Below are 123,156 nucleotides of genomic sequence, written 5' to 3'. Positions count from 1 at the left end.
AATTACAGTTGGTCCCTACATGGCCGCCCGTCACGGATGCCGTGCCGATCGTGGCCATCCACCGCGCCTCACCTCACCTCACTTGGCTCACCTGCGTCGTCCACCCGGGCTGGACTTGCATGTCTGTCACACGGCACATGTGCATGCATGCCTCTTCTTGGCAGATTCGACAGCCTCTCCCGAGGCCACCAATCGTCGGGGGCCCCTACGCTATCAGTCCCTCCACCACAGAGGAGAGAGTGTGTGTGTGTGTGTGTGTGTGTGTCAAGTCAGCCGTCAGCACCCGACCGACACTCCGCCCCAGCTGCCGCGGCCAGGCTGCCTCGTGCGTCCCGCCTCTCGACATGGCCTTGGCTGTTGGGTTTGCGGCTTACCCTCGTCACGAACATGTCACCCTCGCACTCGGTAACACGGCCAACTTGATCAAGGCGGTCGAGCAATCATCGATACGCATGTACACGTCAACCATCACCAGCACACACAGCCAACTCGCACCTCGAGACAATTGATAATGTCGAAACAGCCTTCTACAGTACATGGCTTCGACGTGCAGGACCCTCCCAAAAAAAAAGGCCCTGCGTGGCAACACAGACAGACCCTCCCTCCGTCCCTCCTCCTCCCCGCCTTCGGCATCCCGCCCGCCCGCCTGCCCGCTCACCCGCCGCACGGTCCCCGTCTGCCGAGACGTGCAAGGGAACAAGTTGTTCTTCTCTTCTTTCCTGTCTTGTCCTATTTTTTTTTTTTGCCGAGATCGACGACGACGACCGGGGGGCCGCCCGAGGTCCCGTCACGCACATACGGAGTACACACACACACACACACATACACACACGCACACAAGGCGTAGGCACTGACAGAGACAAGAGACAGTAGAGACAGTTCCGGACTTCCTAATCAAGCCATGGCCAGAGAAGCGCCGGCCCCCAAGCCATCACGCGTCCGTCTCGGGGCCTTCAGCTTCCCAGTCTGGCAGCTCGTCTCTTACCACGCACGCACTCACTCACTCCCTTCCTCTCTGGCCACGACCGTGGCTCGGCCGTAAAGGAAGACGCCGTCGGTCAAGACAAAGCCGGATGCTCGAGTGAACCACGTCTCAAGGCGATACCACCTAATTATACTCTAAATCATACTCCCTACTGTCACGACCCTGGGCGCCAGCGTAGAGCCGCCAGCGCAGAACCTCACCAGTGTCACGTGCCCAAGCAGCATCACGTGCCCACGCGCGACCTCGTGTCTATATAAGGGCCCGCTCGGGGCGCCAGCGTAGAGCCGCCAGCGCAGAACCTCACCAGTGTCACGTGCCCAAGCAGCATCACGTGCCCACGCGCGACCTCGTGTCTATATAAGGGCCCGCTCGGTCGTGTAGTCTAGTCTTCCTTTCTTGCTCCTTAGCTTTGAGTCTTTGTTCATAGTGCCAATACATCTTTATAGCCGTCAAGGCTCGTATGTGCCTGGCCGTAACACCTACTCCCTACGCACTTCGTAACCGTGGGACGTGATATTGATCAAAGTGTCAAGTCCCGTCTCGCATGCCACCATCCATGCTCCGAGCAAGACACGCATGTGCCGAACGGCGCCCATGCCCATGGATCCGAGCACCAGCGTCCGCCGCCCCCTTTGCACACGTACCCCCCGCTTTCTTTTCCCATTGTGGATGCATGTCCCGGCGATCCCTTCGCCTGACAGTGGCAGCCTCCCCCCCCATTCTCTGCAGACCGGCCGGCCGGATTCCGGGTTTCCCGTCCCAGTCGCCGGTGAATTTTCCTCATATGCACGCAAAAGCCGGTCAAGCTGCAAAGAAGCACTCGCTCGCTAATTAGCCTTGGTCCTCCATCGTTGTCTGAAGTCTTCGTCTTCCTCTTCTTTTGCTGCTTCCTCTGCTTCTTCTTCTTCCATTTCCCCTCACGACGCTAATTATCTATCCGCGGGCACCGCCGTCGTCGTTCCGCGCCTCCGTCGGCCGACCGGCCCTATCCGCCCCGGCGGTCTAGTCAGCCGACGGTCGGCGCTGCAAGACCGAGCTACAGGAGAGAGGGAAAAGAAGCATCACGAGCCTTTTTCCGTCTCCCCCCCCGCCTTTTGCGGGAGTGTCAGCAGCCCCCCCTGCTTGTCCGCCCCGACGCCGCCTTTCTCTCTCCTCTTCGCTTCCGAGCCCCTCCTCTTGCCCATTCTTTCTCCCCCATCGGGTCGATATGGATTACCTGTGAGACAAGAAAGTTCCCCATCCACGGCTATTGTTGCCTCTTACGGCACAGCATGGCAAGGTAACAAATGGACTACTGTACAGTACAGTACTGTACATGGGTCGATGCATGTAAAAGTGCCTCATCGTACGCATCTTGGCACAGAATCGGGGGGGGAATCGGCCACCATGTCCGTCGTCGTCTGGCATCAAACGTCTCCATGCATGAGCATACACTCGTACAGTACATATCTTGGCCCGCATCGTCGACAAAGTCCATGACGCACAGAGGGAGGGACGCGCAGACAGTCTTCCGACGACGCCCCTCGCCACCACAGACTGGCTGCCTTGGCTTACCCTGCCTTGGCTTACCCTGCCTGGGCTTACCCTGCTGTGGCCAGTGGCGACGACGCCGCACACAAGGTCGAAATGACGACGCCGTTTGTCTACTGTAGCAAGGGGTCAGCAATGACAAGGTCAGCCGAGGTACGAATAGCAGCCGCAGATGCATGCCAAATCCAAGCATGGCCTTTGGTCGCTCCCCATCCCATCCGCCTCCTCCTCCTCGGCATGTGGCCATGATGTCATGGACTCTCTCGATGCAGCAACTCAGTAATTAATTCAACCGAAAATGACAACCCTGTTTGCTGGTTAACAGAGAAGGAAAATGAATGGCGGGGGCATCCGATATCTTCCCATGAAGCTTGTGGAGGAGGAAGCCGTCAGGACGTGGTGAGCCATGCTCCAAGCCCGACAAACGCCCCTGATCCATCCGCTCTCGAGCACAACGGCTCCATTGGTGAATTCGGTTGCTTGATTTGACTACATCCTCGTCTGATGACTAACATCATGAATACATTCATCCAAACAACGCTTTGATCCCCCATGAACCAAAGCCCTCCATCCCGTGACATCTGCTCAAGTGTCGTCCATGCCGACTCCAGTGCCTTCACCACCGCGGCGTCGCCCGTCCAAAGGCCAGTCTGAATTCAGCCGCGTCAAAAGGCAGGCCGTCCTCATCTGCCTACTCGAGGACATCCAGTCATGCATGGCCCGTCCAAAGCCAACCCAACGTCGGCAGCATCAAAAAGCAGCCCTCTCGTCTGCCTGCCGGAGGACATCCTGCAGACATTGCTGAAAATTCGTCAACCTCGGTATCCCAACGCCGTACATTTTCTGACATCTCCAATCCGGCTTTTCTCAAACTTCAGAATTCAGTGGTATCTCTCAAATCCACCAGACGCCCTGCGCAAAGTGCTCGCAAATGTCGTTTCGGCCGTCGCGCTCTGATCAGAATCATGTCCGTTCAACTCCGCGCAGTCTTGAAAAGAAAGAAAAAACACCATGTGGCAAAGCGTCCGTCGCCTTCTTACTGCTGCGCCCGTGCCGCAGCTCGGGTGATTCGCCCGGGCCTGGCAGGGGCTCCATTCACTGGCAGGCCCAGGTCCATCGCCGGCAGGCCCAGGTTCGTCGCCACTTGGGCAGTGCGCTTCTTCCTCGCCGCTGCATCCTGTCTCTGCAGCTTCTCAACCCCCGTCTGGCCTTGGGTTGCCTTTGGCTTGATCTTGGCACGCCTGCCTCTCTTGGGCGGCTCGTCCTGGTGGGACACGAGAGGCTCTCTCCACCCGACACTCTTAGTGTCTCTCGACGACTTCGTCGCCTTGCTGAAGTGGTTGGCCTGTGTGTCCACCTCCATCTCGTGTATGCTAAGCCTGGCCAGCATCTGCGAAGGATACTCTGCATTTCCCTTATTCTTGCGAGTATTGATACGCGTCTGCTGGCTCAGCTCATGCTGGACTGATCTCGACTTGGGCTTGGGTGGGTGTCCACGACCGCTTCCCGCCCGGCTGCTGACTTTGATCGGAGTCGGGATGGATGATTTCGGTGCAGTCTTCGGCTTCCTCAGAGTGCGCAGGCGTGACGACCGCCGCATGGCCGGTGCATCCGTCATTTCCTCGTCTGATTGGAATGCCGCCACGTTTTCTCCGCCTCTCATCAACCTTTTGGGCTCAGTGTCTTGCATCTCATGGTCCTGCTCGCCATGCGATGCCATGCTTGCCTCAAACCACTGGTGCTTCAGCACGGGCGCAGCTCCTCTCTTAAACGGAGACCGTGCCTCCTGCCTCTCGACCTGAGCCTTGCGTTTGCCCAGCAGCGGGCTCTCCGTATTGGGGTCCTTAGCCCCAAGGGGGGGTCGCCTCGTTGGAAGGACAATGGGAGACCCAGTCTCCGTTGCCGAGAGCCTTTTGGGCCTGGCACGATTGATGAACCCTCTCATGTACTCACGGCCTGGGCTGTGATTGTCGTGATCCCGCACGACGTGATTCTGCCCCAGACGCCGCACATCGTCCCATCCATAGTCGTCGTCGCTCGTCTGCATGGTAGGAATTCCCATGTACCAAGGGCTCAATTTGTAACTCGGGCTAATCCGTTGGTCTCCGATGATCATGCCTGTGGGGTTGGCAGTCGTGTATTCCTCTTTGGCGGGAGCCAGATCACTCATCTCGACGTCGGATTGTGCCGACATTCTCTCATGAGCCGCGTAGTCCATGTCGTGGTCCTCCCCAGCAGGCGTCATTTCCACGTCCAGGGACATTAGCTCGGTCAAAGAACTATCGGATTCCTCCATCGGGTCGTGGTGGGCAGGGTGAGGTGCGTTGGCTCCGGCCACCAGCGAGTCCAGATGCAGGTCCGAGGATTGACGCCAAGGAATAGTGGTGGAGTGCTCGTCGACATGATAATTGGCGGTCGCATCGATGGAGAGTGAAAAGGAGTCTTGTCCATGTGCAAACGCAGGGCCTGTACGAAAGCCCGAGGGCGAAGGCGCAAAGCCGTCGCACACCATGGTGTTATCGTGATGGGCAGGGGCAATTGCGGGCGTTCGCAGGGGCGAAGGTTGAGGCGACGAGAAGGCGCCCTCAACCGACAGGTAGCGCATGGGCGAGGGATGAGGCGACGAGACGGCGCCCTCAACCGACAGGTAGCGCATGGGCGAGGGATGAGGCGACGAGACGGCGCCCTCGACCGACGGGTAGGGGCCCGGGACCCTGATCCGGGGCGAGGATGAGATGGAGGGCGTGGTAGTAAATCGCGACTCGTCGAAGCCTTGGGCAGGTGGAAACATGAAAGCGAACTTGGTCGGCAGCTTAAACCGAACGAAGAACCTGGCATGTTCCTGCGTGACGACGACCTTGGCTTGGCCATCGCAGTTGGCTTCCGCAATCCGAGCCAGCTGGTCAATAGCAGTGGCGCGCCGCTTGAAGGGCGAGACCTCTTCTCCGCCAAAGATGTTGAGATTTCGGTGCATGTCCACACTAAGGACACTCTCCCGATCATTCACTTGGTCCATGGCCTGAGGGGTTCTCTGCCCGATGGTGTCGGAAGCAGCACGGCCGGTCATATAGGCCCATGAGATTGCAGGCGTCGCAGCGCCACCCACAGCCGCTGCGGGCGAGATGGTTATCTCAGGAGTGAGCAAATTCTGCTGCTGGCGGGCAATCGCGTTTTCGGCATTTGGCTCGTACGGAAACGAGTCGGCTCGGAGGGAGCCAGGGGTACTCTGGTCGACCAAGTCCCGAAATGTGACCTTCTTGGGCGAAGCAGACAAGTGAGCGGCCGCTCGGCCTTTGAAAAAGGTGCGAAACAGTGGCTCGCTCTTTCTGCGAAGCTTCTTTTGAGCCTCGGCAGCGAGGTGAGGGTTCGCCCACGAGGGCAAAATGGACGAGGGCGAATTGAAGGACGCCGAGGTCGTTCCAAAGTCAAACTTTGTGTCCTTGTTCGTATCCATGCCGCCTAGTTCCGACACCGGCAGGCGTGGAGTAAACGGTGGCATGGCTTCAAGGAGGCTCTTTTTCGACTGAGTGAGGCCTGGAGTAGGCGACGAAGGCATGGGGACCGACTCGTGGGGAGTAGTGCTCTCCAGCTGATATCGCCCGACCGGAGTCGAGGGAAACGGGCGGCTGAAATTGATCGGTGAAGATGGTGCAGACAATGTTTCTTTCCCGGCGTGCGCTGGGCTTGATCCAAAGGCGTCAGCAGACGCGACTTTGGAAGCCTGGGGCGAGTTGCCGGTTTTGGCACTCATGATAGAGCCGTGACCAGCTTGATCCTGAGCATACTGGAATGAGTTGGTATCAGAGCTCAACGTAGATTCGGCATCGGAGGGGACCTGAAAAACCTTGGAGGTGTCGGGCCTGGGATTCAACGCCAGCTGATCACCAGCCTGGGCATCGGCACGCTCGTTCGAGGTGTTGATCCCGGCGCTCGACGTCGAGTCGTCATACGACGAAGCCATGAAAACTCCGGTGGCGGCATGGGCCTTGGGAGTCAAAGTGGTACTGTCGTCATCGGACGGAACCTGGAAACTCCTGGGGGCCGTGTTGGGCCGGAGGGGCGACGATGGCATCTGCCCCGGAGCCACACGCACAGAGCAGCCAGTCGCGAAAGTCTCGAGCGATGGGGATGTTGCCACAATCCTTCGCGGCGAAGGGGTGTCTGCAAAGGACGCGGGGAGGGGAGACGACTTTACAGGAGACGACTCGGTGATGGGGGTAGGTGCGGGCAGGAGCTCAATCTTGGTCTCGCTCAGTCGAGCCGGTCTGGCCATGATGGGGGTGATGGGTTGAGCCGGTCGCTTCGTGGGCGACGTGGCGAGTGCCGTCCCCTCGGGAGCTCTCATGAGGGCCATGAAGCTCTCTGGCTCCGTCACGTCGGCAATATCGGACAGATCTGGGCGACCGGTGCCAGCAATCGGAACCCTCGGGTCCGGACGCGCCTCCTGAAGGTGGGCAGCAAGTTGGGCAAAGGCTGCAGCTTGGATATCGATCCTTCGCCCGGCCATCTCTGCGCCTTTGACCAAGATTGGCCAGATCATGTTGTATGACTTGAGCCGGTGGCCACCGACGATGCCAACCTGCTCCAGGCGGTAATGGCGGTCGATACCGCGTTTGGCGGGAACGACCTTTGTGTGGACAGAATTGAGAAGATCATCAACTTCGGCCACAAAGGCTTCAGCAGGGAGCTCTAAGACTCGGTTGGCAATGTCGACTGTTCTCCTTGTCAGTGCGTGCTCCGGTCGCGGTGAATGAGAATGGGAAAACATACCTTTGGCACTCATGACCTGGCAGGCCATTTCAGCCTTTGACTGAGGCAAGCCGACAGTCTGCCAATCATCTTGGCAAGGCTTGAAGGCTTGCGTTCGCTGGTGTCTGGCCCGCGGAAGCTCACACCTGTCATCTTGAGTCTCTTTCGTTTGACGCTTCTTCTTCTTGGTGAATTTCAAGGCAAGAGTGCCAATTCTGCGCATGATATGGCGGACAGTTCTGTGCGGTCGAGCCGCAGTCTTGACTCTAGTCCAAGCCGGCACTCGCAGATGAGACTCGGTCAAGCTGTTGTTGCACAAGCACGTCAGTAGATGCACCACGAATGTTTCTGGACTCAGCGTGGCACTTACGCGATCGCCGGACCCTTGAGATCAGCCTCGTCCTCAACATCCTCGTCCCTGGTCCTGGTGCGCCCGCGGGCGTTGATAGGATCCTGATCTTGATTATGTGCGTTTGGGTTCCTGTGGCAAGTTCTGTCAGCTTTCCATCTCATGAAACTTGCTTCAATTGCACGTACATTTGCTCGCTGGGGGACCCATGGGGCCGCTCCCCGGTGTTTGCCGCGTCCATGATCGACACAGACGCGACTATCGGAATGGTAAACGAAAGCTGCCAGAATGGGAAACGAAAACTGAAAATGAGATGAAGAATTCAGAAAGCTAGTGTACTGTTGGCTAAGACGCCAAAATGTAGGGTGATTGGTGTGAGAGGGCACGCCGGGGCAAAAGGGTCGAAGGACGCGGCGTGAGGAAGAAGAGTGAGTGGTGATAACACAAGTGAGCCAAGCTCTACAGGTACTTGGGGGAAGGGTGGAAGAGGGGGGGGGGGTGGTGGCAGAACGATTTGTTTACGTTGTACCTATTGGCGGGTCGGTACACCGCCCGACGCGCTAGTCCTGTTTGAGGCCCTGTTCTTCACGAATAGGACATGAATGAGTGGCAGACTTGATTCGTGTGCAGATTGCCGTTGCCGAGGAAATATGAGAAAATATTCTGTGCCTTTTGATGGTTTGTAGCCCTTGTTTGCCAGCTGTAGGCCACTGCTGGAGCTGCTGCTCGCCTCGCAAACTGTCGCCGCCGTCGACGCTCAACGGCGGTGCTATGAAACGACGTCGGTGCAGAGTAGACTCTACAAAGAGCAGCAGTAGCCCAAGAGAGCTTGAAAGGTGCCATTTTATGTCAATGCAGGCTCCATATACCCGCTTGAAAGTACGCTGCCTTTCCTGAATGGGATTCCCCCCTGCGCATGAATTCCATCCTTCATCAAGTCGTCTGTAAAGGGCATGTACCGTATCCAGGTACATATCCATCCGTACATGGACCCTGGCTCGACGCCTCTACAGCGTGTCTCGGCTGACTCAGTAGTGGGACGCGAGCCGCCGAGGGCCCCTGCCGTCACCCACAGCATACCCACAGCAGGTGCATAACCCGTGAGTGTGGCTGGAGCTGGTGCCTGCGCCGCACCTCATCGCCAACGTCATCCCTCTCCACGTAGCAACGCCCGACGTCTTTTGCGCCTCGAAGCCCATGCCCCTCGCCCTCACAGACGCCTCTGCCACGGCCGATACGCGAAACGGGAAGAGACCCAAGACATATCCATCCACCACAATGAACCGCCTCTTCGGCTCCAAGGCCGCCGCGCCCAAGCCCACCCTCACGGGCGCCATCACAAACATCGACACGCGCATCGCCTCCATCGACACAAAGCTCAAGGCCCTCAACGGCGAGCTCTCCGCCTACCAAGAGAAGCTATCCCGCATGCGCGACGGCCCCGGCAAGCAGGCCCTCAAGCAAAAGGCCCTCAAGGTCCTCCAGCGCCGCAAGGCGTACGAGGCCGAAAAGGACAAGCTCGACAGCCAGGTCTGGAACATGGAACAGGCCCAAAGCATGCAGGACAATCTCAAAAACGTCATGACCCAGGTCGACGCCATGAAGACGACGAACAAGGAGCTGCGCAAGCAGTACGGCAAGATTGACGTCGACAAGATTGAGCGACTGCAAGACGACATGGCCGACCTCCTCGACGTTGGCAACGAAATCCAGGATAGCTTGGCGAGGAGCTATGATATCCCAGACGAGGTCGACGAGACGGAGCTCGATGCCGAGTTGGAGGCTCTCGGCATGGAGCAGGAGCTCGAGCAGGAAATGAGCGGCCAGCTGCCCGGCTTCTTGCAGGACGAGGCCGTGCCCGACTTTGTCGACGAGCCGCCCCAGACCGAGGACAAGGTTAAGCAGGCGGCTGGATAAGCGTCTTCTCTTGCTGCGAACAGGCGTTACGTCGGGTACTACGGACTTCATTCCCGGCGTTTTTCCACTGCGGAATGCCAGGCTTCTTGGAAATCATAAGGCATTTCTTGATATACATGCAATAAGGCTATATACTAGTAGGCCGTCGCTGAAATGCTCGAACGCTTCGCTCGTGTCTGCGGCCCTGCCTTTGTAGACTCCCTGAATACTGTCGATTGACCAAAGCTGTCGTTCCTCGGCCGTCTCGACTCGGCATATGTATCGTGACATGCCATGACAACCTGTGCTATAGTTTCCATCAGACACCGACTGAGGCTCTAGTCTACCGTGGCGAAGAATCGAGACGCCTCCTCCAGCTCAGCCTCTCCGTTACAAAAGTCCCAACCCACAATGACTGGCGCTTGACTACAGCACACGATCTTTCGGGCGTCAAATTGCAACTTGAACACGCGCGCCGGCGCATTCTCAGCCGCAGCAATGTGCGGGTGGTGGTGCACCAATTGGCCATTGTTCTGGTCTTGAGCCGTCGCCGCCGCCGCTGCCGCCGGTTGCCGCTGCTGCTGCGCCAGCGGCACATAGGCCGGTTGGGGAGGAGCGGGCAGCGGCGCGGGAGGCGCCGCTGGAGTTGCGACCAGAGCGTGTGTTTGTGCGCTCTGGGCCGGCACGTCGGCAGGTGAAGGCACGGGTTGCGACGGCTCCGGCACCGCAGCATGAGCGTCGTGCTGATGGGCGCTTGCTCCGCCGCCGCCACTGGCTGATCCTCGCGAGTCCGGCAAGCCTGCGGTGGCGGCCCCGGAGCTGGCCGGGCCGCCAGGAGACTCAGCGGCACTTGGGTGACGGGTGACGGCCACGGTGCCGAGTCGTTGCCTTGCCGACTGCCCATCTTGTATGGCAGACAATGCCGTTCCCACCACCTGCCGAAGCTGGGACCGAACGAACGCCGAGGGTTCGCGTTCGATGGCTGTCTGCAGGTACGTCTGATAAGCTAGTATAACCGGATAGTTTCTCAAGGCTTGCTCTAGAGCGGCCGCTCCGAGGGGCACGACTTGGTCAATCAGCGCCATGTACAGGCGGGCGGATCCGTGTGAGTCGCCATGGGGATCACGGATCGGCGGCAGTGGGCCTCCTCCCCCTTGGCTGACGCTCCCCGGCATCGTTTCCCTAGGACGCGGCGACGTGCCACCCGGGGTTTGGACTATGGGAAGTGGCGAAACATCAGCTTGAGGCGGACTGCGGGCGCCGGGCGGCTGGACGGCCGCGGTCATGTTCCGCTGTGCCGCGGCAGCCGCCTCTTCCTGTCGGAGGTGGTGGGCAGGCTTCCAGACGCCCTCCTTGTCCCGCCTCCATATGATGATACTCTGATCATACGAGCCGGACACGATTCGCCCATATTTCCTGCCCCCGCCGCCCCCCGGCGGGATCTTGGCGCCATACGCCTGAATCTCCGCCGGCCTCGAGCTGCCGGCATTGACTCTCCTAGTCCGACGGCTCCGGCGATCGTTGTCGTGGTTAATCTCTCCCGCCTCGACTGCTCTAAAGTACTCGGCGTCGACGGCCTTGGCCTGGGCCTCGTCCTCCTCCTTGCTGTAAGGAAGATCGCCAAAGCCTGCCTGCACGGTCCGGACAAGATGGGAATGGCCCCGGAGCTGGGCCACCTTGAGCCCAGTCGGGGCGTCAAAGATGCAAACCTCATTGTCGCTGCTGCCGCTCACGATGCGTCGTTCGTCAAACTCAACGCACGCGATTCCCTTATCGTGTGCGGGGATGGTTTGAGTGCAGACCCAATCAGGCCAGTTCCATACCTTGATGTGCCGGTCTCCAGAGACGGAGACAATGGTCCGGTCACGAACCTGGATGGCATTGACGGCGGCCCCGTGGCCTTCTAGGCAGCCAATCAAGGTAAACGGTTCCTTGACCGGCAGCTCTTGGGCAAGGTCGGGCTCAAACCCGTAACGCTTCACGCTTGTGCCGACCCGGTCGACGGCCACGTCGGGGGTTCCGTAGCCCAAGTCCCCGTACCGCAGCGGTCGGCGGTTGAAGATCTTGATGGTCTTATCCTTGGACGAGGTGACGAGGATCCGCTTGTCGAACCTTACGTTAAGGACCGACTCCCGGTGGGCATCAGTGATGCGTTGGACGAGCTCACCGGTGGAAAACTTCCAGATGAAGACGTTGGAGTCGCTGCTACCGGACACCAGAATGTCCTCGACGGGACTCGCGTCAAACTGCAGACACAGCACCGAGCCATGGTGGCCAACGAGGGGAGGGCGAACTAAGCGGCGCGTGTGCATGTTCCATATGCGCATCGTCTGATCGCGGCTACCACTTACAAGATAGTCGGCGTCAAACTGCAGCGTGTAGACGCATTCTTGGTGGCCCTCTTCCGGGTAAACGGGGTGTGGCAGTTGAAAAGTGGTGCATTTCCCCAGCTCCCAGTTGGACTCGAGGCGCCGCCTCATGTTGTAGAGATATTTCCAGTTGATGCGAAAGCGCAAGTTGCTCCCGTCCCAAGCCCACAAGGTCGACCGCAACGGCGAGCCCGAGTTGTCGCCGGGCGGCAGCATCAGGGGCGGAGAGGGCTCCGGCGAGCCACCGGGCTCCTTGCGCTTGGCACGCACCACGTGATCCAGCGATGCAAAGCCTCGATCCACGCCCTTTCCCTTTCTCGAGGCCCCGCTGTTAGACATTTCGACATCTGCCGCCGCGGCGAGGGCGTAGCGGTTGGGCGAGAAGCCAGAGTTGGGAGACCCAAAGATGCTGGAACCCACACCGGAGCCCTCGTTGGCGGACGGGAGAATACGGTCGTTGTCGGTCATTTCCAGGTCCTCGTCGGCGTTGGCGACAGCCCGGACCTTGCTTGCGTGGCCCTCGGCGCCATGCACACGATGCATGTGACCTACTGAGCCATTCAGCCCGACATTGACCTTTGCTTCCCAGATATCGATCTCGGACGGTACAGCTTTCCACCCCTCCAGGTAGAAGAGTCTTTCCCAGAGTTTCCTATCCAGAGCCAGGCTGTGCCACGCACGGCACGTCTTCATGACGCTGACGAGAGAGCTGGGGTCGACGTAACCGAGGATCTTTAGGCATATTTCGGCCGGGAGGTATTGGATAAAGTCGATGTAGAGCCTCGGGTTCAGGCGCTGCACGATCTCGGCGATGGCAGAGGTTGGGAGCTGGTCAAGCAAGCCCATGGTCAACTCTGAGGAGCGGCCAAGTCAGTACTTGCGCGAGTTGGGGATTGAGAAGTTGAGCGGAAAGCCACTGACCGGTCCTGACGGGCAGCGGAAGAGCCGAGACATGGCTGGCTAGCCATGATGGCAGATCTGCGAGAGACCTTGGAGCCGGCAAGTTTTGGGGCAGAGTCGGGTTCAGAGGGTCTTCCGAGTAGCCCTCGTCGGTCTGGTGAACGGGGGAGAAGGGATCCATTGTCGTCGGCGAGAGCGGGTCGTCCTTGGACATGCGCGAGCCGGAGGATTCCAGCAGTCGCGAAGACTGCGGCGCACAAGTGAGGTGGTCAGTTCGGTATTTCGGTGGGGGGGGGGCGGAAGAGACGTGGGTGGCGTATGTGCGGCTCCGGGAGATGATGAGAGGCCGACCAGGCCTGCTGGCGAGCAAGGAGCTCTGTCGACGATGAGAGAAGCGGGTCGAGCGGTTGGCGCGAGGCCTGTCCGCCGCGACGGACAGTCAGCGTCGCCTGTGGAAGCGGAGGGAAGTCGAGCAGAGGATGTTATTCACGGCGCAAGGAAGGGAGCAATCGTCTGTTGGTCGCAGCAGTTGTGGCAAGGAATAGCAAGTCGGAGTTGTGTGTGAATAATTATTAGGCGGTGCTGAGGTGGCGGTGATGCACGTGTGGAGTTGCATCGGGCTGACGGGAGGCAGAGGGGACGCGCGGGTCCCAGTGGGCACGGATACTGCCTAAAGTACATGCCACAAGGATCCCACGGAGATTTTAGGCGGCCACGCGAGGGCCCCGGCCGGTACTATCTGATTCACAGCGGTGCGAGAGCGCGGTACCAGGATTCCGCAAGTTTTGCACTTTAACGTCGACCTACCCTATATCATCGAGATTTCTCAGGCATGCAGGCTTGAGGAGAGGATTGGAGGACATGCCTCTTGGTGAGTGATCTTGTTTGCCCTGTTGCATTTTTGCTCGTGCCTATAAAAACTGCCCAAAAGAACCCTTGGACGCCAAGGCAGATGGATGGTACGCTCGAAACACAATACATTTCATGTCAGCAGCACACAGACAGACCCGCTGGCTCTCGTAGCCGGGCGTCAGCGTGGAAGTCTTGATCTTGAGGTGATGAAAAGGGGGCATTTTGATCAGCAGCCACTCTTGAAGTGAGCACGGCCGGTTCCGTGCGGCTGGCGGGCGACTATTGGCAACTTTGAAATGTCCTTGAAGTATTCGAACCTCGGTTGATGATTCTCACGGCCAATCAAACAGGTGAAATGTCGTCAGAAACTTGACACTGCCCTCTTGATATTCCGTGACCATCAGTCTCGCTTAGCGGCTATCGATTAGATGCGAGCTTTGCCATGTCGTAGAACAAGCATGCAGCGCTCCGTGCGTACGAGTCGGTCTTCCTGTCATGACATGGACAGTGCAACGTCCCATCCGGGCAATGGCTCGTCATGCTCGTCATGCTCGAAACCGTTGACGCCCTCCCTCTCTCCAACACAACACCACAGCACACACGGGCCGAACACCAACATTGTGCAAGGCTGGCGACAAACGACATACTTTTTTTGGTTTGTCTTGCGCCCTACCAGATCTGCCCTGACAGCACACGGCGCGCACGCTCGTGGCCAAAGCGGCCTTGGCCTGAGGGGCATCTGGCACCTGCTTGTCGTCTCGCCAAGAAGAGGGTGGAGCGGCAGTGAATTGCATCTCGTCGCCTCGGCTTTGTCTAAATGGATCCCCCACAAGCCGACTCGAGGTCGGCACTCGCTGACCCCGTGCGGCTGCGGATGCCGCCAGCAGTTGAATGCTACCCTACCTCCCTTGGCTCGCGTTTCCAGAACACCTTTGCCCTCATTTGCCCTCATTTGCCCTCAGCTCCCGCTTGCGTCAGCTCGTCCATGACGATGCATGCCATGAAGGCACTGTACCTACCTACTTACCTACCTACCTACCTACCTGCCCACCTACCTACCTAGGTAAAAGTACCAAGTCAGGAGGGTTCGACCTGAGGCACTACCGCAACAGGTCTATGCCGCCGCCATGGAACAAACACGGATAGATAAGTAGATCATGGTTAGTTATTCCCCCGTCTCGATAGGCTTATTGCCGCCGTTTTCCAACTTTCCTCTGTTGGGAGGGGGGCATCCGGTCCTTGGCGAGACGTGCAAACATGAGGACAAACAAGGCGTACCGCTAGCCACTAGCCAAATTGCTCTCCATGAAACGGCTCACCATCGAGGGCTAGGCGCCCGTCTGCGCTCGACAAAATCCTCTTGTTGGCCGCAGGTATGGTTGTGGTTTCTGGCTGCTTGCTGCTCGTCAACGTCACCAAGCAGCCCTGTACTGTACCTCGAACCGTTGCGCGATTCGGCGACGAGGCTCGTTTGGCTCTGCCCCTGGCCCCTCCCGTCTCGGCCCCCTAACAAAGGCACTGTACTTGTGCACACGGCGGACGAGGGAGAGGCCGCTTTCCTTGCCCCTTCTTTTCCCAACTTCCCGTTGCAGCGCCGGGGTTGGCAAGCCTCATAGCATCTTGGTGCCAAGGGCTCAAACGCTGGCCATGGCATGCAGCATCCATCTCGAGAAATCGACCGATCCGTCCGTTTCTGCGACGAGAGCTTAGACTTGTCTGTGGCATAAGGTCACCGCCCTAGCGTCTTCCATGACCCAGCATGAAACACAGGCCACAGTCGCCGAGGTAGGTACCTTGCATGTGCTGGTAAAGCGGCCTGGAACTCGGCCACCTCCACCGAGACCCAGCAGGGGGGTGGTCACTGAATCTGCCAAAGTAGCGTGGCTTAGGGGCCTGCAGGGGTGGTGACTTCGCGCTTGCCTGCATTCTCCCGCAAGGGTGAGGTCCCCGAGTTATCTCACGAGACATGCACCGAGTTGTTGACAGTAACATGGGGTACCTCGGGGTACGAATGCTTCATCCTGGTCTCCCTCGTCAGGCCGACCCTGTGTCGCCAGCGCCCAAGTCACTGCCGGGGCTAGAGCCAGGAGGTGCGCTGCAGGCGAGTTGCGCTTGGTCAGGTACCCCGGGCAGGTCCCTCGCCCGCAGAGCCAGGCGGCGGTTGGTACCTCGCCCTCGTCTGGCCGTCCATTCTCCTCCATCGTGCTAACTGGTCTTTGCTTCTTCGTCACGCCCTCTCCTCTCTTCCCCTTTCTCCGCAGGGCCTCTTCGACATCCTTTTCTCGTCTCTGTCAAGTGCTCGCATCCCGACCGGAATCCGGCAACAAAGACCCGCATCGCCTTTCCCCCCCTCTCCCCTCTCTTCGCCTCACCTCTACCCTTCTCCTCCTCGTCCTCCCCTGCCCCTCATCCCTCATCCGCCGCCGCTGCCTCCGCCTCGACAGTCGCCGTTGTTTGCCCACGGTCCGGATAGCCTGCCTTGCCCGTCGTGCACTACCAAACCGACTGCCGGCCCTCGTGTTTGACGCTCCCACCCGACCAGCCTCGCCCTGAGCTGTCCAGCAAACAGCCTGCGGCCGTATCCTGCAGCCTCGCCCGCCTCGATTGACGTCGCTCCCCCGAAGCGCGACAACGACGACAGTGGCGAAAAGCCACATCGATCCCGAACCCGCGCCGCCACTCCTCACCTTCGATTTCCTATTATTCCTGTCACAAGGCTTCTGCCAAACAGAACCCATCACGCCGGCGCGAGACCCGAGACAAGGACGCAGACCCGTCCCGAATCACGACCGCGATACCCTGCCTTGTCCACTCAATAGAGAGCGCAGCAGCCCTCTTCGCTGTCACCGTTGGACGACGCGACGGCTGCCTGTCCAAGACCTCCCTCGCCGAATAAAGGGACCTCCGACAAAAGACTCATCACGCCAACAGTCGAAAGAAAATCCATTGGCCCGAGCGCCCCCTCACCCCTCCGCATCGCACGCCGCCCCCTCGGGCCTCGTCGCCAGCCACTTCCCTTCCCTCGACGACTCTTTGTCCCCCGTCGTGTGTGCTTTCCGGGGCTCTCGTTATAACCAGCCCCCCTCCCCTGGCGCATGGAGTAACAGGACATGGCCCATGCCCCGTTACTCAGAAACAACACCGCCCCGGTCTTCCAGTCCAATCTGAGCCGCGCCGGAGGTCTACAACAGAACAGCATGAGCAATGCGCCGCGCACCAGCCAGCTGTCGGGCTCCACAGCCTACGCTGGCTCGTCGTCGTCGTCGCTAAATTCCCTGACCAGCGGCGGAACAATCGTCCCTGGTCAGAATGGCGGCCCCATCGTCGCCACCTCCAACATCATCAACCAAAAGGCGGATGCCTCACGCTCATTGTACCAAATATGCGTCTCACTCAAGCAGCGCCTCGCCCAGGTGCCCGGCTTCGAGCCCTTCCTCGACCAACTCGACCCGACCGACCCCGTCGATCCGCTTTGGAACCTCTTCCGCACAGGCTATCCCCTGTTGGCAATATACAACTCGCTGCAACCCGCCGAACCCCTCAAAGTCGATGACCCCAACGCTTCGGAAGCCAAGAAGTCCAAGATTGCTATCTTTCGCTTTGTCCAGGCGTGCATGAAGGAGCTCCGCGTCCCTCCGGCGGAGAGCTTTGTCATCACGGACCTGATGGGAAATGACACGAGCGGCTTCGTCAAGGTAAGTTCCGCCCTTGAACCATAGTACTGCCCAGCGCTCCTACTTTATCCGAAGCAAGACGACTGACGGGCCATTCGCAGGTGACACAAGTTGTCAACTACGTTCTCGACCTCGCCGAAAGACGTGGTCTCTTGATGCAGAGCCAACTATTCCCCGAAGACGAGACCGTGAGCGCCGCCGCCGGCTCCCAGATGAGCTACAGAGACCACATCGTCAAGGAACTCGTCGACACGGAGCGCAAGTATGTCCAAGACTTGGAGAACCTCCATGACTTGAAGAAGGCCCTGGAGCAAAAGGGCGCGGTACCTGGCGACATCGTCCACCAAATATTCCTCAACATTAATGCCATCCTCGACTTTCAGCGTCGATTCCTCATCCGAGTCGAGACGGCAAATTCGATGCCCAAGGCCGTTCAGCGCTGGGGGGCGCCCTTTTGCTTCTACGAGGACGCCTTCGACATTTACCAGCCCTTTATTGCGAATCAGAGAAAGGCGGCGCAAATCGCGAATCAAGTATTCGACAAAATCCAGCTCTCAGATCACCCGGTCGCCGCCGACTTCAACACCCTCGATGGATTCCTGCTCAAGCCAATGCAGCGGCTGGTCAAGTATCCGCTTCTCCTCAAGGTAGACATCGGAGAGTCCGTCAAAGTTGGGGGGGTCGAGATGGCTGACTCTACCCCAGGATCTACACAAGAAGACTGAGGACCCCGAGACCAAGGAGGATCTCATGTCGGGTTGCGAGGCCGCGGAGCGGGTCCTGCACAAAGCCAACGAAGCGGTGAACCGAGACCTGCTGGATGAAGCGTTGGAGGAATTGATCACGCGAGTAGACGACTGGAAGTCCCATAGAGTGGAGTCGTTTGGGAAGCTGCTCTTGCACGGCGTATACGGAGTCATCACAGGCAAGAGTGAACAGGAGAAAGACGTATGTTGGCCCCAGCTGCCGGACGAGAGGCATTTGCGGCATTGTGACGCTGACCAAAGATGCAGTACGAGATATACCTGTTCGAATGCATCTTGCTGTGTTGCAAGGAGGCCTCTGCGTCCAGGAGCAAGGACAAGAAGGACAAGACACGGTCCTCGGGCCCAAAACTCCGAAACAAGAACGCAAAGCTCCAGCTCAAGGGCAGGATATTCATGACTAATGTGACTGACATTGTGTCTCTTTCCAAGCCTGGTGAGTTTGGTTCGGCCCCTCGAGGAACCCCGCGCACGAGCTGCCTCTGACGGTTGTCCGAGTAGGTTCCTACAGCGTTCAGATTTGGTGGAAGGGTGACCCCGGCGTCGAGAACTTTACGATCAAGTTCCTTAACGAGGAGACCATGAAGAAATGGGCGGTTCGGCTCGAGGCGCAACGCAAGGACAATGCTCCACGGCACTCAATCAGCCAGGACGGCACCGACTTTTCCTGGACCCGAGACCATGCGAGCGGGCTCGAAAACCCCTATCTGCATCAGGACGATGACGAGGACGAGGACTTTGGCATCATGTCCGCCCCGGTGCAATACTCGACAATGTCTGCACAACCCATGCCTCGTCGACCCTCGAGCTCGAACCTGAGGCAACGGTCCGCGACGGGCGAGAGCACGCAGTCTCTGGCCGGCATTGCGAGGGCGCCGCCGCCACGCTTCCCGATTCCTGCGCCTCCCCCGGCGCTGAGCCTCCAGACGCAGGGCAACGGTGCGCTGTCGCCCAGCACCCGCGGCGGCGACAGCTACTTCTCCCCCGTGGCCGAGTCTCCAGCGTCGTCGCGGACGAGCGCCGCCAGCGGCATGTTCCCCGGCCCTCCGTACTCGTTCTCCAAGTCAGGCATGCCGCAGCAGGCATGGGACGACAGCAACCGCTACACGGCGCCAGCCATGCCGCGCGCACCGTCCCGAGACGGCTCGTCGCCCAATCCACACTCGAACGCCAGAAACCCCCGCGGCCCGTCGCTTCCCGCAATGGCCACGCAAAGCCAGAGCGCTGCCCAGCAGCAGCGAAGTCGATCCTACAGCACTCCCGACGTCAACGCGACGGGTATGCCGCGACAACGGCAGCCCAGCCAGAGCCACATACCGGCTGTGCCCGGCATTCCGCAGCACCTCCATCCGGCGCACGACCACAACATCCCGAGATCGCAGACTGGCTCTCCGCGCGGCGACATGCCGATCCGAACCAGCGCCCAGAGCCCCAGTGGCCAACACGGTCGGCTGCACAAACACTCTGGCAGTCTGGGCGGAACCATGTCGCACTTTCCTGCGCAGCCGGCCTATCCGCGACAGAACACCCCTGGACCTCCCGGAGGAAACGGACTTCGCGTGGACTCGACGGCTGCCAACTCGCGGACCGTGTCCCCGGCGCTGGGGACCGGCTCCATCACGCCGCAGCCCGGCGCAAACTCGGAGATGCCCCTGCCCACGCAACTCAAGGTTCGCGTCAACTGCGACAACGGCAACTACGTGACGCTCGTGGTCGCCTTCAACATTACCTATCAATCGCTCATTGATCGAATCGACGCCAAGCTCGCGCGGTTTATGAGCAGCAGCATCGGCAAGGGCGTGCTGAAACTGCGGTACCGAGACGAGGATGGCGATTTTGTCACGATTGAGAGCGATGATGATATCCAGATTGCCTTTATGGAGTGGCGCGACGGGGTGCGAAACATGTACTCGGGAGGCGTGGGAGAGATAGAGCTCTTCTGCGTCGGTGAAACCACATAATATCTGCTCAGCTCCGCCATCAGCCCTTGTTGGCTGCCGTCACCACGGCCGAGGCGGAGAGGGTGACCGGAGTGTCCGCCTGGCACCGAGGCGGAGAGACGAGAGGCACGCACACTCAGGATACCATGGAGCATTCGCATACCCGGCGTACGGAACCATCACATTACTAGTTTTCGGGGACGACAACACTCGAGGATACGGGCGGGGGGAAGCCTTCTTTGTTTTGCAGACCTGCCATATAGACACGACCTGCCGAAGCGAGCTGTACTCTTTGAACGACTTGCCAGAAATATTCCCCTCCCCTTGTCTACTCTGGGATTGTCCATGCCCACGCCAATTGGAGCCACTCACTTACTTGAACTTACATACTTGTTTTGTTCGGCCCCCTTTTTTTTAACCCACCGACTGACACAGCACCACTCGAGCCTCATACGCGTCGAGATTTGGCAGCAGACGAAGCTGCAGCGGAAGCGAATCATTATTGCGCCGCTGTGTCGAGCAAGTCGGTGGGATACAACGGCGCTATTGTTGGGGTAGAAGTTGGAAAAGTGGAATGAACAGACATTCGATATCTGCGCAAGGCAACGACAAACATTCTTTCTCCTGGCTCGAATTTATATCAGACGCCCGTGGAAGGGAATTGACTTGGGCTGCTGGGGGAGCCCAAGCTGCATAGATAGAAGGGGGCGGTGCAAACGTGGGCGAGGTTCAATGAGCGCGAAGCCGTTAGGGCCTAGTAAAGAGCAATGGAAAGACTCTTGACCAGCGTGCATGCCTTGGTGACGAGCTCTAATTAGTCGGGTGCGAGAATGGGAAGTGGTGGTGCGCAATACCGGATTCGACGACTTGGAGCTTTCCATTCTGCCCCCGAGGAGGTCTTGTAGGGAAATGGATTGCTTTTGCTTGAAAAGTGTGAAGGTGTATATCGTACAAGCGTTGCTCGACCTGCATCGCATAATGAGGCCTCTCCGACCCCCACCGGCTTTCCTTGCCATCGTGTTGTACGAGATATATACGCCCCTAAACTAACGCCTGGAATGCAGTCCCTCCCAACCAGCCGTACTATTTTCACTGGCTCGTTCCCGCTCTCGCTCTCGTTGGCTTGGCCTCCCCCCCCGCCCCCAAAACTCGTGGCAATGCTCTCTCTTCTGATGCGGAGAACCGATCGCCCCAGTCCCGCCTCAACGGTCAACTCGAGCATCTTCACTTGTGTTTCCGCGGGCTGGTGACGTGCTGCTTCATACGGGAGAGATGGTAGTTGATTGTATTCGTGGGCGCGGGGGGCGGCGGCGGACCGTCCATGCACCTGCGCAGCTGGTTCTCGACGGCGGCGCATCCGGTGGCGTTGAAGCCGGCAGAGGCCCAGCAGGCTAGTCACCTCGTTAATGCTTTCTGTACGCAGAGTCGATTGGAATCGTGCAGAGCGTGTGGGGGGGGAAGGGGGCAACGCACCGAGGACGCTCGACATGATGGCGATGCACGGGTTCTCGGGCTGGCGCTTGGGGTTGTGGACGCGCAGCGTCTGGAGCGGTGGGAGCCGGAGGGGCTTGTGTGACCCGACCATGGTGAGTGCGGCAGGGCGGGCAGGCGGGATTGAGCAAGGGCGAATTTCTTGCGAGCTGCCTTCGCTTTAAGCTCTTGCGATGTCGAGATGGCGAACTAAGATGCGAGGTTTCGCGACGTCACGTGCCTCGCGCTTTCTTCATGTTGAGTGGGGTCACGTGGCGTCTGGGGGAGTGGACCACCAGGCCTACACTTTGTCTCGTGAGACCGACTCCGTGATACTCCAAATCCTTTCGTCTTGGACGGAGCAGGAGGATGGGGAGATGAAGGAGTGAAAGAAAAAAGAGGATCAGATGGGGTGAGTAGGAGATGATCCTGTCTTTCTTTGGTTCTTGCTATTGCTCAAGCCAAGAACACACGACCGTCTCCGCTTCCCCTGCTTTCAGAGTGTCCAAGCCCATTCGCATACATTGCACATGCAGTAAGTGGTAAAATATGTATATCTTCTATATAGGAAGAGCGAATGTCATCTCTTTTGTACGAGTAGACCGAAAGGAAAACAACAGCTGGCGGGCCACTTGGCTCTCAAGCCGGAAACACACCCGGAATTCGTCCTCCATGCCCCAATATCCCGTCTTCATACCAGGCACCCATGAACCAGGCGTCCAACCAAGAAGAAAATCATAGGCGGCCGTTGGCAGTAGGCCGCTCGCAGCCCATCGTGTATGTCGTGTAGTTCGGTGACCCGGATTAACGCCCCCCTGTCGATTCCTGTCGATTCCTGTATCTGGTGTCGTGCAACAATAACAAGTCCCTCATCCCACAACGTCAAACTTTTCATCCATGTCCATGTCATTGGCATGTCGCGTGTTGCTGATGGCTGCCCACCCTCGCCCAGCAGCCTCTGTCTTCACCGGCGCCTGCACCTCCTCCTTTTTCACCCGCGTCTTCCCACCCTTCGCCTCCTTCTTCACTTGTGGCTGTTCCTCTTCTTCCTCTTCTTCTCCATCCACCTCTCCCTCCGCATCCGAATCCCCCTCTTCCTCGTCCTCGCCTTCGGCCTCGTCGTCGTCGTCGTCCTCGCTCGAGTCGCCGGACCCCCCGCTCTCGCCTTCGCTTCCGGGGTCGTAGTCCTCCTCATCCTCATCCTCGTCGTCTTGCAAGTGCTGCTCGACCTCAAGCTGAGCGCGCTCGAGCTCTGTCATCCCGTTCGCATCGGCATCCCCGGCACTGCCATCCTGGCCGTCCTCGGCGCCCTTAGGACCTCTGTTCTCAGCCAGCTGGAGCTTGCCTTTCCGCTGTTCTGCCATGCTTCGATCCTGCAGGCGGTTCAGTTTGATGTAGTCGTCTATCCCGCCGTAGTCTTTCTGATCCAGCATGCCGAACTCGATTTCTTCCGTGCCTTCGCCCTCGCTCAAAAACACCTCGACGACTATGTTGAAGGTGATTTGCAGAATGTTGGTGTAGCTGATGGCTGCAATACGATCGAGAGGGATGAAGATCAAGGGCTTCTTGAAACCCCAGAGGATCCCATTTCTGAGAAAGAACAAGTAACCATCCTTGGAGCCCCTGAACCCGTTGACGTGCACGGCCTTCTCGTTGGGCCGGTGAGCTTGCTTGATCACGCTGTGGAACTTACTGGAATCAGCGGAGACAATCTCGATAGCACTGCCGGCGGCCTTGAAGTGCTTGCCAAATGCCCAATGAAGCAGAGACTTGTAGGTGTCCGACACGGCAGCCGCTGAGCCTGTCTCACTGCCACCAATGGTCCCTTCTTTGGGTGCCGATGCGGGGACCGTAAAAACCAACGGCTCGGCTGCAGGCTGGCTGGTCTTTTGAGGAAGAGTTGCGCCTCGGGGGAAGAGCACATAGTTGTGCTGCACCTGTGCCTTTTCGGGGACAGGCAAGTAAAAGGCGTATTCTGACCCAAGTTAGCATACGTCGGGCCTTGCAGCGGAGCGAAAGCCGAAAGGCCACGAACCAATGTCTCTCCAAGCATAGGTTATCCCAGGTATCGGCGCCACGGTCCCAGGGGCCCTGGCATATAAGAAGTTGGAGGTGAAGCAGAGCTCAAGCTTTTTCCTCTGTGGGGCTGATACAGAGATCTCTTTGACCTCTAGCAGAACTGCTTCGTCGGCTGCGTTGCCGGGAACAGGGGAGTTTGCCACTCCATTGGAGTGTGCCACGTCGACTCTCCGTCTCTTCTGCGCCGGTTCGTCGCTGCCATCGTGAAGCTGACTGTAGACGTGGGTCGTGATCTGGTTGAAAAGGGCAATCCTCGCTGGAGAATCTGGCAAGAGAGTCAGCCTAGCGTCTCGATGGTCCATTGCCCGTCCGTGCCGACTGACCCGCTGCCTTTTTGATGCCCTCGATGATATCAGGACGAGACTGGAATACGGCGCCGAGTCTCTGCGAATCGAGTGCAGCCGCGGCCATGGTTCTTGCTGGGAAAGCCTCAAAGCCTAGGGTGCCGGATGGATAAGCTCGTAGAGTTTTCTATGGGGAGGCTTGGACAATCTGGTCCATGCTTGCTTTGCGTACGGAGTGCGGTTCGGAAGAGACGCGACAAGGCGTCTAAGCGACGTGACGATGCGCTTAGTCATCGGCGAACTTAAAGCACTGGCTGGGCTGGCGTCGTTCCAACTTGGCCTTGCTCTTACCACTGCATTTATCTCCCGTACGAGCATCGAATTCAAGCTCGCCCCAGGCTCCAGAATGGCAGCGCCTTTCCCGAATCTGTACACCCATCGCAAGGTCGCCGAAGCGTCGGCCAAGTCGTGCGACATTTGCTATAAGCTCAGCACCTCGGTGCTCATCACGCCCGACAAGAAGGTAACAGAGAGACAGACAGGACTCCAAGTAGACGTAGGCTGCTAACACTCTCTCCAGGACTTCTTCTACGTCTGCCCCATTCACTTGAAAGACGTTTACTTTTGCACTCCAAAGATCGACGAGGATGCCGCCAAAGCCAAGAGGGAAAAAGAGCTCGCAGAGGAGACGGAGAAGCTGAAGAAGGAGTACGAGGAGCGGCATCGCAAAAAGAAAGAAAAGGAGTCCAAAGATAAGGACAAGGAGTCCAAAGAAGACGGCAAGGACAAGGGGAAGGACAAGGAAGATGGAAATGATAAAAAGGAAGACGATAGCAAGAGCAAAGACGAGGAACAGGTACGCCCTGCATACCCTAACAAACCCCCACGATGAACTCACGCTGGACAATGATGAGGCCGTAGTGACTCCTCAGGGGGAAGAGCCGCGAGTCTTTGAGCTCAAGAGGTTTGAATCGACAACCCCAACCTCGGAGGGAGACACAGCTAACCTCCATCAGCGCATTCTACAAGCAACGCATACAAAGAAAACGCCAATCCGAGGTTGCAAAGAGAGATCGCGAGCGAGCGTCGCAGCCCAATTACTTTCCCTCGGTCCCCACCGACTTGCCTCGCAAATGAACATGAACCAGCAGGGATGATGGAAAATCCGGACTGTTCCTCCTTCCCCCAGAGGCAGATAGGACCTGAAACCGAAATTCGGTCACCGCGGCAGAAGGTATGCTACCTGCAAAGTTGAATCTGGTCAAGGCCAGAGGTGGGCCAAGCTGCACCCTATTTAGCTGGCCACTATTCCGGCCGCGCAGCCCCTCAAGACTCTTGTTGCTGATGAGGCATTGAGGCTGCAGACTCGCCTCCTCGGCGCTCGTCAAGTCTGCTTGAAAGCGCCCGCAGCTCGGCGCACTGCCGGTGAGCTAGCGTTTTGCTCGCTCCAGACGCGTTGCTCCTGCTGCCTGAGAACACAAAAAGGGGGCTCAAACCGGAACGCCCGGCCCAGAGACGGCGAACATCAAACTTTTACAAAACAGTGCGTTCCCCCGAGGTGTGTGGCTTACACATATACACCTTCAAAGCGGTTGAATAGAACCTCGGGGGTCGTTGACCATCGTCGTCGTCGACATGTGTGGCTTGCACATATAAGCATTCAAAGCAATTTTGACTATCATCTACTTCCAAAACACCAGAGTGAAGGGCCTCAGACTATACGCATCTTTTCCTGGCAAGACATCGTCAATATCACTTGCTCCAAGCATCTTGTTGGACACCCGTGACGGTTTCATGTTCTCAAGAAGGAAACATGGGGCGCGCCTCTCGAAGTGCCAAGTCCAGCATCGCAGGGGCAGCTGTCTACCGCGAGCTGCGCCTCTGTCTCTATCCTCACGCCCCTGGCATCAATGAGGAATAAGTTACTGAACATGAACGGTCGGTGAGCACGAGCCTTGGGGTCTTGCCGGCGTCCATCCAAAGAGCAACCAGGCATTTTTGATTCCAACGCAGCCTTGGATCCTCTCACATACTAAGGCAAGGATCCTTTATTCCGGCCAGAGCCGTGGGCGTAACCATGATAAGCAGCCCTGAGCTATGCAGCGTCGTACGAAGGCAAGCCTGCATTCAGCCTCTGCTAGGATCAACTGATACAGGTTCCAGCGCCACCACGCATGCCACGAACCATGGTTATGGTTGTTCATGTCTTCAGGCCCAACCGTCATCCTCTCGCGCTCATCCTGACCGAGTAGATGACCGCCACTCGTCAGCCGCCGTGATGACAATATTGCCAGATTCGAGTGGCCGGCCTGTTGAAAATCTAAGAACGGTCTGCCATGGCTGCCCAGCACTTTGAAGGCGTAAATCAGCTGCGAGCGGCCGCGAGTGTTGGGTCAGATGCCCTTGGCTCGACTGTTGAGTCCTGAGGAAGGGATGCCAATTCAGACGCAGCGTTCCTCAGCTCTGGCCAAAAACCCCCACGGCCGACAGGGAGACCATTGCATAAAGCCGACGGGAAAGATTTTGGCCTTAACCCTGGCTGCCCGCCAGTAAGTTGCTTCGGCCCGGGCGGAAAAGTCCCTGAGTTGTTCAACCGGACGGCAATAGCCGGCGACGCGAAAAATACACTAGTATGCCAGTGCCTTCCGTGGTATGCATAGCATGAATGCCCGCTCATTGGAAGCCAGAGCCGGCCGCTCGTGTACCCCAGTCTGCGGCGGAAGCCATGATGCCGGAGCAATCTGCAACGAGGGGGCGTGTGCTTTAACCCCAAAGGTCAGACTGCAGGTACTATCTGCGCTCTAGGCCGCTGTCTCTCGTCCTTACCCCATGGTGATTCCCCAGCGGGGACGACCGGTTCCATTCTCCGGCGAGGTCATGGCATATGACCGTCATGATCCTCACCAGCGTCCGAGATGTGCACATTTGCCGGCTGTCCCCCGCGCACGATGCTGATGTTTGGGGGCCGAGGGCGCGTGAGGAGCTGCGTTCCAGTCCGAACCTGCCACGCTTTCGTAGAGCGAGGCCCCCCCTATCATGGAAAGAAAAGGGTGTTGGGGAGATGCAACGGCACTGCATCTCTTTGCGTCGTTTGCGGAGGATGAATATGCCAGGCCATCCTGATGACGCGCGCGAGACAGGACGCCGGAGCAAATCCGCTTGAGGCAGCCGCCGGCAGAAACGGGGGCATGGTCTTCAGATCGGCCCCGTTCTGCTGAAGCAAGCGAAATACTGCTTCTTCCGAGGATTTTCGCTCTCGCCAAGACGGCGCGCCGGAAAAGCCCATTAAGGCCCCTGGGAGCAGCTGGGTACGACCTGCCCGACCACGAGGAGGAGTCTGCCGTGCTTGTCGATGACGAACATGTCTCCCAGGAGATGAGGAAGCCGGCAGAGGTGCCCTCTCTTCACCGACGAGCAGGAGGGGCTGAAGGGGAGGGGGGCCACAGAGGCCCGGACGCCCTTCCATTGCATATGCAGTGAGATTTAAGCCGTGTGAGAGGAGGGGAGGGGGGGGGCCGCGGAGACGCTTCTGCTGACGGGGGGAGATCACCTAAGTAATAAGCTGGAATGGGGAGGAGGGCTTCCGGATCATCGCCGGGGGGTGCCGGAGGGCTGTTGTCCGAGCCTGCGATGACGGGCGTGGGGGACGAGGAAGGGGTGCTCAAGGCTCACGTCAGGGGGGACGGAGATGGGAATGCAGCGCTCAAGTCTCGTGGGCTGGATACTTGCAAGGCCTCGGGCAACTGGCACATATTCTCAAGGATTCTTGGAGAGCAGATCCCTTAAGGGGGGACAAAGATAATCAGAACTGCGAGACTCCTATCATTGTCTAGGACTCAGTCCGGAGACACATCTTGTTCGTGGCTTTTCTCCTATCCAGCCCTGTTTACCTACGCGCTCCTTGATACTCGTCTGGGGCCAATGGTCAAGCAAGCACGAGGCAGGCCAACCTCCTCCCTGGTCTTTGACTACGGGGGACAAGCCGGCCGCGGACGAGAAGGTGAAGGTGCGGAAAGGCGGGTGTTGTTCGAACCGCTCTCTTTTTCTCTTGCCAGTGAGGTACTCGCGGAAGGCAAGGGTGAAGAAGAGGGGATGCTTCTGAAACGTAGGAGCAGCAACTGAAGAGGGTCATCCCTCGGAGTGTTGACCTGGAGACCTTGGCGCTGCTGTGGAAATCCTCCCGTACAAGGGCGCCGTGTGCTCCACGGCCTCTCTCCCGCTCCGGTCCCCGTCCCCAGCGTCTCCACATGTCCGTCGCTGCCCCGTCTGCGAACATCTCGCCGAGAACGGGCGTACCGCCCGCCACCTCGACGGACAAAGCGGCGAACCTGTCTCCCGATGAACTGAAAGGAAGATCCCTTTCGTGCGTTGGGCTGTGCGTCTGGCTGGGTTTCGTGTAGGCCCGGGGGAAAAAGGCGGCGAGTCTTGCCACCGCTAGCAGCCCCCCTGCAATGCGGGCCCGGACAGGAAATGCGTTCCTCATATGCCTTTCCGAGCAGGGAGGTGGGAAAGCGCACAGCCTCAGAAACCTGGGACTTTATCCGTATCTGGTGATCGTGCCGTCACTCAGGCGCATCACGCTCACAGGGAACTGCATGTGCGCGCAACGCCGGGGCCGTCGCAGAGTGCCCCCTCGCCCGTCAGCTCGCCCCCCCCCCGTCACAGATTCCCGCCCCTCCCCGGCGGCATCCGAATCCCCATCCGCATCCTGCCGTCAACTCCCGCCATCGCCGCCGGCGCCACTACCTCCTCATCCACCCTCGCCCGCTGCAGCGACAGGCCTGGCGTGACCCAGGCGCCGCACGCGCAGCGGATGCCCTTCCAGTCGTAGCGCCCGACGCCGGCGGCGCACCGCTCGTTGGGGCACGCCAGTCGTCCGCTGAGCTGGCCCTTCTCCAGCTCGCCGCGCATCCAGCTGAGCGGCTCGACAAAGTGGTGCGGGCACGGCTGCTCCGCCGCCGCCAGCTTGGCGGGCGAGTGCGTCTGGATAAAGGGCGCCGTGGCGAGCGTGCGGCGGCACTTTTTGCAGCGGAGGTTGAAGCCGAGGGAGGGGCCCGGGAGGGTCGAGTCATGGTCGTTGCCGTGACTTTGCTGTTGCTCATCCTCGAAGCGCAACCGGCTCGGGGCCTGGCCCACGGCAACGTTCTCCTCGACTTCGCGCTTGTACGCCCACCGCTGGTAGACGGGATGCGCCTCCACGTCTTCCGGACACTCCATCTCCCACCAGAGGGCCAGCTGCTCCATGAATCCGTCGTTGGGCTCGGCCATGGGCCGCGTGCGCCGGATGAGCTCCAGTGCGGCCCTGACGGCCTCGGACGCCGTTTCCCTGCGCCCTCGTTTCTCGGATGAAGACGCGGCTCTGTCGCGAGCCGAAAGGTCGCAGGAGCCGGGGGGCACGAGGTTGGGGTCGAAGCGGCCGGGGTATCTCCAGAGCAGATACGCCACGGTCACGGCGACAGAGCGAGACTTGCCGGCGGCACAATGCACGAAGACGGCTCCGCCACCGCCCCCTTTTCTCTCATTGCCGGCGTCTTGGAGCTGCAGCGTGTCCATGCGGCCCTGTAGGGCTGCCCCGCCCTCGTCCTGGCTGCTGGCTCCGTCGGCGCCCGCCTCACCTCGCAATGCCTCGTCGATGAAGCGGACCGCGCGCGGCATCTCCACCAACAAGTCGGTGTCGTCGACGTCGTCAACATCGATGACGAGGTGACGAAACGCCTTTCCGTACTCGGTCCACGGCTCATCCTTGAAGTTCTTGAGATTGGAGTGATTGAAGTCGACAAGGGACAGAACGTGGGTGATTCCCAAGTCGCTCAACGAGTCTGATCGACGAAGAGCCCATATCCTATGCGGACGAGAAACAACAAAGAGAGGGAAAATAAGTAAAAAGTCTCTCCCCCCCCCCTCCCAGCGCGCGGATGAGTGACGCACAAAGCAAAGACAGAGATGCCAAACTCACCCGCCCAAGTAAAGCCCGTCGTGCCCTTGAATCCGGCTCAGAGCCATGTCAGCAATGTTTCACCCTCGAGTCGCAACGAGCTCTCTCTCCCTCTCTGGGTGGCGAAGCCTGATGCTCCGGCGGCTCCCCCGCGGCGCAGCGGTGGCAACGGGAAGGGGGGGGTGGGAAATTGCTCGTGACGAGGGTGCGGCGGCGATGTCGTCCACAGCGTCGGGCGCGACCGACTCGACAAGGACCGGGGGGGAGGGATCCCCGTTGACGATAAGGCACAGTGTGCAGGCAAGTAACGGCAAGGAGCAGTTCTCGTTGGGCGTTTTGCCGGTGGCTTCGCGCGTCTCGCTTCTCGGCGCCCTGACGAGCCAGTCGACTGCTCGTCCTGCTGAACTTGACGCCGAGGCACGATAACGTAGACGTCGAGGTAGTGTGACGGCAAGGAGCTGTGTTGGCTGTGTCGGTTGATTTGGTCAAAGGCCTCAATTCTCGGGCGGTCGGAGTCCCGGGCCGAGCACCGCCACATCAGGGTGCTCCAGCCACAGACATATCTTTCCTTCTGCTAGGTAAACCCCCGTCACGTGGCGTTTCGTCTCAACTTGTCATTGGATATCCTAGCGTCTTCTACGGAGTAGACAGACCAAGAACCCTTGAGCGAGGGAAATAAAACCCAAGCATAACTTGGTCGGCGAGGTACGTATCAACGAGCATATCCTCCTAAAATCAAGGCCAAGCTGCCGATGAATGCCTTCGTCACAGGACGGAACTTGGCCGTCGTTACTCGAGCATGTAGATGGCCTCATACCTGCTACTGACTGGCTGCACAGCGCCTCAATCTATCCATTTATTGGGTGGACCACTCGGGGTGTCGCCCTGTGGCAATCATCGCGACCGACATATGCACCGGCACCTCTCTGATATACTGTAGAAGCATGGATGGAATTATTGGATATGTTGCTTTTCTAACTGAGCTTGATAAGTGCCCTTCTTCTTTGGCGTAAGCCGTCGTCACCCAGTCCCGTGCCTCACTGGCTCACTTGACGTGGCGAAGCCATGCTCGACTCCTATAAATGCAGTCTTGGTGTGACATGGAGCACAACGGCGACGGGCGCCGGCGTGGCCTGACCGCCTCACCATCATCCGTCTTTTGCATCTCCTTCAGGCCCCGCGGTGGCGTGCTTCGCGACCGAAGCATGGCAGAGGCCCATGCCTCGAGCAGGGGTTGGCGGCTTCAGCCCTCCAGCCGGCTCCGCCACCAGTGCATGCACTGCTTCCAAAGGGGGTTGGGTGAATAAGCTTGACCGAAAAACCAATCAATCTCGACGTCATGGCCAATTGGATCCTCGTCCATCCCATCTGCCAGATGGGCGCTGACAATCCAAGCACTTGTTGAGAGGCTGACTTTTGCGTCCCCGTGAGGCTAGACGTGCTGCCGCTCTGTCGCCTCCGCAACGGCGCCTCGCTCTTAACCCTTGGCGCGCGAGCTCGACTCTTTGAGGCTTTCCCGTCAGCTCTCGGGCTCCACTCGTCGAAAAAAAGTCTGCGCCGTGGCCTGTAGGTCCTGCCCGTCCGTTGCTCGCCTCGCGTCGGCTGATTCTACCAGAGGCAGCTCCATCCAGGCATCCGAGTGCGCGACGATGCCATCCAAAACACCCGCAGCGGGCCTTTGCTCCGTCACCTTAAGCGGCAGCTGGCGTCAAGCCACTCTGCTCCTTGTACGAATACTTCGTACCGCGACGGCTTCTGCGAGACATGAGTCTGCACAGCCCACCGCACCCTACCTGGTATGCCGAATAGGATGCCGCCGTTCCCATGCATAGGCGGCCGTCGACCGAGGCGCGCCATGCCCCAGCCATGCTCTCGCACACTGAATCATCTGTTCCACCAACCATTTTTGCTGCATCCGATGTCGTCCGCCGATGTCGTCCGCAGATTTTTGCCACGCATAGATAATGGCAGAAGGGGACGGGACCAGCGGGAAGCTCAGAAGCCAGAGGCGAACAAAAACACAAAACACCGTGACGCGACGCATGCGATTCCATGTGCGCCCGTCCATGATGCCGCAACTCCGTAAATGAATCAAAGTGTCGTTAAATCGTTCCATCGGGCCCCAACCTGCCCTGCTACAGGTCCAAAGCATCTGCGCCGTGCCGTTGCGAACCCCAACAAAAACAAATAACAATGGAAAAACAAAAAGGAACTGCCGTGGGCTGGGGTGCTGTACCACCGAAGCTTTCATGGGCCTTGCCAGTAATACAGCATGCAGAGGCGTGTCAAGGGGCAGCGAGCCCTTTGCACGCCTTGTCCCGTGACAGATTCGTCACTCCCAACGCCTCCTCGGGGGCTCACGCGGCTCTGAGTCGCGAGTCTTCATCTCGGCGAGGGAGCTTCCTCCACCATGCATGCGTTTTCCAGCATGTTAGTCCACTTGCCGCTCGTCCCGGCGTGGCTGTGCTTCAGGTGCTGGCGGAAGTGGTCTGCCCTGTAAAACTTCTTGGCCGCGTTGCACTCTCTGAACTTGTGCACGTCTTGCAGATGTCGGATCCGCTCGTCCCAGTCATGATCCGTGGCGTGCCTCGGTACGATGCTGCCGCCTAGAGCTCCGTTCCCGGGACCATGGCCGGACCTGGAAAACTCGTCGCCGCAGTAGCCGCACGTGTCGGCCTCGCCGGGGCGGTTCGCCGAGTCGTGGAAAGCGCGGTCATAGCCCGAGAGCGCCGAGCACGACCACGAGTGGCGGCGGACGTGGAGCGAGTTTTGGTGGCGCTCGGCTTCGTTCTTATTCTTGAAGCGGTTGCCGCAGAAATAACACTCGTACTGCTTCTCAGCTTCGTGGGCGCTGGATGACGGGGTCAGCACTCAATCCTTGTGTGTCGCGGCGGCGGCAAGGGGAGCGCAGGGGGCAGCCCAATCACCGGCCGGCGTACACGTGAGCCCAAGACAGGGGGCTCGCAGTGTGGCACTCACCGGAGTTCTTCCGCACTCTCAAATTTTTTGGGCTTTTTCGGGCAGCATTCGCACATGAAGAAACCTTGGAGCTTCGAGCTGCCCGGCTTCTGCGCATCCGTCAACTTCCTCGGGCTCGCGCCAGTAGCCGCCCTGCCGTGGGTCGAGGTCCTCCCTGACATAGAGGCCCTAGGGCTGTGTGTCAAAGAGGCCGGCGTCGGGTAGGGGGAGTTGCACGAGGTCGGGGAGATGCCACCTGGCGAGGCGCCGCCTGGCGAGCGGCGGCCGTACGAGTTGGCTGGCGTGATGCTGGTGGGGGCCATTGAGACGGTGGACATGTAGGAGCTGGAGCGCGACGCCGGCGCCTGCGCCACGGACGAAGCAGGCGACGCTTGAGAAACGGCGGCGAGCCGAGCGGTCGGAGAACCGCGAGTTGTCACGTCCCTTCGGCGAAGGGCATCGCTCTGGCCAGTCACGCAATGCAGCAGGTGATCTTCGGCGGGTGGGCTCGCGGCCCTTCGCTTCTGGCCCGCCGCTGCGTATGCATCGTCGATTCGAAGCCGCCGCATCGAGGATGACTCGTCAATCTCCATGTCCTCGGCCCCCGTAAACTCGTAGCTTCCTTGCGTCGAGGTTGCGTCGTCGCTGTTGTTTCGCCTGGTCCGCCCCCTGGGCGAGCGGTCCAGATCCAACACATCGGGGTGCAGGCGATGATCCGCGGGGCTGTGGTGGTGGAAGGGAGCTGCAGACAGGGGCGATGCGGCGGAATAGATGGAGGCGTCTGACATTCGGCCGGGGGATTCAAGAATCGGGCGGCTGTGTATCGGAAGCTGGACGGGCACGTTGAGGGCAGGCGGGAGGCATGGGTCGGGGTGTCTTCGGGAGACATCGCTGATGGAGGATGTGAGCAGGGAGCGCGGCGGGGACTTGTCGAAGGTGCGGATGGGGTCGAGTTTCCGCTTGATGCTGTCGGCGTGAAGGTCGGCAGGAGTCTGGAAGTAAAATTTGGTGTGGTGCAGGCCTATGTCGGCGGGCAGCGAGTCCCGAGATCTGTTGGGCTCGACGTCAGCATGGGGAGACGAATTGGTCCTCGGGGGAAAGGGCAAGGCGTACCTCTCGGTGGAAGCATAGCTGGCGTAGCCCTCGTCGCCGCCGTTTGCGGTGTCCCTCCTCTTGAAGTGGGGTCGGTCGTCTGCGTACGAGGAGCCCATGCTGCCGTAGCCGCTGGCAAGGGAAGAGGCGTGTGTACGCAGGCGGTGGTCCTTGGAGTTTGGCGGCGGCTGCGGAGCATCGCCAACGGGTAAGTTTCGTGGAGGGGGCAGGGGCGGGGGCGCGTTGACTTTAGGCTCGGGGCCAGGTATGGAAATGGCCGGACTCCTGCCGAAACGCATCGAGTCGTGGGGAGCATGATAGTGGCCGGGCCCGGGTGCTATGATGCTCGGGAGGGTTGGAGGCGGCTCCCGATATTGTGGCGGAAATGCCATGGCGTGCGTGCCTGGCCGGCGATGGCGAAGTCGGGCTGAGTGACGGGATTGGGCTCGGGAGCTCGAGGCTTCTTGATGATTACAACGCTAGTCTCGTCATCGAGCTTGGTCGACGGGAGCAAGGCGGCTGAGTCGTCGTTTGTATTGCAGAAGCAGGCGCCTGCGTCTGACTCGGGGGAGGACAAGGCTTCGAGGAGGTGGCGAGGCTTCGGGGAATCCGTATCGTCAGAACCAAGCTGCAATGCACGCTCAAGGGCCAGCACTAAAAACGAGGTAGCGAAAAGAAGGCCGGCCAAGAAGAGAAGGAAGAAAAAATCGATACGGGACAGGGATCCCAGCAAGAAAGGGGGAAGAGGCGGAAGGACAAGGACTTGGATACAGGCAGCAGAGGAAAATGTCGTGGGCTCGACGAGGGTATAAGTGCACAACAGAGTGGTCTCGGTAGGAGACATTAGAGTTTGGCAGGAGGGCTGACGGTTTTGTTGTTCGTCGGGTGGAGAGAGACCAAGCAAGACCCAAGACGGTGACGACGCAGGTGTCGGGTGGTACAGCATGTACTCGGGCACTAGGCGCACGCCCCCAATTCCGAGAAGGCGTGCGGCTAGAGGCCAGGTACGGAATACGGAGAAGAGCTGCAATCCCTATCGTAGGCCTATCGTGGGTAATGAGCATGGGGGAAGGAGGATGGATGGGTCGTTGGCGTCGCATCATGGCCGTCTGGTTTTTCTCGCCCAGCTCGAACATGTCGACGATGTCAATGTGAACATCTCCGGCCGAGTCAACCCCTGTCTCTGTCGACAGAGGGCGAAGGCGAGAGGCGAGAAGCCGAGAGGGTCCGAGGGGGACAGGCTGTAAAGGGCGGACCACGTTGTACTGTACGGATAGGGCCTCGTCGTGGCAGGGCAAGGGAAAGGGGGGGCGTGCCGTTGACTCTTCAGCTGCAATTCGTCGCTTTACGGCCGATCCCAAGCAGCTGGGTTGGAGGCGCCACTGTTTGGTCCCGAGAGTCGTGATATCCACCCGCCGCCGTCCACCCGCCGTCCACCCGCCGTCCACCCGCCCTTTGTCATGCTCCGTTTGCCCGCTGGAAACCACGGCGGCAACGGCAACAGCGCTCGAATGGGAGGGGGTGCGTGGCGAGAGGGGAGGGGGCGTTTTTGGGGAGCAGCTTTTTGATTAGAAGAGGGGAGGGGAGAGAGAAAGGGGGTCTGTCGCCTCGAGTACGTACTCCGTACAGCACTGTACTAGGTATCCGTACCTCTGCATCTCTGGTGCTGATAGCCGCAGCCAAGAGGTCGTGCGTACCGAGTACTGTACCTGAGGTAGCGCGAACCGGGGGGCGTCTCCGTAGGGGACTGCTAATAGCGCCCACCTCGGGCGCTAGGCCATCAAGCAAGTCTCTAGGTTTCGCAGCAGATCCAGTTGTGCGTACGGAGTAAACAGAAGCCGGACAGACGTCGACGCAATTTCCTTCACCCAACCCAGCTGGTTTCGCACTGGGCATCCCTGCTCCAGCCCTTGTAACAAACACTGTTCCTACAGTACGTACGGAGTACGGCGACCCAGAACCTGTTTCCAGGATGTGTGATAGGTGAGAGAGAGCACGGCCCACGTGCTGCGTCCCGAAATCCCAAGGCGACTGTTTCGAGTCTGTGCCCAGGTAGGCTCGGTCTGGAGATGCAGAACAAGCCATTGTTCGGATAATTTGCCCGGCCCCGTCTGCACCGGTGCTTAGCTCCGCATGCCATTGGAACTGGTTCCCAAGCAGAGTCAAGTGCTTCCTCTCTCTCTCTGCCTCGCGTCCAGCGCCATAACGTAGACTAGGAAGTACCGAGGCGAGGAAACGCTATGTAATTAATACGTGGGTGAATTGTCTGGTCCAGTAGGGTTGCAGATTTCCCATCATTTCGAGGTTACCTAACCAGGCAGGCATTAAAGCTGTGGCGCCGGCCCGTTGGCTCTCGCTGGAAAGCCGGGCCGGGATTGAGCAGCGCGGTACTCGCACGAGGGGGGGGGGCGTGTAGGGCCAAGCCGGTCGAGCCACACAGCTACAGTGGTGTAGGTACTCCGTACCGGGGTACCTGGTGGGGGTTAAGTCATTTCAGTGATGAAGGTTAGCAGCCAACTCTGGTAATTTGCCTTGTATTTCGACGCCTACGGTGCACACTACTAACGCTGCTCATAGTGGTACCGTACCTACCTGTAGTAAGTACTAAGGTAGTCTCTGCAAAGTTGCCCGACCTTGGGGGGACTCGGCGCCTGCGCGGGGGCGTGACATCTTTGCTCAGCCCTCGTTCCTCGTTGACACCAACCTCGGGTGCTGGAGCGGGCGGCAGAGCAACAATAAGCGACGCTCCGGGTTCCAGACGACCAAAGCTCCCTCGCCCTCGTTTCGGCACGCGCTTGCCTCGCTTGCTGGCCAAGTCACTGTGGAGACTGGCGAGAAGCTCTCGGGTTTGGCGGGAATGCCTGGCGGGGGAATAGGGGCAATCAATCAGGCACGATGCCGTCTTGTCCTTCTTCGCCGCGACGGAGCCTTTTCCAGCCGTCTTTCCCTTGGCGCTGACTTTGCGCCAACGTCTTCCGCCTACCGCCTATCGCCTACCGCCTACCGCCTACCGCCTACCGCCTACCGCCTCTGTGCTCGCTCGCCTGCTTCCGACGATACCCTTTTTCGAGACTGCCGTGCCAAAGTGGTCATCTGACCAGCATCGTCAGTGGTGTGGCGGGACCCAACTGCTGCCATGTCCAGACAGGTTCGCCTCGCCCTGGCCCCTCACAACAGGAGCAGCCAAGGACCGTGGTCAAATTGCGTCTTGCTACCGTCCCTGCCAAGCCGTCCCTGCGACCTCAGCTCTGTGGAGCCGCAATGCTCCAGGTCGGGAGCTGGCAACGGGAGAGGAGGGCCATGGCTCGAGCCCTCGTGCTCAGTCCTTTGCTTCTGCCTTGAAGCGGTTGAAGCAGGCCAATATTTGGCAACGGCTGTCATCTTGGTCGACGCTGCGTCCAGTCTGACCCGGCAGGAATGCTGCTGGCCCACCGCTTCTACGGCATCAGCGCTTACTACACATTGGCCTAGGTGCGTCGTCTGTCAGATGGTCAGACTCTCCATCGTGATTCGGCTACCAGTACGAATGGTTGCATGGCGTCGCTCAGGGATCAATGAACCGATGGCCCGGGTTTGCCTTGCCCTACTCCGTATGCTGCCGTAAAGCTCGTCAAGGGCGGCGCCTTTGTTCAAAGGGACACCAAACTTTCCAAGCCCTTGGGCCTGTCGACTGCCAAGTATGTAAGCTGACATGGGGCGCCAGATCCCAGTCAGCCGTGTCGAGATGCCTGCCGGCGACGCAAGCACCCTCTTGCTGGCCGTTCCGCCGGCAGCATCCGGCAGGGCCAACATGACGAGACAGGGTGGCGGGAGATTGGAGCCCTTCTGACGACTGTTTCCTCGTCAGGCTGGGCTTTTGCCATGGGGACGTCAAGCTCTTCCAACGGTCAAGAGGGTGGTGCGGCGCATCCATCCATGCAAGCCACCACGCCAAGGCGGTGGTTGCCAACAACAGGTGTCACTGACTGACTCGACCCTCGTCCTTTTGGCATCCTCGTGCTGCGTCTGGGCCACGAGAGCTGAGATCTGCAGCACCTGGGCTGGCTGGCTGACTGAATAGGCTAGCCCACAATACTCAGTAGCCCACGCCGAGGCGAGCTTCCCTCGTGTAGCTCGACTTGGACCCGGGCCAATCGCTCATCCCAACCAGCAGCACAGGCCATGATCCCGTCCCGCCCAGCCAAACTTTCCTCTTTTCGTTCAAGGGCCCCCCTTTTCCTCCCCCAGTGGGGCTCCCCTTCGGACCCGAAGCAAACGACTGCTGATGCCCGTGCAGAGGCCTGCGGCAGAGGCACTGGACGCGGTGCTCGCTCACTTGTTGGCAGTAGTTGATCAATGCTCGTCGCCGCCCTCCGCTCTCGTCTGTCGGGCAGAGGCAGAGGGCGCAGGGGTCCAGACCCGACACTCCGGCCTCGGACGCGCCCGAGTCCAGAGCTCGCGAGGGTTGACTTGGCGTGTGATTGGCCGGGGTCTGCAGAGAAGGGAGGGAGAGTCGCACGACCTCCGTCTATCAGAGATGACGCAGCCAAGCAACCAGCCAAGCACCGTGCCGCAACGGTCTCGTGTCGTCAGCCCTACAGGTATTGCTGTGTGACGGCTCGGCCCCCCGATCGGGCATCGGCCTCGAGGGATGTATACATAAAAGGACGGCGCTGCGAAGCACGCACGGCCCACCAAAGCCAGGCCCGTCTGGCGGCACCATCAGAATCGAACCGCCGGCAATTGAGAGAAGCCCGAGACCACTCCGGGTCAAGAGGCCGCGGCGGGCCCACGTCGGGGCTGATGGCTAGCCTGCCGGCGATCCCGTCAGGCAACCAACCGTGGCCGGACGAGCGGATGCAGGGTCGGCAGTGAGCCGGCCATGACGTGTTCTTCCCGCTTGGCTTCCACGCGGGTTCTAGAATCTTTCTCTTTTCTACCTTTCGCTCATGCGCCAATCAATCTATAACCGGTGATTTTGAGTTTTTCCGTTTTTAATTATGCCAATTCGCACGCGCCACGACCACCAGCTCCCACTAGTCTGTTGCACAGCCGTCCAAGACACGACGAAGAAAAGATAGGGAGAGACAACTTTGGCTGCCCAAAAGGAAAGATAATCATATTTTGGAACGGAGAGGACTTTGGCCGACACCCCTCCTGGAAGCCTCACCAGTCTCACCCATCGGTGGCGCCGGTGCCAGACTGCCTGCGCGCACCCCTGCAACGGTGCAACCCGGTGGAAGCGTGCGTGCTTCGGGTTGCACAGAAAAGTCGCCCTTGATGTGCTTCTCGAGATGCGCAACCGCTGACGGCACGGCACATCTCCGGTATAAACTGTGAAGGAGGGCGCAAGGTGGGCGGGAGAGCCGTCCGGGTCCATCCCTGCGCGCGCTCTCTCATTTGCTCTCCATAACCCCTAGCCAGGCATGGCAACATCGAACCATATCTGCTGGCCTTGCCGTCCGGCGTCTTCCCGTTCTCGTGCGGTCTTGACCAACCGTCTTTCTATTTTGCTCGTCGGTGGCGGTCTCGATTTCTGAATGGCCGGCTGTGACTTTTCCCAATGGCTGGACGACTGCAGTGCGGATACACCAGGAGGCGGCATGTCGCCCTTCCATCACTGCGCGTTGCGTGCTGTGCGACTACGTATTGCGGTGTCTCCACAGACCGGGAGACTGGGAGAGTCTCAAAGTCTCCACCCTCAAGGTTCATAGACATGCCTGGGCCGGTCTACGAGCATGCCATGTTCTAGCGTTGGAAACACAATAGTGGGAGAGGAAGCGGGAAAGGAAACAGGTCGGTCCCACCCTCCGATGTTTTATTGTACTGGGCAAGATGCTGCCCACTCCGCTCGGGTGGGCAGACCGGAGTGTTTGGGAGACGGTATATCGGCGATGTGATGATCGGTGCACACAGTTGGAGAATGACAAGTCAAGAGGCATGTTTTGAGGGGCAATACAGCATGCACAATGCATCTTTTCCCCCTCCTACAGCATCTATATCTTTACAGGGTCCAATATTCGTCATCTTGAATCCAAATGTAAGGGGTGGAGGAGCACGGTTGAGGCGGGCGAGGGAAGCAATGCACGAAGGAACTTGCATATTCGCATACATATACACCATTCAGGAAGCCCAGTAGGGTTCGGTACGGTGGGAGCATAACGAGCGTCTCCTATTACTCTTTACCGCCCTACCGGGCTGGAGCCTGTCCCCGTTCCGCCTTGTTTCGCAGCAGCAGGAACCTCATCCGTGTCCTCATTTCTCATATTTTTCTTATGCTTCATCGTCATTCTTTTCGCCACACCCATGTCTCGAATTATCTTGGCTGGTGAGTGCAAGGAAGGGCGTGGCGGGACGCGTGCGGTATTCCGTCCGGGCTGCAACCTCGCGGCACCGATCGCTCAAAGTTGCGGGGCGCTGCGGAGAGACCGCGGCAGGCAGGGCAAGGCTCATGCGAGATCTAGATTCTCGTCGGTACCAATGCACGGGAGTCTTTGTGCAGTGTTTTGACCGGGGGGGTGGTGGGAAGGGTGCATCCCGGCCACCAGTGACTCCCGTATGCCAAACCTATGCATTTCTGGGCAACCTATTCGTGTGTACGGAGTATAGACACTGCGCTCCATATCCCAACTTGTATGCAGGCAGGCGGCGTGCAGGACGAGAATAGTCAAAGTTGACGAGGGAACAGGTAGGACATCGGCGCACGCCGTGTTTCAACCTCAGGCTTGCATGCTCTCTTGGCTCGAAGACGAGATGAGAGAATGCTTTGCGTCGCACGCACGCATCCGTGCAAGTACACACATGTAACTCGGATACATATACAGCGTCGTCGGAATCGAGCCCAAGCGTCGCTGAGCAATGACATGCTCATGTGCGTTGAGTGTTTGGCCCGGGCCGTCGGACAAGCCTCGAGCTATGGAATGCGCAACAGCCGCCTCCACAAAGCCCAGGGACCGCCAACTTTTGGCTCGAAAGCCACGTACTGCCTCCAACAGACCCGGCAGGCAAGTCACTTGTCTTTCCCCGGGCTCCTCCGCACGTGTAATGAGGCTGCCACTCGGCTCGCCGCATGGCAGCCGCTTGAGCACGCCATACTCGACGCCGGCCAACCAGCGGCCGGGGCGAATCAAACATGGCGTTGGAAACGCATCTCGGTTTCGGTGTCGGATTCTATTAGGCGACTCACTTCGATATCGGCCAACAAGCCCGGGTCCCACTCTGCCGGGAAGAGTCGGGGTTTCCATATTGGCTCGCGCAATTGCGGATCATCCATGCATGTAATACGGCGAGCGTCGTGTATAGACAGACGGCAGAGAGAGGGGCGTCGGTCAAGTAAAAGACCGACTTCTTGCTTCCTGTTGATGGCCAAGGACAGGGCTAATGGCGTGCAGGTATGTGAAGTGGTGAAGCATCGCACTTCTGCAACGGACCGCCCTGCATCCAGGGGCTCGAGTGGCCAAGCAGAAAGAATGCTGCCTCGCCGGGCCTCGTCCTCCCTGCCCATGGGGTCCCGGCGACGCAAGGCACGCACGCACCCGCTCCGAGGGCGCGCCCAGATGTTATTTGCAGCAGGGCCCATCTCATCTAGATGCAGGGCGTCGTCTGTGCCGCCCACTCGCCGGCAAAGTATTTTCGTCACTGCCTGGCTGGGCTTTGGCGAATCGGCAGTTGAATGGCTGCCTGCCTGGCCGATGCATCTCGCACGATGCCATGTATCATGGGACAGCCAGGGCGTTGCTTTGCTCCCTCTTTGCCGCCCCAAGCGACGCCCCTTCGAAGACATGACCATCTATGCACACAAACAGGTCGACGCTCGGGGCAACATGCAGCGTGTAGTTTAATTGGTCTGAACCCGACGGCGGGCCGGGGACCACCCAATCAACGACCCCAGCCGGACTCCGGGGTTCGGGATGCCGCCGGGTGGGCTGGGGCCAAAGCCCGGAGGGCGCCGCTAGCACTGGATTGTCATTACACAGTCCACCCCCCTCCCCCTCTTTTCCCCCGCGCCCCGTCGTTGGCACATCATCCACAGCAAGTCGAGTTCGCCGAATGCTTTAGGGTAGGTGGCGAGTAACGAAGGACACTAACTATGTATGTATCTCAGCCCAGGCATGCTGAGTGTGTATGTATGCCGGCCGGGGGCGCAAGATGCGGGGACACTGTCGAGTGTCGTCTCGAGGAGGGGAGGCCACGAGGTGAACCTGCATTCAGCGCCGTCGCATCGGCCGAGAGAGCCGCCTGCTGCTGTACCGACGAGTCCGACGCTTGGCAGCCTCGGCCAAGATCTCGACCTTGGGAGGCTGTGCGGCGGCGGCGGCTCCGCGCCTTGGTCCAACTTGTCCAGCCTATTTCTGGCGGCTCCAAGATGCGTCCCGGAAAGGGGGGACGATGTCTTGGGCAGCAGGGGGGGGGGGGGCAACCTGGTCCGGACGTGTCTCGCTCGTCCTCTCACACACACACTCACACACACACACACACCTACAGTACTTTTCTCGCACGCAAATCTCCACGCCCTCCCCCCTCCAGAGTTCATGTACCCGGGGGAAGGGAGGAGGCCGGTCAATAAAGAAAGCAGCGTCAGCGTCTAGTATCAAGGCCAACCCTGTTGTTGATCGCCGCGGGGGCAATTTTCCCTCGTCTCTGCCGACCTTGACCTCGCGAGCCCCACTCCCCCTTTCAGGCAGCCAAGTGCTTTCGCCGGACGACATGGGAGAGCCCGGGCCCGGGTGACGACCGAGCCTTCCGGCCAGACGGAGAGTGTTGCTCACTCGCCTGCGCACGAGTGGCCCCCGGTGGGAGCCTGAGGAATCGGGCCGCAGCTCCCGCAGCGCCGCCGCCGCCTCGGCCGGACATATTACCACAACGAGAAGGATGACCCCGTGAGCCCCGTCGTCCACGTGCGTTGCCACCTTTTACCTTTTTTTTTCCATTTTTTTTTTCATGTATGTACAGCATGTATTCATTCCGGGCCCACGGACTAGGGGGGTAGGGGGGCGTGGGGAGTGTGGCAGAGAATGTGAGAGAGAGAGCAGCAGCTATCCTGCCTCGTGGGCAGCTTGGCAGAGAGGGCGGGCATGTAAGACGTGGATGCTGATGCTCAAACGCAGAAAGCTGTGCGAACCATGTTCATGCCGTGCCTGCCGCATATTGGTGTGAGGGCTCGATTCCGACGCGCACACATACACATGAGACGGACATAAACGGGTTTGTCCTGTACACCCTCTTATTATCCCACACTGAACGCCCGAGCCCCCGCTGGTTCCGCGTCAGCCTAATTTGCCCCGTTGTTGGCCCCAAGTCATGGCCAGAGAAGGTGATGAACGAGTGTTGAGTTGACGCGATTTACACCCAAGGACGGCCGGTGTCGCGGGCAATCAGTACGCCGTCGTGCGACGCCCCGCGAACTTGGCGGGGATTGAGCCTCCGGGAAAAGCTGACACGGACATGGTCTCACGAGGCTACTGTGTGATGGCGTTGACAGCTCAGCGACACGCCGGCCCGGCCTAGGTAGTAGGTCTGACGCCGCCCACATCCGCGGACGACTGAATGCCCCATGGATGCGTGCTGTGCACTTCCATGACAGCAAAACACGAGGCGCTTGCTTTGGGCGAAGAAGACATATGACATGTCAGCCGGGGCTATGGAGATATAGGCAGTTGAGAGGCACTTTGGAGCATAGCGGCATGCCTTGCCCAGCCCTACGGCCGGGCCCCAAAGAAAACAGGGCTGAGAGTCTGGGACGGGGAAAGGACCAGAAAAAGGAAAAGCGCCCAGGGCAGGCGGCGGACAGGGAGGGTGTGCCACCATTTCCAGGTGACGAGTGCGGAATAAGCACCTCGTTTTGTGACGGGACGCCGGAAATCTTTCCACACTGACGAAAAAAACAAAACATGAGGCGGCGCGGAAGAGGCGTGGCTTTGTGCGGCTGACTCTCGAGACTATGGATGTGCAAGCCCGCGCCGTTTCTGCGAGTCGACGACGGGAGGGAGGAAAACATGGCGGTGAGATCCTGCAGATCGCCCGGACCTCTGCATCGGCCATCCCTCACCTATCGGCGAGGGCGGGTCCTGACGCATACGAGCGCGCCCTTTTTCATTGTCCTTGCCTCCATGTACAATGCCACGTATTTACGGGTTCTCGAGCCTTTCCTTGTCCGGAGCCGATACACGAGACAAATGAAGGGGCTGGAGGAACTCCCCCCTTTATTAAGCTTGTATATCCAGCCTTGTCCATTCCTTTTGCCGGCTATAGGAGCGAAGGCTCCCCTTTCGGAGAGGGGCATATCGAGAGACAGGTCTCGGACGACCTCTCCAGGGTGAGTCGTCCTGGGGTCTGCCACAGTTGGAGCTACTTACTGACTAGTTGTCGTGTCAAGGAAATCTGCGACAGACGATTCATGGTTGAAAACAGCCCAGTCGAACCGCAGGAATAGAACGCCAAGGGTGTCGTACACGTATACAGTAAGCGCCCTCTGCCCCGTCTGTTTCTCGCACATTGTCTTGTACTAGGAGTCATGTTTTCGAAAGGCGCGAGGTTGCTTGGACGCTAAAAGTATCAATATAGGCTCCCCGTCCGTTTACTTGGTGGTGGAGGATGGAACGGAATAGATTCACGCCTTGGTCAGGGCGTAGATTCACACGTGGATGGGGCATGCTTGCATATATCTGATACCTGTCTGACAGGCGTGAGTATGCCGTGCGGCGGAACATGAGCGGTTGCAGAATTGAACACCGGTGTCTGTGTCTCTTATTCAGGACCAACTTGACCAGCCTGAGGCGGGATTTTATTTGCTACTTATGAGTAACTAGGCCGAGCCTCTCTCGCGCCCTCTCTCTTTGCTTCGTGTCTCTCCACACTTGCATTCGCACCCTCCCCCTCGTCCAGATTTCTTAGGGCAGGCCATGTGCCGTCCGCCATTGCAAGACGCGATATTACCTGGACCGGGGGGGGGTGGGGGGGTTGTTTTTGGTTCAGTGTGCCCGGTCAAAGACCCAACATTGGCAGCCTGGCAATAGCCCTACTTCCGGAACACGCTTCGTACACAAGGAGGACAAAGCCCGTATCTCCAAGCGGGAGGTTTCGTTCCTGTGTGTGTGCAGTCATAGTCGGGAGGTTGTTCCGAGCGTCTTCCCTCCCCTGCTTTACTTCACCGGCGGCGACATCGCGGGCCGATTCAAAAGCACAAGGGTGGGTTGGTGTTGGACAGGCAGCAAAGTACTTGCTCTTCCATCATGACATGGTCTTTGCATGTCTGGTTGGGTTTTTTTTTTCAAAGCGCCCCGGCATGGCTCGGCTGGAACTGCAGAAATATTCATGCGGCGGTAGGTTTTGTGCAGATCAGGCAGCCGCGGCGATGTAACCGCATGGATCTTTGTCAAAGCAAGCCGGCAAGTTCGAATCGCCACCCGCCCGATTGTGCCTGTTGTACGGGTACCAAAGCAATGATTTTGCGTGGTTGAGGGATAAGGGGGAGGGAGGTTGGTCAGGAATGGAAATTTTCCAGAAGGCGCCGAGAAGAGTTCTAGAAGCTGCTGCTGTGCCGCCTAACGCCATTGCAGGTGGCCCAATCAGGAACAGGGAGGGGAGGGGTGTGGCTGGCGGAGAGGGCTGTACCCTAGACCTCGTCCCTTGTACTCCATATAGTCACTGCCAAGAGGCACCAATATTCTCGAGTCCATATCGCCACCCCTCTACTCTCTCCTCTCTCCCACCAAAGATCGACGACAGCGGACAAGATGCCGACACTATTGAGCAAGAACACCCTCGGTCTCACCAGCCCGTCAAATCTCTCAGCCCTCTTTCTTCCACTGCACGGCTGCTGACATGGGGCCCCTCCCTTTCCAGCTTGACAGCACTGCCTTGCTTTGCAGAGGGTTGCACTCTGCTCGCCACTGCCACCGTCTGGTTGGACGGCTCATCATGGGCCCCCCGTTGGCCGCGATGCTGCACCAAGCCTTTTGCAAGGGCAGCCCAGCTTGATTCGGCACGACAAAACGAGCGCCTCGTTGGTGGTATCCTGGTGCTGCGTTGCGGCAGTTGGTTCGAGCCAAGTTTCTCCCACCCCCTTTTCCCGCTCGGCATGCCTTCCCCATGGGACCACGAGAGCGGCCGACGTGGTTGAGCATCGGGTTGGTTGCGGTCAAAGATTGGTTACTCGGCTGAATCCTTCTCGCATGCGCGCCCTTGCACACCGCACTGTACCGTACCTCATGTACGGCCCGCAGCTTGACAGTGCCATCGTTGGCTGCGACGGGGATACGGAACCGATCGAGAAGGAAAGGGCCCTCATCATCATCGCCCGGCATAGGCGAGCACGGACATTGCCCGACGGCTACCCTCTGGCGCTCCCGCTACGCCATTGCGCCGAGCAGGAAAAGAGCAGCCTTGTCACAGGGGACGCCCCGACTACAGTACACACGGCCGCTCAAGTCTCCTCGGTCCGTGGCTGTCGAGAGCACAAGGGGAGCACCGGATCTCGCGGGGCCATCTCCCTCTCCCTGTATCCGCCTCCCAACAACACCGGCCAGCTGCACGAGATCGGTGTTGGCCCCAAGCGAGACTCGGCTAACCAACCCTACGACCCATCTGCGGCCTCGGTTGCCCATGTGTGCTGCGACCCGCGGCAGTTTGCCGTATCTCGCTCCTTGGCCACGCCTTTGCAACAGGCAGCATGAGATCATGTCCTTGCGCACAAGGCGAGAAATGGCGAGAGCTCCACGTACGATACTGCACCTCCATGTGCGTTGGCAATGCAACTACTTGGCTGCGACCCCCCTTGCGTACTTGGTCCTCTCTGCTCGGATGAATTCGAGCGAATCACCGCGGATCCATGACACCTCTCTTTTCCTTGAGCATGATGCGTATCTACTGTACATTGGGGGGGAAGCATGCTTGCGCAGATACACCGTGCATGGCATGCAACAAACATGAACCCATCCTTGGGTACCTACGCGTTGGCCTGGCAGGGCTAGCGTGCATCTGTGATCCTACATGCGCCCGCCGCGGCCTCGGTCCCCCATTGGCCTTGGATATGCGCAAGGTTGCGGCGAGATGAGCACACAGCCAACAGGGCTGGCCATGCTTGACGCTGCAGGAATCAAGCCCCCCCCCTGTTCTGTTCGGCCAACGCCGAGGCGGCCCTCTTCCACTCGCAAGAGAAGCAGTGCTAAAATGAGCCAAGTTCGTGCCATGGCATGGACCGCAGTCGGCGTCGTTGCCACCTCGGAGAGACTTGGCCGTCATGTTGCCTCGATGTCTTGGTATCCTGACTCAGGTTGCAGATTTCGGAGTAAAGCCTCGCTCCAGTACTGCACTGCCCTGCGCGTTATCGAGCTCCGGACCGGACGGTACTCGACCGCTCAAGTCAGGCCAGTGTGGCGCTCCAGCGCCCACACACGTCGAGTGTCCGTGTCGTCGCCTCTACCCCCCTTCCCCTTGCCTCTCTCGTTGCTGGATGCATGGGCTGGCAGACGCCGGTGGGTGGCTCAAGATGCTTCCCTCCGTCTCGAGCCGAGCCAGCACGCACTTGAATGGCAGAGGCCAGAAGAGTACGGTGCGTATGCCGTCCTACACACTCGTGGCTCTGACGGCAACGGGGGGGTATGGTGCCACCCCCCCCGTTACCGTCGGTGGCAGCCGGCAAAGAACCGTCTTGGCCGCCTCGCCCGGGCTTCATGGACAACCTGCTCCTGATCGTGGGCCGGGGGTGTGTGACCACAGATGGGAGAAAAAGGGGGAAAGGGCGCCGCGGCGGCTCTCGTACGTACGGGACCCCCAGCCATGACACTTTGGTGCATATAGGGCTGCAGTGCAACCTGGCTGCCGACTTCGCTCCGCGTTCCATGTAACTGCAGCATGTCCGGTGCAACGCAAATCCAGCCCTGCCTTTTTCTGTCCCTTTGCCCCCCGTACCCTCCCATGCCATTGCCTTGCTTGCCTTGCCGCGCGAGTTGCAGCCAGAGACATTCTGTCTCTGATGTCTGCCCGCAGGTCATCCTTTTGTTTTGCCTGTTTGTGTGGCTGGCCTTGAGAGGTTGATGGATATGGATGGCCCTGTTGCCTGCTGCTGGAGAGCAGCTGCATACAACGTTAAGCAAGGACAGACTGTTGCGACCAGCCGCAATCCTTCCCAGCAATCTTTTCTTCACCAGACACCCCCTCCCTTGGGCTCAAAGTCCAAAGCCAGCCCTGGACCAGCGAGAGCGATGCATATGGGCCGTCTATTTACAACGCAGCACTGTATGCACGGTACTATGTTATAACGATCGTATGCATGTAACCCCCCCAAGAGGGGAGCGGGGAGGGAGGAAACGTCCCCAGCATTTCGCATCGTGGGCCTTGGCTAGACACGCCAGTCTTCAAGTTCCCCGGTTATCGCAACCCCTTCTTCTCTCACGCTCCCTTCCCTCCCCCACGAACAGGAAAGCAAAGCCGTGTGAGAAACTTGCCAGGGTCGATCGAAGTCAGACACGTCTGAGGCGTCTGCGTCTCATGAAGTATCTTGCAGTGGTCTGTACAGTGCCGGAGAGAGTGATAATGCCAAGCATGATTTCCGCCAACTTCCCATGTTGGTTCGCGGACTTCATGAGCCTCTCAGCTCTGTTGATCACGCGGAAAAGTGTTTGCATCCCCAATCGCGAGGACTCGACCCAACACGCCTTGCTTCCTCGGCTTGGGGCCCTTGCGTTCCCCCTCCCCCGCCCCCTTCCCCTGCCTCCTAGTTACAGTAGCCGCCGGCTCACTCATCAAGTTGACCGAGCTTCTGCCCGGGGGCGGATCCGCCGCTCCCCATGAAACCGAACATGATGGAAGGGGATGAGGGGGTGTGTCTTGTGACGGAGCGGCTCCGTTGACGCGCATGTCCGCGTGTGTATGTATGTGAGCCATCCTGATGGTACTGCAAGCGCGCGCGAGGGCGGCTTTCCGCAGTGGAGACGGCTACGCTCCCGTGGGTAGCGGTTCCTCTCATATCGCCAAAGACTAAAGTCCGGGTCGCGGAAGGGCACGGCGGGGAGGGCTCCGTGGCTGGCCGATAAACTGCCGATCCGTGTTGGGGGCCTTTGGGAGAGATGGGGCATACAACTCTAGGCTTGCCTCGGCTGGGAGAGGTGATGAGGTCACATCACGCTGCTTTGGACTACCGCACATACGGAATACAATAAACTACAATGGTGCGTATGAAGATGCTCCCTTCTCCTACGGACGCCAACGCCCCGCCCCGTTGTTCTGTTGCTCACGTCCCAGGCGGTGCAGCCCATCTGGACCCCCAAGCTGCACCGGCCGCCTGTCGGGCCAGGTTGTTGTACGAAAGGGAGCCGCTCCTTGATGGCCACAACCAGGCTCCAGGAGCGCTTCCAGGGATCACTGGGCCGGCTGGATGGTAAACAGCGCATCGCAAAGGCAGGAACCCACATGCCTTGCCGCCTTGGGCATATGCGCCGGGGGCTTGAACGCATACGGCCGCCACGGCCGACAAGACTCGGGCCCGGCCCCCGTTCTATGGACGAGGCCTGGGATCAATGCCAGGCACCGCGGCCACTCGAACACAGAGCAGCCTGGAGGGCCATGAGTTTGTCCAGTTGAGACGGTTGTCGTTGGTCCTCGGTCTGGGGAAACCCTGAGTGAGGTTGATGCTGTGTGCATTGTGTGCTTCTGCAAGGTTGCCCCCCCCCCCACGGATGATGCCCAGTCGCAAGTTGATTAACCAAGCCTCGCTCCGTGGGGATGAGGAAATGTCGCCAACGTCCCAACAGTGTGGAAGTTAGCGGGAGAGTTGCCACCGCCCTGCCTGGACCGGCGAGCTCGGTTGATGGACGAATGCCCGCATTCGGAGTCTCACGTTAATGACAGCTGATGGCTCATGCCATTCACTCCCTTACAGCAGGGCCTCGTCGTTTCACGACGGGACCAGGGGTCAAGAAAGCTCAAAAGGCCTTTCCTATTTCCACACACGTACCTCGTATTCGAAGAGTAGGATGTCAGGATCTCGTTGGATCAGGCTGCCACCAGGCCCCTCGGAGTTGCGCCATTGCTCGATCCATGCCTTGTTTTTTTCACCGCCACCGAGTTTCATTTCCCGTGGGACCTGTGCAAAAGCGCTCAGTTTCGTCTGACGAGGAGTCGTCGGAGGGGCCCGGCGGCTAGGTGCCGAGTTTGAATCCCCAAGAAGACTTGGGCAGCCGTCGGACGAGCCAAGACCTTGTTTATACGGTGCAACTAGAGACGGCCCAGCTACGACGGACAGGGCCGCTCGAGAACCGTCACTGTTGAGTGCTGATGACATGCTTTCTTCGTTTGGGGCCAACCTGTCCCTGGCTTGTGTGGCCTCTTTGCCGTCTGGCGCTCGCAACGTGACCGGGCACCCTTGTCATCGCACCGTAGCGGGCTCGTCCAGCCTGAACGGTCATGGGCTGCAGAAACGTCATCACAGGACGGCTGTTGAGGAACGCGCTTATCAAGAGGAACAAGATCGTCGGTGACGAAGCGTGACGCATTTCTTGAAAGTGTGTCGCGGTGCTTGTCTTGAATGGCAAACGCGGTGTTTCTCTATTCGCAATAATCAAGTTTCCCGAGGCAAAACCAGTTGCAAGTTCTCTTGACTATATGAAGCTTCCCCGTAGATTTCGTGGCTCGTGTCGGATCCGGAAAGCCGTGCGGACCTACGGCTATGGCCTATCTGTTCCGTCCTTATTGGGCTGTTCCTGCTCCGTCGTGGATGCCTTCCGACCGGCGATAGAAGGGTTCGACGAACTCAGAATCTGTCCTCCTGATGTGATATCTGCGAGCATAGCGTCTGCGGCTTCTGGTCTTTTATAGCTCAAACCGTATCGAGTGCTGATGAGCCATGGTCCTCAGGCATGTTTGAGCTCTTCCAGTCCCTCACCTTCGAACTGATTATTCTTCAGACGCGCGTGGTTTCGGAATGGACGCCGAGCGAGCCAAAAGCGACATGCTTCGTGGCCATGCCTCGCAGCTGGCCGGGTGGACCGGGACCCCACGGGTAGCAGCGTCATTGCCCTGTTGCTCGCTCAGAGTGCGGCGAGTGAGCGCAATGATCTGGGCGGTTAGAATCGTGGGCCTGCTGATATCGCCTCGCGCCCATCAAGGGTTTATAAAAGAGTAGCCCGAGTGACGTCTGCACGTGTAGCTCGAGTCGGGGGCGAGCGGCCACTGATGGAAGCCCTCGGCTGGGTCACATGGCTGACTTTCAGGACTAAAACAAGATGCTCAAGGCTTGTTGCTATGGTAAAACTCAGCGTCGATGCTCGCCTTGATCACCGCACTATGCCCCAGCTTTCTTGTCTTTCGAACGTCGGTACAGAACTTTGCGCTGGGCGCCGCCAGCTCCAGGCTGGGTTCTTGGTAAACATTGAGAATCTAGATCTGGGACCATCAGAAGCAAGTAATGGTTCCCGGTTCCGATCCCTGATTCTTGTTGCTTGCACCATCGAGAGCGAACGAACTTATTCTTCTGACACATGCTCTCTCGAAACCAAGGCGCCTTGTCGTCGAGGACTAGCCCATGTATGGGCGGAATGGGTAGGGCATACCTATAGCACGTTCACGACTGCTGCCTTGGGAGATGATAAGCCTGCTATTTGGGTCCATGTAGCGTGGATGCGTGTCCCTTCCTGGAAATGTTCGGAAGTTCGTCCGACGTGCAATGCCAATTGATGGACTCTTGCGTGAGTGATACTACAATGTCAGCAGCAATATCAAGGATCGAGATACACTTCTCTCGTATCTCGTGCTTCTTCTGAAGGCGGCGTTTCGAAGAATCTCCACTCCAACGGTTTGCAGTCAAGAACGAGTCACAGCGCGACACTGAGACATGGCTACCGTACCATACTCGCTGTGGATCACGCCCTGTACGAAACAACGACGAGAATCAACCCGCATGAACCCGAGGAGATACGGCTCGTGAGGGGCGTTTTTAGAATGACACGACCGAAACACTTGTCACGATTTGCCGACCTGATGGAAGCTGCAATGTTCAGTGTGCATGCTGCTTTCGCCCCAGCAAGAGTGTGATTGATCATCTTGAAAAGAGAAAGCTCAAGGGAAGCCATTGTCGTAATTGGGGTCCTGGTCTGGTAGCCACCTCGACCGACCACGGGATAGTATGCTCAAACAAGGAAGCTCATTCGAGGAATCCTTGCTGCGATCGCCCGTAGCGTTCCCCTTGTCGGGTGATTCACTGCGAATAACATAGACGGTAGATGCCAAAGGTGACGCCAAACTCATCGGCCGTTACCGCAATTCCCCCCTGTGAGCCTTACTCGAAAGGTAGATTGAGCGGCGAAGAGTGAATACAGTTGCCTGTCAAGACAAAACGGGTATCACGGAGTTCCGCGTGCCCGTTGGCTCTGCCGGGACGCCTGTCAAGGCTTTGTCACAACGGCATCAATCGTATGGGCAAGATCTAGAAGCAGGCCTCATAAAGGATCAAGATTTTCAACAGGCCTATCTCGCGTGCCCTGAACAGTGCCAGTGAGCGAGCAAGAAAAGCGAGCGCGAAACAGGGAGAAGAAGACGTGACAAAGCCCTGAGCTTGGGCATTGGCTCAGAACCATCTCGAAGAATTGGTGCCAACCGATTCATAGACCCGGGTTTGTCACGGTTGGGAAAAGCCCATCGTGGGTTCTCAGCATGGGAGAGTTGGTCTCGCACAGGCGCGTGCTGTCGCCGTTTCGCTCGGTCAACTGGGAGACTGGATACTCAGACGAGCCGGCGTCAGCATGACCGACAAGCAAGTAGACCAATGACTCTTGCGCTCAAAGCCGGCCTTTCGTTTGACCTTTGGCCTATCGGATCCCGCCGTCAAGGTCGCCGTTGCATTCGGAGGCGCCTGGTGCGATGATGTTGAGTTTCCGGCAAGGTTCCCAAAAGACGACACATATAACCCATGCTGGTAAGATGCATTGCGCTCATCTGGCAAGTTGACAATCAACATCGGACAGAGGTTTTTGGCCAAAGCAATTCGGCGCTTGCCGTGTTTGGGGTGGATGGACAAAGGTGAACGGGGACATGAAAGCCCCTCGACATTAATCCATCCAGTCTCTGATGCGAGATAGATGCGCGATTGCTCGTACTGTAAGAGCGGAAAAGGTAAAGTTTTTCATCCTTGTGGATTTGAACGAAAAGTCCCTGTCGACTCCATATTTGTCGCCAAGAACGATTTTGACTGGGGATGTAAGCTTTAGACAGGCCGAGAGTCAGGAGGATTCAAGACTGAAGAAGCCCGGCTTTTGCTTGAAGCAGCAGCTCGCTTCCGGATGAGTCGCTGCGGTATCCGTAGTGGTGCGGGGATTTCTTGGGGGCGAGGGTTCTTGGCGCTGACGACGACAAGAGCTTTCCGATTGCCAAGCCCGGGTCGACTGGTCGGTCCCTGTCGGCAAGTGCCAGATCAGGCCACGAGCGAAGGGAAGGTGTAAATGTCGACTCGTGGGTGGCAGCGGCTTGTTTAAGAGCACGTGTTGGCTTCGGGGTGCAGCCACGGAAACGAGGCGTCGAGGGAGTGGTTCATGGCATATTACATACAACGACAATGGAAAAGGGACTCTTGGGCGGGGAAATCGACTCACAGGAGCGCAACGTGGCGTGACTGGGCGGCGCTTGAGTGGGAATTTGTCGCACACAAGAAGAACAAGGGGCGCCTTGGATGTCTGATGTCTCATGACACTTTAAACACGAGCATGCCCCCTTGACTCCAACGGCCCGCGCTGGACCTGGCTGAGCCTCGCTGGTAGGCGCGGAGCCGGACTTGTCGTCGGCCGAGTTGCCACGGGCTGAGAGAAGGCTTCGAGCGTCGCATAAAGGTTGAGAGGCGAGAGGCGAGAGGCAAAGACGCTGGCATGGCTGGATAGGGATCGGAAGTGGGCCGTGCATAGGAGCGAACGGATGTTCGGCTCGCCGCCAGCGTGCCGATTGTCCGAGCCCTAAACTCTCTTATCACCACCCTTGGGCGCCACGGCCACGGCGCGTTAGCGTGGCACCAACCGTCTCGTTGGGCAATTCAGACGTGCTCACAGCAGGGTGACCTCCGTCCCTAAAGTGCCGGCTTGCCCGCCCGTCCTGCGACACGCACGCAGTAGCCGCCTTGTTGTAGTGTATCTAGGTAAGTCATTGGTTGCGGCCGGTGCGGGCCGGTGTCCTCCCTTGTCTTGCGGCAAAAGTCGGTGGCTTGCTCTTTTTTGACCGTTGGTCCAAGGCCTCCTTCCTGCCCGCGACTGTGGCGACTGGTGGCGACTGTGGGCGACTGTGGGCAGCGCGTGTAACCGTCCTTGGCTCTCTCGGCAGGCAGCTGGCTAGGGATCCGTGCCGGGCAGCCGAGAGGTCTCCGTCGAGGCCCAGGGCCAGCCGGGGCTCGTCGGCTGGGCAGCCAATCGAAGGCGCCGACTCTGGCTGCAGGGCCCGCGTCTGTCTGTCTCTGGCTGCCGTGTGCCGAGTTGTCGCATGGACCCCCACAAGGCCCAAAGCGTGCTCGTTGCTTTTGCTCGGCATTGGTCTGGACGGCGAAGCCAAGAGCGCCTGGGACGTTTGTCGGTTGCACGGCATGCAACTTGTCTGACGTCGCCTCGCTTTTCGAGGCAGAGTCTGAGAGGAGTTTGTGACGAGGCGGGCCCGGTATGTGCTAGCCCAAGGCTCCGAGTACCTACTGTACGCGGGTGCCAAGTCCCTCTTGCCAAGTCCCTCTTGCCAAGTACCTCTTGCCAAGTACCTCTTGCCAAGTAAGGTAAGGTAGTACCTCTTACCAAGTACGTACAGTACAGTACGGAGGAATTGATCCAGCCGCCTTACCATGTACCGAAGCCCCCGCCTCGATACGCCGAGATACATTGCCGGCTTTGCAACTCTGTCTGCTGCCTTGTCTGATTGGCCAAGCCCAGAACTCGGGGTACGAAAGCGTCGGGTACCGGCCGCAGATGCTTGCACTCGAGCTGAGCCTGTACTGTAAGGGGTCTCCTCCTCTTGGAGATGGTAGAGTCGATGCGCCCAGAAATGAATACAAAAGCCGGCGTCTATCCTCGCCGAGTTTACCTGGTTAACCCTGCAGCCCCTCTCGCACGCTCACTTCACCGCGGATGGGCTGGACAGATGCCCAGATGCACCCGCGGTGGAGGGTTACAGGGCCCCCTGGAGCTTAGGTAAGAGGCCAGCCAGCCCTGTACAGAAATAGCTCGGGTAGCGCGTCCGCCTACCCGTGCCTTGCCAATCACCAGTGCCCATGGTGTGGGACGGGACACTCGAGGGCAGACGTCAACTCCGTCCGTAGCTCGCTTGATTTCTGGGAGTTGTGTACGGATACTGCAGTGTGTCGGCCATGTACCGCAGCTGTGCCGTAGGCTGGCACGGGCAGTGGGTAGGTCCCCTAAAAATCGCCTGGTCTACGGAGTAGGTCGCCCGAGGTCCCTTGCCGGCGCCCACAGCGGTGTTACTAGCAGCCAGCGGCCCACGGCAAAAGAAGCCAAACCCTCTCATTCGCTGTACCTCGTACTCCCACTTCGCCCCACCCATCTGGCCCGCTGCCTCCCCCTTCCTGTCCTCATCCTTGTCAGGCTGCCCGTCACCCTTCACTTCCCTCTTCATCAACCTGATCCCGCCACGGCCCCCGCCCGTCGTCGCCCACCGCCTGCCTTCTGCACTGCCGGATCCTCGACTCTCGAGGCTGCCGCCTTTGCAGAATTCGACGAGCCCAGCTAGGGCGCCTACCGCCATGGCCGCCGACGACGAGAAGACCGCCGCCACGAGCCCGGGGCCCGTCGAGAGGCCTCGGCCCTCGGTCGCCTCGACCGACAAGTCCCACGAGAGCGCGGTAAGACTGACCCTGATGCCCTACTGCCCGGCATCGAGTATCCGTCTGCGTGCCGAGAGAGAGAGGGGGAGAGCTTTCGGGATATATAGGGGAGCTCGGACAAGGCAGACCTCAGCTCGGGGAGAAGCATACATCATCCATGGCAAACGGGCGCTGACGGGCCTCGCCAACCTTAGCAGGAGCCCTTTTCCTACGACGAAGACGACCGCTACCTGTACACGACTCAGCAGCAGCATCAGCGCACCGCCACCGAACACGATCTCAATGTCACCGAGGACGACCTGCTCGAGGCCAAGGAGCTCGCCTCGCAGTACACGCTCGACGAGGTCCGCGACATTATGATCCGCGTCCGCCGCGTCCACGAAAAAGACCCCAACTTCCCCCTGGCCGTCATCCAGAAGATCAAGGCCTTTCTTGACAACGAGTCCGTCTTCTCCGAGCCCGAGAAGCACCAGCACCTTATCCAGGAGATGAAGCTCGAGGCCGCCCTCATCACCAGCAACAGCCCCTACGCCGAGGTGCGCGCCGTCGTCAGCAACAAGGACGACCCCAAGACGCCCTGCTCCACCTTGCGCAGCTGGGCCATCGGCCTGCTCTTCTCCGTCCTCCTCGCCTTTGTCAACCAGCTCTTCGATATTCGCCAGCCCGCCATCCGCGTCATGGCAAACGTCGCACAGCTCCTGGCCTACCCCGTCGGCAAGGCTGCCGAGAATTGGCTGCCCGACAGGGGCTTCACCCTCTGCGGCGTCCGCCACTCGCTCAACCCCGGCCCCTTCTCCAAAAAGGAGCACATGCTCATCACAATCATGGCCAACGTCGCCTACAACACCCCCTACACCAACTACATCATCTGGGTCCAGTATCTGCCCCAGTATTTTGACCAGCCCTACGCCTCACATTTTGCCTACCAGCTGCTCATCGCCCTCGCCACAAACTTTATCGGCTACGGCATTGCCGGCGTCTGCCGCCGCTTCCTCGTCTACCCCTCGTACTGCGTCTGGCCTGCCTCGCTCGTCACCATCGCCCTCAACTCGGCCTTTCACACCGACGTGAACCCCCCCGTCGAGGGCCCCTTTCGCAAGATCTGGCGCATCTCGAGGATAAAGTTCTTCTACGTCATGTTCGCCGCCATGTTCGTCTGGTTTTGGTTCCCCGGCTACATCTGGGTCGGCCTGTCCAAGTTCAACTGGATCAGTTGGATTGCCCCGGGCCACCGCGAACTCAACGTCGTCACGGGCATCAACCACGGCTTGGGCGTCAACCCATTCCCGACCTGGGACTGGAACGTCCTCCTGTGGGACTCGGCCGACCCGCTCATGGTGCCCTTCTTCAGCACCGTCAACCGCTTCATCGGCGTCTTTGCCTCGTTTTGGGTCGTGCTTGCCTTCTGGTACAAGAACGTCTACAACACGGGCTTCCTTCCCATCAACACCAACCGCGTCTACGACCACTTTGCCCAGCTGTACAACATCACCAGGGCCACCGACGACCACGGCCTCTTCAACCAGGAAAAGTACTCGGCCTACTCGCCCCCGTTCCTCGGTGCCGGCAATATCGTCATATACATGTTCTTCTTCGGCATCTACACGTCGACGCTCACGTACGCCGCCCTCTACCACCGCCACGAGATCGTCATGGGCTTCAAGGCCCTCTTCAACAGCCTGCGCCGGAAGACGCCGCTGCGCGAGGAGCGCGTCCTGGACGTGCACAACCGCCTGATGAAGGCGTACCCTGAGGTTCCAGACTGGTGGTACCTGGCCTGCCTTGCCGTCGCCATTGCGTTTGGCGTCGCCGCAATCGCCGGCTGGAACACGCACACGTCTCCTGGCGTCGTCTTCTACGGGCTCGCCCTCTGCGTCGTCTTTGTGATTCCCGTCGGCATCATCAAGGCCATGACGGGCATCGAGGTGACCCTCAATGTGCTCGCCGAGTTTGTCGGCGGCTCCTGGGTCGACGGCAACGCCCTGGCCATGAACTACTTCAAGTCGTTTGGCTATGTCACCTGCGCCCACGCCATCTGGTTCTGCAACGACTTGAAGCTCGCCCACTACGTCAAGGTGCCGCCCCGCCACACCTTTATCGCCCAGATGGTCGCCACCTTTGTCAGCACCATGGTCTGCATCGGCGTCTTGAACTTTCAAATGATGAACATTGACGACGTCTGCACCCCCGAGGCCCCGTACAGGCTGACGTGTCCCGGCGTCAACACCTTCTTCACGGCGTCGGTCCTGTGGGGCACAGTCGGCCCCGAGAAGATCTTTGGGCACCAGGGACAGTACAGCGCCACTCTGGTCGGCTTCCCGCTCGGCGTCGTCATTGTCGTCTTCTTCTGGGCGCTGAGCAAGAAGTTCCCCCAATGGACGTGGACCCGGCAGATCCACCCGGTGGCCATCATGTACGGCGGCATAGTGTGGGCGCCGTACAACATGTCGTACGTCTGGCCATCGGTGCCCATTGCCTACTTTTCGTGGATCTACCTCAAGTCCAGATTCCTCGGCCTATGGTCAAAGGTATGTCCTCTGCTGCGGCGCAGGTCCGTGTCGAGACTAACGATGTGTCTCTGATCAGTACAACTTTGTCCTTTCGGCGGCGTGGTCGTGCGGCATTGCCATTGCGGGCATCATCATTTTCTTCAGCCTGCAGTACACCGGAACCGACCTCGACTGGTGGGGGAACCGGGCGTCGGAAATGGGCTGCGAGGGCAACGCCTGCGCCCTCAAGACGCTCGCCCCGGGAGAGTACTTCGGGCCGCGGATAGGGGAGTTTAGCTGATAAAGAAGCGCAAAAGAAATGAAGGGATTGGTCTGCTTGGACGTTTTTCAGCGGTCTTAGTTGGGAGTCACGACGCGCGGAGTTTTGGGTTTTTAGGCGAGCATGCTCCGGTCGACGATTGGTTTTTGGGAGACGTGTTGTCGGGAACAAAGTTATACCCTTTGATGGCTTTTCTTCGCCTGTTTTCTTTGCCCTCGACTCCCCTTTTCTTTCTCTTCTTTTTATTTTCCGGTTATCCCGGACAGAATGGCCGGCCGACTGGTGGCGCATCAACCGCATTTACTCTACCATCTGGAAATCGACTCGCCGCGATTTTTCTGTACAATAGGCCACGCTGGCGGGGGAGGGGGACGCAGCGAGAGAGAAGGACCGCAACGCCATATCGGCGAAGCGAGGGTTCATTGCATGTCCTGGACTAAACTGACGTTTTTCTGCGTCCCACTATGGTATCAAGTTGCCTCCAAGCCCTCTTTCGTGCCGAAAGGGTGCGGACCGAACTTGGGATTTGCCTGGTCCGAGTGAAATGTCGACGTCAATGCCCATCGCCCTCGCCCCCCCTCGCAGGTCAGTGTGGCTCTCCTGTCTCATTGTATGGTTGGAGTTGAGATGGACGATTCTGATAGAGCTGCCAATGGCTGACACAAGCTAGGTGTGTACCGACGCACGGTCTTGTATGCCGTGCTGCGACGGCGTGGATAGAAAGGGGGAGCCTGGTTTCTTTCTATGCAATCTAGATATAGTTCATCCTCTGTACAACAAGCGTCTGGGGAGACAACCTCAGGCCCCTCGGGTATTAAAAGATCTGAATGCAGAGATGCTCGCTCGCTGACCCTTTAAGCAGGGACGGTATCGAAAAGAGAGTAAGAAGAAGAAGAAGAAGACGAAGAAACACAACAGGTCGAATAAAAGGCGTACCCGCAGCTTTACAAACAGCAGCATCACCTCGGCCCGTCCTCGCCTCTTTCCGGCCCCAAGCTACTGCCGCAGCGACCACGACGGGAAGAGGCGCGTCCGCTCGCCGCCCCCTGCGCCGGGCGCACCCGGCCGACCGAGCTCGCCCTGCGCGGGCACGGAGCGGATGTGCGGCGGCTCCGCGGCCCTCTCGACGGCGCTGTCCCGGCTGAGGCTGGCGCGGTGCCTCGACCACGCGCGGGGGCGGCTCCTCTGCGAGGCGGCGTGGGCCTCGAGCGCCGGGCGCGAGGGGCCGTCGGCCGACGCGGTGTTTTGGCTGAGCACCACGACCGTCTTGCGCCTGGCGAGCTTGGGGACGGCGTCGAGCTCGTGCATCTTGCGCGCGACGTGGCCCATCTGCGCCGGCACGGTCGGGTGCGCAATCACCTCGCCGGGGGTGATGTGGACGGACTCGAGGCCGCTGATGCCGAGCCTGCCGAGCCCGACGTTGAGACAGCCGGCGAGGAGATAGGCCGGCAGCACGGTCCCCGACACGTCGTAGAAGCGCGACGCCTCGAGCTGCTCACCCTCGACGCCGGGGCCCCCGGGGCAGAGCACGTCGGCCCACGTCTTGGTGAGGAGCGTGTGCAGGGCGCTCCGGTGCTGCGGCGCCAGGCGGCTGGTCAGGGGCTCGTGCTCGGCCGCCGCCACGTCGCGCTTCTCGAGCAGCACCCGCGGCTCCTTGCTCTCGTAGTCGCCCGCCGACGGCAGCGTCGCCTGGCCGAGCGTGTCGAAACAGGCCAGCGCCTTGACGGCGCCGACGAGCAGGTCCATGACGGCCGAGGCAACGTCGCCCGGCACGCGGCCGGCCGAGAACTCGAGGGCGAGGGCGACGCGCGCAGGACCAATGGCCGTCGACGACGCCACGATGTCGGGCACAATCCTGGCTGGCGCCTCGACCGTCTTGTAGGTAAAGGCCGTCTTGTCGAGGCTGAGTGCCGCGGACCCGTCGCCGGGGAACCGGCTTCGGTGCCGGACGACGGTGCTGAACTGCGTCCAGCCCGGCCAGTCGGTGCACTCGCGGATGATGGCCTGGCCGCCGAGGGCCTCGTGGGCCAGCGAAAAGGCGCATTCGCGCTGGACGAGCTGCATCAAGTGCAATGCCGACGGGCGCCTGCTCGGGAAGCGGACCCTGACGGGCACCGTGTTCTCCAGGGGCCCGACCATGGACGACGACAAGGACGACGGGGACGACGACGACGACGACGACGGGGCGTCGGTCCTGGCCCCGAGCCTGGTGCGCCGCCGCTGGCCCTCGACCAGCTCGCCAAAGACCACGTCGGCGCTTCCCGACAGCCGGGCAAGGACCATGGCCCACGCCGTCTTGAGCACCGTGTCGAAGCAGATGCCCACGTCGCCCAGCGGCGCCACGTCGACCGTCTCGTGCAGCGCCGTCTGGTCCGCCGCCGGCCCGCACGGCCTCGGGTGCGGCACCACCTGCGTCATCCGGGCCCCCGCGAGCCGTGTCTTCCAGTGCCGCACGCTGTCCCTGCGCCGGGCGCCGGCCTGGGCGGCTTGCGCGAACTGCAGGAAGCTCGGCCGCGCGGGAACGCTGTCCGGCCTCTCGTACAGCCGCACGAGGTCCTGCACCACCTGCGCCGCCGAGCCCTCCGTCATCTGCGCCGTGCTGAAGCGCATCAGCAGCTTGCCCTGCTTGCCGCCGCCGCCCTCAAGGTAGGTGAAGCCGGTCACGGGCCTGCCCAGGCGTAGCGGGAGCCGTCGGTCCTGCTGCATCGCCATGTCTGCCTCGCCGTCGAGGCTGCGAGCCGGACAGCACCGGTATCGGAAGGGGGCCCGGAACGAGGCCACAGCGACTTGGTACGCGCGACACTCGTGGACGGCAAAGGCGGTGCGCAGGATCGGGTGCACCATTGTGAGGGCTTCGCATGCCGCCTCGAGCCTTTGCTGCCGCACGGGGCCGTCGAAGTCGAGCACCAGCCACCCAATGTCACCTCGGGGCTGGTACAGGCTCGACTCGATGCTCTGCGACTGCTGCGACGTGGCCTCGGCAGCCTCGAGCACGTCGTGCCGCGAGTCGCCGAGCTGCGGCGCCAGGACCAGCTTTATGAGCCCCTCGTACGGCCCGCGATCCCATGTCTCGCTGACACGAGGCTCATGGGATACCTTGCCGCCTCCTCGTGCGTCGTCTTCGTCGTCCGAGTCGACAGAGTATGTGGAGCGACAGATGTCTGTCAGAGTCGCGCCTCTGAGGACCTGCCGGATCGAGACATCGAATCCACCTTGGCGGCATGAGACGACCAGGCGAGCAGCCAGCAGCTTGTCGCCGCCGGCGTCTGAGAAGCTATCCGACGGTCTGATGCCGGCCGCTGCGGTCCCCAAGACGCCCGCCCAGATGAGCCGCATCGACTCCTCCGTCTTGGTCAGGGGCAGCGGCTTATCGACGAAAGGCGGCGTCTGAACACCGGTATACTGTCCATCGGCCAGTCCCATCAACTGGGTATAGGTCAGTGATGCCACCATTCTGCGCAGTCTTCGCCGGTTCACTTTGAGCGAGACGGACAGAGGAAGCCCCCGGACGGGAACAAAGACGGGCGGGATACATTGCCAGGGGAGCTCCTTTTCAGCCTTGATGGACTTGCTCAGTGAAGTCTCGACGGCTCTCCTTGCCGCGAAGAGCTTCTGTTTCACTTCCGGCCCGAGACAGTTCAGGTCGTAGGGCTTGCAGCCTGGCTTGCGTCCCAGATCGAGAAAGGCCGCCAAGAGGCTCATCGAGTCGCTGGTCGTGATGGGCTCCACGGCGACGTCGACTCCGCGCGCGAGGCACAGCCGGATCTGCCGCTCAATATCGGCGATCAACACGGGGGTTCCGCTAACGGTGATCTCGTCTTGCCGGCTGGCGACGAGTCGGACGTGGCCACGGTCGAGGTGTCGCGCCACCTGGCCGGTCCTCAGATAACGCCATTTTGGCTTGGTCTGCGGCTCACGCAGGAATTCGGGATCCATGAGAGGCTGGCCGGGAACGAATCTGTGAGGCGTGACCAGCGGGCTGTCGATGGCGAGCTCTCCCGTGGCCCCGATGGGCACCATCCTCTTGGGATCTTTGGGGTTGAGGACGAGGAATCGCCCCATCAGGGGCGGACCGATGACGTCGGCCTCGTCGGGGCCACGTACTTGGAGGACCGAGATGGCCAGCGGGCAGACGTCGGGGGCTCCGTAGGCGACAAGGACGTTTGTTCTGGGCAGCCACGGGCTGTACGTCTCCTGGTCCAGGCTCCTTGTCCTGAAGCAGATGGTCTTGAGGCTGGGCACCTTGGTAGGCTCCAACCTGCGCGCAAGGACAGGCGTCATGTAAGACCAGCTAACATTCATGTGAGTAATGACACCCTCGAGGTCGTCTATCCTGTCAGACTCCGAGGGGATGCAGACGCAGCCGCCGTGAAGGAGAGTGCAGAAGATCTCGACGAGGGCGACGTCGACGTTGAAGGCCGACAGCTGCAAGACCCGGCTCCCGTCGCAGATGCTGAGGGCGGGTCCCTGGACCGACAAGATGGAGCAAAGCGACTGGTGAGTGAAGAAGATGCCCTTGGGCTTGGTCGCTCCGGGGGACAAGAAGACGCACGCGGCCTGCTCCGGGATGGGCTCGTGCGGGACAAACGACACTTGCGGGGGCAACGCGGCGAGGGCGCTCTGGTTGACGAGCACGCAGTTGTCTACCGCGGGACTGATGTGCTTCCACGCCGGACCAGTGACGAGAACGAGGGGAGGCGTGAGCTGTCTGATGATGGACATTGCGGTGGCGACGTCTTGGCCATCAAGAGCGACGAAGCAGCCGCCCGCTTTCAAGACGGCGAGCATGACAACGGGTGACCAGAGGCACTTGTCAAGCACCAGCGGCACGAGAGCACCGGGGCCGACGCCGAGGTTGACGAGGTGCGTCGCCAGTTTGGTCACCGAGGCCTCGAGTTGCTGATACGACAGCTGGCCATCCCACGCCGAGACGGCCTTGGCCTGCGGGCGACGCCGGGCCTGCTGGATGATGAGCTGGTGGATGCAGGCGGACACTTTGGTGTCGGTCTGGCAGGGGTCCCAGTCGGGCGTCGTGATCTGCCTGTAGTCACGCTCGGTGAAGAGGTCAATATCGGACACGGGCCGGGCCGGCGCGTCGAGGACAAGATGTAGGGCGCGCTCGAAGCTGTTGACGACGTTGTGGGCTTGGTCGGCGGTGAAATGGTGGTAGGTGATGTCGCCGCGGAGCCGGTTGCCGAGGCGGGTGATGCACAGAGACAGCTCGCAGTTTGCGTTTACAGACGAGGCGACGAGCTCGGGCTGCCAGGCGGCCGACTCGAGATGGATCCGGTTGGTGATTCTCAAGGCTTGTGTCGCGTCCTGGAAAGAGACGCACGTGTTGAACAGAGGCTCCCCGGCGAGCCCGAGCGCGTGCTCAATCTCGGCCACCGTCGGGCACTCGCTCTTGGCTGCCTCTCGCGACAGCGCCTGCAGGCCCCTTAAGACGTCCATGACGACCAGGTGGGGACTGGAGAGGTCCATCAGGCACGGAACCAGGGCGGCAAGGCTGCCAATGTTCTGAAGCCGATGGGGCGGCAGCGTCTGCTCTCGGCCAGGAGACTGGTAGCCGAAGCTGATCTTGTCCGCACCCGCAAACGTGCGCAGAACAAGCGCCCAGGAAAGCTTGATCAAGAGTGACGGCTCCAAGTTGTGTTCCCTGCAGAACCCGAGCACCCGGGCTGGGCTGATGTTCAGGTCGAAGCCCCGTGTCTGCATGCGGCCCCTGTTCTGGAAGGCCAGCCGGGGGAAGAGACATGGCGCTGCGACGCCGGGGGTGATCCCCCATGCCTCGAGCCTGTAAGTGGCGTCCTGCGAGGAGATGTGTCGATGTCTCCTCGTCGAGGGGGCTTCGAGGAGGTGTATTGCCTCGCCTGCGTACATGCGGCGAAGTTGCGATATGAGGGTGTGGATGCTCGCCGGCTGTATTCATGTGAGTCATCCCAAGGCATGAGACAGGATAGAAATACGATCAGGTCGCACTTACATCACAAATGGCTTGGCTGGCATCCAGTCTCAAGTAAGTCTGCGTCGACGACGCGGATATCGACAGCCGGTGTCGTGGCTGGGAAAGGGGAAGCTTCATGGCTGGGATGGAGGCCAGCGTCTCGACGGGATTGGACGAGTCGACAAACAAAACAGACGGAGAGATGCTTTTGAGGATGACTTTATCGAAGAGCCCCCTTTCGGAGATGCTCTCGATGAAGACGGTGCGCAGCGAGGCGTGCATGGCGACGAGCGACGCCCACGCCTCGCCTAGCCTGGCTTGATCGATGGGCTGGTGCTGTTGCTGGTCATGGGAGAGGGGGACGATTTCATAGGTGCAGCTGACGTGAAAGGCCTCAGGGGCCTGGGCCTGGGCGATGAGCATCTCCTGCTGAACGGGGTCGACGGGGCCGAGGGAATCGACGTTTACGACGCTGTCGAGGCCCACGGCGGCGAGTCGAGAGGCAGCGAGGCGGGCCACGGCGTCGTAGGACGTGTCGAGGAGGGGCGCATCGGCCAGGGTCAGCTGGGGCTGCATGACGCGCAGGCGGCCGACGGCCTCGAGGAGGGAGTGCTCGAAGTTGTGCATCCAGGCGGCGATGCGGTCGCGGCGGGCGGCGTGGGCGTTGAAGAGGAACTCGACGCGGGCGCCGGCGGCGTCGATGACGACCGAGACCTCGAAGAGGGCGATGCGGCCGACGCGGGGCCCGATGTCGGAGACGAGGGACTCGAACTCGCGGTCCGGGGCGGCAATGGGCTCGAGGATGCCGCCGTCTCGGCCGAGCTGGCGCAGCGTCTCGACGCAGTTGAACATGACCTCGACGGGGATGGCCTCGGGCTGCGAGGGCGAGGGCGAGGCCGACGAGGTCGAGAACTTGGACGTCGGCAGGGAGGCGGACGAGGACGAGGCGGAGCAGCAGGACGAGGGGGAGAGGGGGGCAGAGGTGCTGGCGGGCGAGGCGGGCGAGGCTCCCCCCTGGCGGGAGGCGAGGACGGCGCAGCGCGTGTCCTTGACCAGGCGGACGAGCTGCACGAGGTCCGTCTCCACGTCGGCAGCAGCCACGGCGAGCGGACACAGGGTGGTGAACCAGCCAACCGTGGTATCGAGCGCGTCGTGGCGGTCACCACGGCCACCACGGCCACCACGGTCGCGGCCATGATGCTGCTTCCAGACGGTCGGCACGCGGCGGTCGGGAAACGTCTGGCGGAACGAGTGCAGCAGCGCAGCAACCAGGATATCGGCCGACTCGGTGCGGAAGACGGCGTTGCACTCGGCCACCAGGCACGCGGCGGCGTCGGGCGTCAGGCAGAAGGCCAGCTGCGCCGTGTCGGCGTAGCAGTTGCGGCGGCCCTGCAGCGCCCAGTACGAGGCCATGCTGCTGCCCAGCACGGGGTCGACGACGCGCTGGCTGCCCTCGAGGCTCTGCCGCTCGGCCCAGCGCGGAAAGGCCATGGACGACGACGACGACGGCGACGACGGCGACGCCAGCGTGCCGTGCCGCAGCAGCGAGTCCAGGTCGTCGAGCAGCACGCGCCACGAGACGACGTCGACGACGAGGTGGTGCGCCACCAGGTAGAGCAGCTGGTGGTTGTTGCGCGTGCGGATGTGCTGCGCCGCGAAGACGGGGCCGCGGAAGACGTTGAGCGAGCGCTGGGCCTGGTCCATGATGGCCAGCAGCGCCTTGTTCTTTCTTCGCCGCTTCTTCTCCTTCTTCTTCACCCTTTCTCCCTCGTCCTCCTCCTTGTTCTTTTTCTTGCTCCTCGTCCTCTTCTCGCCTCTGCCGCGTAAACTGTCGTCATTATCCTCCTCCTCCTCAACCTCCTCGCCATCGACGACATCGTCACCGCCACCATTGTCAGCCTCATCATCATCATAATCATCGTCGTCGTCGTCGTCGTCGGCATACTTGTGCTCGAACCGGTACGACCGCCTCGCCGCCGGCGCAATCACCTGCGCCCACCCATCCCCTGTCAGCCGGAAGCGCGCCCGCAGCATGGCATGTCGACACGCCAGCACGTCAATGGCCGCCTCGATGTCGGCCAGCTCGGCGCCGCCGCCCCCAACCCGCAGCAGGATGCTCTGGCTGAAACGGAAGCCCGCGCCGCTGACGGCCGCCGACTCAATGCTGCGCTTCATGGTGGTGCGGAAGAAGAGCTGCTGCATCAGCGACAGCGGGAAGAACTCGGACTCCTTGCCCGGCTCCTCGGCCGCCCCGGGCCCTTGCCACGCGATGCTCTCCTTGCGCGCCTCGGCGGATGGCGACTCGGGCAGCGTCGGCGTCTCCTTGGCCTCCTCGGCTTGCAAGCCCTCCCTCTCTTTCCTCTTCATCATCTCCATGGCCGTGTCTCCTCGCCGGTGCCGAATCAGCTGCTGCAGCTCCAAGATCTGCTCCTCCACCTCCTCCGTCACGTTCTGCACCCACGTCTGCAGCTGTCTCGCGTCCGGCTCGCCCCGGCCATCGAGGGCCATGGACCGGAGCACGATCCACACATCCGGCCGCGGCGCGTCGCCTCCCCACTCGAGCACCGCCGTCCGCAGTTCGTGGACCTGCCACCGGCCGGCCTCGTGCTCCTCCGGAGGGATCAGAGACGTGTCGCGGCAGTAGCGCGGGTTCGCCGCGGCCGTGACGAGGGCCACGAACCGGCCTTCAAACGGGCCTGCCCTCGGGGTGACGAAGCAGGCCCTGCCGACCTTCGAGGTGGACAGCACCAGGTTTTCGAGCTGCTGCTGCTTGCCGTCGCCCTGGTCGCGCTTCTTGTCCGCGCCGCCCGATGACGAGGACGGGCTGGAGCTGACGCTCTCGAGCAGATCGAAAAGGGCTGCGGCCTCGGCGTCAATGGCGGTGAAGATGTCGTCTCGGCTGCTGGTCGGCGTCGCGGGCTCCTCGGAGAGCTTTGCCTCTGAAGCCGAAGCCTCAATGAGTCTGGGCGGTTCTCGCGGTGGCGGCGGCGTCGTCGTCGTCGGCGTATAAGTGCGACAGTCGAGCCACGGACTGGCAGCTCTCTCAGTCGGCGACTTGTCCGCGGCCATGCTCACAGGCGCCGACGGTCTCTGTAGATAATCGTCGAGTTCTTTGTGCTGGCTCAGGTCGGCAAACAGGTCGGACGGTTGGCTTTGTCCCCTCTTGCTGCGCTGTGGCGTGTCCAAGCTCGCGTCTCCCGCGGCTCGGGCGCTCGGACTGGAAGCTCCCACGGCTGCTGCTGCATCTCCCTCGGCCAGAAGCGGCTCCTCGAGCTGTGGGCGTCCTTGCTCCATGGCTTCGGCGCTCTGAACTTGCAGGAACTGGACGATTCAGAAGCCGCTATCGCTTCCGGACGTGCCTCGCCTGAGGCGCCGGTGAGCTTCACCGTAGAGCTGTGGCGAGATGAGCGAGGTAAGCCAAGTGATCAGGAGTGAAAGTAATGGAAAATGAAGCAAAGGACAGAAGGGAGAGACGGACGCTATAGACGAGCGTTGAGCAAGACGTCGAGTGAGTGAATGATGGTCTGGTGTCGCGCACCCAAAACTCGACTTATACAGTCACCACCAACCATGCGGCGACATTCTCTTCAACCATGCAGTGCCACAAGGGGAATATCCCTAGAAAAAGGCCCCCAGCACGATGCAACGACAAGTTTCAAGTAAATGGCGGCGTCTGCTGTGGATGCGCATGTGTATGTATGTAGGCTCTTCCTTCGAGAAGGACCCCAATCAGCAGCGAGGCGGCCATGACTGCTTGTTGCAGGCCCACCTGAATACGACAACGGATAAAAGGCTTGGTGTGGTGGCAAGAGCAGCAAGATGCGCCGGTCTGGAGCGGCCATGACGTGGGCCGCCCGCTGCATCCCTGCAGCACCCCCGGCTTTCCCGTTCCTCGACCGGGCTGTCCCCTCTCGGCCTTGTCCTTTCTCGATGCTGACGGGTGGAGGGGAGGAAGGCATCCCATTGTCGTCGATGACTGTATTTCTATATACAGCGTGCTCTATATCCGAGGAAACCCACATGGCCTTTCTTTATCCTTTATGCTTCCATCGGCTGGCCCCCAAATAGCAGGAGAGTTGCTTGCGGTCCAGAGGGAAAGGAAGGCAAAGGCGGTTTTCGTGAGGATCCCGGGGTCGACTTCATGTATGCTGGGCGCTTCTCTCCTGAAACCCAGTTTCCGAGATCCAACGGGCGGCGAGGAACAGCGGGCCAACTGCACACTGACACCGGACTTGGCAACTCCAGTCATCTGCACGCTCCTCCGACCGACCTCGTCTTGGCCATACCAACTGGAAGCTTTTTGTGCAGCGCAGGTCCGTGTTGGCACAGCAGCCATATATGCCGGCGCATAGCTATCCAACATATATGTATATATATGTGTGTGTGTGCATATTGAATGCCGCCGCCAGCCTCCTTGATCTGGGTCTGCAGAAAAGACCATGTAAAGTCAAAACCGAGGCTCGCGTTCCAGTTGCCCACTCCATTCGCATTGCTCGGGCGAACAAAAAGAAAAAGAGGAAAATGACGAACTCACACCATCGCCACAACAACAACAGAGGGCCAGAGGAAGCACGATCCAGCAAGTGATCCCGGACCTGTCTTTGAAATGGCATCCCGATCTCTCCCTCCCCTTTGATTGGCCCGGTGTTGCCCGCCGGCGGAGCCATGGCCCTCCTCCGCCCGTCAAGGGAAGCCCTCTCTTTTCTCCTGTCTCATGACGCCCGGCGGGGGCGTGACAAAACAAACACGTTGATGATGCTCCGGCCCTTTCATCATGTCCTCGCCTCGGGCATCAAGTCCGATGTAGCGTGCCGTAGGTCCTCCGATGCCCGTCTTGCATCCACTCGGACATGGCCGATTGGGCTTCTTTGACGGACCAGCCTCGTCCAACAATCTCACCTCGGGCTATTCCTGCTACAGTATACAGGCAGCCAAGCCAATCCATGGCAAACCTTGATGCTTGCCCCCAGACATGTACATGCATAAACATCCCATGTTAGCTGTGGCTTCCATTCCTCTCCAACCAGGTCCACAATTCTCGAGGCCTACCACGTTCTATCTCTTCCCCCATATATGTATGTGGTTTATTAAGAGCAACACCAACAGTTTCTTTGTTCACATGCCTGCGCCTGCATCTCCGGCGTTGTCCGGGGAGCGAGGCTTTGGTCCAAAGCCACGACCGAACCCCCTGCGCCACGATCCCCAAGGCTGCAGCTTTCTTTCCTCTCTTTTCAGAGTGCACTCTGCCGTCGCTTCTGTTTCCGCCACCGTGCCCGTCCCATCTCGTTTACCCGATACTCCCTTTGTTCTTACTCAAGGCATATGGATGCTATCGTGACGCTGAGCAGACTCAGCTCCAGTACTGGACCGAGGACTTCCACCAGCCCCAGCCCGGCTCATAAACGGAGCACACCCATGTCAAGCTGCCATCGATCCCCAGCTCTCGTCCGAAAACATCTCTCATTTCCCGTATATGGTAGTTTACAAAAACATCACACAGCCTAATTGAAACAAGCACCTCGTAACGTACACTTTGCTCGCCTCCCCTATCCACCGCAAGCATGCTCTCTACCCCTAGGAACTGCTCTGCTCCTCCGTATCGAGCCGTCAACACTTACCCTGACACGCCGCCAGCCAGCCTCTCGGCTCCAATCACCACCTCTTCCTCGTCGGGCTCCTCGATGCTGGTCCTGTTCGTCGCCTCCTTGACCTCTACCGCGGGCCCGTCGTCCTCCGTCTTCTCGCTCGTAGCCGGCGCCGCCTCTTGCCTCTTCACCCCCTCCTTCTCGCCTTCGTGTTTATTCTTGTCCCTGTCACCACGCGACCCAAACGGCCAGAGGCCGCTGAGCCCCCTACTGCTCTCCTTGGCTGGGTGTACGGCTAGTGGACGCAGCAGGACATGGGAACCGCTCTCGCCCTCTCTCCCCTTGTCGTCCTCTGCCATGGCAAAATCTCCAAACTCCTCATCGTCGTCGCCATCGTCAGAATCGTCGTCATCCTTTTTGCTTCGACCCCTCACAACTCCCCTCCACCATGATCCGCGGCCACCTTCGGCAGCAACGTTTCCACTCAACTCGTCCTCCAGCTCGTCCTCTCCGTCCCGAAACGGGTCGCTACTGTCTTCATCTTCGTCGTTCTCGTGGAGCATGGCCGAGGACCCGTCCATGCTGTGACTGTTTTTCTGATGCATCGCCAACCGCGCCGCCAGCTGCAATCTAGCTCTCGATGGGGGGACATTTAGCGGAGGCGGAGGAGGTGGAGGCGGGGGAATCGATGGCGGTGCCATTAGGTTTCCCGTGTTGTTGAGTGGATCGGTATAAGCTCGAAACTAGAATCATTGGCCGCGTCAGCAAGTCAAGCTTGTCGTCCCTGTCCGGAAAGCGAAACCAAAAGAAAGGTGACCGTTCAATGAGCCAGCCATCGCTACAGACACTCGAAGTGACACCTGCCTCCGCGTTCCATTTCTCTCGCCCCTACTCTCGTTGATTCTTTTCCTTTTCCCAGTCCCGTCGTGCCTCTTGTAAATGCCTGGCCTCAATGGTAAAGGAAATCCTTCCGTGCTTCCGATGAATCCCCTGGCGCCCTAGTACATGCATCGCCTCGCTCGACCGCAAGAACATGAGATTGCCTCAACAGTTCGCCTTGGCCAGCAGCTTTACAAGATCTTCTAGATCAAATTCTTCAATCTCCTCCGGTTCGCCATACGTCGGCGTCTCGTTTGTCTGTGCGTCATTCATGAGCCGGTGAAAGTTGGCGCTTGCCTGCTGGCCGAGTCCCCCTCGAACTGTCCCGTTCTAGGGGAGCATCGATCGCGGTGGCTCGTCCTCGTCGGATGAAGCTTCACCAAGCAGACTCGACAACTTCGCCGGTCGGCCCGGGCTGGCAGGATCCCGATCTGGGGGAAACCCTTCTGGAGAGCCTCCCCTGAACGGCTCGGGCGACCTCATAATGACATCCATGGACGCGTCCGCCATGCTGGCTCCTTCGGCATATTGGGTACTCCGGACTTCAGTAAAATCACCACTCACCTCGGAATTAACGTCTTCCTCGTCGCCGTCGCCCTCCTCGTCTTCCTCGTCGCTGCTGCTGCCGAAGCCCGACATCAAAGTGCCTGCGCTTATGGCAAAGGGCCCGATTCCGTTGCCACCGCTCTCGGCGAGCTCAATGCCTCCGTTGAGGCCGGCTTCGGCGAGAGCGTTGGACGAGGCTCCCGAGCCAGCCCCGAGGCTGGAGAGGCCCACGCCGGCCAGTCCGTTGCCGCCGATGCTTCCTCGATGCCCAAGCGCCACCTCGGGCCGCACGCCGCCTAGGATGGCGTTATCCCTCTCGCGGGTTTCGGCTAGAGCACCCTCGACGTAATTGATCCAGTCCTGACTCATGACCTTGTCGAGCACAATCTCCGATAGGAGCTCGGGCGGATGTCGCTCGGTGAACTTGACCACCTCTTCGGCGATGAGGGTGAGGTGACCCATGTATCCCATGCGAGTCTTGACCTTGGCCTGAGAAATATCGCTGGCCTGCTGTCCGTTGATAATGGCCGTTGTGATGTCTGCTGACTCGAAGAGAGACACGGCCAGCGTAGGGTTGAATCCGCGATCCATGGGCCCGTTGAAAACTTGCTGTACAACGTCGTAGACTACGTTGTGCAGGAAGTTGTTCCACGGATAAGCGAAGAAGAAAGACTGCCACGGTTAGATTTGACGAGACAAGCAGTGCTTTCGCCACACAGTGAGAAGCCTACCAGTATTGCAGGGACGACGTGATGATCCACAAATTGCATCTTCAGAAAGTCCCCCACCACGGGATCCGTGGAGCCGGCCTCCCTCCGCCGCTCAGTCGCTGGTGAATCAGTGACCATCTCTTCTTGTGCAATGCCAGCCTCTTTTGTAGTAGGGCTGCGCTGAGGTTCTGACGGCGTTTCAGCTATTGTGTTGGTTGCAGATTGCTGCGCTGCGGGTTGGCCGGCGTTGGAGACTGAAAAGAGAGGCGCAGGCGTGTCCTCGGGATGAGGGGACAATTCACGGTTTCCAGAGGAATCCCCTGGTTCATGGGGAGCCAGTCCGCCCAACCCAGGTTGGGGATCGGGCTCTGAAGGGGGCTCTGAAGCGACCTCGGGGGTTTTTTGAGGCTCGTCATTTTCAGTAATCTCGTTGGCAACGGGCTCATCGTTCGGCTGTTGAGTCTGAGAACCAGGAGCGGTTTCGGGAGGGGCTGGAGCCGCGGCTTCGCCAGTTCCAGCGGGCTTGACTTTCGATGGTGACAGGGGAGCCACCACGAGGTCGGGATCGTCCAAAGTTTGTTGAGTATCCGTCTTTCCAGCATCAAACGATAGCTGAGGCGAGTTCAGCGGCTCGTCGACAAAATCATCATCGTCCCTCTCGAGGAAGAATGCGGGAGGGGGCGCAGCCATGTCATCTTCAGCCTTGACGAATTCGTGCGAAGTATCTTCGCTCATTTCCTTGCTCGGCTCGACCTCTTCAAAACCGTCGTCATCTGCGTTTGTGACCTCGAGACGCCGACTCTCGTCAGTCACCGCCTGTGGTATTCGCATCGTCAGGTCGTCGGCGGAGTGGTCTTCGTCCCTCTGCGGACCGAGCCTGCCGTCGATTCGCAGACGGTGCCGCTCGGCATCCCGGGTCGCAATCAGCTGCTCGGAACCGGCCTCGTTGAGGAGGCCCATGTTGCTGCAATGCAAGAGTTCGGCCATGAGCTCGCAGGTCTTGAACCGGTCGAATCCGAGTGGCTCCAGCTTCTCGCCGAAGGTCGAAGCTAGGCCATGCTTCTTCAAGGGGCCGTCCATAATCAGGCTCATAAAGTTTGGCACATTGTCCGCAAAGAGCCGCAGCAATGTGCCCAGATAGATGGGGTCACGGCTGGACGGGACTGTGTTGGCTTCGCTGCCGACGTCGGGATCGTAGTCGGAGTTGTTTTTCCGGATGACCTCGATGACGATGCCGACGCCGACAGTTAGCGGGTTGCCCCCGCCGAGCATGTAGCCGACGAGCTGTTCGGCGCAGGGCTTGGACACGAGCTGCCTGGTGAGCTCATTGGGGCCAATGCACTGCTGCTCGTTTTGTGAAGCGTTGGCGGAAATGGTAATGATGGCTTTGATAAAGTCGCCAGCGGCAGTTTGCACGACCCAGCTGTGGCTGGGATCGAGGCAGGACAGGAGCATGGGGATGATGTCTTTGGAGTAGAGCCACTGTGCCGCCAACATGGTTTGTTAGGGTGACGGGCAACGGGAAGAGAGCAGGCCGGCAGAGGGCACACGAACCTCGACGATGCCCTGGCCGCCTTCAGCGCGATCCAAGGCAATTATCTTGAGGAGCAAGTCCATGACCATTGGGCATTCGACGTGCCTGAGCAAGTCGGGCACGATGTTGGGCAGGCCTCGAAACAGCACCATCATTTCCTCTGTCTTCTTCTCAAAGAGCGACTCGTTGACCTTTGTAAAGTAGCTGGCCTGGAGAGGATCGAGGGGGGCGGGTCGCGAGAGGAAGACCCAGAAACTGCGGATGAGGTCGAGGTTGTCGGTGAGGGCCTCGGAGATGGACCACGTCTCGGAGCTGAGGATTTCGCAAGCGACGAGGGCATATCGGTTGCGCCTCTTCTCCTGCTCCTCGTCGTCGTTTTCCGAGGCATCGGCAGCGCGGGAGGAGGCGCGTGGGCGCGAAAAGGGCAGCAGGCGGCTTCTGCCCTTGGCTTCGTCATCGGCGGATTCGTCGGGGGTCTCGACGGGCTCGAGCTTGGGGGCGACGACATAGTCGAGGAGCTTGTCGAGAATCTTATCCTCGCGTAGGTATTCGATGAGCTTCGTATTGTGCTGCTTCAGCTCCTGGATCAGGTCGCTCTCGTCGAGCAGCTCCTCGAGGGTGAAGTCGGGCTTGTCGAGGATGGTGTCGATGGTGGAGATGTTGGCGTAGCCGCCAAATCTCCAAAACATGGTGGCGGGCCTATGTCACGGCGCCGGGCGACGAGCGGCACCGGCGGGCGAGACGGGGTCGAGGGATGGCGATGGGCTGGATCATGTAAAGCTGGGCGGTGATGGATCGAGGTGCGGTCGGGCATGCGCAGAAACGAAACGTGCCCGAAACTGGAGCCGGCTTGTCGCACAAAGGACGGGGAAATCCCCACGCAAGCCAAGGATGAGGATGAGGTGCGCTTCTGGCCCTGTGCGACACGAGGAAGGCGGGAGGAGGAGAAGGGCGGCAAGGGAAAAAGAAGGGGTGGAGGGGGGGGAGAAGGTGGATGATTTGAGGGAGAGAGAGGGGACGAGGCGATCAGTCGTCCATGATTGCCGCAGATGGCGATGTCGAGGGAAAATGAGCGACGGGGCCCGAAACTCGGTGTGGATGTCGAGGAAGCGCAGTGGTGCCTTACAGTGGGCGTAGGTACCTCGGGTAGATGATGTGTCTTCTGTCGGGCGGCGCGGAGAGCCTGTCGAGGTACCTGGTCCAGCAGCCAGGAGCGTGCCTCGGGGCCATGTACCTGCTAGTCAGGGTCGGCGCGTGATTGATTGGCGTGACAAGGACAGAAGCGGATGGATTTTAGCGCTCAAGTCCGCTAGCCGCAAGCCCGCGGAGAGCAACGATTGACTTTCCCGCCGCTGCGTTGCCTCGATGGCGGGAGTCAGCCGGCGGGAGGAGGGTCTGTCTCGGCGCCGAGGGGCAGCAAATCGGAGGCTGGAGCGCTAGCAATTACTGGCATTGCATGCGGCCATCACTGATTAACTTACAGGCTCTCCATTCTTGGCGGTGCAGCTGTGCTCACCCACCCTCTGCATCTGCAGTCTCCCTTGAAATTTTCGAGATTCTTCCCCCCCCCCACATTTTCCCCCCATTGCCGATGCAGTCAGTGCTTCTGCCACTTTCTCCCTTTCTCATGAAGCGAGTGAGGACGGATAGGAGTCGCATGCGTAGACGGCTCCCACCCGTCTCTCGTTCAAAAAGGTTGGTCCATGATAAATGCTTTTCCGGATCCATGTATCCCGTAACTCGACACCACTCTACGAGAGCAACAGTAGAAACACTCACTCACAACGTTGGCCCAAAAGCGAAGCCATCCGCAAGGCCCGCCGTTGGTCACAACTCACAACCTGTTGATTCCCACTCTGGGCCTGGGCCCAACAATATTTTCCCAAAGAGCCAAGGACCTCATTTCCCCTGCCCAGAAGCTTATCCTCTGACCTTATTTTTCGCTCTCGCTGTATCTCCGCCCCCCCCCCCCCGACTCGACCGCGAGGAGGGGGACTGAGCCCTTGCTCGTCCGAGGGCTGACGTCCTTGGCCCAACTATTCACAATCTGGCCGCTCGGCAAAGAAAAGGCCCATCTTTGTCTTCATGGCCGACCTGATGGGTGGTGACTGGATGATGGCAATGGCCAACGGTTAGCAGATATAGGGAAGCTCTGCCGCCGCCGCCTCCTCCGAAGCTCGAGATTCAGCCGTTGTTATGTGATTCTCAATGCTGCCTCCGCGTCAATTGCACTTTTGCCCGCCCGAGAAAGGACCGAGAAAGGCCAGGCCGTGAAGCAGCCATTATCTTGCATCAGGTACCTCGGGGCCTGGCGGGTGCTTTGTCCACCGACATGTGCTCCCACGCAGGCCTCATCCGACTCGCCTTCCTCATGCTGTGACGCCCTCCGATCTGCAACTCGCATACCCGTCCTGGAGCCATCAACAGCCTCGGCTTCCAAGATGTCGCTACCGTGCTACAATCCTGGGCCGCCACGTTTCCGTCCCGCATCCCGCCCCTCCACCGGAATCCCACTGCCGACGGCATCTCCGCACACACATATGCCTGCGCCGCCATCACGCGACCAATGTCTCACCTCGTCCAGCTCTGGGTTCCGAGGCTCCCGTCCATCGCCAGGGCAGGCTGCGAAGCTCTCGGCACATGCTCGCCACGAGCCGTGTGAACGCACAACATCCCCCGCGCTCAGTCTCGGAAACACTCGGCAGGGACACTCAGCGGCGGGTCCGTGGTGCGGATACGTGGTAGTCATTCGTAGTCTATTCATGAGTATGATATTCTGGTCTCCCGGAGCATCTTCTCCCCGTCATACCAAGTTCATCACGTGTAAACCCTTGTCCAACTCGCCGCCGACACTCTTCGTCTCTGCCATGTCCTTCAGCAGCATACCTCTCCACCAGCTATACCACTCGGCCACCTCGCCAAGGTCTGCATCCTCCAGTGCGAGCCACTCCTGTAGTTTCGCGTTCCACATGGGAAACACGTTCTGCACAAGCATTTCAGCCATCATCGCACCGCCGAGCATTCGCTCCCACTTCAAAATCCCTGTCAGGACGGGCAGATATGGCTCCTGATCTGCAGGGTCCACGCGGAAGTTTGTTCGTAGGTACCTGCCCATCGACGGCAGCACGTGGGCCATGATCAGAGGATTCCATTCGTCGCCCAAGACATCTTGCCACTGCTCAAGCCCCGGTACAACCCCCCGCTCAAACTCCCAGACATCGATCAGCTGCCGATACTTCCTCTTGACGTCAGCCACGAGGCCGGTGCCTTTGGTGTCCAGGTGGTATGCAGGCAAAAACGGCAGCCAAGGGAACAACCAGGTGTGTGGTAAGTGGTGGCTTTGCCGCTTTTTCCTCGGGTTCCAGTCTGACACGGCAGTCTCGAGCTTGCGCGCAATATTGTCCAGAACTTGTGCACGCACAAAAGGAGGCAAAAGATCGCTCCAGTTCTCGAGGACGCTGAGCATGGGCGCAGGCGTGAGGGCATCCCAGTCCCGAATGGCAGCCAACACTTGGGGCAACCAGACCTTGTACATCATACTTTCGTAAGGGGTGGTCGCTTTATGGTGTGGTCGATAGATTCCCTGGAGCTGTGCTGTTGCAGAGTCCCATTTGTGGACAGGTTGGCCACCATGTCCTAGGCTCGAGCCCTTGAATAATATCGACACCTGCTTTAGCTCTGCAGCGAAGCGAGCGGGCTCTCTCAGTGGATCCCAGTCGGATGCTTTCAATAAGGGGTGGATTGCCGCAACGGCGATATCAGCCGTCTCTGAGTTGATGGAGCCAAGATCAACGGCCTTTCGAAGGCATGCCATGATTTGATGCCAATCCGAGGCTCCCATGAGTTCATCAGTGACCAGAGTCGAGAAGCTTTGTAACCGCTTGAAATCTGATCGGAGATCTTCCATCTCCAGCTCTCGCTCCTTGAGTTCCAGATTCAGCCAAGATTTCCGTTCCTCTAGGCTCTTCCATTCTTCCGAGAAAGCCAGTAAATCTGCCTGTGCCCGTTTCACGAGCTTCCTGGCTTCCACTACCTCACTCGACTCGGGCACGCCAGATTTAGGTGTCATTACACCGCTCGTCGAGGTGAGTAACCTCCCCCCCGGACCAGTCATGTCCAGGATCGGCGTGAAGGCGTCTGGGATGTGTAGGCCTGGCGCCGCGGCCTTGAGCTCCTCCGCTGTTATGTATTTGGGCTTGCGTCTCCGCGGCGTGCTGGTGGCGCTCTCGCCTGCGATCCCAAGAGATTTCTTTTTGGCCTTCCTTCGCCGCTTCTTTTCTTCCTCGTCAGAATCAACGACATTTTCGCCGCGCAATCGAGCTTGTCTTTTTTCCTCCTCTCGTTCCTGGGCCGTCTTTTCTTTCACGGCGCCCAAGCCGATGCCTTGGGGCCGCAAGTTCGCCTCGATAATGACGTTTCTGCCTTGCCCTTCCTTGCCCAAACCCGTGCCCTCAACGTAGCCCATCTTGGCCATCATTCGAGCACCGAACGACTTGGCGTTGACCTTTCCTTTGCGCCCAAAGGCGCTCGGTTGGGGCTTGTTCCGAGGCGGCGGAGTGCTGTCGGCCTCTGATTCATTCAACACGGGCACATTGGCCGACGAAGGTACGAACCCGCGGCCGAGGACGCTCTTCCCATCAAAGGTGGTCTTGACCGTAGCGAGAGACGGCTTGGAATCGGATGCTTTTTGAAACTGCGGTTCTCCTGCCTTGTCCCAATCTGGACCCCGCGCCGTCCGGCCAAATCCCAGGCCCACGCCGGCATTGTCATCTTCGTCATCGTCGTCGTCGTCGTCGTCGTCGTCGTCGTCTGAGCCAGCAACTCCGTCGCCATGGACAGGCTCGTCTTCTTGAGAGTCTTCTTCACTGTCATTTTCGCCACCCTGCACGGCTGTTGAGACGAAGCTCATGCCCTTGCTTCTCAGCGTCTTGCTTTTCCATCTCTGGCCAGGTCGATCCTCGTCGCTGTCGGAGCCAAAAATGCCCAGAGCGGCCTTTTCCTTGCTGTTCCCTCCGACTCGGCGTCGTTTTCGAGGGTTGTAGTCCCTAAACTCATCGTCGGCGACATCAACTCCCGGCAAGACGTAGTCGTCATCGTTGTCTTCGGAGCTCGAGGAGTAGTCTGCGGCGGAAGCTTTGGTGAGACGGGAGGGGTCGAATGTATGGCCTGCAAAGCGGTCCATGGCTGCGATGGCTTTAGATATCCGCGTCCCTTCAAAGAAGCGATGAGGAGATAACTCCCATTGTCGAGTGTTGGTGTAGCAAAGACTGCAGCGGGTGCGTCGCGGGAAGCAAAAGCATCGGACGGGCAGCCTGCCGTTAATCAAGGTAGCCTCGCTGGCCTTAGTCAGCGCAATGTCATCAGCACGTGACCGTGATCCACTGCCACGTCGCGTCAACCGTCGGGCCCACTCCGTCCAACCTGCAACTTCAACGATGCTCTTGTCCAGATCCTGGAAATGGCTGCCCCTCGGCAAAGTCATGGTGAGGGTCCAATCTGCTGGATCAGTACTCGAGGTGGATCTGGTGAGATTTTGTTGATCGCTACACGTGCGATTCGCCGCGCTCAGGCCGGGTTCACTACCATTGTCGTCTTCCCACCTCTTCCACGGTCTTGAACAATTCTACTACGCTCGAGAGCCATCGAATCATTGAAGGCAAGTTTTCCGCGGATAATCCTTCTGGTAATACAGGACATGCTCCGGATCGACACGGTCTAGTCCCTTTGGACCGCATCAGCGGGTCTCGCCTGAGTATGAATCATGTCTTCCTAGTATCAATATGCATCGGAAGCTATATCGATAAAATTCTCAGTCTGCTTCACGAGGCCGCCGCGTATCGTTTCGAGTCCACTCATTAAACGAGCTTGATTTACCCCCATCCCTAAGCTTAAGATGTATAATTAAAGTAACTGTCAAGCTGGTAAAATACCGCTACAACTGGCAAAATAGGGGCTCCCCCATTAGGGGCATCATCAGCGCATATTATTAACCTTCATCTCCCTGATAGTAACTATGCCGGAAATCACGAGAGCCCCTTATTTGAAGCTCGCAGTTGAGCTTTAAGCCCAGGTGTGTAGGGGTGGCAAACAGGATGTCGGCAAATGATGTTATACGAGGTTGAATGGTCGCTGATTCTGGCCCGTGCTTCCGTTGCTCGCGCCATCTGTTGGCTATCCCACGATGCATGTACGTGGCACGCACATCGATTGACGAGCTTTGTTCGCAGCTATTGTAAGTAGCCCTGCAGGCTGCGGACTCAATCGACTCCTTCCGTTCAATGTTGGCCGTTGAACGCTCCATGCGAGGGCTCAGCCTCCGCAATTGCTTTTTACTAAATGCAACTGGATGGCTTTCATGTTTAGTGTCTTTCTCATATAGCTCGCATCAACCCCTAGGACCTCTACGGCGTTATCGAGTCGGGCGTCTTCATGCGCGTCGCTGTCGGAAATTTCAATCGCTTAAACCACGCTTGAGTGGCAGAGGCGGAACGCTGCAACAACCTCATGGTTCGTGCGAAATGAATTCTGTGCCTACCGGCAGTGATTTAGGTACCACACGCGGCGAGTGAAGGCTGAGTTTGCTTTGCCAAGTTTAAGGTGTCTTCAAGTAGGTATTGCCTGGGTAGTCCATCGGTCATTTAGTTCATCATGTAAGTATTTCAAGACAGCACCTCATCTCTTCATTTACTCATATATCGTTTCTCAAAGCTGTGGTGCGTATGTCGTTGAACTAAAGAGAAATTGATTCGTTAAAGTGAATATACTTATCGACCGGAGTTCCGACTTAGAGAGCCACTGAAGGTCGTCTAGAAACGGTTTAGCTGGTACTCAATTGTATCAACTAAAGCTACAACTGCTAATCTGCGTCTTCTTTTGAAAGTTGAAGCCTTCAACGGGCAGATATGATCGAGGTGGCGAGTTGGATACATCTCCAGCAATTGCCATTGGACCCCCCTAGTCTTCTCGGTACTTGAAAAGGAAGGAATTAGGCGGGCAGTAGTAAGGCTGACCGTGGCCCTGGCAAAGCTGACCGTGGCCCTGCCCGTGGATAAAGGGGGTAATGCAACGGATCTCTCGACCATGGATATTTATCATTCTCGGCCCAACTGCAATAGCATCGATGTTACAGAGAAAAGTGATACATCGCCAGCTCATACTGAAACTCCATGCTACTGCATCTGCGTAATGCAGGAACGCGGTGTTTGCAGATCAATTTCAGACTTGAGGCGAAGAATGAATTTCTACACACCAAGTACGAAGCACTTCTTGAGCTTTCAGGGGTAAGTTTGGATCCGCCGGTTGCAAGGCGCAAACTCGGTTGCCATCCACATCAAATTTGAGTCGATAGCGAGGCGATGGAACTAAAAACACAATTCATGAAGCCGAAAGCTGAGCTCACTGCGACGGATCAGTCTCGGCGAGGCTCGGATTCGCCGTGGCTCATCAATACAGCGACGACCACGGGTAGTTTTCGATATACTTCAACGTCCTGATGCCATCAACGGTGATACATTGCAGAAGAATGAAAACAGCGACTTTGCTCCAGGCTTTCGTGGTATCCAACGTTCGCTGCCACCGTGGATTCTTGGCTCCAAACATTCGCGTACTGCACACAGAGCTAACAATATTAGCTTGGAATGTAAGAGCATACTGAGAAATCTCTGTTAGCTATAGTTGCCTTCTCAGACCTTTCCGGATCGTCTTCAAACATTATTTTCTGTTCCTCGGCCATGCCGTTGCTCGGAACAGGCCTAGTCCGCGCACGTGTGGTCATAACCACGGATATCGAAGAGAACCACTTTATTGCCTGGCCTTGATACAGCAGCTGAGCAGTTGCAGGTCCAACACTTCCAACCATTGTCGACCTTCTTCAATAGGAGCTTGGACCATCGATCGTCGTGGACTCGTTTCCCCCGGGCCTCGAGCCAACAAAACGATCGGGGATGTACATGAACCTAATCATCTAGCATTTTACCAGCTGTCCAGATTCACCCTGAGGAAAATTATTTACCACAGCTTACATTGCTCGTAATATCGGCTCGTAATGCTCGTACGTTTCGCCAACCTTTCTAAGCAGCCAATTTCCACGCACCGTCCTTCTCGGTCAGCCCGTCCGTCCAGCCGCCACGTGCGGGATCGTTGAGGCTGTAACTTGAGATTTGATGCTGAGATCATGGTAGGGCGATGCTGAGGACTGAGCTAGCGGATGCCCCATCCAGCGTTCCCACTCTTCGGTACCAGTATCTCCTTGTGGGGTAGTTCTAGCCCGAAGCCGTGACCCTCTCGCCACCCCTCTGCCGAATATCGCGTATTGTTCTCTGTCCAACAATACGGCTTACAAGACGCCGCATGGACATGGCTTCACGTTGGACGTTGAAGCCCCAGTTGGAGTATCCATGCCCACGTGTCTTTGTTGTCTGTGGTGACTGATGTCTGCCCCCTTTCGATAATAAGGCGGATGCATTCGAGGCTAGCCCTGTTGCGTCCATCTGTCCGGTTTCGTATTGCCGGTCCCAGTGAATTTTGCCTTCCTCAAAGATGCCGGCCTCTCCAAGGCATTTAAGACTTGCTCCACCTCTCGAATGATCCATTCAGGTAAAGCTCCCCATCGGTGCGCCTGACAGTGTCGAGAGAAGCCTTCGAGAACGCCTTCGAGCAAGCCTCCGAGATGAGAGTTGCAGTGATCGGAGGAGGCCCCTCTGGCATCGTGACTTTGAAGTACCTCGTTGCGGCGCATCAAAGCCTACAATGCGAGCCCATCGAGGTTTGGCTCTTTGAGTACCAGCCTCAGATTGGGGGCGCCTTCGCCGCAAGGGTGTATGAAGAGGCCGAGGTGAGTTCTGGCTTGAGTGGCGGCTGTGATCCAACTCATCTGACAATGGCATCAGCTTGTCTCCTCGAAGCAGCTCACCACCTTCTCGGACTTTAGACACGATGGGCCTGAAGACTTCCTCAGCCCAGAACGATACGTCCAGTACCTGCAAGACTACTGCACACACTTCAAGTTATGGCCCCACATCATGCTCCGGACACGAGTATTGGCGGTAGAACGACAGTCTTGGGGTGGCCATGTCATTACATACGCGCCAAACGGCAGCCAAACACCGCTCCGGTGGCAATGTGATGCCGTTGCGGTATGCTCGGGCTTGCACGTAGAACCGAATATACCGCATATTGATGGTATCGAGAATGTTCCCCTGGTCATTCATTCTTCCAGGTTCAAGCGGCGAAAGCAGTTTGGATTTGACAAGACTGTCATGGTCATCGGCAGTGGCGAGACCGCTGCAGACGTGGCATACTTGGCTGTCACAGCGCCGACGAGGCGCGTCGTCATGTGTCACAGAGACGGCTTCCACATGGCTCCCAAGGTATGTCTTTGCCCGATTGGCCAGAAGCCAGGAACTGAATTGAGTTCTTCCAGAGGAACCCTGGGCCTATTCTGCTCCCTATCCTCGGTAGGAAGCCGGACTGCAAAGAGCCGGGCATACCCATCGACGTGAGCCGCGCAAACCTCTTCGACACTACCTATGTCCATCCGATTCTCCGCAACTCAATGCTGCTGTGGGAGTACTACCATTATTACATCAAAACCCTGCTGTGGCTGTCTTCTGGCACCACCACCGGAATGGATCAGTGGGTCGGCGCAATCAGCCCTGAACGTCATCATCCGTCCAGGAGTAAGTGCCACATGCCACCTGTTCACGTCTCGATCCAGTCGCGGCTAACATCAAAAGTCTTCTTCAACAAGTCGGACAAGATATGCCCCTATATAAGCCTACCATATCGGCCGAAAATTCCTAGCTGGCGCCTATGGCTATTCGCCTTGAGATCAGCATTTGTACAAAAACCTGTTCCGGATACTCAAGGAAAACGGGTTGACTTGGCACCGTGGCCGGAGAGAATAAGGCCCAACGGGATAGCCCACTTCAAAGATACTGGACGCCCAGAATCTGAACGCATAAAGAAGGAAATCATCAAACCCGACATCATCGTCCTCTGCACCGGCTACAAGCAGTCATTTCCTTTCTTCAATACCCGTCAGAAGGGAGGTGGCCAAGCGTATCCGGTACCGAGCGAAGCCAACGTCCGCGGCATATGGAAACGCGACGAACCTACAATTGGCTTCATTGGCTTCCTGAGGCCATCACTTGGTGCTATCCCTCCCTTGGCTGAGATGCAGGCCCAGCTGTGGACAGTCAATCTGCTCGCGCGGCACAAGATACCACGGGCTCTCGTCCCTGAAGATGAAATGCATTACCGCCTCCACCCTCTCCCAGGTGCCAGGATCAATTATGGCGTCGACCACGAAAGCTATGCCTATCAACTAGCAATGGACATGGACTCGGCCCCAGGCCTCACGGACATGCTCCGACTCCTTTCTTTCAACCTCAACTCGGGGCGTCTCCTCATCATCTGGGCATTGGGAGCACACTTCAACACCAAGTTTCGGCTGCAGGGTCCTTGGGAATGGCATGGAGCGCAAGAGCTGCTTGCTTCGGCAGAATTCTGGCAAACAATCACCCGGCGACCTCTGTTCTTTGGTGAGAAACTGCCCTTCCAAATACACGAGGACACTCGCTTACAGATACAGGCCATTTCGCAGTTTCGCTTCTTCCGATCCTCATATTTGGACCGATAAGTGGAATCGTTTTCCTGTACGCCATCATGCTGGACCTCGGAAGGCGATTGTATCAAGGCTGCAGGGCAGCTCTGGAGGAAGAGACGGGATTCATTAAGTCCCTGCACATAGAAATGGGCACCCCCCTGTTTTGGGCACCCAAGATGGGTGCCCAACCTAAACGGCTGCGTCAACTTCAACAGCAAATTTCACCGCGGAAACGCATCCAATCTGCTAAAAAATTGACGCATGTGTCTTCAAGCCACTACTGATGAAATATACAGAGTCTGACATTCACAGCGCCCTTGAGGCAATCGCCAATGGCGGATCCGCCAAGAAGGCTGCTCGCGATTGGGGCGTCCGAGGGCAACTCTTTACAATCGCATGCATGGTCACGAATGCAGAAAGGATGCATTTTCTGCTCTTCAGAGGCTTTCTCAGACACAGGAAAAGCAACTTACCGAATGGATTCTCATTCAGGACGCCTTGGGCCTTCCTCCCACTCACTCGCAGATCAGGCAGTTCGCGCAGCGCATGCTCGCCGTCAAAGGAGACCACACACCGCTCGGAAAACACTGGATGCAAGCATTTTTAAGACGAAATCCTGCAGTTCGGACCCAGAAGTGCCATCACAGAGACTCTGCGCGTGTCAACGGCGCTTCTACCGAGGTAATTCGGCCTTGGTTCAACAATTTCTTCCTTCCGAGATTCTGGCTATTAAGCCGGAGAACAGGTACAACATGGATGAAGCAGGCATCATGGAAGGACTTGGGGAGAATGGCCTGGTCGTTGGCAGTGCTGAAAAACGATCTGTACAAAAGAAGACGCCTGGTTCTCGGGTCTGGACGTCGTTCATCGAGTGCGTGTCCGCTGCCGGCACCTTCCTCCCTCCACCCGTCATTTTCAAGGGCAAATCGGTCCAGCAACAGTGGTTCCCAGAAGATCTCAGTACTTTTAGTGACTGGCAATTCACTGCGACAAAGAACGGCTGGACTTCGGACCAAACTGCGGTGGAGTGGCTCGAAAAAGGGTTCATTCCCAAGAACCCACCCACCCGACCCTTCGGAGCGAAGACTGCTAGTATTGACGGCCACGGAAGTCACGAGACGGTTGACTTCATGTATCTATGCTACCAGCATCAGATTCACCTTCTTTTCTTACCTCCCCATACCTCTCATGTGCTGCAACCGCTCGATTTGTCTGTCTTCTCCGCTCTTAAGCACTACTACCGCAAACAGGTCGGATTTCTCAGCCTCCTGACCGATTCAAGCCCAGTCGGCAAGCAAAACTTTCTTTCCTGCTACCAGAAAGCACGCGAGCAAGCGCTCACTGTGTCAAACATCAAGGGTGGCTGGAAAGCGACGGGTTTGTGGCCGGTGTCGATGGCGAAGCCACTTTTGAGCCCTCTTCTGCTGGAGAACAGCAACAGACGCAAAAGAACGCGAAAAATGTGGCCAATGCATTCAATAGCCACTTACCCACCAGTGACTGGCAATCAGACACATCCCAGATTGCGTGGTCGACCCCGAGGCGCTCGCAAGATCTGAAGGTTCAGGTAGTTCAATTCAACCAGCTAGACGACGACGTGCCCACGAAGAGATTGCTGTTCAGGAAGATCACAAAAGGGTTTGACGAGAAGGATGGCCTTTTAGCAAAAGCTCAATTGCAGATTCAGGCACTGGAAACACAATTGGCGGCCGTCAAGCCGAAAAAGGAAGAGGGTGGTCACGAGCCCGAATTCGAGGTTCGCCAATATTGAGGCAATACGACGGGCGCAGGAGGAGGTGAACGCAGCTGAGAATGAAGAATCTGATGAAACCGAAGCTGAGGTTTCAGAAATAGGTGACGATTGTATCGTAGTGCACGGTGGTGGGCAGTGAGAAGGGATTGAATTAATGGTGTTGAAAATGGTCGTGATTTTTTGGGGTGCCCAAAACAGGGGGGTGCCCATTTCTATGTGCAGGGACTTACTTCAATTTCCGTCAGCCTCCCCGCAGTGCGGGTGAAAGCTGACGACAGTTTGATGATTGCTTTGCAAGCGTGTCCTGTTGGGTCTAATAGGAAGCAATGAGTAGGAGGTAAGCAGTGAATAACCGACTTTGTAACAGTAGATATCTTGTGTAAAATATTATTGGTATAAATTCAGAGTATTACTACTTGCACGGCCACTTTTCTCACGACGCCCAACGTTGACGCCTCTACTGCGCATCTCACCTCTACCTATAAGATCTAAAGGCGCAAAAGCTACTTAGGTAAGGTATCTCGATTCCGCTACCTAAAGATCGTGTCTTCAGGTTGTAGATTTAATTCTAGGGTATAACTTTACCTATCGTTACTGTCAAGCTGGTAAAATACCGCTACACCATGCAAAATGAGGGCACCCCCGATAGAGGTGTTACTAACGCGTATTATAGGCCTTTTCTTGTCCTGACACACCCCCTAGGTTGATGGCTGCATCTTCTATGGAGCCAGCAAGTTACCCGTAAGACCAATAGGGCCTTGTCTGGCAAATAGATAGGATTTCCTGTGTAGTTGAGGAGGCATAGGCAACCCCCCTGACCCTTTGGATTTAGGCTGTCAGCTACCCGCAGCGCATCATAACCACCCTAGGAGTCGAACAATAGACCAACCAGCTAGCGCAGCTTCCGGAATAGGTTTTCAACCCTCGCTAATTCGCCTAGCGGGGACCCGCAACCGGGCTTATAACTATCAAGCTAGTAAAATACCGCTACACCATGCAAAATAAGGGCACCCCCGATAGAGGTATTACTAACGCGTATTATAGGCCCTTTCTTATCCTAATAACTCTTAAGTAGGGGCTTAAGAGCATAGTAGAAGAAATAAGGGCATAGAAAGGTAAATTTAGTAATATATATCTTTATTTATCTATTAGGATAAGGGAGGGGCTTATATAGGTATAGTAACTATATATAGCTAGCTAAAAGAGGGTATTAAGATATTCCTATACCTAAGTTAGGCCTATATAATATCCTTAGGCTAGGGGAGTTATATTAGTTAAGCAGGCTTCTTTATATATAACTATTAGGTCTACTAGGTATAACTATAGCCTCTTATACTTACTCTCTCTCCTTAATATACCCCCTTACTACCCTAGCTTTTAGATAGTAGGGTAATAAGTAGAGGAGCGTTTAGTCTAATAAAAATAAGTTTAAGCGCTATAGTATTATACTATTTAAGGGGTGGTCTAGTAATAGCTTTACTTCTTAGTAGTAAATAAGGCTAACTTCTACCCCCTAGATCTTTATAGTTTCTAAACTAAATTAAGATCTAACTACGCCGTTAAAATCCCTTAATCTTAGTATATATAGTAATGCTCTTATTATCGGGATCTAGTAATTATCGAGCTCGCTATAGTAAGGAGATATTACGCCTTAATACGGTAGTTAGGTATATTATCTCTTAATATATCTTCCGGCCGTATTACTAGTCTTAGTTACTTAATAAAGCTCTAATACTTTTAGTATATAAGCGCCTTTATTATACTATTAGCTAGGTTATTTATTAATACGATCTAGCTAACTTATATTTAATCTTACTATACCTCTTAATAAAGCTAGTATCTATAAACGTTAACGTACTTAAGGTTTATCTTAAGCTTCGCGCTTAATTTAGTTAGAAGCTTAATAGCCTAAAGGTTATTATACTAGAGCTCTATAGTTCCTTTAATACTAATACTAAGCTCCTTAATTAGCCGGCTAAATACTACTTATTCTTTAGCTATCTATAAAAGTGCTAATAATTTAGCTTTTATAAAGGATATTATTATAGTAGCTTACTTAATAGCTTTTTAGTTAATTAGCCTACTAAGAAATAAGAATATATATCCTTATAAGGACTTCTTAGTCTTTAGGTTATTAGTATATAAGGAGTTAGATATATATATTAGCCGCCTTATTAGGTTTATTGCTATAAAGTAGATATAGCGGTCTCTTATATAATAAAGGTAAGCTAGGCACTTATATGCTTTATACCTATAGCGCGGCCTAGGGTTATAATTATATTAGGCTAGCTTTCTAGCTATAAATACGATATCTAGCTTAGTATAAATTACTAGATAAATAAGCGACTTAATTAAGGAGATATATTTATATATCTCTTCCTTTAAGGCTTACTTTTTATAAGGGACGAGCTCTTTTATTATTAGTAGGATCCTAAGCTAATAAAGGATATTATTATTAAGGATATAATATTTCTTTATAGTCTTAGAGATATAAGAAGCTTATAAGAGCTATATCTTCTTAAGATCCTTATCCTTAATAATCTCGATACTAAGGAACTAGCGTAGCTCTCTTATATATATAATAGTATATTTCTTTATAATAGCCTTATATAGCTCCTTTTAATCTTATTTTTACCTTTTAAGATATATTATAACGGTATTATCTATAAAGATAAAGATAATAACGCCCTTATAGACTAGTATATAGGCGTCTTTTACTAGCTACTAAGCTCTTAGTTTAGTAAAGAAACTAGATATCTTTTTAAACTATAGCTTTAGGTAGATATAGAGCCTATATAGTGCTTTTAATAGCTTTAGGTATAGCCTAGGTATTAAGAATCCTAGTAGAGGCTAATAATAGACTTCTTAGCGTAGGATTATATATAGAAATACTATTTTTATATTATATTATTTTATCTTAAAGTCCTTAAGGTAGTAAAAGGCTATTAGTAGTTAAAATATTTATACTTATAGTATAGCTATATATATATCCTTATTACCTTTAGGTTATAGGTCTCTATAAACTATAATATATACTTTAAAGTATATAATATACCCTTATTTATCGGTCTTATATATAAAGACCTAACGTAAGGGGATTAGGAAGTAACCTTTCTATTTAATAATAGCTTTTAAGATAGTCTTTTATATACCCCTTACTAGGTTTTCCTTTATTTCGCGGTCTATAGCTTCCTTTTATTTATATATAAATTCTAAAGCTATTACTACGTTAAAAAGGTAGGGGGGGGCGGTATATCTTTAATATAAAGCTTATACTTACTTACTTTTATAATAATATTATTAATAAGGGATCTCTTAGGCCTATAAGCTCGTTTTCCTTTAATAACGTAACTTAAGTTAATCCCTTATAATATATCTTTTTATCTACGTTATTCTTATATTTATATTATCTTTAAGCTAGCCCTACTAACTACTAGGTTAAGGGTATAAGGTTTAGACTAAGGGTTATCTTCTTAAACCTATACTATAATTATTCCTTTACCCCCTAGGTTAAGAGGTATATTATTACGTTCGTCTTAAGGAGATAAGTCGTTTAATATAGGTATCGCGTCTTTAAGCTATCTCCCTAATAAGATATAAGAAGGGTTACTAGCTATAGTATCTATTAAAGCGTAGGAGGTATAGAACTTAGTAACTCTATATTAAATATAGTATTAAATAGAAGGGGTAATATTAAAATCTCTATCCTTAGGCCTACTATTTCTAAAAGGGAAAGATATATATATCTATATAATCCCTATAAGAGCGTCTTTAATCCTTAATCTTTTAGAGTATATAAGGGCAATAGGTCTTATAAGAAGGTAATTACTTCTTTTAGCGTCTAACCGTTATATAAGGGAACACGTATCACGGTACGATTAGTTAGGTAGTAGAGATAGCTAGAGGTACTGCGCTATATATATTATATTCTCCTTATCGTAAGACTAAAGCTTGCTAGAAGAGGGATTTCTCCTCTTTAGTCGGAGTAGCGAGAGGTCTATAATATACGAGCGGGGTAGGCACGATTCCCTACCGATACCCTACCGACATATTAGTACTACGTACCCGAGTACTTTATTAGCCTATACCTCTTAGTAGCGCTCTTATATATTATCTATATTATTATTAAATAAACTTAGTACCTTAAAGGTTTTAGGTTCCTTACTATCTATAACGTTAGTTATAGCTATATCTCTAAGGATATTATAGCTATATATTTAGACTAGCTAGGCTTACTCTTTTCTTTTTATATTATAGCTTATAGACTTATTAAACTATATATTAGCTAATACTATTAGTTTAATTTATCTAATTAACGGTATATATATAATATATTATTAAGTAGACCTATAGCCTACTAAGTAGCTAATATAAGCTCTTTACTTAAGTAGTAACTATATCTTATATAACTTAATATATTTTAATACTATAATTATTATTAAGAACGCTATATAGCTAAAGATCCTTAAATATATAATATCTAGTTTAATATCTTTAATATAGTAATATAGTAGATTATTTTCTTTTATCTAGGTCTATTAATACTTATATAGGCTCTACTAGCTATAATTATATAATTCGAAGGGTATTATATTAAGTAGGTATACCGCTATATAGTATATCTTTAGCTATAGCTCTTTTAAAAGTTTTAAGTTAAGTCTTATAACCCTTACTTTTTCCTTTATTATTACCTTTAATCTCTTTATATAACTATTTTATATAGGCGTTAAAGGGGCTAACTATATAACTTATATCCCTTTATTAGTTATATAATCTATTTATTCTATTATTAAAAGAGCCCTTTCCCCGTTAGTAACTAATATAATTATTTTAACTTTATACTAAGTCTTAAGTAACGCTATAAAGTTATTAAAGATATCCTTAATACCTATTTTTCTTTCTATTACGTAATTAATAGTATATATATTACGTTAGTAATAAGTCGGAGGTTATAAACTATAGACTATAACTAAGTAATTAGAATTAAAGATAGAATCGTAATAAAGATCTATATTAAAAGCTAGAGAGCTATTTATCTAAAGGAGTAAAAGTAGGTAGCTATATATACCTATAGAGACTATCCTTAGATTATAGTCTTAGCTATAATCCCCTTTATAGCTTACTATAGCTTACTTATAAGCTATACTCCTAAGTAGTAATCTATCTATATAAGGCTTACGTAGCTTATATATATTTTAAGTAAGCTAAGCCTAAGTAACTTCTCGTACTAACTATTATTCCGAGCCGCCTTATTATATAAATATAGCCGGCTCTCCTATAGCCTACTAACCGTAGTTATAATATAATATCTCCCCTCTTTTTAGTCTTATCCGTAAGACCTACTACTACCTTAGCCGCCGTATATAAATATACCCTTATCGCGCGTATATATATTCCCCGTTTCGTCTTTTCTATCCCTTAGGATATACTACTAATAGTATATCTAGTCGCGTATCGAAGGATTGTTCTTATAAGACCCTTAAGCGTATTTATTTAGCTAAGTCTATTAATCGTCTTAGTTTTAACGTTATACTATATTCTTTTTATTTATTACACGGCTTCTACTATAAAATACTAAAGAAGTCTTTTAAGTATACTAAATATATATAGCGGGGTCGTTCCTATAATATATCGGGCGTAGCGATTAGCTCTTATAGGTAACTTCGTTATCTTACTTATTATTTATAGCTAATATATTTCCTAGTATCCTAAATAAATCTAGAGTCCGATCGATTAAATAAAGAAGAAGAAATTACTAAGGAGCGAATATTAAAAGCTTAAGCTAACCTAAATAAAGCCTTAGCTTATTTAGCGCGGCTTTACTATTAAAAGCGCTAGCTAAAGATAAAGGATACTAAGATAGTTTATCGGGGCCTTTATTCCTTAAATAACCTTAACGAGGCTAAGCGCTAAGAATCTAAAGCGGTAGTCGATATTTAGTTTATAGGTAGATTTAATATAATTAATTAGAATACTATTAATTCGTTAAGCGATTTTATAATACCTAGGGTAGATTTTACTAGTAGAACTATTAAAGTAAAGAACTATAATAGGTTAAGTACTTAAGTAGTTCCTAGGTATTTTCTTTTAGTCTATATCCCTTCTACTTAATAAGGTATTCTTATTACTAACCTTATTTTCTTATATCTAGTATTTATTCTACTTTATATTCTTAATTATCGTTAACTTTAATTTTTTCTTATAGTTTAGCGTTTTATAGTACTAGTTCTAATAATAAGATATAAAATATCGGGTATATCTATATTATTTTTAGTAGCGAAAGTTTATAGTTAACTTTTAAGATAGTTTTCTTAACTTTAAACGGTTTAAGTTTCTTAAAATCTAATTTATTACTTAGTCGTTTTATTTTAATATTTCGTTATATAAGGTAAACTATATCTCCTTCTTAAAAGATTAGTCCCTATAATCTTTTCTAATTATAATAAGTAGATATTCGTTCTTTAATAAATTAAAGTTCATATTATATTTCTTTATATAATTTTTATAGTTAATTTACTTATAGTATTACTCGTTCTACTTATAGTCCTTATTAAGTAACCTTAAATACTTTTAGGTTATATCTATAATTAATATATACTAGTAAGAGCTTAGTTATTTCTATAACTAAGCTATTATAAGCTAGTTACGCTATTAATAGCTATTTATTATAAAGTAGGTAGAGGCATATATATAAGTACTATTTATAAGATAATATTAATAAGCTATATAGAGCTCTCTTATATACGGCTAGCCTATATATATATATATAGGATCTAGCCCTTTATATATAACTATATAGCTTAAGCTATAGCCTAAGCTTATAACTTATAATAGTTAAAGACTCTTATATAATACCCTCCCTTAAGCGCGTTGCGGCGCTACTTAATTAACGGCTTTTATACTATTAGGCCTATACCGCTAGCTCTACCCTACCCTTTCCCGTTAATCGTACTAGCCCTACTAGCCCTATTATCCCCGCGCTTATTAGCCTAAGTAGCCGGAACTAAGCTCTATACTTATTAGCCGGCTAGCCGTTTAAATAAGGGCGTAACCTATTATATACGCTCCTAGGTAGCTAGCGGCCGGCCTAGACCTATATAAGCCTTAGGTTACTTATTCCCTCGGCCTTAGGTAGCCTCCTTTACTTAGGGGTATATAAAGTAGTATCCCCCCCTTCCTCCTTTTTTTCCTTTTCTTCTTTCTTTAACTATAGTAGTAATAGTAGTAAGTAAGTTCTACTTTACTTAAGGCGTTAGTTCGTTCCTAGCTATAAAGGCCGCTCTATTAATATATACTTATAGTAATAGCTATAGTAGTAATAATAGCCTTAATAATAATAACTTTAACTAGTAAGTTCCTTGCTTTATAAAGTAAGAGGCTATAATCCGTAATACTAACTTCCGCGATAGATATATCTACCTCCCCCTCCCTTGCCTTTTCTTTTTTAGAGTATATAGAGTTTTTATCGACGCCGTACTAGGTATAGCCGACGATAGCTCCGCCGCTACCGCTGCTCCTACCCGCGCCCCCGCGACCGCGCCTACCGCCGCCGCCTCTACCTTTACTACGCTAGCCGCCCTTATATTGCCCTATTAAGTAACGACGCTATTCCCGCCGCTAGCTATAATGCCCGGCCCCTTTACCCCCGCCTCTACCTTTACTACCCCTATAAGTCTACTACCTAGCGAGCGTAGTAGCTATTTTCCGCTAACTTCTTAAAGTATAAACGCTAAGTATAGGCTAGAGCCGCCCGCGCGGCCCCCTATATACGGTATATATTATAGGAGCTCTCCTACGCCGACTAAGTCGGGCGCCGCTATAGCGGTAGTTATTACTGGTATACGCGTGCCGGCCGCGCCTATAAGGCGGCGCCTCCTATCTTACTCGCTATAGCGTCGGCTTAGAAGGCCGGCGCGTATAAGTAAGTATAGGGGGCTACTAAGAAGCGCCTTACCGCCGCCGCCGCCGCCTACCGTAATCTCCGCGCCCTTAAGCGCTAGAGCCTTATCCCTAAGTAAGTTCCTCTCCTTTAGCTCTTTTACTTCTACTATTAACTCTCTTAGTACTAAGGATACTACCTCCGTTGCCCTATCGGCGGTCCCCTTAGCTATACCCGCCGCTGCCCCTACCGCTATTACTAGCTAGGCCCCCTTCGCCCTTAGAGCCCCTAGAGCCGCCGCTACCGCTAACTAGCTCGCGGGCCTAAAAGGCCGCCTAAGCTATCTCCTTCTTCTTATTTATTTTCTTTTCGTTATTTAGTATTAAAAATTATAAATTATATATAGAGTATACTTAATAGAGTGTTATTATTAGTTAAACTAATAAAGTAAAGTAGTTAACTATATACTTACCTTAAAGAGCGCCGCCGCTATTAATAAGGTAGAGGAGGATAATAAGGATAAGGATAAGGATAATAATAAGGATAAGGAGTAGGTTTAAGTAGTCTAGGAGCTCCGCTTTAAAATAAACGCTATTTTTATCTCTACTTATATTATTATACTTACGTTATTATAACTACCTACTCTGCTTTACCTACTTTATAGTCCTAGCTTAGGCTACTATTAGTAGTCTATTAGTCTATTATTCTTATCTATTACTTTAAATAAGGCCTTAAACTTATTAAGGGCTATAGCTCTTATAAACTTATATATAGGTTCTTATATAAGGTTAAGATACCCGCGCTACTTAATAAGGACCTTCTAGCGTTTCCCCTTACTAACCTTTTTCTAGCGCGCGGCCTATATCTCTTTAACCTTAAACTTATCTTCTTCCTTTACTTTAATTATAAGTAGTTAAGCGTCTACTACTTTTTATCTAGGTAGTAGGTTAAAGGGGGCTCTATAAAGGAGGTCTATATTAATCTTATTATAGACCCCTATTAAAAGACTATTAAGCTTTATAACCTACGAGCTAATAACCTTTTATACTATAAACTTTATATATAGCTAGTTAAGCTTCTTCTTTAGCTATACTAACCTATAGTTATAAAGGTCTAGCTATACCTTATCTCTTACTATAAACTTATTTACTAGAGCCTTAGTTTTATTAATATACCGCTCTTAATCTTATACTATAGCGGCTATCGTAGATTAGTAATAATCTATAGTCTCTTATAGCTTTTATATAAACGTAAAAGCGCGGCTTTTTAGTAATAAATTACTATACTACTCCGCTATTACGTTTATAGTAAAAGGAACTAGTAAGGGTAGTTCGAAGCTATATATTATAAAGAAAGGGGCTATCTTAATAAAGGTATATAGTTTACTATTTAACGTAAGTTAAGCCGCGGGGAGCTACTAGTCTTAGTCTACTTAGTTATAAGCTACGATAGCCTATAAGTAAGCCTATACCTCTTAATTAACCCTCTTAGGCCCTTTATTAGTCTATAAGTAATATACTATATTAAGTAGCTATATAATTTAAAGTAGCTAGTATAAGTACTACTAAAAGCGGCTAGTTTAATTTAATCCCTTATCGCTTATAATAGAGGCTAGCTAGCTATATAAGCGGGCCTAGTACTATAAGAAGCGCTTTATATAAGACTTTATATTTATAGATAGTATTAGCTCTAATACTATAAACTTACTAAGTCGGTCCTTAATTACCTATATATAGCGGTTACTGCCCTTTATAATTTAAAGGTCCGTTATAAAGTCTATCTATATATATATATATATAGAACTAGTTAGGTATTAAAAGCTACTTAAGTAGCCCCTTAAGCTACGCCCTTTAAATCTTAGTATAGCTATAGATATTATAGTTATAAAGGAAGTAGTAAACGTAGTACTATAAGAGGGGCTAGTAAAAATCCCTCGTAAGGCCTATTACTATACCCTACCGACCTAGGTAGCCTACGATACTAAAGTTATAAACGAGCTAGACTAGCTTCCCTTAGAGCTCGTTTTATTTATCTAGCTCTAGCGGTCTATCCTTCTCCTTAGCTTTTATAGTATATAGCGCGCCTAGTACCTATAGTCTCCCCTACTAACGTAAATACCCTTATAAGTCGATATAATAGTTAGCTACTGATACCTTTAGCTTTAGCTTTAGATCGAGGCATCGAGCGCTAAACTTAATAGCGTAGTATACGCTCTTATAAGTACGGTTTAGAGATAATATCCTATCCTATAAGCGTTAAAGGACCTTATCTTAAAATACCTATACTATACGCGCCCCTAGGCCGGTCTATCCCTCCTTACTAAACTAAGGTAAAGGTATAAGGAGAGGCTTATCTATTAGCGCCGCGCCTCCCTTTACTAAGGAAGCTCTTATATAAGTCTATAGCGCTTCTTATAAAATAAGCTATAAATCCTAGGCCTTAATATCCGCTCTTATTAGCCGGTCTTAATCCCTTTAAGAAAGCGTATCTAGGACTATAGAGTCCCGCCTTAGCTAGTACTTAATCGAGAAGTTAAAGCGTAAGAGATACTCTACTTAGCGGGCTTACCGCTCTAAGAGGTACTAGTAAGTTATAAAGTACTTAAGGTTCCTATAGTCTATAAGAACCTTAAAGCTCTTATAGCTTTAAAGCTCTACTTACTATTATTTAAGGTAGCTAATATCGCTAGTATCTCCTTATTATAAATAGTATAGTTCCGCTTTATTAAGGTTAGCTTATAAGAGTAGAACGCTATTAGTTACTTCCGCCTATCTACCTCTTAAGAGAGCGTTCCTTTAAGTGCCTAGCCGCTATAGTCCGCTTTAACTAATATAGACTAGTCGAAGTCCTACTAAAGTAGTACTAAGGCTTAAGAGAATAGGCCCTTAAGCGTATAAAACGCTCCTTCTTATACGGTCCCTTAATAAAAGGTAGTCTACTTCCTAGTAATCTTATTTAAGGGTATTATAATATAGGAGAAGCCCTTAATAAATATCTTATAATAGTTCGCGAACCTAAGAAAGCTTTATACGCCCGTTTATATAGTTAAGGCCGCTTAGTCTTAAATCGCTTAGATCCTTATAAGATCTACCTATATACTTATACTTATATAGATAATAAAGCCTAGGTACTTAACCCTCTTAACCCTAAATTTATACTTATCTAAGTTAAAGTAGAGCTTATAAAGTTAAAAGCGTTTTAAGACCCTTTATACTTTTTATATATAGTCCTTATAAAAGCCGCTTATATAAATAAGGATATTATCTATATATATAGAGGCGAACTTATTAAGGAAGTCTTAAAGTATATTATTAATATAATACTAGAAGGTAGCGGGCGCTCTTAAGAGGCTAAAGGGCGTTATAAGCTACTTAAATAAGCTATAGCGTATATAGAACGCTGTCTTTTACTTATTACCCTCTAAGATCTATACCTTATAAAACCCCTATTTTATATCTAGCTTCGTAAACTACTTTACCTTTAAGAGGTTATAAAGCGTATCTAAGATAAAGGGTAAGGGGTAGCGGTCCGGCCTTATAATTATATTTAGAGCCCTATAGTTATAGTAGAACTATATCCCGCCCCTTAGTTTATATATAAATAAGACTAGCGCTCTTACTTTAAAGCTACTTACTTAAATAAAACCCTTACCTAAGAGGTCCCTTAGCGTCTTCTTTAGTACTAGTAGCTCCGCGTATAATATACTATATAGCGGTCTAAATAGTATAGGTAGTTCTTACCCTTTCTTATTAGTATAAAGTATAATCCTATAGTCTACCCCTAGCTTATATAAGTTAAGCTTATTTACTTCCTAGGACTTAAATAGTAGTAGAAGGTTATAAAAGCGCTTTAGTATCTACTACTATAGCTTAGCGGTCGACTTTAGCTTCTTTATTTAAAAGGCTTTATTAATATCTACTAAGCTAACTATATAGACCGCTATATTAGCTACTACCTAGCCTTCCTTCCGCTCTACCTATTATATAGTTCCTATAAAGATAAAAGTAAGGACTTCTTAGGCTAAGTATAAAGCTTATATACTTAGTCTTACGCCTATAAAACTATTATTATAGTAGACCTACTATTATATAAGCCTAAACTATAGCTTCTTTTAGTATAAAACTAAGTATAACTTTATATATAATAACTAAGGTTTCCTAAGGATTAAGGGAAACTTTAGTTAGGGGATTATATAGGCTACGATAAGCTTATAATAGCCGTCGTACTTTATAGCTAGCTATATAATGCCCTTAATTACTATACTTTCTATCGCGCTTAAGGCGCCCTTTACTTACCTTAAGGCGATCTTCTTTACTAGTACTTATATCTCTTATATAAGCGCCTCGTTAACTATAGCGTAGTACTAGTAGCCCTTATTTATAAAAGTAGTAATAAGTAAGGAATTATTAATTATAAATTATATTAAAGTAAGCTCCTCTTCTATATAGGCGGGTAATACCTCCTTCTCTCTTATTAGTATTAGTAATTAAGGCTTTAAAGCCTATCTTTACTTTAGAGCTACTCTTTTTCTTTTAGGCCTAAGGGGGCGGAGTCCTCCTTATTATCTAAGGCAAGGAGCGGTTCTATCTTCGTTACTTAAACTACTATAGGCCGCTTAGCTAAAAGGAAAGGGCATTTTAGTATAAAGTATATAAACGCGCTATAACGTAGGTAGCGGCCGTTAGCCTTCCTCTTTTTAATTTCCTCGCTTATTACTTACTATAAGAGCGCTACTAAGAGGTACGGGCTAATAAAGCACTTAGGTATATAGTACTAATATATTAGTAGGGTATTAGTAGGGAATCGTGCCTACCCCGCTTATATATTATAGACTACTTACTATTCTAATAAAAGAGGAAAAATCCCTTTTCTTATAAGCTTTAGTCTTACGATAAGGAGAATATAATATATATAGCGTAGTACTTCTAGCTATCTCTACTACCTACCTAATTATACTATAATATATATTCCCTTATAATCTCTAAAGCTTCCCTTTTTAGTTACTTAGTAGAGATAGCTACTTAAAGAAGACTATATAACGCTCTTATAGCGCGACGTAGTAGTTAATTTATAAGAGCGCTACTAGGAGGTACGGGCTAATAAAGCACTCGGGTACGTAGTACTAATATATTAGTAGGGTATCGGTAGGGAATCGTGCCTACCCCGCTCGCATATTATAGACCACTCGCTACTCCGACTAAAGAGGAGAAATCCCTCTTTTAGTAAGCTTTAGTCTTACGACGAGGAGAATATAATATATATAGCGTAGTACCTCTAGCTATCTCTACTACCTAACTAATTATACCGTAATACGTATTCCCTTATAATTTCTAAAGCTTCCCTTTTTAGTTACCTAGTAGAGATAGCTACTTAGAGAAGACTATGTAACGCTCCTATAGCGCGACGTAGTAGTTAACTAGTCGAGGCCTCTTCGTTACGTATATCGAGTATCTACTCGGGAGATAAAGAATAGGAAGATATATCCTCGGAATAGACCCCTACTACGGATAGCGTTATAACTATATCGAAGATATCGCTACCTATAGGCGTAAGATAACCGTCTTATAAGGAAAAGCTCACGGCCCTATAAGCGCGCGTTAAAGAGCTAGAGGAGACGAAACGCCTATAAGATCGCGTTATATAATTAGAGGAGGAAATTGCTAAACGCGCCGGTGCTATCGCTATCTATTCGGGGAAGCGTCGACGGTCCTACTCCCCCGAATCGGACGGTAGTCGCGGTAGCGAGGTTAAGATCAAAAACATCGCTTAATTATCCTAACCTACTAATATACGGAAACGTCTAGACTAGACTTACGATCTAGAGGACGCTTTTAGGGCAGCGCCTAGACGCTTTCGTCGCGACGAAATAAAGATCCTCTATATAGTAGATTATATATATAGCGACTATAAAGCGAGATAGCGCCGATACCTTAAAGAATAGACGCCGATTAACCGAACTAAATATAGCACGGATTAGGTATACTTTAAAGAATAGATACTCGTCTTAATTAAGGATACTACGAATAGGGAGATACTATTAGCGACGTAATTAGAGGAGGCTCGCTAACGAGAAAGCTAGTCCCCCCTAGAGTTTAGCTTATACCTTAACTCCTTAGAGAGGTATTTCGAACGCCTATCGGAAAAGGCGTATACTCTTACGTTTTTCGCTAAGCTAGAGCTATAACTTCGGGACTAAATTAACCTCTATTCGATACCTATCTATACCTACTAACGGGAAGAGCTTATATAAGTCGCCTAACGATATTAGGATACTACTACTAATAAGAGGCGACGTACTAATACTACTTCTACCCCTAAAGGAACTAGGAATAGAAGTAGTACTATACCCTAAGGCGGTACGTATAAGGGAAGGAATTAAAGAGGCCGATAAGCTAGGCCGAATCGTTAAGGAAACACTATTAATTTAACCGATAACTAGTAAGCTAGCGATATACCTACTAAGGGCCGAACTAGGGGATATTATCGAGGAAGAGGATCTTCTACTTAATCGGGAATTATATATTTCTAATGCAATAAGCCGGGACACCTATCTATAGAATATACTAATTCTCTAAAGGTAGAAACCCTAGCGAAGACTCTTAGACTCGATACCGTAAAATAGGGAAAAGGTAAGATATTAGGGTAAACGCCTCTCCCCTAGTAAACTTAATACCTATAGGATAGTTACTTAAAACTCCTATAACGATATTAGGGCGAAACCCTACTAAAGTCCCCGTGCACTTAGATACTTACGGTACCGTTAACCTCGTAGACGTATATTTTGCCTAATAGTAAGGATTACTATAAATAGCGCTATTATACCCTAAATTATTAGGGCTTAATAATAGTAAGGTAAGGGAGTATAGAGTATAGTTAGTGCCGCTCTAAATAATAGATATAAGGGGCACCGAAAAGATAATTACTTATTTCTATATCGGTACCGATAAGTTAACGCTAAACGATTAGGTACTAATCCTTTTATTAGTTACTACCTTAGAGGATAAACGTATCTATATTATCCTATAGAAACAATAGTAGTAGTTTAAGCATTAACTAGGCAGCGAAACCCTATAGAATCCCCGTAGATTCTTTTAGGAATATAGGAATAAAGTAAGGGTCTATATAATAGCGCTTAATCCTAAGCTAATCCCGCTACTAGATAAAGACGAAGATAAAGGGATTCTATAGGAAGAATAGGCCGAAATCCTACCGACTCTCTACTAGTTTAAAGATACCTTCTCGGCTAATAAATCCGATTTATTACTAGCTAGAAAGGGAACGGATTACTTAATTAATTTAATCCCTAATACGGAACCTCCTTATAGACCGATTTACCCTCTATCGCAAAGGGAACTCTAAGTGTTACGTGACTAGATCTAAGACGCGATAAAAAGGAAAATAATCTAGGAGTTAAAGAGCCTAGCTAGGGCGCCTATCCTTTTTATTCTAAAAAAAGATAGCACCTTACGGCTATATATAGACTACCGAGGACTTAACCGGGTTATATAAAAGAATCGGTACCCTTTACCCTTTATTTTAGAGATTATTAACCGCTATTAAGGAGCTAAGTATTTTTCTAAGATTAATATATAGAATATATATTAATATATTCGAATTTAGGAAGGAGATAAATAGAAGACCGCTTTCCGAACGCGTTATAGATATTTCGAATACCTAGTAATGCCCTTTAGACTTACTAACACACTAGCTACGTTTTAGAGCTATATCTATTAGGCGCTTAAGGGGCTCGTAGATATAATCTACGTAGTCTACCTCGACGATATCCTTATATACTCTAAAACGAGAGAAGAATATACTAAATACTTAGGATAAGTAATAGAAAGGCTAAGGGCTATAGAGCTCTATATAAAACCATCGAAGTATATCTTCTATTAATAGTCGGTCGAGTTCCTTAGGTTTATATTATCTATCGATAGGGTATCGATAGACCCTCGACGGGTAGAGGCAATAGCTTAATAGCCTACACCTATAACCTACTATAATATTTAGGTTTTCCTTAGGTTCTATAATTTTTACTAATAATTTATATACGGGTACTTAGGAGTTATAGCGCCCCTAACTATATTGCTAAAGGGGAGTAAGAATAGGAAGAAGCTAGGGAGTATAGAGCTAAACCTTACCGAAAGGGCAGCGTTTTAGGCTCTTAAGGATACTTTTTAAGGAGCCCTACTCCTCTAATATTACGATCCGGAAAGATATATTCGCATCGAAATAGATATATCGTAATTCGCGATAGTAGGGATTATCTCTTAACCTAATAACAAAGGGCGTTACTATCCGATCGCATTCTAGTTAAGGAAGTTTACTAGAGCCGAACTTAATTATAGTATTCTAGACTAAGAACTCTTCGCTATTGTTAAGTTATTTAAATACTAGCGATATTACGTTAAAAGGGCAGCGTATAAAGTAGAGGTATTATCGGACTACTATAACCTCTAGACGTTTATATACTAGACCTCCTTAAATAAGAGGTAAGTAAGATAGTATATATATTTAGCACTATTCGACTTTACGATTAAGTATCGTATAGGCAAATCTAACCTAGCGGACGCGCTATCAAGAATGCCTAGATATAAGGGCGAGAAGCCCCCGTCTACGGAACTATTACCGGAGCTATAAGCGAAGCTAGCTACTATTAACACTATATCTATATAGAGAAATAATAAGGCGTTTTTATAGGCAAAGAAATACTTAACCTTAAGTTAATATAAGCGTAGTAAAGTGCCTTTATATAAGGAAAATATATAAGCTTATTTATAGCGAAACTATAATACTTCGGGTATAAGACCTAAACGATTAACTAATTAGGCTAAAGAGAGAGCTAGTTATAAATAGTTACTCTTAAGGAAGACCGCTAAAGAAGCGGCCTACTATATAAAGGTTTATATAGTAGAAGTTCTAGAACCGTTACTAGAGTTACTAAAACGCACTTAGTCGGTTAACGTAGCGATTAGTAGGCTAAAGGAGACCGAAGACTTCTTAAAAGGGAAGGGTTTCTAGTTAGTGCGCCTAGATAGACTACTACTATAGAAGGGTCGTATCGTAGTGCCTCTAGAGGCAGCCTTACGGTAAGAGCTAATATAGCTTTTCTATAACGATCTATTAGTAGGATACTTTAGCTCCTAACGCACTAGCGAACTACTAGCGAGGAACTTCTACTAAGATAGAATAACGAAAGACGTAAATAAATACGTCTAGTTATACCTAGTATATTAAGGTATAGTATCTAGGAGGCATCGCCCCTATAGTACTATATAATCGTTACTATATCCTATATAACCGTAGGAAGAATTATTAATAGACTTTACTATAGGTCTGCCTAAAGTGCAGTATAATAGACGAGACGTTAATACGATCTTAGTAATCGTAAACTAATATACTAAGTATTGCCTCTTCTTTCCTATCTCTAAGATAATAATAGCCCTAGAGCTAGTAGAATTATTCTATTACTAAGTTAAATTAGTATATAGACCTTTAAAAGGCATTGTCTTAAATAAAGGGTCCCTATTTATAAGTAAGTTCTAGTTAGATCTTTATTTTATCTTATAAGTAAAATATAGGCTATCGATAGTATTTTACCTATAAACCGACGGGTAAACGGAATAAATAAACTAAGCCGTATAGCACTACTTAAGATACTTTACTAACTTAGAATAAACTAACTAAGCGTTACTCCTATATATTGCTTAATTTATATATAATAATATAAAGAACGCGATAACCGGGTTATTACCTAACGAAGCGTTAATAGGTTACTAACTAAACTTCTATATTAATACCGAGGACGATATTATTTAGAGGGGGGTACCCGAAGTAAGAGTAAGAGTTACTAGGCTATAGGAGCTACGAAAGAGGCTTAAGGAATACTAGGGAAAGGCTATTAAATCGCAAGCGAAATACTACGATTTAAGGCACTAACCGCTTATACTAAAAGTAGGAGACCTTATAGTATTATCGATAAAGAACTTACGCCTTAAGGATAAAAAAAGAAAACTCTTACCTAAGTATATTAGACCGTTTCGGGTCCTATAAGCTATTAGAAAGTAAGTATATTATCTTATACTCCCCGAGAAGTACTTACGCCTCTATAACGTTTTCTATATTAGTCTCTTAGAGCTATAGAAGGAGCGTAAAGGCACCTATAAAGATAGCGAAACCCTACCGATACTAGACTTAGAGGATAACGAAGGCGAATAGGAAGTCTAAGAGATTAAAGACCGAAAGAGATTTAAGGGCGATACCTTTTTCCTTATTAAATAGAAAGGATAGCTAGCTAAGTATAACTAATAGGTCGAGGCCGAAGATATAGCGAATAGCTAAGACCTTATTAAAGAATATACTGCTCGCCTAACCGGGAAAAAGAAGCGTAAGACTAAGTAAGGTAGGGAAACCTACTAGCGTAGGGAGACGCTACCGAATCGGTAATAAATCCCTACTAAATCGCTACTAACTCGTTAACGTATCGGCACGCCCGAACGTCTTATAACTATATATAAAATAGTAAAATAAGAGAATAAGGAAAACTATCTATACTACCTATTAAATATTATTAAGGAAAATAAAACTAAACCGTAACTCTACTAAGGCCTTAACGATAAAGGAGAGAAGGATAGTTATAGCTAAATAAAAGAAAGATAAGACCTATCTATTACTTCCGACTACCCCTCTTCTTCGCCGGCGTAGTAGGAACTAACCGAGGCGCCCCCTCCGCTATATTAAATACCTCTAGAAACACCGGAACTACCCTATCCTCCGCTCCTTCCTTATCTTCCGCGTCGAGACCTATCTCTATTAGCACGGCACTTACCTCGGCCTTAGTAAATAGTAAGGTATATTACTACGAAGTATAGCCCGTATTACCGTCGATAAAGCGGAGTTTTAACCGGGATTCCTAGGCCCGGTACTCCGGGCTTATACGGGCGATATCGAATAGGGGCGTAGGGTTAAGGCGAATAATAAGCTCGCGGCGCTTATTAATTAGCGTACGGTAGTCGGCACGCTCGACCTAGTATATCGTTAGGCGGTCGCTAATAAAAGGGTCGGATAAAACTCACGATAGTAGACTTCTATATACCTATAGTCCTAAAGGACTTACGATAGGCCGTCTCGGCGGCGTCGAAAGCCTCGGCTAAATACTATACCGTAATAGCGAGATAGCGCCGATTAGCCTCCTCGAAAATAAGCACGCCCGCGTCCGAGCTATCGTTCTCGGTATCCTCGTTACCGGTCTTTAGCTTATTAAGCTCGCGTAGGTGCTTAACGATAGCGACTATATCGGCCCGGTTACTAGATATAAGAGTAGCGGCCTTAAGAAGGATTAGCTTATTAATTATAATATTTAAAGTTAAGGGGAAACTTACCTAGTTATAGGTCGCGGTACGTCTATAGCACTACTCGTAGCGCGTTAAGGAAACCCCTAAGAAAATATAGCTAATCGAGAGTACCTTAATAAGCTTAGGCTTAGTCGTACTATACTCCTTAACGACCGTCCTAAAATAATATATATACTAGAGCTTACGAGGGATAACCCTATAGGCCCTAACCGGGCGGGCTTTAGCCTTAGATCGGGTGCGCTTCTTCGTAGGAGCGCGACCGCCTCGTGCCGCCGCCTAGGTGCCCTCGTTTCTAGCGCCGCCGTTCTTAGGTTCGTCGGTAGGAGGAGTCGGATCGCGGCCGTCTCCGTTATTGCTATTATTATTATCTTAGCCCTCGTTCGGCTAGGCATCGGGATAGTCTTAGCCCTTATTCGGCTAGGCCTCGTCGTTAATATCGGCCTACTTATTCTAAGGAGCGGCCTAGGCGATAATCTCCTATTAGCTAAAGCCGCCCTATCGAGACGGAGTAGCCGGGTTATCGGCACTTACCTAGGAGCGCTTAGGCACGATCTCCTCGCTAGCATTAGTATCGCTAACGGGGGTAATAGACTTATAAGTTTCTAGGCCTATAGAGGTAGGCTTATCGGTAGTCGGAGTCGGGGTACTCGGCGGGGTAACGGGGGCACGACCCTCGCTAACGTTAGGTCCTAGACTAAAAGTCTCCTAGGACTAGGATTCCCCTATGCCTTTCTTAGCTTTCTTCGCTAAGGGGGAACTAGCGTCGCTATAAGACTTCTAGGCTAATCGCTTACGCTTCGAGGGCGAACCCGCCGCTACCTACTCCCGTATACGGCGTAGGAAATCGGCGTTATAGTTCTTCGTCTTCTTTAGCGTAAAAGGTATTATCGTTAATAAATCGTCGATAAAAAGTAATATAAAAAGGTATAAGGGATTAATAAAAAAAGGCGTAAAACTCTACGGCAATCGTAAGCGGAAGAGTAAAAAAGAAAAGAAAATAAAAGAAGTAGGAGATATATACGCACGCTCTTTATATTATAGTTACGCGGCTAATATATAGGCGACACCGTAACGGTTACTCGGCGGCAACCGCTAGTATAATAACTATTAACGTTATAGAGCGTAGACTAACGTATACTTATACGGGCGTATACGCGCGATATATAACCGAAACTACCTCTCTTCCTAACCGAATATACGTAGCGTAGTAAAAGCAATATATATTAAAGATATAGCCGAGACGTCTATATAGGAGGGGAGATAATTATAAGAGCGCTACTAGGAGGTACGGGCTAATAAAGTACTTAGGTACGTAGTACTAATATATCGGTAGGGTATTAGTAGGGAATCGTGCCTACCCCGCTTATATATTATAGACTACTCGCTACTCCGACTAAAGAGGAGAAATCCCTCTTCTAGCAAGCTTTAGTCTTACGACGAGGAGAATATAATATATATAGCGTAGTACCTCTAGCTATCTCTACTACCTAACTAATTATACCGTGATATATATTCCCTTATATAATTAGTCGAGGCCTCTTTATTATATATATCGAGTATCTACTTAAGAGATAAAGAATAAGAAGATATATCCTTAGAATAGACCTTTATTACGGATAGCGTTATAACTATATCGAAGATATCGCTACTTATAAGCGTAAGATAACCGTCTTATAAGGAAAAGCTTATAGCTCTATAAGCGTAGGTTAAGGAGCTAAAAGAGATAAAACGCCTATAAGATCGCGTTATATAATTAAAAGAGGAAATTACTAAATATACCGGTGCTATCGTTATCCGTTTAGGGAAGCGTCGACGGTCCTACTCCCTTAAATTAAATAGTAGTCGCGCGGGCGAGGTTAAGATTAAAAATATCGCTTAATTATCTTAACCTACTAATATATAGAAACGTCTAAACTAAACTTACGATCTAAAAGATACTTTTAAGGCAGCGCTTAGGCGTTTTTATTGTAATAAAATAAAGATCCTTTATATAATAGATTATATATATAGCGACTATAAAGTAAGATAGCGCTAATACCTTAAAGAGTAGATACTAATTAACTAGACTAAATATAGTATAGATTAAGTATACTTTAAAGAATAGATACTTATCTTAATTAAGGATACTATAAATAAAAAGATACTATTAGCGATATAATTAAAGGAGGCTTACTAATAAGAAGGCTAGTCCCCCTTAGAGTTTAGCTTATACTTTAACTCCTTAAAGAGGTATTTTAAATACTTATTAAAAAAGGCGCGTGCTCTTATATTTTTCGCTAAGTTAAAGCTATAACTTTAAGACTAAATTAACCTTTACTTAATACCTATTTATACCTATTAATAGGAAGAGCTTATATAAGTCGCCTAATAATATTAAGATACTACTATTAATAAGAGGCGACGTATTAATACTACTTTTACCCTTAAAGGAACTAAGAATAGAAATAGTACTATACCTTAAGGTAGTATATATAAGGGAAGGAATTAAAAAGGCTAATAAGCTAGGCTAAATCGTTAAGGAAATACTATTAATTTAACCGATAACTAGTAAGCTAGTAATATACTTATTAAGGGCCGAACTAAGGGATATTATTAAGGAAGAGGATCTTTTATTTAATTAGGAATTATATATTTCTAATATAATAAGCTAGGATACCTATTTATAGAATATACTAATTCTCTATAAGTAGAAACCTTAGTAAAGACTCTTAAACTTAATACCGTAAAATAGAGAAAAGGTAAGATATTAAGGTAAACGCTTCTCCCTTAGTAAACTTAATACTTATAGGATAGTTACTTAAAACTCCTATAATAATATTAAGGCGAAACCTTACTAAAGTCCCTATATACTTAGATACTTATAGTACTATTAACCTTATAAATATATACTTTACCCGATAGTAGGGATTACTATAAGTAGCGCTATTATACCTTAAGTTATTAGGGCTTAATAATAATAAGGTAAGAGAGTATAAAGTATAGTTAGTACCGCTTTAAATAATAAATATAAAAGGTACTAAAAAGATAATTACTTATTTCTATATTAGTACTAATAAGTTAACGCTAAATAATTAGGTACTAATCCTTTTATTAGTTACTATCTTAAAGGATAAACGTATTTATATTATCTTATAAAAACGATAGTAGTAGTTTAAGTATTAACTAAGTAGCGAAACCTTATAAAACCCCTATAAATTCCTTTAGGAATATAAGAATAAAGTAAGGGTATATATAATAGCGCTTAACCTTAAGCTAATCCTACTACTAAATAAAGATAAAGATAAAGGGATTTTATAGGAAGAATAAGCTAAAATCTTACTAACTCTTTACTAGTTTAAAGATACTTTCTTAGCTAATAAATCCGACTTACTATTAGCTAGAAAAAGAATAGATTACTTAATTAATTTAATCTTTAATATAGAACCCCCTTATAAACCGATTTACCTTCTATTATAAAGGGAACTCTAAGTATTACGCGACTAGATCTAAGACGCAATAAAAAGGAAAATAATCTAAGAGTTAAAGAGCCTAGCTAAGGCGCCTATCTTTTTTATTCTAAAAAAGGATAATACCTTATAGCTATATATAGACTATTAAGGACTTAACTAGGTTATATAAAAGAATCGGTACCCTTTACCCCTTATTTTAGAGATTATTAACCGCTATTAAGGAGCTAAGTATTTTTCTAAGATTAATATATAGAATATATATTAACGTATTTAAATTTAAGAAGGAGATAAATAAAAGACTGCTTTCTAAACGTATTATAGATATTTCGAATACCTAGTAATACCCTTTAGACTTACTAACTTACTAGCTATATTTTAGAGCTATATCTATTAAGCGCTTAAAGGGCTTATAGATATAATCTACGTAGTTTACCTTAACGATATCCTTATATACTTTAAGATAAGAGAAGAATATACTAAATACTTAGGATAAGTAATAGAAAGGCTAAGGGCTATAGAGCTCTATATAAAACTATCGAAGTATACCTTTTATTAATAGTTAGTTAAGTTCCTTAGGTTTATTTTATCTATTAATAAGGTATTAATAAACCCTTAATAGGTAAAGGTAATAGCTTAATAGCCTAAACCTATAACCTATTATAATATTTAGGTTTTCCTTAGGTTCTATAATTTTTACCGACGATTTATATATAAGTACTCTAGAGTTATAGCGCCCTTAACTATACTATTAAAGGGGAGTAAGAATAAGAAGAAGCTAAGGAGAGTAAAGCTAAACCTTACTAAATAGGTAGCGTTTTAAGCTCTTAAGGATACTTTTTAAGGAGCCTTATTCCTTTAATATTATAATCTAAAAAGATATATTTATATTAAAATAAATATATTATAATTCGCGATAGTAGGAATTATCTCTTAACTTAATAATAAAAGGTATTACTATTTAATTATATTTTAGTTAAGGAAGTTTATTAAAGCTAAACTTAATTATAGTATTCTAAACTAAGAACTATTTACTATTATTAAGTTATTTAAATACTAGTAATATTACGTTAAAGGGGCAGCGTATAAAGTAAAGATATTATCGGACTACTATAACCTTTAGACGTTTATACGCTAGACCTCCTTAGATAAGAGGTAAGTAAGATAGTATATATATTTAGTACTATTTAACTTTACGATTAAGTATTATATAGGTAAATTAAACCTAGCTAACGCGCTATTAAGAATACTTAGATATAAGGGTAAGAAGCCCCTATCTATAAAACTATTACTAAAGCTATAAGTAAAGCTAGCTACTATTAATACTATATTTATATAAAAGAATAATAAGGCGTTTTTATAAGTAAAGAGATACTTAACCTTAAGTTAATATAAGTATAGTAAAGCGCTTTTATATAAGGAAAATATATAAGCTTATCTATAGTAAAACTATAATAATTTAAGCGCGAGACTTAAACGATTAGCCGATTAAGCTAAAGAGAGAGCTAGTTATAAATAGTTGCTTTTAAGGAAGACCGTTAAAGAAGCGGCTTACTATATAAAGGTTTATATAGTAAAAGTTCTAGAACCGTTACTAGAGTTACTAAAACGTACTTAGTCGGTTAACGTAGCGATTAGTAAGCTAAAAGAAACTAAAGACTTCTTAAAAGAGAAGGGTTTTTAGTTAGTACGCTTAGATAAACTACTATTATAAAAGGGTTATATTATAGTACCTTTAAAGGTAGCCTTATAGTAAGAGCTAATATAGCTCTTTTATAACAATCTATTAATAAGATACTTTAGCTCTTAATATACTAGTAAACTATTAATAAGGAACTTCTATTAAAATAGAATAATAAAAGATATAAATAAATACGTTTAGTTATACTTTATATATTAAAGTATAGTATTTAAGAGGTATTACCTTTATAGTATTATATAATCGTTACTATATCCTATATAACTATAGGAAGAATTATTAATAGACTTTATTATAGGTCTACTTAAAGTATAGTATAATAAATAAGACGCTAATACGATCCTAGTAATCGTAGACTAATATACTAAGTATTACCTCTTCTTTCTTATTTCTAAGATAATAATAGCTCTAGAGCTAATAGAATTATTCTATTACTAAGTTAAATTAGTATATAAACCTCTAAAAGGTATTATCTTAGATAAAGGGTCCTTATTTATAAGTAAGTTTTAGTTAGATCTTTATTTTATCTTATAAGTAAAACGTAGGCGATTAACGGTATTTTACTTATAAACTAATAGGTAAATAAAATAAATAAACTAAGCTATATAGTACTACTTAAGATACTTTACTAACTTAAAATAAACTAATTAAGCGTTACTCCTATATATTACTTAATTTATATATAATAATATAAAGAACGTAATAACTAAGTTATTACTTAATAAAGCATTAATAGGTTACTAACTAAACTTCTATATTAATACTAAGGATAATATTATTTAAAGGGGGGTACCTAAAGTAAAAGTAAGAGTTACTAGGCTATAGGAGCTATAAAAGAGGCTTAAGGAATACTAAGGAAAGGCTATTAAATCGTAAGTAAAATACTATAATTTAAGGTACTAACCGCTTATATTAAAAGTAAGAGACTTTATAGTACTATTAATAAAGAACTTACGCTTTAAGGATAAAAAAAGAAAACTCTTACCTAAATATATTAGACCGTTTTAGGTCCTATAAGCTATTAGAAAGTAAGTATATTATCTTATACTCCCTAAAAAGTACTTATACCTTTATAACGTTTTCTATATTAGTCTCTTAAAGCTATAAAAGGAGAGAAAAAGTACCTATAAAGATAGCGAAACCCTATTAATATTAAACTTAAAAGATAACGAAAGTAAATAAAAAGTCTAAGAGATTAAAGACTAAAAGAGATCTAAGGGCGAAACCTTTTTCCTTATTAAATAAAAAGGATAGCTAGCTAAGTATAATTAATAAGTCGATATTAAAGATATAATAAATAGCTAAGACCTTATTAAAGAATATACTACTCGCTTAATAAGGAAAAAAAGGTATAAGACTAAGTAAGGTAGGGAAACTTATTAGCGTAGGGAGATACTACTAAATCGGTAATAAATCCCTACTAAATCGCTACTAACTTATTAATATATCGGTACGCCTAAATATCCTATAACTATATATAAAATAGTAAAATAAGAGAATAAGGGAAAACTATTTATACTACCTATTAAATATTATTAAGGAAAATAAAACTAAACTATAACTCTATTAAGACCTTAATAATAAAGGAGAGAAAGATAGTTATAACTAAATAAAAGAAAGATAAGACCTATTTATTACTTTTAACTACCCCTCTTTTTTATTAGCGTAGCGGGAACTAACTAAGGCGCCCCTTTTATTATACTAAATACCTTTAGAAATACTAAAACTACCTTATCCTCCGCTCCTTCCTTATCCTCTATATCGAGACCTATCTCTATTAGTATAGCACTTACCTTAGCCTTAGTAAATAGTAAGGCGTATTACTATAAAGTATAGCCTATATCGCCGTCGATAAGGTAGAGTTTTAACTAGGATTCCTAGGCCTAGTACTCTAGGCTTATATAGGCAATATCGAATAAGGGTATAGGGTTAAAGCGAATAATAAGCTCGCGGCGCTTATTAATTAGCGTATAGTAGTTAGCACGCTTAACCTAGTATATTATTAAGCGGTCGCTAATAAAAGGGTTAGATAAAACTTATAATAATAGACTTCTATATACCTATAGTCTTAAAGGACTTATAATAGGCCGTCTTAGTAGTATTAAAAGCTTTAGCTAAATACTATACTATAATAGTAAGATAGCGCTAATTAGCTTCCTCGAAAATAAGTACGCTTATATCTAAGCTATCGTCCTCGGTATCCTTATTACCGGTCTTTAGCTTATTAAGCTTATATAAGTACTTAATAATAGCGACTATATTAGCCTAGTTATTAGATATAAAAGTAGCGGCCTTAAGAAAGATTAGCTTATTAATCGTAATATTTAAAGTTAAGGGGAAACTTACCTAGTTATAGGTCGCGGTATATCTATAGCACTACTTATAGCGCGTCGAGGAAACCCTTAAGAAAATATAGCTAATTAAGAGCACTTTAATAGGCTTAGGCTTAGTTATACTATACTCCTTAATAACCGTCTTAAAATAATATATATACTAAAGCTTATAAAGGATAACCCCTTAGGCCCTAACTAAGCGGGCTTTAGCCTTAGATTAAGTACGCTTCTTTATAAGAGCGTAACCGCTTTATCCCGCCGCCTAAGTACCCTTATCTTTAGCGCCGCTATTCTTAGGTTCGTTAATAAAAGGAGTTAGATCGCGGCCGTCTTTATTATTACTATTATTATTATCTTAGCCCTTATTCGGCTAAGTATTAAGATAGTCTTAGCCCTCGTTTAGCTAAGCCTTATTATTAATATTAGCTTACTTATTTTAAGGAGCGGCCTAGGTAATAATCTCCTATTAGCTAAAGCTACTTTATCGAGATAGAGTAGCTAGGTTATCGGTACTTACTTAAGAGCGCCTAGGTATAATCTCCTCGCTAGTATTAATATTACTAATAAGGGTAATAGACTTATAAGTTTCCTAGCCTATAAAGGTAGGCTTATTAATAGCTAGAGTTAAGGTATTTAGCGGGGTAACGAGGGTATAACCCTTACTAATATTAGGTCTTAGACTAAAAGTCTCCTAAGACTAAGATTCCCTTATACCTTTCTTAGCTTTCTTTACTAAGAGGGAACTAGCGTTACTATAAGACGTTTAGGCCGATCGCTTACGCTTTAAGGGCAAACCCGCCGCTACTTACTCTTATATATAGTATAAGAAATCGGCGTTATAGTTCTTTATCTTCTTTAGTATAAAAAGTATTATCGTTAATAAATCGTCGATAAAAAGTAATAAAAAATAGTATAAGGGATTAATAAAAAAAGGTATAAAACTTTATAGTAATTATAAGCGGAAGAGTTAAAGAAAAAAAGAAAATAAAAAAAGTAAGAGATATATATATATACTCTTTATATTATAGTTCCGCGGCTAATATATAAGCGATACTATAATTATTACGAAAAAGATATAGCCGCTTATTAGATATAAGCGATAGCGTTAATTAACGTATATAGTATACGTAATACACCCCCTTAGGGATATCGGGTTAATTCGTCCTAGGATACCTAGATATCCTAGACTATAGCGGGAATTTTTATATAGGCAGGCCCTATGCTAAAACCGCGCTTAATTGCGCTAGCGGGACTCGAACTACGGGCCTTCGGGTAATACGCGCTAGGCTAGCTAGAAGTGCGTGCGTAGTCACCGGCAAGTTCCCGGAGGGGTAACCCCTCCGCCCGGGCTTATAACTATCACGAAAAAGATATAGCCGCCTATTAGATATAAGCGACAGCGTTAATTAACGTATATAGTATACGCGATAATAATAGTTACTTAGTAGTAACCGCTAGTATTATAACTATTAATATTATAGAGTATAGACTAATATATACTTATATAAGCGTATATACGCAATATATAACTAAAACTACCTCTCTTCTTAACTAAATATATATAATATAGCGAAAGTAATATATATTAAAGATATAGCTAAGATATCTATATAAGAGGGGAGATAATTATAAGAGCGCTACTAAGAGGTATAGGCTAATAAAGCACTTAGGTATATAGTACTAATATATTAGTAGGGTATTAATAGGGAATCGTGCTTACCTTACTTATATATTATAGACTACTTACTATTTTAATAGAAGAGGAAAAATCCCTTTTCTTATAAGCTTTAGTCTTATAATAAGGAGAATATAATATATATAGTATAGTACCTCTAGCTATCTCTACTACCTAACTAATCGTACTATAATACGTATTCCTTTATACTTACTTCGCTTACTACTTAGAGTATAAGGCGGTATAAGGGGTAGTTAATAGCGCTTTCTTACCGCGTTTAGCTTAGTTTATATAGGTAGCCGATATTAAGGTATCCTTATTTATATTAACGGCTAGTTATTTATTTTATAAAGAGGCGGTAATCCTATTACCGCTATATAGTATATACTTATAAAGCTTTTAGAAATATAGCGTTTACTTATAGCCTTATACTACCTTTATTAACCGGCTTATATACTCGCTATAGTTAGTAAGTATAATTATAGGGATAAGTAGCTCTTATAAGGCTAGTATAATTAAATTTTATAGCTATATAAGCTTTACGCTATCTTCCTATACTATAGTCCCTACTACTTATAAGAGCGTCTCTTTTAAATTAAGAAGGAATTTACTAAAGGTTTATTTATCTCTTTACTTAAGGGTCTATAGCCTATCTTATACCTTCTCCCGCTCCTATACGTTGCTAAACGTATATATAAGGTATTAAAAGAAGTCTTATAGGTCGCGTTTACCTTTAAGGCCGCCCTTATCTTAAAATCTAAAGATCCGCTATATTTAAGGCTTTAGTAGCGTATAAAGGAGCGAATACTACGCTATATTATAATAGCTATTTAGGCCTTATTTCTTATTAGTTATAAACTTTATTTATAGCTAGCTAAGGAAGAAGTAAAAAGACTTTAGCCTACTATCCTAAGTCGGCTAAAAGAGCGGCTTTTACGTTAGTAGTATCGCCGCTATAACTAGCGGTATAAAGGTCGTAGGGGTTAAAGCTAGTCCTATAGATAGCTCCCTTAGTATAGCGAGAACCTTATCCTTTTCGCTAGCTATCGCGCTTTTAATCGCTTCTAAGATAGCTATAATACTTCCTATCTATTTAAGGAGGGGCGGAGTACTTCCTTAAAGAGGTAGTACCCTCTTTAAAGAGATATTTATTAGATCTATTAGTTAATAGCTTATACTATTATAGAGTAAGTAGAGGCGTATATATAGGTACCGTCTATAAGATAATATTAATAAGCTATATAAAGCTCTCTTATACGCGGCTAGCCTATATATATAAATATAGGATCCGGCCCTCTATATAAAACTATATAGCTTAGGCTATAGCCTAAGCTTATAACCTATAATAGTTAAAGACTCTTATACTATTTAACTTAATTATTTTATTTATAGCTAATATAGTATTATAAATATTATTTAAGCGTTTAGTTAAGTCGTTTTATTTATCTATTTATTTATAAGTAATAAGCTATACTAAGCTTATATTTCGTCCTTAATTATACTATAAGAGCTTACTAAAATTTAGCTATAAATATACTTCCTTTATTAAAGATAATCTTATTTAGTAGTCTATAATTACTAATACTTATTTATAGGAATATATATACTAGCTCTTTTATATTGCTTACTTCTTTATATAGTAAAAAGTATCTATACTTTATTAATTTATTAGTAATAATAAATATACTATTATACTTAATATTAATTATAGGTTCTTTTAATTATAGTAGCTTTATAATATAGTTAAAAGCTATTAAATCCTATAGTTTCTCTAGTACTAGTAGTAGTTATAATTCTCTATAAAGTTTATATTATTTAGCTTTACTTTATATATAAAGTTTATATTCTTTAATAATTTATTATACTACTTCTTTAAGCTATAGGAAGTTATATTATTATTTAATCCGTTTTATTATTCTTTAGATTCCTTAGTATCTATATATTAAATATTCGTATATATCTTATATAACTTTATCTTATAATTCTAATAGTATCTAGATTTTATTTTTTATATATTAAAACTTCTAAATATTCTATATTATATTTATTTAGTACTTTATATTTGTTTATTTATTTTAGGATCTTTTAGTTTATTAAGTTATTAGGTTATACTTTAAATATTATATTTAGCTATTATTTCTAGTAGTTCTTATTTTCGTTAATTTCTAAGAGCTATCCTTTTACTATAGGCGCCCTTATATTATAGTTACATATTATAGTTACTTTACCGATTAAGGGTATTAGCTTAACTGTTTTTTATTCCTTTTTTATAGATTATTTTATAGTTAAATTCTAATAAGTATTCGGCCTATTAAATCTATTATTTATTTAACTATTATATTATTATAAAGTATAAGATATTTTTATAATCTATATAAACCTTAACTTTATACTTACTTTTAAGAAGGTAGTATTAAAATTCCTTAAAACCTTAAATAATTATAAGGAATTCTTTATTATAAATAAAGTAATTAAGTTCTATGCTATATAGCTTCTTTAAATAAAATATAATTAGTCGTAGTCTTTCTTTATTATCTTTTTATTTAATTTATACTCTTAAAGTAAAGTCTAATATATTAGTTTTAAGTTTAATTTATTATTTTAAATTAAAGGTAGTTAAGACTAGTTCTTATATAATTATAGTTTTAATATATTTAAAAGCTTCGTTAGCTTTATTATCCTATATAAATTCTTTTTCCTTCTTTATTAAGTTATATAGTAGTACTATAATCTTTCCGAAATCTTTAATAAATCGTTAGTAGTAATTTATAAATCCTAGGAAACTTTATATATCCTTAATATTTTTTAGCGTTAGCTATTCTTTAACTAAGTTAATTTTATCTTATTATATTTATATCTCTCTTAGTAAGATTATATATTTAAGGAAGTTTACTTTCTATATATAGAACTTACTTTTCTTTAGTTTAATAAGTAACTTTATATTTTAAAGTATATAGAGTACCTTATAGACGTATTCTTTATATTCTTCTAAGGTATCTAAAAAGATTAAGATATTATCTAGGTATACTACTATAAAGATATCTAAGTATTCGCATAGGATATTATAAATTATTTATTAGAAGGTAGCTAGTATATTTATAAGTTTAAATAGTATTACTAGATATTTAAATAGTTTAAATTTTATTCTAAAAGCTATTATCTATTTATATCCCTTTTTTATATATATTAAGTTATAGGCGCCTTTAAGATTAAGGGCTATAAACTATTTTTTACTATATAGTCGATCTTATAGTTTTAATATAAGCGGTAATAGTATTCGGTCTTTTATTATAATATTATTTAAGCGTCTATAGTTAATAACTAGTTATAGCTTATAGGTTTTTTTTAGAATAAATATAATTAGATAGCCTACTTTAAATATTAATATTTATATATATCCCTTTTATAGATTTTTATTAAGGTAGTTATATAGCGTTTATAATTACTTTTCGTTTAAGTTATAGATTTTATAGAACGTTAGCGTTATTCTATCTTTAAGATAAATTTTATAGTCCTATTAGCTATATTTAAGTAACCCTATCTTAAGTTCTTCCTTAAAGAGTTTATTATATTTCTAGTATTCTTAAGGGATATTCTTTATTTTATCTTATAGGCTTTATTTTTTTTAAGAGCTAGTTTCTCTTAACTTAAGCTCTTTATTAATTTATTTAAGGTCTTTCCTTAAAGTAGTAATAACTCTTTAGATCTTTATATTATATCCTTTATTTTATCTATATTAGATACTAAGCTATATAGCTATATTAGTTAGTATATAGGTCTTATTAGTCGATTTTATTATATCTATTAGTTTAGTTATTATTTTTAGTTATATTACTAAAGCCTATAATAATTTACTTAAACGGTTATCCCTTTTATCTTATTTAATAGCTAAATTATTATAAAATTTTACTTTCTTTTAATTCTACTAGTCTTAGAAACTTACGTCTTTATTTTAATATAGCTAGCTAGCTTTTTAGTTAATTAGTAGGTTGCTCTCTTATAGCTATAAAAGCTTTAATATAAAGTTATATTCTTTAATATTTATAATATTAAAGTTAACTTATTTATTATAGCCTTAAATATTAATATTAAGGTAATTAATCTTTATATTAATAATTCTATTATTATAGTTAAAGGTCTCTCTTTTAATATTTATAAGTTTATATAAATCTTTCTTATATCTCTATATAAGTTAGTAATAATTAATAACTCTAAGTAAAGCGTAATTACTTATCGCGCTATAATTTAAAAGTATATATATATAATATCCTACGATTTAAATATCTAATACTATTTAATTACTATAGCTTATAGTTACTATATATAGGGTCCTTAGATCTTATTATATCGTATTAGTCTATAGCCCTTTTATAAATAGTATACCTTATTTTTTACTTAGTCCTTATTTATTTTATTTAAGTATTCTTTTTTAATTTATTATTAATATCGTTTCTTTATATTTTTATTATATAGTATTATATTAAGGCTTAAAAGACTAATTTCTTATAGCTAATTAAAGATTTCTTATTTCTTAACGCTATATCGTTTATATTATTCTCGCGAAGAGAGATGCGAGAAGTGCATAAAAATGCACGAAGGTAAAATTGGAAGTAAGGGGTCGGACAGGTAGGGCAGAGATGTTTGAATCTTGCGGGGGCAGCAATTGCAGTAGGGGAGTGATTGTTGTATTTCCTTGATTGTCCTTCTTTCCTCTATCCAACGCCCCTCTTTATACCCTTCTAGCATCTTAATTAACAAAGAAGATCCTGCTTAAAGAAGCCACTAATGTCCTTTCGATTACCGAGCTTTTTGCCGGTTTTTCCCCTCCTTTCCAGCCGTTGCCGGCACATCCGTCTTATCTCTCGCCACCTCCATAGGAAGCCATCGCCACTTCTGCTTCCCCTTATGCCCCCACCCTCCTTTCTGCACCTCTTTTCAGCTCCTTCTTCCTTCTTCCACACCGGGTGTTTTTCAGCTTCCTTAGTCCCTCGTGCCAAGGGATATCTCCGAGAACTGCGAAATCAGGCCACGCTTCGCGACACACCCCCTTAGCTATGGCCTGCCCCTTAAGGGCATAGCTAATACGGCTTCGGGCTGGTGAGCGTATAGAGGAGGTTCTTAGCTCTGCACTTCTCCCTTTACTCGAGGAAAGCAGGGGCCCTTTCGGGTCCCTGGGCTCTTTCAGACCTACTTAAGGAAAAGGGGCCTAAAGAGGGGAAAGTCCTATAAGAAAGGGGGAAAAACCCAATTAAAATAGGGGGCCCTCTAAAGGGAAAAACCTCTTCCTTTTCTTCGGCTGCAGACGTCACCTTCTCGTACGTGCCATTAGCTCCTCTCGTAGACTCTCAAGGCGGGCTTCCAAGGACAGCTTCTCTCGAACGTCTTCTAGCCCAATTTGCTGTAAAAAGATAGCTAGCTTCTGCTTCGGCAGGGGCTTCGTAAGACCGTCGGCTTTCATCGATGCCGTTGGAACCCAACGGACGGAAATAAGTCCCCTTTGGACCTCTTGGCGTAACCAATGCTGGTGGATATCGATATGCCGTAGCCGGGTCGACAACTTGCTGTTTTCCGTAAGAATTCGTATAGTCTGCGTGTTATCGCATTCTATAGCTAATGGGGTCGGAATTTGCAGTCGTAACGATATTAGCAGCCGGCTAAGGAAAATCGCTTCTTTTGACGCTTCTGAAAGAGCTAGTAGCTCTGCCTCCGTACTAGAAGTCGTAACGGTAGCCTGCTTCGAAGCTCTCCAAGCAATGGTTCCTCCAAAAAGGGACATGATATACCCCTGTGAGCTCTTTCTGTCTAAGGAATTGTCCGCAAAGGACGAATCGCTCGAACAAAGGAAGATTTCGGCAGCTTGTTTCCTTCCCTGCCCTCCTAGGCGCAGACCATGTGATCTCGTTAAATAGAGATAAAGGATAGCTCTGTCTGCTGCTTCTTAATGCCTAGGGCTAGGATTCTGGTTGTGCCTAGCTAGCCGGGAGACCGTAAAAGAGATATCCGGTCTAGTAGAAATAGCTGAAAAAAAGCAGGGAGCCCACCTTCTGTTGATATTGGTGTTTCTCTTGCTCCCTGGCTTGAAAGGACGGATCAGGTAAAAGCTCTTCGTCTGACATAGGCGTAGAGGGAAGCTTCTTGTCGAGGGAATTAGGGAGGAATTTATAAGCGACCTTATCGATATAGGCGTCCTGGGTAAGCCAGATAGTCCGTTGGGACCTATTCCTAAGGATTCGTATCCCTAGGAACCACTTTGGCTCCCCCTAGCCTAGTCATCTTATACCTTTGTTGCAGGCCTCGTATAGCCTCCCTAGCAGCAGCTTCTTCCTCTTTCGGGTAGGCCCAGATAATGTCATCGACGTAAAAGAAGACCGTGATTTTACCCTTCTGCATTATACACGGTTCCTGAGGGACTTTCGTAAATCCTAGGGCTTCGAGGGAACCTGTTAAATGCTGTTGCCAAAGAAGGGGTGATCTTCGTAGTCCGTATAGAGCTTTCCTAAGCCGTAGAACCTTTCCTGGCTTTTGGAAGCCTGGTGGAAGGCGCATGTAGACAACTTCTTCTTCCTCGAGTGGGCAGTTAACAAAGGCGTTGACTGCATCCATCTAATCGAGCTCGAGGTCGAATTCTGCTGCTATAGCCATAAGGGTCCGAAAAGACATCCCTGCTAGGGTAGTTGCCCTAGTAGGTAAATCCCCTTTTTCCTGTTGATTCCCACAGACAACTAGCCGGGCTTTGCACTTTTAAAGGAAGCCGTGTTTATCAGTCTTATAGATAAAGACCCACTTGCAGCCAAGGACCTGTTTTCCTCTTGCTTTTTCCTTAAGGACCTCTTCGAAAGACCCCATCTCTTCGTGTGAGGCTAGGTGGTCTTTCTGGGCCTGGAAAAACTGGTCTCTAAAGGGGTGTCTTTCTAGCTGCTTCTGGTTTGCTAGTAGGTCCGGGAGGTCTCTTTTATGTACCTTCCTTGCTGATATTGGCTTAAAAAGCCGGCCTGCTGTGAACGCTCCGTGGGAACCGTCTTCTATCGGCGTTAGGTAGAAGTCGGAAAAACGATCGAAATAGGGGAGAGGTTGGTCTTCTTTAGTATCCGTATCGGGCCCTATACCTTCCTTTGCTTCTCGAAGCAGGGACAAAAAGGCAGCCGGGTAATCCTTCGAGAGAGGTGCCTTTCCCACCCCCTTAGGGGTCGAGACGGGAAGACTGACTGAAAAAGCTGCTTCTAGATCTTCTTCTTGTTCCGTAAGAGGAGGCGTAGGGAGGTAGGCGTATTCCAGCTCTACCGCTTTCCTATAGTCTCCTTCTTCGTCTAGATCATCTGATCTAGCAGCTTCCTCTTCTTCTTCTTCGAAGTCGGCGTTATCCTCGACTGCTTCGACGTCGGTTTCTTCTTCTATTTCCTTATCTAGGCCTCTTCTTGAGACTGTTGGGAAGGGAATTTGGATCTTCTGAATTAGCTGACGTTGTGAGAGTAAGAGGGGCTGTTGATCCTCTTTCCGTCGAAGAAGCTAGATTCGTCGAAAATCACATCCCTAGTCGAAATAACCTTCCGTAGAAGAGGAATCCAGATCCGGAAGATATTCGTAGAATTATAACCAACGAGGTAACCAACAAAGGCTCTAGGATCAAGCTTTCTTTTCTTCTTCCTTTTTAGCTGTGCATCGGCAGTCATTGCGTATGCCTTGCAGCCGTAGGCACGAAGGTGGGCTAGCGAGGCCCTTTTCTTCGTGAAGAGCTCGAGGGGGGATTTCCAGTCTGTTCCTTGGGTAGTCCCTCTAGGGGTCCGGTTCCGAAGGTAACAGGCGGTCTCAACGACTTCCCTCCAAAGGTCGTGTGGAAGCCTTGCAGCAAGTCTCATTGTACGGGCCCTTTCTATCACAGCACCCCCTGATCTTTCTGCCCCTCCGTTCTGGGCCTGGGTATTCGGTGCTGACGGGAGGGGTAAAATGCCCCTTTTTCGAAGCCAATTTGAGATATCCTTCGTAAATAGCTCTCCGTCAGACCGTATCTTCTTAACCTCGTAGCCAAAGTGGGATTTCATCCAGTTAACGAAGTCCCGGAGGGCAGACCAGTTATGCTTGCTTAGGTAGGTCCGTAAGAAATAGGGGAAAACCATCCCTAAAAAAGCGTCTGTGAAAAACATCACCCTAACGAAGCTTTCCTGATCCCTAGAGACGTTGGTCCAGTCGACCCAAATTTCCTCACACGGCTGGTCCGGCCGTATAGGCGTTCGTCTGGAAATTCGTCTCCTGGTTTTCCCTTGGCCGCAATATTCGCATTCGACGGTCTTTGGGCCCCTTATTGGTACGCCTTGTTGTAGGCCTAGCTTATGTAAAGCTAGGGGGCCCGGGTGACCAAGTCGTGCGTGCCAAAGAAGACCGTCTCCTTGGGCTGCCGGAAGAGGGTCCTTTGTGGTAGACCTATTCCTCCTAGTAGGGAAAGCTGACTTCTCGAGAGGTTCCTTCCTAAGGATAGGTCGGAATTCGAGAACAAATTGACCGAATTTCTCCTCGATGAGCCCAATAGTCTGATTCTGCTGGACTAGCCTCGTAGGCTCAGACGTCGTATCCTAGAAGATTCCTTCCTTACGAAGAAGGCGGAAGGAAATTAGGCTCGTTGAAAATCGAGGGCAAAAAGCTACCCTTTTTCTTCGAAGAATTCGTATAGATCCGTTAGGTAATTTCATCGTGAAATTCACCCTTCCGTATCCCTCTATCCGTACGGTTGATTCCCGGCAATAAGATATTCCCTTCGTGCCTTCTTAAAGGACCGGAATCGTGAGAGTGTATTGCATATATCGAGGGAAGCACCAGAGTCAAGGATAGCTGATTTTCGTAGGGGATAA

At 51.5% G+C, this 123,156-nt stretch overlaps 15 protein-coding genes across 15 annotated transcripts; 6 read left to right on the top strand and 9 right to left on the bottom strand.

Annotated features, from left to right (window-relative positions):
* Positions 1-3,551: 3,551 nt before the first annotated feature.
* On the bottom strand, positions 3,552-7,854 carry HRG_00438 (uncharacterized protein; the record flags this gene model as incomplete). Its single annotated transcript, XM_044858909.1, has 4 exons — positions 3,552-7,228; positions 7,286-7,569; positions 7,635-7,745; positions 7,802-7,854. The coding sequence occupies 4 exons, from the start codon at positions 7,852-7,854 to the stop codon at positions 3,552-3,554; spliced, it is 4,125 nt and encodes a 1,374-aa protein (XP_044725309.1).
* Positions 7,855-8,891: 1,037 nt separating this feature from the next.
* Positions 8,892-9,530, top strand: HRG_00437 (snf7 domain-containing protein; the record flags this gene model as incomplete). The annotated part of the gene is made up of 1 exon (XM_044858908.1): positions 8,892-9,530. One exon carries the CDS (start codon positions 8,892-8,894, stop codon positions 9,528-9,530), a length of 639 nt encoding a protein of 212 aa, XP_044725308.1.
* Positions 9,531-9,847: 317 nt separating this feature from the next.
* HRG_00436 (f-box-like domain-containing protein) lies at positions 9,848-12,959 on the bottom strand (the record flags this gene model as incomplete). Its single annotated transcript, XM_044858907.1, has 4 exons — positions 9,848-11,185; positions 11,243-12,225; positions 12,301-12,732; positions 12,800-12,959. The coding sequence occupies 4 exons, from the start codon at positions 12,957-12,959 to the stop codon at positions 9,848-9,850; spliced, it is 2,913 nt and encodes a 970-aa protein (XP_044725307.1).
* Positions 12,960-16,740: 3,781 nt separating this feature from the next.
* HRG_00435 (pleckstrin-like domain-containing protein) lies at positions 16,741-20,029 on the top strand (the record flags this gene model as incomplete). Its single annotated transcript, XM_044858906.1, has 5 exons — positions 16,741-17,325; positions 17,406-17,951; positions 18,010-18,252; positions 18,318-18,504; positions 18,570-20,029. The coding sequence occupies 5 exons, from the start codon at positions 16,741-16,743 to the stop codon at positions 20,027-20,029; spliced, it is 3,021 nt and encodes a 1,006-aa protein (XP_044725306.1).
* Positions 20,030-21,232: 1,203 nt separating this feature from the next.
* HRG_00434 (uncharacterized protein) lies at positions 21,233-21,593 on the bottom strand (the record flags this gene model as incomplete). Its single annotated transcript, XM_044858905.1, has 2 exons — positions 21,233-21,399; positions 21,482-21,593. The coding sequence occupies 2 exons, from the start codon at positions 21,591-21,593 to the stop codon at positions 21,233-21,235; spliced, it is 279 nt and encodes a 92-aa protein (XP_044725305.1).
* Positions 21,594-22,347: 754 nt separating this feature from the next.
* HRG_00433 (histone chaperone) lies at positions 22,348-23,968 on the bottom strand (the record flags this gene model as incomplete). Its single annotated transcript, XM_044858904.1, has 4 exons — positions 22,348-23,006; positions 23,088-23,453; positions 23,514-23,822; positions 23,881-23,968. 4 exons carry the CDS (start codon positions 23,966-23,968, stop codon positions 22,348-22,350), a joined length of 1,422 nt encoding a protein of 473 aa, XP_044725304.1.
* A 279-nt stretch (positions 23,969-24,247) lies between these two features.
* On the top strand, positions 24,248-24,978 carry HRG_00432 (AAA-ATPase vps4-associated protein 1 domain-containing protein; the record flags this gene model as incomplete). The annotated part of the gene is made up of 4 exons (XM_044858903.1): positions 24,248-24,364; positions 24,422-24,697; positions 24,774-24,805; positions 24,858-24,978. 4 exons carry the CDS (start codon positions 24,248-24,250, stop codon positions 24,976-24,978), a joined length of 546 nt encoding a protein of 181 aa, XP_044725303.1.
* A 3,522-nt stretch (positions 24,979-28,500) lies between these two features.
* On the bottom strand, positions 28,501-29,844 carry HRG_00431 (dual specificity phosphatase, catalytic domain-containing protein; the record flags this gene model as incomplete). The annotated part of the gene is made up of 2 exons (XM_044858902.1): positions 28,501-29,683; positions 29,798-29,844. The coding sequence occupies 2 exons, from the start codon at positions 29,842-29,844 to the stop codon at positions 28,501-28,503; spliced, it is 1,230 nt and encodes a 409-aa protein (XP_044725302.1).
* Positions 29,845-32,158: 2,314 nt separating this feature from the next.
* On the bottom strand, positions 32,159-34,218 carry HRG_00430 (uncharacterized protein; the record flags this gene model as incomplete). The annotated part of the gene is made up of 4 exons (XM_044858901.1): positions 32,159-32,363; positions 32,415-32,627; positions 32,756-33,784; positions 33,848-34,218. The coding sequence occupies 4 exons, from the start codon at positions 34,216-34,218 to the stop codon at positions 32,159-32,161; spliced, it is 1,818 nt and encodes a 605-aa protein (XP_044725301.1).
* Positions 34,219-45,978: 11,760 nt separating this feature from the next.
* Positions 45,979-46,479, top strand: HRG_00429 (uncharacterized protein; the record flags this gene model as incomplete). The annotated part of the gene is made up of 1 exon (XM_044858900.1): positions 45,979-46,479. One exon carries the CDS (start codon positions 45,979-45,981, stop codon positions 46,477-46,479), a length of 501 nt encoding a protein of 166 aa, XP_044725300.1.
* Positions 46,480-55,520: 9,041 nt separating this feature from the next.
* Positions 55,521-58,391, top strand: HRG_00428 (OPT oligopeptide transporter protein; the record flags this gene model as incomplete). The annotated part of the gene is made up of 3 exons (XM_044858899.1): positions 55,521-55,619; positions 55,799-58,129; positions 58,188-58,391. 3 exons carry the CDS (start codon positions 55,521-55,523, stop codon positions 58,389-58,391), a joined length of 2,634 nt encoding a protein of 877 aa, XP_044725299.1.
* A 975-nt stretch (positions 58,392-59,366) lies between these two features.
* On the bottom strand, positions 59,367-67,608 carry HRG_00427 (condensation domain-containing protein; the record flags this gene model as incomplete). The annotated part of the gene is made up of 2 exons (XM_044858898.1): positions 59,367-64,289; positions 64,354-67,608. The coding sequence occupies 2 exons, from the start codon at positions 67,606-67,608 to the stop codon at positions 59,367-59,369; spliced, it is 8,178 nt and encodes a 2,725-aa protein (XP_044725298.1).
* A 2,320-nt stretch (positions 67,609-69,928) lies between these two features.
* HRG_00426 (SIT4 phosphatase-associated protein) lies at positions 69,929-74,257 on the bottom strand (the record flags this gene model as incomplete). The annotated part of the gene is made up of 5 exons (XM_044858897.1): positions 69,929-70,642; positions 71,343-71,996; positions 72,056-72,496; positions 72,563-73,516; positions 73,589-74,257. 5 exons carry the CDS (start codon positions 74,255-74,257, stop codon positions 69,929-69,931), a joined length of 3,432 nt encoding a protein of 1,143 aa, XP_044725297.1.
* A 2,114-nt stretch (positions 74,258-76,371) lies between these two features.
* On the bottom strand, positions 76,372-79,050 carry HRG_00425 (GC-rich sequence DNA-binding factor-like protein; the record flags this gene model as incomplete). The annotated part of the gene is made up of 3 exons (XM_044858896.1): positions 76,372-78,377; positions 78,435-78,689; positions 78,990-79,050. The coding sequence occupies 3 exons, from the start codon at positions 79,048-79,050 to the stop codon at positions 76,372-76,374; spliced, it is 2,322 nt and encodes a 773-aa protein (XP_044725296.1).
* A 3,186-nt stretch (positions 79,051-82,236) lies between these two features.
* On the top strand, positions 82,237-85,945 carry HRG_00424 (DDE superfamily endonuclease domain-containing protein; the record flags this gene model as incomplete). Its single annotated transcript, XM_044858895.1, has 11 exons — positions 82,237-82,401; positions 82,457-82,936; positions 82,990-83,245; positions 83,303-83,406; positions 83,533-84,109; positions 84,154-84,433; positions 84,487-84,577; positions 84,634-84,795; positions 84,894-85,562; positions 85,610-85,704; positions 85,798-85,945. 11 exons carry the CDS (start codon positions 82,237-82,239, stop codon positions 85,943-85,945), a joined length of 3,027 nt encoding a protein of 1,008 aa, XP_044725295.1.
* Between the last annotated feature and the right edge of the window lie 37,211 nt (positions 85,946-123,156).

This window comes from Hirsutella rhossiliensis (genome assembly GCF_020360975.1).
Source record: "Hirsutella rhossiliensis strain HR02 chromosome Unknown scaffold00001, whole genome shotgun sequence".
Taxonomy (NCBI): Eukaryota; Fungi; Ascomycota; class Sordariomycetes; order Hypocreales; family Ophiocordycipitaceae; genus Hirsutella; species Hirsutella rhossiliensis.
The sequence above is the reverse complement of the archived record's forward strand: the minus strand, read 5'-3'. Positions and strand labels throughout refer to the sequence as shown.